The sequence below is a fragment of the Mus musculus genome, chromosome 8 (assembly GCF_000001635.26).
Source record: "Mus musculus strain C57BL/6J chromosome 8, GRCm38.p6 C57BL/6J".
Lineage (NCBI taxonomy): Eukaryota > Metazoa > Chordata > Mammalia > Rodentia > Muridae > Mus > Mus musculus.
In genome coordinates this window covers 88,270,200-88,412,262 of record NC_000074.6, presented here as the reverse complement: position 1 = coordinate 88,412,262, position 142,063 = coordinate 88,270,200, and the positions used below count along the sequence as shown (strand labels likewise).

General features: G+C 48.0%; 2 protein-coding genes and 1 long non-coding RNA gene across 29 annotated transcripts; 2 read left to right on the top strand and 1 right to left on the bottom strand.

Annotated features, from left to right (window-relative positions):
• The first annotated feature begins 23,303 nt into the window (after positions 1-23,303).
• On the top strand, positions 23,304-30,673 carry Gm34751. Of its 2 annotated transcripts, XR_879055.3 has the most exons (4): positions 23,304-24,325; positions 25,797-26,678; positions 27,695-27,789; positions 29,712-30,673. It is a non-coding gene; the product is annotated as a predicted gene, 34751 (long non-coding RNA). The 2 variants fall into 2 exon arrangements; XR_879056.3 differs by lacking the exons at positions 27,695-27,789; positions 29,712-30,673 and having other exon boundaries at positions 23,304-23,604; positions 24,142-24,325; positions 25,797-26,837.
• Positions 30,674-50,010: 19,337 nt separating this feature from the next.
• Brd7 (bromodomain containing 7) lies at positions 50,011-82,369 on the top strand. 11 transcript variants are annotated; one of them, NR_165044.1, is made up of 18 exons: positions 50,091-50,357; positions 50,553-50,761; positions 52,338-52,479; positions 54,234-54,363; positions 54,669-54,726; positions 57,490-57,634; positions 60,353-60,463; positions 65,205-65,389; positions 66,310-66,433; positions 67,039-67,114; positions 68,574-68,681; positions 69,393-69,528; positions 75,126-75,182; positions 78,047-78,158; positions 78,382-78,525; positions 79,239-79,382; positions 79,720-79,784; positions 80,821-81,665. NR_165044.1 is itself a non-coding variant. In NM_001377016.1 (18 exons), the coding sequence occupies exons 1-17, from the start codon at positions 50,309-50,311 to the stop codon at positions 79,773-79,775; spliced, it is 1,956 nt and encodes a 651-aa protein (NP_001363945.1). In that variant the 5' UTR covers positions 50,091-50,308; the 3' UTR covers positions 79,776-79,784; positions 80,821-81,665. The 11 variants fall into 11 exon arrangements, 6 of the variants coding, with proteins under 6 accessions (NP_001363945.1, NP_001363946.1, NP_036177.1 ...); NM_001377016.1 differs by lacking the exon at positions 52,338-52,479 and adding an exon at positions 72,743-72,854; NM_001377017.1 differs by lacking the exon at positions 52,338-52,479 and adding an exon at positions 72,743-72,854 and having other exon boundaries at positions 78,044-78,158.
• Positions 82,298-140,073, bottom strand: Adcy7 (adenylate cyclase 7). 16 transcript variants are annotated; one of them, XR_878769.3, is made up of 30 exons: positions 118,001-118,095; positions 117,129-117,236; positions 116,584-116,691; positions 105,493-105,913; positions 103,419-103,622; positions 102,404-102,571; positions 101,580-101,729; positions 101,116-101,264; positions 99,952-100,063; positions 98,047-98,174; positions 96,648-96,806; positions 96,383-96,515; positions 94,217-94,408; positions 93,925-93,959; positions 93,384-93,464; positions 93,117-93,189; positions 92,020-92,117; positions 90,395-90,479; positions 90,041-90,166; positions 89,230-89,328; positions 88,456-88,631; positions 87,664-87,829; positions 87,349-87,504; positions 86,750-86,896; positions 86,063-86,167; positions 85,758-85,872; positions 84,766-84,890; positions 84,490-84,591; positions 84,034-84,224; positions 82,302-82,613 (listed from the first exon to the last, which is right to left on the bottom strand). XR_878769.3 is itself a non-coding variant. In XM_030243244.1 (29 exons), exons 4-29 carry the CDS (start codon positions 105,661-105,663, stop codon positions 82,428-82,430), a joined length of 3,441 nt encoding a protein of 1,146 aa, XP_030099104.1. In that variant the 5' UTR covers positions 105,664-105,913; positions 116,584-116,691; positions 117,129-117,236; positions 139,951-140,073; the 3' UTR covers positions 82,298-82,427. The 16 variants fall into 16 exon arrangements, 13 of the variants coding, with proteins under 13 accessions (XP_030099104.1, XP_011246580.1, XP_011246581.1 ...); XR_003947218.1 differs by adding an exon at positions 86,370-86,484 and having other exon boundaries at positions 82,298-84,591; XM_030243244.1 differs by lacking the exons at positions 84,034-84,224; positions 118,001-118,095 and adding an exon at positions 139,951-140,073 and having other exon boundaries at positions 82,298-82,613.
• Positions 140,074-142,063: the final 1,990 nt, after the last annotated feature.

Sequence of the window (142,063 nt, the reverse complement as noted above, 5' to 3'; positions counted from 1 at the left end):
CCTCACACTTGAACAGCAAGCCCATCTCCCCTGCCCATGTATTCTATGATTCGGCTTACATGATATTTAAGAATCGGCAAAACTCTGTGGCAATAGACACAGGAAGTATGGTTGCTTAGGCTGGGGAAGGGACAGAATTCACTGGACAGACCTGTTGAGAAAAACATTTTATTTCTTCAGAGATATGTGGCTATGTGAATTTTACTCCTTTGTGAAGGCTCAAACTGTAGACATTTCATTATTAGCTACTGTTCAGTTAAAAAATAATACTAGCTCACCTCCACAGATTTAAAGGTCGAAGACAGTTCTGAGTTGGGGACAAAAGAGCCATGGCTTCAGGGGACATCCTTCAATGCACATGCACTCTCATGTGTGTATACACATACATGTGCATATTCACACATGCATGCACACACGCATGCATGCATGCAGGCTATGCCATTCTAAGCCGAGCACACCTCCCCCTTGGCCTTTGTCTCATTTTATGTGGAGAAGGCAGCTGCCTCCGGGCCCTCAGGTCACTGCTCTGTGTGTCTGCCTGTCAGGATAAGAAGTTGAGGACAGATGCAGCCAATTAGCTGGCCTTTCAAGTGGTCCCATGGCCTCACATCTGGCTCCGTCATCAACACCCAGCTTGAGCCAATAAAAGCCACATACAATCACAAAGGGCTGATTTGATGGTCAATGCTATGACGACCTGGACATGAAGGTGTGGGAGTGGGACAGGGACATGGGTGGAGGCTGGGACAGGGGAGAGTACTGCTGACCATCTGATTCTAAGTCAGCGGGGCAGGAAGACCAGGAGGCCATCTTTTTATTGTAGATGGCTTCTGCTCTGGTGGAAGCTAGATCCTGGTGGAAGCTGTCCTAGACAGCTTAAATTTGTCCTGCTGATACTGAGGGATGTCCCAGCCGCCCAGCCAGACATGCACCAGATGCAGAGCCAACTTCACGGCAGACCTGCAGGTCTAGAAACTCCAAATCTCGGCATCAGTGCAGCCCCAGCAACGTGTAGGAGAGCAGAACCCATCCAAGAGATTGCTGGAGTAGGGGAAGATCTGCTCCTGACGCTTGTCAAGGGAGGGACTCTGGAAACCTCTAGCTATGGCCCTCACTTTTCTGAAATGCCACCATCCAATCAGCCACTTCTTTGAGTTGAAAGGGTTTGAAGTCTCGATTATCCCATGCAAGGTCTGAGAGATGCATACCTGTGTCTTGTCTTGGAGTCTGACATTTTCAAGACTTAGAGAAAGAAAGTCTAGGCAGAAGAAACAACTGAGGGGGTGGGTCAGGAGGAGTATAACTCTCTGGGTGGTGGCCATCAGCCTCCCCTTCCGGGAAGGGTTAGGAAGATTGGAAGCAGGAAGGTGAGCCTGCCTGCCTCTCTCCTTATCTCTGCACCTTGAGCTGAAGTTGCAAGCTGGCAGCCACAGACTGGACTCAGCCCTCAGAAATGCTTGGTTTGGCTCTCAAGTATGTTTTCAGGGAATTGGGGCCAACGTTTAAAAATTGAGAGACTTCAAATCTTAAAAATGCCAAACGCCTTGCTCCTTCTGGAAAATGGGAAGTTCTGGTGGCGTGGAGCCCACAGTCCCACTCGGTGACAATTACCAAGCACTGGGACCGGCTTCTCAGCCTCAAAATGGCTGGCAGGCTCCAGTGTGCCTCCATCTCCACACTCCTTGCTGTGCCCAGCCAGTTTACTTGGCTCATTCATTTTGTTTGCCTGATCTTTGCAGGGATCTGAGTTGGTGACTTTTATCTTGCTCAGCCTTGACTTCCATCCTGGCTAGGCCTGGCTGGTCCTGCTTGTATAGTGAATGGATGACTGGCCTCACACCCTACACAGGATCTCAGGTATGAAGGTCCCCTTCCCTGGAAGGCCAGAGTACAGTTGGTGCAAGTGTGAGGCCGAGGCTCCTTTGAAGGCGATGCCGTGGGATTATTTTGCTAAACATAAAAACCCAAAGGCAGGAGAGACACTGGTGTGTTTTTGCAAATTCCAGCAAATTAAAAAAATATATATGTATGCAGAATTCAACTGGGGGCCTTGAGCTGGCTTTCATGATAGAATAAACTGTCAGCTGGACGAAACGGCAGATTAACTTTTATGGGCAATGTTTTAGCCTGGGATGTCGCTCCTACGAGCTGGCTCCGTGTGTCTGTGACAAGATGGGCCGCTGCGGCCCTTATCTCCAGCCAGATGCACCGCCTCGCCAGCAGTGGGCCAGGAATCGGGCTTTAAATGGCTCGGCAGCAAATGTCAAAACCGTTTGATCTGCTTTTAGAAAAGCACCTTTCAAGGCATTGGAAGATACTTGACACTTTGCAAAGAGATTAGAAAGTTTTCAGCTGAGTTGGAAAAAGGGGCCGGGCGGGTTTGGGTCCAAAGAAGCAAGAGGATGACTTCAGAAGTGCCCAGGACCGGTGTGTCAGAAGTCAGGGGTTTCACTTTTAAAGTAAAGAGCCAGAGCCAATCGTGGCCTCAGCCACCAGCCCCTGCCCGTGGCATTTGGAAAGTTCCCAGAACATCTTTCCTGGATGCACTATCTGGGAGAGCTAGCCATGCTCATGATTGCAATGGAAGTAAGGGCCTGGGAGGTGGAGCCGAGGAGGTTGGCCGAGGAGATGGGGCCAGTGGGGCCGGGGAGGTGGGGCCCGAGGAAGTGGGTCAAGGAGGTGGGGCCAGCAGCTCCCCAGCAGCTAACAGTCAGCCTGGACAGCCCAGCACTGAGACCACCAGCAGGTCTGGCTGCCCCAGGAAGATGCACAGAACTCAGGGCTGAGCCTGGGTCCACCACAGCAGAAGGACGGGGCGGAACACTGGACCCATGGTAACTGTGACATGCTGGGGTGCTTCTTGCAAAACATTACCAGAAAGCCTATGGCATCTAAAAACCTTGAGATCTCTAGATATCTTGTGGACCAGAATGCACCCACATACCACCAGCTTCCCATCCCACGACAAAGGAGTTGCACCACTGTAGGGAATGAGGCTTTTAAAATGCAGACTAATTGTCACTTCCAGGCAAAATGACAATTACTGATAAAGAGGACCCTCCTAACACTGCATAAGGACCTTCTGTGGGTTGAGGCAGCCCCGGCAGGATGCTACACTCTCTGTCAGTAGCCACTAGGTCAGAGTCTACTATAAAGAATTGGAAATGTGTGTTCCTTCTCTGCTTATAAAACCCAGCACTTGGGAGGCAGAGGCAGGCAGATTTCTGAGTTTGAGGCCAGCCTAGTCTACAAAGTGAGCTCCAGGACAGCCAGGGCAATACAGAGAAACCCTGTCTCAAAAAACAAAACAAAACAAAACAAAACAAATGGGCTGTTTGACATTGGGCAAGCTCCCGAGGCCCAGCTTTCTCATCTATAAGACGTGATACATAATACATCACCGAAACTGAAGAAGAATGAAGACCAAAGTGTGGACATTTTGCCCCTTCTTAGAATTGGAAACAATCACCCATGCAAGGAGTTACAGACACAAAGTTTGGAGCTGAGACAAAAGGATGGACCATCTAGAGACTGCCATATCCAGGTATCCATCCCATAATTAGCCTCCAAACGATGACACCATTGCATACAGTAGCAAGCGTTTGCTGAAAGGACCCTGATATAGCTGTCTCTTGTGAGACTAGGCCGGGGCCTAGCAAACACAGAAGTGGATGCTCACAGTCAGCTATTGTATGGATCACAGGGCCCCCAATGGAGGAGCTAGAGAAAGTATCCAAGGAGGTAAAGAGATCTGCAACCCTGTAGATGCAACAACATTATGAACTAACCAGTACCCCAGAGCTCTTGACTCTAGCGGCATATGTATCAAAAGATGGCCTAGTCGGCCATCACTGGAAAGAGAGGCCCATTGGACACACAAACTGTATTTGCCCCAGTACAGGGGAATGCCAGGGCCCAAAAAATGGGAATGGGTGGGTAGGGAAGTGGGGGGGGGAGGGTATGGGGGACTTTTGGGATAGCATTGGAAATGTAATTGAGGAAAATACGTAATAAAAAAAAAATCACCATTCAGGATAGGGTAAGTTCTGCTGCTGTGACAAATAGTGCCAAAGCTATTTGACAAAACAAAGGCTTCTTTCTTATATGGACTGCGGAATGATAAAGGTCATTAAAGGGCTATGAGTCACTGTAGCAATTTCTACTCACAGATCAGCTGGGAGATGTCCCCAGGACCCAGCCCACCTTCACTGAGCGACAGGGTTATACTCTGTGTTCTTAGTGCATTAGAAGCAAATCTGAATGAACGTTAGCCAAGTCCAGTGCGTTCAGATTGCTGGCAACATCAAATGAATACCCTGACTAGACATCTTATGCCAAGATTCTGAGCCCAAAACAGATGGAAGTGAGATCCTGATTCCAGAACACCGGGTGTGTGACCTTGGGGAAATCCCTGATCAAGGATACCCACCGTCACTATCTCTGTGCCGTACAGCCTCTTTAGTCCAGAGCAACTTGGCAAGAAACATAATTAAAGAACATAAAAATGGGGGAAAAGGGAATAACTTTCTGTCTATCCTTAGCACTATTTTATATGTAGAAAACTAAATTATACAAAATAAAAGCTTGTAAAGCTAATAAACTCAGTAAAGCTGTGAGATGTTAAATCGTTACACAAAATCAGTGTTATTGTTGCACACAAGCAATAAATAATTAATTCCATTTATAATCGCAATTATCCTTCTGTGCTGTGTTGTACCTGGCTTTTTTTTTTTCTATAGCCCCTACAGCAACTGACTTCTGAGAGCAACTGGCATTTGCTTAACATGGTTAGTGACAAGACTCTGGAGACTCTCCCAGCCTCTGTTAGGTCTGAGATAGATATGTAGGTAGGTAGATAGACTCTGTTGACAATGAGTACTTTGGTACTGTATATGCGAGACACACTTGTACATAATCTGTTTGTAATAACTAATACTTTCCCCAAATTTATAAGAGACTTAAAGTTTTGATTGCCAAAACTGATTTGATTGCCGAACTTATTCTACTGAGCCAAAGTTTCCAAATTCTGCTAAAGAAGTAGCTTGGAGGTAGCTCTTCTGTGTCCTGTTACTTGTTGCTGGCTTTGTGTTTAAGGTGCCTCTTCAAACCATGCAAGCCTTCTGAAGAGAAACACTTATTAATTTTCTGAAAAGTTTTACTCTTGTTAATTGTGTTTTTGTAAAGCCTTGTCTCTAACTGTTGTCTGTTACTAGATAGTTCTGTTCTTACAAAGTCTTAGAGCCCTGTTAACATTCTACAAAGGCGCAGATTCTGACAAAGGAAGATGAGCAATATTTTTGAAGATGCTAGGACGTTACCCACAGGACAAACAGAATGGATTTCAGGTATGCCTGGTCAAACAGGAATAATGGCACAGCACAGAAGGCAGGGGAAAGCAAATCTCAGAGTTTGAAGCTAGCCTACAGAATGAGTTCCAAGTCAACCAGGGATATACAGCATAAAAGTAAATGTCACTTTTATTATTTATTTTATTATTTATTTTATTTCCTCAGATGAAGGGATGAGATGAGAGCCATACCCAAAGTGTGCCATTGTAATGGGCTTAGGTTAAGCCCAGAGTTTTTCTTTCTCTGTACTATCTGTAGGCCTAGGCCTGGAAGTTGCTAGCATCTGTACAATCTAATCTTACAAACTGACTGATTCAAACTAGCTCCTCTCGACTTCTAACTGAATTGCTTTGCTTGGCCTCCAACTAACTCTGGCAATCTGTTCTGATCTTCTGGCTCCTTCTCATTCTTTGGCTCATTCTGTCTTCACTTGCAACCTGTGCCTATAAAACTGTCACAGTAAAACCACCTTCTCTCGCCTCACTCTGGGCTGCTCTTAAGTCTCCTCACATTCCTGTCTGTTCTTGTGAGAGCTGGATGTATCTTTTCTGACTTATTCTGTCAAATATTTCTCTGACTCGTCACTTTGTCTGCCCCTCAATTAGATATCATTGTCAAACAAGGCTGCTTTCTTCTACAAACTAACCTTACCTTTATTGTTAGGGATTAAAGGTGTATGCTAAGGATGTTTCTATATTTTAGCCAGAAGGATTAAAGATATCATTCTAGCCAGATCACACAGTCGTAGAAGGTCTTTGGATGTGATCACTTGCCAAAGCATACATGTTGCTGGATTAAAATTCCTCTACAACATAGTGAGCCCCCATGGGTTAAAAAAAGGGGGGAGAAAGATGCACTGTTGCTCAGTACTAAAGAACAGTTGCTGGTGGTGTGTGTGTGTGTGTGTGTGTGTGTGTATTCCTAGTTCAGTCCTCAATACCAACAAAATGAGAATAAAATACTAAAATTTGACCCTTATCTTATATCATATTGTCTTAGTCAGGGTTTCTATTCCTGCACAAACATCATGACCAAGAAGCAAGTTGGGGAGGAAAGGCTTTATTCGGCTTACACTTCCATGCTGCTGTTCATCACCAAAGGAAGTCAGGTCTGGAACTCAAGCAGGTCAGGAAGCAGGAGCTGATGCAGAGGCCATGGAGGGATGTTCCTTACTAGCTTGCCTCCTCTGGCTTGCTCAGCCTGCTCTCTTAGACTGCCAGTCCAGAGATGGTCCCGCCCACAAGGGGCCTTTCCCCCTTGATCACTAATTGAGAAAATGCCTTGGAGTTGGATCTCATGGAGGCATTTCCTCAACTGAAGGTCCTTTCTCTGTGATAACTCCAGCTGTGTCAAGTTGACACAAAACTAACCAGTACAATTGACCCCTTGTCAACTTGACACACAAACAAATCACTAGTAAGCCTCAACCCTTACATTCTTACTCATCCCAAGATCCAAACAACTTTAAAAGTCCCACAGTCTTTACATATTCTTAAAATTTCAATCTCTTTAAAATATCCATCTTTTTAAAATTCAAAGTCTTTTTACAATTAAAAGTCTCTTAACTGTGGGCTCCACTAAAACAGTTTCTTCCTTCAAGAGGGAAAATATCAGGGCACAGTCACAATCAAAAGCAAAAAAATCTCCAACCGTCCAATGTCTGGGATCCAACTCACGATCTTCTGGCTCTTCCAAGGGCTTGGGTCACTTCTCCAGCCATGCCCTTTGTAGCACAGGCGTCGTCCTCTAGGCTCCAGATGCCTGTACTCTACTGCTGCTGCTGCTCTTGGTGGTCATCTCATGGTACTGGCATCTCCAAAACACTGCGTGACCCCTTCAGTCCTGGGCCTTCAATTGCAACTGAGGCTACACCTTCACCAATGGCCTTCCATAGCCTCTCACAGTGCCGAGCCTCAGCTGCTTTGTGTGACCCCTTCATGCCTTCAAAAACAGTACCACCTGGGTGACCCTTACATATTACCAAGTCCCGCTGCAGCAGGAGTACAACCTTGGCCATCTCTGGAACACAGCCTCTTTGTGCTTTCAGAAAACACTTCCCAGAAGATGTCACCTCAATGATGCTGGTCTCTTCTTAATCACCGCTAATTTCTTAGCTCCAGCTAACCAGCATCAATAGTCCCAGTAATGCAAAGTTTTTGCTTCAGTAGGTCTGGTATCTTGTTAATCACAGCTGATTCTTCAGCCCCAGCTAACCAGAACTACAGAATCTTCACAATCAAAACAGCAATGGCCCTGAAAAGAGTCTTTAATTTTCCCTCTGAAATTTCACAAACCAGACCTCCATCTTCTGCAGTGTTCTCAACATTATCTTCCAAGCTCCTACACAACATCCGACAGAGCTCTTAACAACGGATGGATCTTCAAGCCCAAAGTTCCAAAGTCCTTCCACAGTCCTCCCCAAAACATGGTCAGGTTGTCACAGGAATACCCCACTCTGCTGGTACCAATTTGTCTTAGTCAGGGTTTCTATTCCTGCACAAACATCGTGACCAAGAAGCAAGTTGGGGAGGAAAGGGTTTATTCAGCTTACACTTCCATGCTGCTGTTCATCACCAAGGAAGTCAGGACTGGAACTCAAGCAGGTCAGGAAGCAGGAGCTGATGCAGAGGCCATGGAGGGATGTTCCTTACTAGCTTGCCTCCTCTGGCTTGCTCAGCCTGCTCTCTTATAGAACCCAAGACTGCCAGTCCAGAGATGGTCCCGCCCACAAGGGGCCTTTCCCCCTTGAACACTAATTGAGAAAATGCCTTAGAGTTGGATCTCATGGAGGCATTTCCTCAACTGAAGGTCCTTTCTCTGTGATAACTCCAGCTGTGTCAAGTTGACACAAAACTAACCAGTACACATATATAAACAAGATTTCAAATGTTTGTTTAAGAATGAGAACTATGAAACCATTTAAAGGAAATGCAGGAAAAAAATCTTCCTGACCTTAAGTTTGACAATGGTTCTTAAATATGTAAATAAAAGAAAAATCAGATTAAACGGACTTCATCAAAACCAAACCCTGTGTGCAGTGAAAGACATGATCAAAAGAGTGAAAGAAACCCACCAATGCCATAAAACCTTGGTGTCTCATAGATCTGCGAAGAGATGACTATCCACAACTGTATAAAAAAAAATTTCCTGGTTTTTAAAATTTTTTAAAAAAATATTTTAAAATATTGATATTTTCTTCATTTACATTTCAAATGCTATTCCAAAAGTCCCCTATACCCTCTCCCCACCCTGCTCCCCTACCCACTCACTCCCACTTCTTGGCCCTGGTGTTTCCCTGTACTGGGGCATATAAAGTTTGCTAGACCAAGGGGCCTCTCTTCCCAATGATGGCCGACTAGGCCATCTTCTGCTACATATGCAGCTAGAGACACGAGCTCTGGGGGTACTGATTAGTTCATATTGTTGTTCTACCTATAGGGTTGCAGACCCCTTCAGCTCTTGGGTACTTTCTCTAGCTCCTACATTGGGGGCCCTGTGTTCCATCCTATAGATTGCAAAGCTTCTGTAGGGCAAAAGACACTGTCAATAAGACAAAAAGGCCACCAACAGATTGGGAAAGAATTTTTACCAATCCTAAATCTGATAGAGGACTAATATCCAATATATACAAAGAGCTCAAGGAGCTGAACTCCAGAAATTCAAATAACCCTGTTAAAAAATGGGGTACAGAGCTAAACAAAGAATTCTCAACTGAGGAATACCGAAGGGCCGAGAAGCACCTGAAAAAATGTTCAGCATCTTTAATCATCAGGGAAATGCAAATCAAAACAACCCTGAGATTCCATCTCACATCAGTCAGAATGGCTAGGATCAAAAATTCAGGTGACAGCAGATGCTGGCGAGGATGTGAAGAAAGAGGAACACTCCTCCATTGCTGGTGGGATTGCAAGCTGGTACAACCACTCTGGAAATCAGTCTGGCGGTTCCTCAGAAAAACTGAACATAGTACTACCGGTAGATCCAGCAATACCTCTCCTGGGCATATATCCAGAAGATGTTCCAACTAGTAGTAAGGACACATGCTCCACTATGTTCATAGCAGCCCTATTTATAATAGCCAGAAGCTGGAAAGAACCCAGATGTCCCTCAGCAGAGGAATGGATACAGAAAATGTGGAACATTTATACAATGGAGTACTACTCAGCTATTAAAAACAATGAATTTATGGAATTCTTGGGCAACTGGATGTATCTGGAGGATATCATCCTGAGTGAGGTAACCCAATCACAAAAGAAGTCACTTGATATGCACTCACTGATAAGTGGACATTAGCCCAGAAACCTAGAATACCCAAGATACAACTTCCAAAACACAAGAAAATCAAGAAGGAAGACCAACACGTGGATACTTCATTCCTCCCTAGAATAGGGAATAAAATATCCATGGAAGGAGTTGCAGAGACAAAGTTTGAAGCTAAGAAGAAAGGATGGACTATCCAGAGACTGCCCCACCCAGGAGTCCATCCCATAATCAAACGCAGACATTATTGCATACACCAGCAAGATTTTGCTGAAAGGACCCTGATACAGCTGTCTCCTGTGAGGCTTTGACAGTGCCTGGCAAATACAGAAGTGGATGCTCACAGTCATCTATAGGATGGAGCACAGGGCTCTCAATGTAGGAGCTAGAGAAAGTACCCAAGATTTTCTATAACAGTAAAACAATCAGGCCAAACAAGAACAAGGGGCCTTGGACAGATAGTTGTCCAAAGAAGACACACAAATGGCCAATTGTGTAGTTTTTAGTGAAGGGTGAATCAAAATCACACAGACACCACTTGATACCCACAGGGTGGGTGCATTCTAAAGAATGGAAAATAACAAGTGTTGGTATGGATGTTAAGAAATCACCACCCTCAAAATTTGCTATTGGACATTTGGCAAACAGTTTAGGCAACTATTTAAAAGCTCAGAATTACTTATGATCCAACAATTTCTATCCTAAATACCCAGCATTAAGGATCAAAAGCATGGACTCAAACAGTTGTGTACATATGCACAGAACATATTTTTGGGAGTAGTGAAAGGCTAGAAACTCAGCCCGAATGTCCATCACAGGTGACAAACCAAGTGTGACACTGCATTCATCCCTTATCCCAGGGGCTGTGCTCCTGGCCCTTGGGCATGCTTGATGCGGATAGTCCCAACGCCTATTATAAAACTGTTTTTTTTTCCTATGCACACATTCCTATGATGAAGTTTAACTTATTCTTCAGGCACAGTGTGACAGGAACAGAAACTCACAAATTTGGGAAGTTATTTAAAATTTCAGAATTGTTTCTGATGTTTTCTTTCTGATATTTTCAGATCACAGCCGACCCCGGGGTCACTGAGACATCAAAGTGAGTGTGGAATCTGGTATATATGGGTGCTTTGTTCGTCCATAAAAGGAAATAAAGTACTGACATGCTAACATATGGACAAGCCTTGAAAAACATTATGCTAAAGTGACAGATGCCAGACACAAAAGTCCCATGCTGTGTAATACCATTTATAGGGAATATTCAAAATGCGTAAATCCACAGAGCAGGCACTAAAGAGGTCGTTGGTGGTGAGGAGAGTGGGGAGTGATTGTTTCGCAGGTGCATACATTCAGTTGGGAAAGTGACCAAGCACCACACGTGGACAATGGTGTTGGTAGCCCAGCACTGGAACAGGTCAAATGCTACTGGCATGTCTGTTTTAAAATGTTTATATTAGACTGGAGAGATGGCTCATTGGTTAAGGGCACTGGCTATTCTTCCAAAGGACCCAGGTTTAATTCCCAGCACCCACAAGGCAGCTCACAACTGTCTATAATTTCATGTCCAGGGATCCGACATCTTCACACAAACAGACATGCAGGTAGAACACCAATGCACATAAAAAAAATAAATTATTAAAAGACGTTTGTCTATGTTATATGAATTCCACCTAAAACACAAAACCTGAGAGGCAGATCTTGTCATCTCTGTTTATGGCTGAGAAATCTGATATCCCAGGAGACAAACATCTGGTTCAAAGCCGCACTGGCCTCTCAGCGCCAAGGTCAAGGCCAACTGTGAGCTCCGGCAGGTTCGTTCTTGTTGGGGTTTCATTTCATGAAGCTTTTCTAGGGCAACCTCACCTGCATGCCTTCCGTTTCTTGTGCACATGCCAGAGTGCTGAGTGAAATTTGTGAACCCAACCATAAATCTGGTAACAACTCCCACAGGAGCTGTGAGCCACCAACACAGAGGGGATCATGTGCTGAGGCAAAGCCATAGCCCCAGACCTACCCATGCCTCCCTCAGATTACTGTCCCAGAGGGGCCACAAAGCCAGACTGGAAGGTTCCCTTTATATCATAGACCATTTTTCTTCCCTACATCAGTCACTGCCCCTACGTTTTTGCCTTTTGTGACCAGACTATTAAGAGATTTTAAAGGTTTGTGTGAACACTGAAACCGTTTTCATTTTTAGAATAGAAGAAGGAAAAAAGGGGATTTTTTTTCATAAATTTCTATCTTTTGTTATCATAGTTATATTATCCATATTTCTGCATCTTGATTGACAGTATTTTTGGTTGAACCACTTACAAGGAAACTGCAGGACCCAGGGAAATGGATAATTTGGTAAAAGCGCTTGCTGTGCAAGGTTGATAACCTGAGTTCAGATTCCTGGGACCCAGGTAGAAGTCAGAGACAGCAGTGTTCGAGCACGAAGCCAGCACTCTTGCACTGGAACGGAAGGTGTTTATGAGAACATCTCCGTGTTCGAGCACCACGCCAGCCACAGTGTTCTATTCTGACGCCAGCACTCACCAACACTGGGAGGGAAGGCATGTATGAGAGAATCTCAGGCAAGCTAGCCTGGATAGACTCCATAGCACAGCAACAAAAGCAAGAGAGACCCTACCTCAAAACAAGGTTGAGAAATGACTCCCAAGAGTTGTCCTCTGAGCACCAACACACACTCTGGCACCCACATGCACCCCAACACCGTACACATATACACAAATGTTGTAGATCTCATGATACTCCAACATATCAAAAACTGAGCTATTTCCATTTCTGCTCTACATCTAATAAACCAACACTAACTCTTTATTGCTCTTTGGTACTCTATCCATATTCAATTCCTATTTGGTTCCAAAACTACCTTTCATGGTGGATTTAACCAGAAACTAATCTAAGACTACATCTTACATGGAAGTATTGCCTCTCTCATGGTTTCATTTCATTCCTCAGGCCTCTGTCCTTTACACCAGCCAGAATTGGAGCTAAGTTGACTGATTCTATGTCATCAGCAAGAAGCCCCACAGGTAAAGCACCTCATGAAAAGGCCTAGATCCCCCACTACTGCTAATGCTAAATTTGACTCTGGGCTCAGTTGGCCAAAGCCAGATATGCTGATAAACAATGGTAGGTTCCCTTTGATGAGTGGACTATGGAACTAATAACTTGACGTTGTGCACATGTGTAGTTCACAATCAGTCTTCTACCTGATACTCCCAACACCCACAATGATCCTGACCTGGGTCATATTTAGATAGTTAAAAACAGTTTCTAATTGCCCCCATTCCTTCATATAACAACAGGGGCTTCCTCCACTACTGGCCTACTCACCCCACAGAAAGGCAGATCCTAAAGAAAAAGCAGAACAAAAGCCAAAACTGATCGGAAAACTATGACCAGAGCCAGAAGTTGGACTTGAACGGAGCTCAGTAAACTAACTCTACCAATACCACTGAAGGGTGGGAGAGGGCATGGCCCAGGTCCTTTGCTGCTCAAGTTCATCAGCTGAAGTGAAACGCCTCCCAGACAGAGTGCCGTCGGTCAGTCAGAACCAGTCCCTGCTGCTCCTCTCCCATTGTTTTGCACAGTAGCTCATAACTCAGGTCTTTCATCACTGGACAGTTTGGCCACTGTCCTTGGTTTGTGTTAGCTTGTTGTCTCCATTCAGAAGAATTTTGGTTTCTCCAAACTCTGCCACCATACGGCTTTGTCCAACTGTGCTGGTCGGGCTTGTTTCTTTCTCTGTGCTGGGATTGACCCCTGAGCCGGGCACATGCTAAGCACGCTTTCTACCACTAGCCATCACCCGGCCGCTTCTTGATCATCTCTACATGTGTTCATCCCTTGGGTTTGTTTGCTTTTGTTGTCCTGCTCTTTTGGGTTTTGTTGTTGTTGTTGTTGTTGTTGTTGTTGAGATACGGTTTTCTTGTGTAGTCCTGGCTGCCCCTCCAACTGTCTCGGCGACGTCACAACACAGTCATAGGTTTAAAACTGGTGCTAAGCAGAGCAGCAGAGATGAATACAGCAGAAATGGACATTTTAACACTATATCTGTAACCAGCGGCTATTCTTTTCTATTTCTTTGTTTTCTAACTTTTAAAAACTTATTTCAAGACCCGCTATCAGTGATATTTTTGAAGTTTTAAATTACAAGTTCATTTAAACCCAATAGTCTTCCTTTACAGGGTTAGCTATTTCTCACACTTTAATGACACATGTCTTTGTATTTAAATTGTTTTCATGAAGAAAAGCAAGACTCCCAGTGGTGACAAAGGTGTAGCCAGCTTCCTTACTGACCATTCCAGAAAACAGAACTAAGCACTTTAAATGTTATCCTAAAGCTGGAATGTGGAATAAAGAGGTGAGACACTGTTGCATAAGCCACGTCTCAAGTTCAGCATTCCTGGTGCCCAGGCCTTAACACCGCTCTCACCCAACAGATGTCCACATGGCTGGACCAGGCTATGATTTCTGTTGGAGAAATGTGAGTGAGCAAAGTGCTGAGCCATTTATTCAGCTCCTCTCTGCTCAGAGAGTAAAGTGACCGCCAGACAAAATTAGTTCAAAATCGGGGCTTATGAAAGGGACCCTGCACACCTGGAGAGGCTGGACACAGCTTCCCATGCTCCTCCTGAGTCTCTCTAGCTCATGGACACAGGCCAGGATGGCTCAATGCCTGTTTAGGCACTTTAACTGTAATGAAGGGCTTGGTGATCACAAAACCTAAGGTGTGAGCTATCTGTCTATCTATCTATCTATCTATCTATCTATCTATCTATCTATCTATCTATCTATCTATCTATCTAGCAACTGACCAATCTACCTACCTGCCTATCTACCTACTTGCCCAGTTCCCTCTTTCTCTCTCTCCTTATCAGAATCCAGCAGGTTCAGTGAAGTCCAGACTCCTTCCTGAGCAGTTTCCAGCCTGCTAATAGCGTGAGCTGTTCTGCCATATTTGTTCACCATTTCCCGTTTTTTGGTGTATGAAACAAGAGCTCAGACTGAACTGGGACCCCTAAAATACTAGCCTTCCTGCAGGGAAGGAAGTCTTCTGGTGATCTGCTGGAGAGAGTCATGAAGGTAGGAGAAGAATAATCCTTCTTGCCCATGACTGCCCTTCAAGCCAGTCACCATAGCAACAAGAGCACCAGGGTCCCAGCAGCTCTCTGACCCAGCTCTAGAAATTTTTTTTAATTTTATTCATTTTTAGGTGTGTGTGTGTGTGCATGTGTGTGTGTGTGTGTGTGAGAGAGAGAGAGAGAGAGAGAGAGAGAGACAGATAGACAGAAACAGAAACAGAGACAGAGACAGAGACAGAGACAGAGACAGAGACAGAGACAGAGAACAGTGCCTTCATAAGCCAAGAGAGGGCACTAAATCCCCTGAGACTGGAATTATAGTTGGTTATGAACCATGTGAGAGCTGAGAATTGAACCCAGGTCCTCTGCAAGAGCAGTCAGTGTTCTTAACTACTAAGCCATCTCTCCAGCTTGCTCCATTCCTATGGAGTAGTAACTGCAGCCTTCCGGGTGGTAGCTCAGGGGAGGCCAGAGGAAGCACCAGAACTAAGCCGGCACCATGCAGTCGATGAGGGCAGCAGCCTATGGTAAGGATGTCCCTTTCTGTAAGGTAGGAAAGTAAAGAAAGAGGGGAGGAAAGAAAGGGTTATTGGTGAGGACTGAAGATTTGGCTCTATAGCAGAGCACCTGTCTGACATTTGGCACCAAGGGCTGCATCCTCGAAAATGCCGAAAAGTAAAATCAAAGTTAAGGCTCAAAAGGCAGAGAAGTGTCTTATAGGAACAGCTCTCGCCAGTTGTTTCCTTGAGTAAGTAATGTTTCTCTCTGGTCTCTCTAGTTCTCGTTAGGTCTGTAAAATGGGCTGATAGTAAGGTCACCTACATCAAGGGACTATTGGTGTAAGCTACTCCACTACCACTGGAGTCAACTAAGCTTTTCGGGTACTTGTACTGTGTGTATGGGAAGAACTCAGTAATCACTGCATCGTTAGGACTGAGAGCCACCTCGACAGGCAGGAGAGTGGAGGCACCATCCAGTCAGAGCTGCACCAGACTGGTAGAAGGGTATCTATTGATTTCTCAGCCTGGTGAAGCTTGAGCACAATCAAAACACTTGTCATCTTCACGGCTGATTGGAAGCCTGGACGCCATGTTCTTTAGGATCCCAACTAGTCCACTCGACATCCTAGGAACATGCCCAACAGGAAGTTATGTGTGTGGCCATCATGAAACATATGTGAGAATGTCCAGAAAGAGTAGACTTGTAGAGTGTGTGTGTGTGTGTGTGTGTGTGTGTGTGTGTGTGTGTGATAGAGACAGACAGACTGACAGAGACAGAGAGACACACACAGAAAAGCACACTTTCCTTAGTAGTGAGAATAAGCAAAGTAAAGCTACAAGCCACCAATAAGACAGAGGAATCTCACACAATGTCGAAAAGAAGACAAACAGGAGAGAGTGCTCGCTTCATGATTCCAGTTCCATAAAGTTCAAGTTCACAACCAGATAGAACCAGTTTGTGTTGTTAGATGGCCAGAGAGGTCAGTCTTTAGAGGGAACATAGGAAGAACTCCCGGGGATACTGGTGGTAGCTCTTTCCAATGCTGGGGGTGGAATCCTGTCCTTGCACATGCTCAGTGAGTGCTCCAACACTAAGCTGCAGTCCCGGTCCTTACCTTCTATTTCTGGGGCACAGTCTTTTGGTAACAATTCATCACATGCTTACAGGTTGGTGTTGAGCATCGATAATTTTTTAATTGATGGAAATGTGTGTTTTTTTGTTTTTTGTTTGTTTGTTTTGTTTTGTTTTGTTTTTCAAGACAGGGTTTCTCTGTGTAGCCCTGGCTGTCCTGGAACTCACTTTGTAGACCAGGCTGGCCTCGAACTCAGAAATCTGCCTGCCTCTGCCTCCCAAGTGCTGGGATTAAAGGCGTATGCCACCACGCCTGGCTAGTCTGTTCATTTTTAACCAAAGTATTCGCTTTCCCCCAACCCCCATTAAACACCAGGTGTAGCATTAATTTAGAAGGGTCCTGTGGGCTCTAGTCACAGTCCTCGTTTCTGCTGACCTCAGACAGGGCCTCCAAACTCGGTCCAAGCTCTTCTCCCAGGAGCAACAATATCAGAGCTTCTGGAACTGGCTGTCAGGCCGCAGACGCCTCACTCTTCCCAGGCCTCCTCCAGCCACACTGGCCATCAGCTCCTTCCCTTTTTCCACAGTCTCCCACACTCACTCCAACTTCTTGGGCCTTCTCTGAGGAACTCTGCTCTCCTCTAGCACCCTGTAGAAGGGCAAGAAGCAGATGTGACTTGGTAATGCAGATGTGCTTCATGTACAGGCTTCGCTCTGCGCCATCCCTGTGGCCTGGGGAACACCATCCCATGGGAGGGTAAGTAAGCCTCACTCTTCCCTGTTCCTCCACATTGTTGGGACCCCTGAAAGGGACAACAACGTCAGAACAGAGCCTGGCACAAAACCAGTGTAGCGACAACTGTCCAAATGCCCTGAATATACAGAACTTTACATTTCACTTGGAAATGCCTCAACCAGCCAGCCTCATGATGAGAAAAGTCATATTTAGAGAGTGAAAAGGGCTGCCGGGGGTCATTTGTGGCTCTCTGCCCTCTGTCAATGATGCAGGGAGAAAGGCACTCAGGAACCACAAGCAGACCACATGAGTACTCTTTGATTGATGGAGAAGTAGTCAGTGACACAGGGTACTCTATGAGTTAGTACATGGGCCCAAAGACACAGGTGCAATCTTTTCTTTTTGTAAATAAAGTTTTATTGGAACGAGCTATGCATGTTTGTTCACACATGACCTATGGCTGCCCTCATTGAACAGCCACAAAGCTAAGGAGTTGGCATAGTTGTATGGCCCATGAAGTCAACAATATTTACTATCTCACCATTTACAGAAAGTACACTTAGGATTGGAAAGTTAGCTCAGCAGTTAAGAGCACTTGCTGTTCTTGGAAGGGCCCATATTCAATTCCCAGAATCCAAATGGCAGCTCACAACCGTCATCTGTAACTCCAGTCCCAGGAAGTCTGAAGCCCTCTTGGGACTTCACCAGTACCTGGCACACAGATGATGCATGCAGTGGTTTGAATAAAATGGCTCACATTGACCCATACGGAGTGGCAGTATTGGGAGGTGTGACTTTATTGGAGCAAGTGCATCACTGGGGGGTGGGCTTCAAGGTCTCAGAAGCTCAAACTAAGCCTGGAGGCTCAAGGTGCTTTTCCTGCTGCCTGCAGAGCCAGATGGAGAACTCTCAGCTACCTCTCCAGCAGCACAGAGGCCTGCGTGCTGCCATGCTTCCTGCCATGATGATAATGGACTGAACCTCTGAAACTGTAAGCCAGCCTCGATTAAATGATTTACTTTTTATAAGTGTTGCCATGGTCATGGTGTCTCTTCACAACTGATACCCTAACTAAAACATACATACACTCAGATAAAATATTCATACATATAATACATACATACATACATACATACATACATACATACATACATACATACATACATAAGAGAGAGAAGGGGAAAAAAAAGTGTGTCAAGCCTTAATCCGGGAGAGAATTCTTTCCACTGGCCTGCAGAAGGAGTGCTTGTGGCTGCACTGTGGCCAAGTCATTCGTGTTTCGGGGATTAGTAACTTCAATGTAAGCAAATGCATCCCATGGGATACAGTGTGCAGCAAAGAACCAGCTGCACACACAGAAAGTGGCATGTGTGGTACTCAACAGCACTGGGCTGAGAGACAGAGCAGAAGGCACTGTGAGCCTTTTCCTCATGCCTGCCAGTCCTCTAACTGAGTTATGACTAGAGTCATAACTAACTCTGTGCACTTCCTATACTCATTGTACGGCTCGAGGGAGGGAAGATGTGGTTTGGCTTGCAGTTGGAATCCATCGTGTTGGAAGGCCTGGTGACTCTGTCTATGGTGGTAGGTGCATGTGGCAGTGACTGCTCACATACCAGCACACTAGGACACAGCAAGCAGACAGAACCAGGGGCCCAGCTATACCTCTCAAAGGTCCTCCTCAGTGGCTTGCCTTCACCGGCTAAGCGCTGCCTCACAGTGACTCTACAACCTTCTAAAACGTGTGCCAACTTCTGAGGAATGGTGTTGGGCAATCACTCAAAACACAGGACCAGGAGATCACTTCAGATTCAAATCATAACCAACTCACTTAAGGCTTCTCATTTAGCCAACTCTATAAAGTAGGGGAAATTCCTCCCAAAGATGGGGAAACAGAGGCACCAAGGCAACTTTTAGCAAGTGGCAGAACTGGAGTTTTGACCTCAGATGAGACCTCAACCTGTGCTCTTAACCATTACCTCAAACAGAATACAGCTGATGAGCTCCTGGGTGCCCTGGAGATACCCAGTTCTAGTCCCTTGCACCTATGCATAGCCTCCCTTAGGTTTTGAGTAATCTCTGGATTACTTATACTGCAAACACTGTGTAAATAGCTGTGGTCTGTACAAACACAAACATCAAACACTTCGGGAAGTTTGAGAGATGGCTAAGTCATTAAGCACACTGGCTACTCTTCCAGAGGACTGGGGTCTTATTCCCCACACCCTCTTATTTCCAGCACCCACATGGCAGCTCACAACCACCTGTATCCCCAGTTCCAGAGGATCTAACACCCTCTTCTGGCCTCCAAAGGCACTAGGCATGCATGTGGTGTGCGACCATACAGGTAAGCAAACCACCCATACACACAAGATGACAAAATTTTTAAAATGACAATATTGTAGGTCTAACAACACACGGATGAGAGGTGAGATGAGTGTCCATGCATGATCAGCACTGGAGGGAAACCAAGAGAACTGACCACGGGGGAACCCCACATGTCTGAGCTTGCTTTCTATTGTTGTGATAAAACAAGGTGGGCAAACGCTCAAAGGATAGTCAGGGCAAGAACCCAAGGCAGGAATCTGGAAGCAGGAAACAAAGCAGAGGCCACAGAGGAATGGTGGTTAATGGCTCACCTAACCGTGACTTACTTCCTCAGCCTGCTTTCTTAGACAGCTCAGGACCACCTACCCAGGTTGCTACCACCCAGCGTGGCCTGGGCGCTCCCATATCACACAGTGACCAAGAACATGTTCCACAGGCTCACCTACAGGCCAATCTGACATAGGTATCTTCTCTAGAGGTGTCTTCATGCTGGGTGACCCTGCTTGAGTCACATTGACAAAGAACTAGGCAAGCAGTAGGCCCATGTCATGTCACTTACCGGAACTTACCCAAGTGCTCAAAGTGCCTTGTCAGCAGGAGGCAGAGGCGACCCTTCTCCTTGGGCCTTTTAGATTTTTTTCTTTTTCTTTTTTGAAGGGGGGGGGTCTAATAATTTATCTATTACTCTGAACGCCTTATTTTTGATTGATTTTGGAAGTAGAAGCCCTCAGCCCTGATATCTGATTTCTCTTGGCAATCTGTTCCTGGTATTTTTCTTTGGCTTCCTTTATATTCTCTTGGCCAAAAGTTTAGCATAGTCTTCAGCCTCCTCCTTAGTGATCTTTTTTAATTTGGGGAATTACAATATAATTAAAACATTTCCCCCTTTCATTTTCTTTCTCCAAATCCTCCCAAATACCACTTCCCACTCTCCTTTAAATTCATGAACTCTTTTTTTTTCACTAATTGTTACTGCATGCACGTATCTACATACATGTATATTACTAAGTATAACTTGCTCAGCCCATACGTGTTAGTACATTGTTTCTGCAGAGCAGTTTGTCAGTTTTGGATTGCAGGATGGGTGGAGTAATACGATGCTAAGTCTTAGTGCTTTGGACCTGGACTTTTTTTGTTTGTTTGTTTGTTTTGTTTTGTTTTTTGAGACAGGGTTTCTCTGTATAGCCCTGGTTGTCCTGGAACTCACTCTGTAGACCAGGCTGGCCTTGAACTCAGAAATCTGCCTGCCTCTGCCTCCCAACTGCTGGGATCAAAGGTGTGCGCCACCACCACCCGGCTTGGACCTGGACTTTTTAACTTTCTTTGTTTAAGGACTTTCTGACAACACACTGGCAGACAGCATCTTCTTTAAAGACATTGAAAAGCTTCCAGATTCTCCAAGCTCTTTAAGGCCCCAAATGCCAGTCTATTAGTACAGGAATATCCCTTCCTCCTGTTTGTTTGTTTATTATAACAACCAAATTCAGAACATTCAGATTTGGCATCCATGATGTATCTATGAACAGGTTTCCTCTTTCCAGTTCTCCTAGGCTTATAACAAGATTGTCCCTTCCTCAACTGCAGCTGTACTCTGTGGTGGGTTGAAAGACCTTGCTTTGTGGGAAAACCTTGTTTGTGGTTCCCACCACCAATCGGGAAACCTTCTACTCTTCACCGACAGTATGAGCAGCTGCTTCTGTAGCCATGAGCTGCCTCTCATGGAAAGCATGAAACTTGTGTTCAACATCCACGCCCGTGAGTTTCTGACAGCCAGTGGCTGGGAAATAGATATTCAGTTTCATCTTGACACAGCCAACTGCTTAGGAGGCACCACAAAAAAAAAAGGCCATTTTTCATTTTTATTTTTTAAAGTATATGGGTGTTTTGCCTGCATGTACAGATGTGTACCATATGTATGCAGTGCCCAAGGAATCCAGAAGAGGGCACCAGATACCCTGGAACCAAAGTACAGGCAGTTAGTTGTGAGAGCCATGTGGGTGCTGGGAATTGAACCCCACTCCTCTTGGAGAGCAGCCATTGGCTCTTCACTATGGAGCCCTCTCTCTCCTCGCTATTTTGTTTGTCTTGTTTTTTAATGCTATCAGTGGTTGGTTGAGTCTGGAATTCCTGAATAAAAAGGACCAGCTGACCCTTCCTATATACATAAATGCATTTGCTAAGAAGTAAGTCATATGTGCATCTTACCACAATCAAAAACATGCATCCAGGGTGATGTAGCTGCATTGGCAGAGTGCTTGCCTGACATACAGGAAGCCAGAGTTTAGCACTGTGTAAAAGCAGGTGCGGTGGAGAACGGCTACACTTTCAGCACTCGGGAGGTAGAGGCAGGAGGATCAGAAGGTCATTATTGGATATGTGGCACATTTGAGGTCCGCATAGGCTTTATGAGATCCTAATTCACACCTACGCTCAAAGCCACACTGTGTGTTTAAGGCTGCTCACCAAACGTGTTGGAGATCAGAGGAAGTAGCAAGGAGCGTGTAGAGGAAGCTGACAACTGGCAGTGACTGGCGACACAGCAAGCAGGTTCTAGTCTGTGCACCCGAGTTCCATAGGTTCTTCAACTTCAAATATCTTCACCACTGAGCTCAGTGTCAGAATGCTTGCCTAGCACTGGTGTGTGGGGGGGGGGGGGAGGAGGGGGCTGGGTTTGATTCCTAACACTGTAGAAAAATAAAATAAAGAAAAACATAAAGTTACATATGATTTTAACATGGTAACTCAGGTAAAACTGACCTGGCCCTAAATTCATTTTAAAATTAAAAAAAAAAAAAAAAAAAGTAAAGAGAATTCTGGAATTCCAAGTCCAGCTAGGGGGTCCAGTCCAAGGCTGACACCGCCATGGCTAGTTTCATGCCTGGCCTCCTCTGGTTTCCTATAGCCAGCAGCTCCATAGGTGTCCCTCCAGCTGCCAGCAATGCCTGCTTGGGGCTGGCACCATGGGCCCAGCCAGGCACCACAGGCTGGCTGCCTTATCACACCGGGCAGAAGAAACAGTGTGGGACCTGACACGGGCCCTCCCGTGGCCACAGCGGGGCAGCCGGATTTTTTTTCCCTGACCATCTTTGAGCTGGAGATCAGACACAGGGAAAGATTAAAACAAATATGAATTTAATCAAGGGATTCTGCTGTCCTGGGGTGGAAACAGGAGCCTGCTGACATAAAGAGGGACTAGAGCGCTGGGGAGCCAGAGCGGAATCAAAGCTGCTTGCTTACCACTAACCGCTCAGATGATCCATATCATAACAACAAAAAAGAAAAACAATTATTTATTCTTTTTGATGTTGCAGCTCAGCAGCAACTTGCTTTTTGAAGAGAGGCAAGGTCAGAACCAAGTTATTGTTTTTGCCTGAAACTTTGACAGGGACTCCAAGTTCTTCTGTGTGACTCTCGGACGAGAGATGAGAGAGACTTGCAGACGCATTTCTTCCAGGCCACGAAGCAGCTCTTTTATGCTCCCTCCTGCCCTCCCTCCCCCTGGCCATTTCTCTCTCTCTTCTCTTCCTCAAGGACCTAAGTGCACAAGGGCCACTGGGCAGAAGTTCTGTCTCCTCCTGGACTCAGGAGCAGAGAGAGTTCTCTAGATTCACACCTATGTGAGGATTAGGGGGAAGTCGTTAGCTCTCTGATTTGCTCCCCAGACATTGAAGATGCAGATGCAGCCCGGGTGAGAGGGTCCATGCCTGGTGTGTAGCACAGCCACCATCAGTCATGGCCCTAACCTGCAAGCCTACCGTTCACAGGAAAGACACAATTAGTAACTCAGGCCCATCCCAGCAAGCTCAGGCCACACCCAGGGCTTCAGTAGCACCTGCTGCCCAGAAGTGACATTTAAGTGCCAAGGGAGGAAGTATATTGGGACAGAGGGAAGAGCCTATACAGAATTAAGGCCTGGAAGTAAGAGTGTTTTCAAAGATCTAGAAGTGCTTTGATTATGCAAGTGGAAAAGGCTGTTTGAATGGGGAAAACCACTAGAGCTTCTCTGGGCCCAGATCCTGCAGGCTCTTGTTGAGCCACAAGGAGTTTAGGTCCCTCTTCACAGCACAGAGAGCCACCGGTGAGGCCTTTCAGCAAGGAGCCACTTGATCATGGTGCTTCCTGAAGTCTGCTAGAACCTCAGCGTGCCAGCCCTGGAGGTCAGAGAGGACACAGCAGGGACCAGAGAGGTGTCGGGGTGCCGGAAAACTCTGTTCACGCTGGAACAACACTGGTTTCTGTGCCACTGGGCGTAAGCAGAGCAGAGGTGAGATCCTATCTCCACACCTGAGAGCAGCCATCCAGGAGAGGAACTAGCCAAGAACGGGAGGAATGACCATCTCATAAGGGGATGTCCAGGGTTCAGGCTCAGGAGACAAGGAAGGGGTCAGATATGCAGATTGTCTCCATTCTGCCGTTAGCACCTGCTTGCTGGCATTTGAATTTTTACATTCTGTAATCCTTCATCCAGCTATTAAAATTGATAAGTCCTTCATACTGTACCATACTTAAGGGGGTGGAGGATGGGCCATAAGCCACAGGTAGAACATCTAGCACAGAAGCCAAAAGGGCTGGCATGCTATGGCCCAGATTGGGCCTTGTCTTAGTCTTCTTTTCCCCTGCCTCACCTCCATCCTTTTTTCATGTTGCTTTAACAAAACACCTGAGACTGGGAAAGTTATAAACCACAGAAGCTTATTGGCTCATAGCTCTGGTGGAGAGAGCTGCAAGGAGTTTGGAAAGAAGGTCTTGCCTGCTGCTGGCAACAATCCAAGGTCCTCATTTCTTCCCACTCCGGCACCAGCTTGCCAAGTTAGCCCCCAGGTCTCTTTCTCCTGCAAACACGGCCCTGGTCTAGACAGAAGAACTGTATCAGCCAATTACCAGCCCCTGGAAAAGAGCCTCAGCCCGACATGTGGGGACGAAGCCAAGAGTCGTAGTCTGGCCCCTAGACAGAACAGCACAGCCACGCATCCCTTCCACTCTCTGTAAGTACGAAGCCCCGGATGCTCCCAGGTGCTTGGCTCAATCACACTCCCTTTCTAACTGTCTTCCTCCCTCCCACTCCTTGCTTCCTGGGCTGGGCCAAAGCCAACTAGTGCCAGTGCATGGGAACCATCTCTGGGTGATGTGGACTGTCCCTAAAGACCCCTATGCTGGAAGCTTGGTCTTTGTGTGGTGGTGTGGAGGATTTGGAGCTTTTAAGAAGTGGAGCCTTCTTCTGGCCTCCACAGGTACCTTCACATGCTTGCCTATGCGCACGCGCGCACACACACACACACACACACACACACACACACACAAACAACAAAATTAATATATTTCTATTTAATGGGAAAACAGGCTGGGAAGATAGCTCGACCCACTGTAAAGTTCTTGCCAAGATTACATGAGACACTTGGCTCAACCTAATTAACAAAAATTAAAAGTAATTAATTAGCTACATTAAAAATCCTTGCTCAGAGTCAGCTCCTGGGTGTGACTAACCCACCAGGGTGATGTCCCAGAGTCCAAGATCATCCTCACTCTAGTCTCTAGCCTCTTCCCACCAATCTGTCCCCTTGCCCTGATCCTTCCCCCACATATCCCCAGCCCCAATCTACTTCCCAGCCCACCACCCTGCCTGGCGCCTTTGGTGACAATCTTTTACTTATACCTGTCATGGAGGCTCCATCCTCAGAAGGGATTAATGTTGGTCTGGTGGAATTCTAGCAAATACAAAATGTTATTTAAGAGACTAGGCCTGATCTCTTGGGAGAACATTCTCTTGGGAAGATAGCTCAGTCAGAAATTCAGCCAGAATGGAGCTGGCTGCTAGTCAAGTCCTCGGGACCAATCTTGAGATTTGTCCCTTTGTCCTAACTGTGGGGAAACAGCCACCATTGAAGCATCTAGTGATGAGATTCTGATAGAGTCCACACTTACTGTAGAAATGGCTTCTCCCATAGGTCCAGTGACTACTAGCAAAATAGTCATCCATTTGGATATTCGGGTCTACACATTTCTTTCTGCCCTGCCGCTCCCTTTCCCATGAACACACAGCTGCGTGCACATAGCTTTTCAGGCTGTGTCTGTGACCTGAATGGCCACATGAGTCTCAGGACCTTTAACACCAAACTACAGAAACCTCAATTCAGAGTCATTGCCACAGGCACCCGAACCTTCCAGTGAGAGGCCTGAGTCAAGAGTTCCAATAATGGCCTCGGGCCTTGGTCTCACCTTTTCTCTATCACTGCTTCCTTCTGCAGACTCCAATGTGCCTCGTATGGGCCCCAGAAGTCCCAGCCTCACTTCCTGTCAGCCCCAGGGCCACTAGAACATAGAATTCCTTTTCCCTAACTCACCTGACCAAAACAGCCAGCCTGGCTGCGTGGTCCAAGTGGACACATGGCCAGCATTGCAACCAGCACTGAGCTGAAAGGGTGGATCAATAGTTAGCTCATCCTAGGGTTTTCGCAGGTGTGGAGCAGTCCCACGAAAACAAACTGTGAGGACTGAGGTGGGAGCAGGGAGTTCCTCAAGGAAAATGGAGTGATTTGTCCAAGAAGCAAGCTCAGCTAACATACAAGAAACTCCTGTGATGTCCGCCTGCACCCAAGCCCACCATCCAACTCCACACCACCGTGATTGCACCTGCCCTGAACTTCAGTCTCCCCACCTTGGGCATCTTCCAGGGAGCCCTGAATGATTTCAACTTTAAAAGAGAACAGAGCTTCATTGGAGAGACGGTTTGGAGGGCAAAGGTGCTTTCTGCACAGTGTGACCACCTGACTGTGGTCCTCAAAACCCCCAGAGAGATGGAAGTAGGGAACTGACTCCATAAAATTGTCCTCTGACCTCCACATACTCACTGTGGCACACATGTGCCCACTCACCCACACATATCAGACACTCACATAAGCACAAACACACATGAAGCATTAAAATTAATAATAATAATAATAAATACCTCCATGCCACTCACTTCCAGCCCATAAAATCCAAGGTAGAAGAAACTCAATAGCTTCTTGCTCTGAGCCTATTATAACTCACCTGCTCAAGTCTCCTTCCCATCACTCAGTTGACAAGCATCCCAGCGAGGCAATACCGTGTGCTGCTCTTCCAGCACAGCTTCGAGTCTCTCTCCCTGGAGGGCTTCTTTAGCCAGAGTTGCTCCATTTGCTGGGAGTGCTCACCTCTCACTGTCTACTCCCCATACCAGAACCCAGCTCGGCACACTGACTACTTCCTCAGGAGCACTCCATGCCACTGTGGCCATACCGACCACATCTCAGTCCAGCTGGTCCCACGGCTGATGACACTAGCCCATGATGCAGCTCATCTGAGAATGTGAGCTCCTAGGTAAGAGAGGATTGGAAACATTGGAATCATGGATGGGAACACCCTCAGCCCACGAGCCAGTCTCCATAGATCAGGACCCTTTGAACTTCAAGAATCTCAATTTGAACCTCTTGATTGCTGTGGTGGCTTGAATACACTTGGCCCAGGTAGTGGCAGTATTAGGAGATGTGGCCTTGTTGGAGCGGGTGTGGCTTTGTTAGAGGAAGTGAGTCACTGTAGTGGTGGGATTTGAGACCTTCCTCCTAACCATGTGGAAGCCAGTCTTCACCTAATGGCCTTCAGATGAGGATGTAGAACTCTCACCTCCTCCTGCACCATGTCTGCTGGATGCTGCCATGTTCCTGCCTTGATGATAATGAACTGAGCCTCTGAACCTATAAGCCAGCCCCGATTAAATATTGTCCTTATAAGAGTTGTCTTGATCATGGTGTTTGTTCACAGCAGTAAAACCTTAAGACAATTGCAAAGGTGTTTGGATCTGTCAAGAGTATGAACAGAGCTGCCTCTTTGATTATTCTTTCTTCCCCTTCTTCCCCCATCTTATTTCTACCTTTTTTTTTTTGACAAAGAGTTTCATTTGTTCCTGGTGCCAAAACTTCCTTTACAAAGATGAAGAAGGTGGCATCCCCCTTATGTAGACTAGACAGGCCTTGAACTTCCACTGCTCCTAGCTTTGCACTGAGCACTGGGTGACAAGCATGTATCTCCACACCAGCTTGGAAGTGTATTTTCTCTAGTACTGTGGGGCCAAAGTTCAGGGAGGATTCATTTAGCATCATTGGCCACAGATCTTCCTAAGCCAATTACTGCGGGCTGAGGAATAGGGTCACATGGCCACAGCAGGATCAGCCCCACATCAGAACTGCAGGAAGGCCACGAAACAGTGGTGTACTGCTAAAGGACAAGAAAGAAGGAGAAGAAAAGAGCCATTACCAGAGGACCCTCCTGACACCTGAGCCTGACCTGGGGCTGTCATCTCTGGTGGCTTGTGAGCCCTGTTCTGGTTGACATTGCAGACTGAGAACTCCCCAATCAAAGCAACTTTGGTTGTTGGGCTCCTGTGTTCTGGGTACTGCTGTGGAACTCGTTCAGTCTCATGACAGCCCTTAAGGTGAGTGTAATTATGGTCTCTTTCTGTGGATGAGAAAAATGAGGAACATAGGAAGGGTAATTCATGTCTTCAAAGTTCCCAGATAAGAGTTTGAGGAGCCAAGATTCAAGTCCCAGGAGACATTGTCAGTACCTGAGCCTCCCCACTGCACAGTACTGACAGCAGGGACTGCTTGATCAGGCCTGTGTACAGGCAGCCGAGCGGTGGCAGTCTGCCTCCCCATGTGGTTACAACCTTCAACCTGAAGTACCCCTCCCCTCACAAACACACACACACACACAGAGAGAGAAAGAGAGACAGAGAGAGAGAGAGAGAGAGAGAGAGAGAGAGAGAGAGAGAGAGAGAGAGAGAGAGAGAGAGAGAAACAGCCCAGAGCCCTGGCAAACTGGCTAGGACAACTGGCTCTGTCCTCTGCCCCAAGGTAAGACACCCGATACAAATCCAGCCCTCTCCCCTGAGCTGACCTCAGCTCCTCTGTCACCTGGGGTCCTCTACTTCTCAGCACCTCAGCTCCTCACTCAGTCACTGATGAAGCATCTGAAGAGTTGGATCATGAGAAAGAGGCAATGGGCCTATGATCAGGGTGCCTTGCAAAATGGCAGGTGGGGGAGGGGGCCAGATCCCTCCATCTACCTCTCCCACTGGATACAGACTTTACACAAAGCTCGGAATCCCAGCATCCGCATCCTTCAGTGCATCTCTTACTTGTCCCTGAGCAGCTGTGTGACCTTGATGAGCCCTTTCCCAGCCAGAGCCTCTAAGTATCCATGCTACAGCCCTGTGGGGGAGGCAATCCTGGGATCAAGTGTTCCTCACCAACTTTCAGGCCAGCGGTGCCCTGACAAGGATGCTCAGGGGCCGGTCCTGTCCACCTGACTTCCCCAGGAGGTCCTCATCCTGTCCGGTTTTATCTCTCCTTCCTGCCGATCCATCAAAACTTAGCTTTCTGGTCCCCTCAAGTCCTGCCATGTTGGCTCTAAGACATTACTGTATCAGAGGCTGGAGAGAGAGTTCAGCAGTTAAAAGCACAGGCTGCTCTTGCCGAGGACCTGGACTTAATTCTTAGCTTCCACAAGGTGGCTCAAAACCATAGTAACTCCAACCCCAGGGGATTGACACCCCTACTGGTCTCTTCCAGGTACTGCATGTAGATGGTGTACAGACATATACACAGGCAAAACATCTATACATGTTAAATGAGTGAATAAATAAATAAAATTTTAAAACAAAGCAACAAAACAAACAAACAACAAGAACACTGCATAACCCAGATAGACAGCAAGTAACTAAAACTAATGGCTTTTCTCTCTTTCTCCCCCTTCCCAAGAACAAGAGAGAAGGCTGGGGTTGCAGGACTAACAGTTCTGCCCAGGGAACTCTATACAAGGGCCTTGAAACCTTAAAGGCAGCAGAAACTGAGACATCCACATTGGGCTCACCTGTGACAGGGTATTGGCAGTCCCCAGGGAGCACGTGGGCCCCTTATGTGGCAGAGTGGCACAAGGCACATTATTCCTAGCCTGCATCCAATGTCAGTCACGTTGCCTGGTACCCCACCCTGTTCCCGAAAACCAAAGGCGCCCCTTCCAGAGAAAAAAGAAGACAGCCTCTTCATTAATAGCGCTGGCGGCAAGGTAAGGCCGGCCGCCCGCCCCAAGCCCGCGCCCCTAATTATGCCACGCGCCTTTCATCCCCACGCACACACGCGGAAAGTTTATTGTTGTATTTCGGCCTTTCTTCAGTCTCCTCTGCCTTTCATGCGAGGGAAGGGTGCTGAGGGGTCAAAGCTTCCTCCCCCGGCGCCTCTCCCTGCTTCAGTCCTTTAGAAAAACACCCAAAGCCATAATTTGTCTTAGAATTTCTTTTGAAACAGCTACAAGAAAGACTAACGACTGCTCTTTTCCCTCTGTTTCTGATTCCAGCCATCCCTTTATCTGGCTTTCATTAGAGCCTGGGCCGCGCCTCTTTTGTGGGAGAGACTTGAGGGAGCCGAGGCAGTTTCCCGCCGCTGTGATGTTGCTAAAGATTAAAAAGGAGCTTTGAAGCTGCACCAGCGCTGCCTGCGCCCCCTCGGAACAGGACCTCAGAAAGACCCGCGCCATCTGGCAAACCTGACATAAAGACAAAATAAAGTGATTGAAACAGTCTCTTCAAAGCCACAATGGCAGATTTGTTGATTTGGGCGTTATCTTTCATGCGAGGCCCTCAGAAGTCACCAGAACACCTAGATAACCTCAGGCAGGCCTGACTGGAGTGGATAGAGCCTTCCAGGCTGAAGCTTGCCGAGAGAGAGGACTGGCTGGAACTGGTGGGGGCTGAGAGACGGACTGATGGCCACCGGAGGTGGCTTTGGGTCACTCAACAATTGAATGTAGAGGGTTCAATCACTGGGACTCTGCCTCACCTGTGTGTTCCCGTGTTCCCTCAGGAAGAGCACCGGATGCTGGTGGAAGTAGAGCCCCCGTGGGAAGCTGATACGGGGATGCATGTGGAGAGGGCAAGAGATGGAAAGGCCTTACCCTGGTTGCAGCTGACAGCCTGTTAGTGGTGCCATGACACTGTTGTCAGTGACAATCCTGGCTGGGCAGGTGCTTCCAGGCTAGGTCCCACCAGACAATCTCAGCCAACTGAGCCCAGCAAGTTACTACTGACCTCTAATAACACCCACCATGGCTGGAATTTGGCTCACTGTGTGCGTGAGCCTGGGCTCCTTCATTGGAGAAACTGCTGTCATGATCGGACCCTTACATTCTGTTAGGTGGCAGTGTTGAGCCTACAGCTCCCAGTCTTGAACCAAGAATGTTCTGTTGAGCTAATGGGGTGGCTTATACCTGTGAGCCCAGTGCTTCAGGGGTGGAGTTAGAAGAATCAATGGTTCAAGGTCCCTCCCAACTACACAGCAATCTTGGACTACAAAAGACCGGCTCTCAAAAAAAAAAACAAAAAACAAAAAACAAAAAACAACAACAACAACAAAAAGCAAATGAACAAACTGCCTTGGACAGCAGTCTGGAGAGGGCAACACAAACACCAACTGAATAGACTGAGCTTCAGCCCAAGGGCTTAGGGTGACACCCCACATCCCCACCACCCATGCAACTTCTCCTAGTAAGAAGATGCACGGGCTGGAATGGGAAGAAAAGAATGGTAAGGGGGCTCAGCAAGCACTATTAAGGGGCTCAAGTGGAGTGTGGGGAGCAGAACAGCTGGCCCTCCATTCCCGCCACCTGACCACCGTGACTAGTTCAGCTTCGTCTCCACACAAGGCACCCAATTCAACCCCTGCCTTTATTTTAAGGCCTTGCTAACCAAACGCGTGCACAACTTAGAAGGTAGGATGGCTGGAGGCCTCCAACCCTTCCTCCTAATCCCCTTAAACCCGGGGTTCCAATCGGGCTGACGAACCGGATAAGAAATGAATTGCAGTCTGCCGCGTTTCGGCAAAATTGCCAATTCGTGAAATTTGACCACTGCTCCACCTCCAAGGATCTACTGAAGCCCTACTGTGCACATCCACACAAACAAAAGTGATGCCAAGCTGTCCTCAAATTCCAGGCACAGAAAAGACACCCAGAGTTCATCAGCGGGAGGCGTGACAAGCCACTTCTGCTTTCAGGGCAGGGGCAAGGGTCCTATCACACACATGGGCCCTCCAGACAACTTGCCTGCCCCGGACAAATGTACTGCCAGTATCAGCCCTCCCCACTGCCTTGTCTATTTCAGAGGAAGCGCTCATCCCAGGTGGCCCACACCACCCTTCCTTCCTCTCAGAACACAGCTGGCTTGGCATGGGGTGTCGGGAGGGGCTCACAACAGATTTCCTGGCCTGAGATTAGGGTTCTATCTGTTTCCTCCCAGAGTGAGAGGAGAGTCTTCTCCCCTGAGGGGGCTGCAGGGCTGAGTGCACAGGCAGAGGCGGCTCCCAGCCCACCAGTTCCTGCGGGGAACCTTCCAACTCTGTCATTCACCCTCCTTTACTGGTTTCCACACCTTCATTGTCTGATAGACTTCTAGTCATCCTTTAAAACCCATCACTGATGATTCTCCTCTGAAGCCCTTCTGAACCTCCGTTGCCCGTGGCTCACATGTCACATCTCCATCTCTCTTGGGTGCCTCTGAAATAAAGACTATAATATCTTGTTCAGAAAAAGTATGCATGCCTGAAGTCATAAAGGCTTAGACCAGATGCCAGCTTCCCTATCCATCAGCTGTGACATTTGGGCAGGTCACTTTGCCCCTCTGATCCTCATTTGTGAGTGGAAAAAAAAATGTATCCTCCCGGCTTGTTTTGGAGATTCAGTAAGGTAATGTGGGTCAGGGGGATGACACAGTGGGCAAAGACCTCGCAGAGGACCTGGGATCAGTTCCCACCAACTCACATTGTGGCTTATAACTGCCTATCAACTCTGGTTACAGAAGATTGAATGCCCTTTTCTTCAGCAGGCTTCAGTAGGCACTGGGTACCCAGATATACATGTAGATAAAACATTCATACATGTCAATAAAATAAAGTAGTGTATGTGGAAAAAAGCCTTCAATGGTAACTAACACATAGTAGGTCTCAAGGGATATTAACTCCACTCCTTCCTTGATAGAATGTGAATCCCTTAACAACAGGGCCAGGTGCAGTGACGATTTTGGAAGTTTGGTTTAAAAAAAAAAACCACAGAAGTATTATAAGAATATGTTTTCATTTTAATCCCAGGTGTGGGATATGGGGCTGCTTCAGACTGCCCACAGCAGCTGACTATGATTTGCCTCGTGCTCTAGCAGGGGCGTGATTTTACTGGCAGCAGATAGTTTCTGTGACTGTGTAACATATGGAATTCTGGGGACTTCTCAGAGGGTCTATAAATGCTAGGGCCCCGTGGGACAGAGTGGGTTGTTGGTTGGTAACTGTTGGTTGTTGTTACCATGGTTTGTTAAGCCATGGTTGTGAACAAAGAAGAAAAAAGAAATTAGATATCCTGACTGCAAAGATCAAACTTATCCCAAGGAACTCGATGCCCCTAATCAGCAGCAAGTAGTTTAATGATAACATCACCACTTTCCCTTCTGTCTTGTTTTCTCTCCTATCTAGCATTAGGGGGTGAAATGGTAAAAGAAAGGGGAGTGCAGAAGGGTAAAAGAGAAAAGATCCCACAAAATGTCGAACATGGCCTGCACCCAGGTCTTCATTCACTCACGTAGTCACTTCATCAGTGGTCCATCAGCCTGAGCTCCTCCTGAGCGCTGAGCTCTGAGCTCTTAGTCAGAGCTGGGTTACACAGCAGATCTCGGTACAGACTGTGCCCCCCTGCCCAGCCACCCCTTAGCGGTTCCTTTTCATCCCACCCCAGCACCTGCTGTGACTGGCACTGTCCCCACATCCCCATGCTTTCTAAGAAGCTTGGCAAAAGTCTTCCTTTGCACTCCCTGATGGTGTATCTGACCAGAGCAAAGAGAGACAGGATAGACAAGTTGTCTCCAGGGCCTGGGACCAGGACCTGTGTCCCTGCTTTGAAAGATGATGACCTATCTTGGCATCCCACAGAGTATGCTATCCTTTAGGCATCTTTTCTGTGGCTAGCATCTGAGGGTAGATAGATGCCATAGTTTTCTTTGTGGACGCACAGAAGTGTTCACAGCTGAACTTTCCACCCCCTTGGGTGGTCAGCAGACTTCTCCCTGAGCTAAACATACGGTTTTCAGTTTGCATCGCTGTTACAAAATGTCTGAGTGAAAAACCTGGGGCAGGGGTTGGGGTGGACACATTTGTTTTGCTTAGTTTCAGAAGTTTCAATTTATGGTTGGCTCCATGGATTTTTGGCTGAGTAGAGTATCCCAGCAGAAGGCTATAGTGGGCAACTGTGCGTCTAATGGCAGATTGGAGGCAGAGAACAAGAGAAGGACCAGAACAAGGAGCACTCTTCAAAGATTTCTCAGTGATCACTTCCTCCGGCCAGGCTACATCTACCAGTTAGCTATGCACTATTACATGGAATAGCCATTGAGAATATTCTTACAACCCAGACATCTGTCAGCATCAGCAGCAACTGGGGACCAAGCCTTTAACGATAAGTCTTCGGGGAGGACACTTTATAGCCAATCTAAAACAGCATCCTTCAGGAACAGAAGTGTTCATCTCTCTCTTGAGAAGACAGAGAGGGACCACTATCCACTCTTTGAGGCTCTTGATCTGGTTCAGACAATGCTCAATCCACCCCTGGGGAGTATTTAATTGTGATGGAAGAGACAGGCACATCATTCTCAATTTTGAAACCTGATAATCATGGGACTGGGACTGTAGCACAAGAATAGGGTATTTGCCTGGTGTGCAATACCCAGTATAACATTTTAAAGATGAGCCAAAGGTTCTTGCTTTGATTAGACCCAAGGCTGAAATGCTTTTAATTTTAAAAAGAAAAAGAGAAAAAGGAAGGAAGAGAGGGAGGGAGGGAGGGAGGGAGGGAGGGAGGGAGGGAGGGAGGGAGGGAAGGAAGGAAGGAAGGAAGGAAGGAAGGAAGGAAGGAAGGAAGGAAGGAAGGAAGGAAGGAAGGAAGAAAACTCTGATTTGCTGGAAGTGTCCCATTTTCCAGATTAGAGGAAGTTGCAGTCTGACAGCAGACAACAGCTTCATCCTTGCTAGTGCCAACTTGTGGCCTGGTGGGGAAGACATAGCTCCTGACTCTGGCCCAGTCTCTCACTATGGGGTAGAACTGCTCCTATCACAGGAGGACACTCCCTCTGATGATGGAAGTAGCCTGTACTCAGAGATAACTTGACACAGCCAGGTAAACATGTATGGGGGAAAGCAATCCATCCCTCATTCCTCACCTCTCATCCCTCATACTCCGAGAAGCTGGGTGTACATCATCTATGTGAGCTCAGAGAGATACGCCACCCTAATCCACACTGGGACACAGGTGACCCAGGATCACGCTCCTCTTGGGCTCCCGGCCAAGTCCTCTCACTGGAGAATCAAGCCGAGGGAGCTGGCCTGGAGCCCCATCCCTGGCATCTCATGCCAGCCTAGCCAGGGGAGGCTTTCTCACGATCAGGGACATCTGGGCTGGCACGGCTCCCAGAGGCCACCGACATGAAAAGCAAGGGGCTTGGCGGAAACACCATCTGCACATCATAAAGCCGCTGGTGGTTCCCAGGGGCTGCCTCCAGCTGCGCCGGGGCTGCCTGGATACAAGGGAGGAGGGGATGCAGGGTGAGAACTGGATGGCTGGAGTGAAGCAAGAGGGACCTCTCCCACCTGGCGTCCTAGCACATTAACAGTCAAATGCACCAGGCTTGTCTCTCTGTGGCCACCGGGGTCACATAGGGGGGTCCCTGTCCCAGAAGGTGATTTGGTCATGCCAGGCAGTGAGCAGCAGTGGCTAGGCACTCTGTTCTAGATTGCACTTCTTGATCCAATTCCTAAACCGTTCCTGGGATAACTGATTGACGTCTTCAGGGTTCACACGTGGGCTGATGGTGCATCAGATGACTCAGGCTTGCCGTGAGGACTGGAACATTGGTTATTTATTACTCCGTGGAACTTCATTACCAAAGAGGTCACGTGGCTGTGAAGACTTGTTCCTTGCTGTCACCTTTCCCACTCTGAAGCTGCCGGCAAACTGGCTCACAGAGCTCTCATCTGTAACAAGGAATGGGAAGTAGAGAAGAGATGTTGAGGCTGTCTCACTGGACCAGTTGCCCAAAGACCAAGAACACAGCTGATTGGACAGGAGCTTGGACCTGGCTCAAGAGACATTCCCCTATTGGCAGCTGAGCAGAGCCCATCAGGTTTATTGTAGAGAACTCAAATGGGGTCAGAGCACAGATCGTGATGGTTCTATTAGGTCCTGAAAGAGCAGAGAGGCGAGACTGACAGAAAGGTGGATGGTACGAGATCATAAAGAGATGAGAAGGAAAGGTGGCCTCCATTCCTCTTTGGGTTCCCACGTGAATTCTCTGTAGACAAGGCTGTACCTGAGAAATGAGTCTTTGCCAAGAAGCGCAAACCCAAACACATGTCCCTTATATCCACGGCCAATTACACTTACAGAGATGAACTCTTTCACTTCCTTTACATCCCATACACGGCCGAACGACTTCCAAAAGAGAGAACCCCAAGGGAGACTGACTAGCGTGAGGCTCAGAAGCCCAGAACACGCTGTGCAGCTGTGGACAATGGGATTTCTGGAGGGGTAGGGGCGGCTGGCTATAGAAGAGAAAGAGCTGGTGTGTATAGCAAGATCCCACGAGGCCGCTCCTAAAGCGCAGAACAGAGGTGTGTGGTCCTTGGCGCTCATCAAAATCCTGTCACATGTCAACTCTGGGCTCTGCTCGCCCCAGCCTGGCTCTTGCCCCACAAAGTGTTTACTCCTGACAGCTAATAAGAAAGATAAGGGTAATCACATAACCACAGACAACAAAAAGGGTCCCGTGTCTTTGTCAGGGCTCCCATTTGGAAGTCCTGAGACAAGGACCTGAACACAAGTAGTACATTCCCTGGAAAATGGCAACAGAACGTGGGCAGGAGAATGAAGACATGGGACAGAGAGGATCTGGAACCAACAAGGGGTGCTATAGAGTATAGACTCTCTGGGGATGCAGACAGCCTAACCCCACAAAGGATCCAGGAGGCCCAGGGTAGAATATGCATCTCAGAGGAATTCAGGTGCTCCCTCGACAGCCTCTGCCGCTCTTTAATTGAGAGGAATCCCAGGGCCTGGGCTAAGAACTCAGGTTTTCAACCCAAGCACCCTCTCTCTGCAGCTCCCCTGGCTGCTCCCCGGTTGCACACATGGACAGAACAGGCTCCAGCTGCCCGAGGGTGCCCGAGGGCAGAGACCAAGGATGAGCAGCTGGAAATGGAGTCAGCATGAACGCAAACAGAAGGTGTCAAGGGGCCTGGACCGGGCACAATCAGCAGCTGCCACACAGCGCAAAACCTCATCCTATCTGTTCAACCCTGGGCTAATTCATCATTGAGGCCAGAGGATGTGATCGACGTGGGCTGAATTGCTCAGGGAGCAGGATAGGCGAGCAAGATGACGGGAGGATGGGATGGACCAGGTGTGGTCCCGCAAGCCCACCCTGCAACAGGGAGCAGGTGGGCAGCTCCAGAAGAAGACATACAATGGCCACTTGTTAGCCACAGGCTTCTAAGTTAACCGCCGGTGGAAAGACTGAGCTTGATTGACAAGAACACTCGCAGGGCTGGGTCTGTAGCTCAGTGGTGGAGCATTTGTCTAGGATTTGCATTGGGGAAGCCCTGGATTGGAACCCCAGCACAGCAAAAACAAAATCAGATCTCATCAGCCAAACCCTTTGGCTGGCACTTGTCTTTACCAGAATTAGAAGGCATTGTCAGTGACTCTCAACCTTCCTAACACTGCAACCTTTAATACAGTCCCTTGTTGGGAGCCGCCCCCACATTCGCCGTCACAAGATGGCGCTGACATCCTGTGTTCTAAGTAGTAAACAAATAATCTGCGCATGTGCCAAGGGTATTTTACGACTACTTGTACTCTGCCTTTCCCGTGAACGTCAGCTCGGCCATGGGCTGCAGCCAATCAGAGAGTGATGCGTCCTAGGCGAAATATAACTCTCCTAAATAGGGAAGGGGTTTCGGTTTCATTATTAAAGGGGCTTTCGCTTTTGGGGCTGGGGGTTTACGCTCCTAGCTCCTGAAGATGTAAGCAATAAAGTTTTGCCGCAGAAGATTCTGGTCTGTTGTGTTCTTCCTGGCCGGGCGTAAGAACGCTATTAAAAGTCCCTCATGTTGTGGTGACCGTCAGTCTTATTTTTGTTGCCTCTTTATAACTGTGATTTTGCTACTGTTATGAATCATAATGTAAATATCACTGTTTGCCGATGTAGATTCATGCATGCATGGGCGTGTGCATGTGCATGCATGTGTGTGTGCATATGTGTGCACATGTGTAACTGGTAGTTGAGCCATGTTTCATATGTGCTAGTCAAGTGTCCTCTCTACTGAACTCTCTACCAGACTCTCTTTTTTTTTACCTTTTTAAAGAGATTTTATCATTTATTTTTGTTATGCAGTGTGTGGGGATGAATGTGTGTGTGAGTCCAGTTGCCCACAGAGACTAGAAGATCAGATTCCCTGAAGGGCTACAGATGATTGTGAACTATCCAACATGGATGCCAGGAAGTGAGCTACCATCCTCTGCAAGAGCAGCAAGCATTCTTGCTTGCCATCTCGCCAGCCCCTTCCTTTTTTGAGGGGGAGGGTACTTTTTGGATTTTTAAAACAAGGTCTCACTCTGTAACTCTGGCTGGCCTGGAACTCACTTTGTATCCCAGGCTGGCTTTGAACTCACAAAGATTCCTCCACCTTTCTCTCCCAGGTGCTGGGATTAAAGGCATACACCAGCATACCTGGCTACTTTCTATTTTGAGACAAGGTCTTACTACATTGCTCAGTCTGGCCTTGAAGTCACTCTGTAGCCTGTCTGGCCTTGAATTTCCTGCCCCAGCCTCCCTGGTACTGTGCCACCAACCCTCGTTAAACTGTCAATCATTTTGAACAAGGGATGTGTGCTTCTGTTTGGCACTGGCTTCCAGTGATGTGCTGCCTGAGACTGTTCCAAAAGACATCTGAGCAGAGAAGTAGCTTCCGTTGTCCCTGTTCTCAGCACTCCTGAGATGAGGGGCTGTGTGTCTCAGTCCCACTGTAGGCTCTGGTTATGGGTCATGCTGGGCTCTCTAGGCAGAAGATGCACTTAGTGAACCCCAGGTGAAAGAATGAAAGATGTACATATGTGTGCACAGGTGCACATGGGGGTGGCACACCTGTGTCAGGCAATACTCAGCCATTGCAAAGGATGAGAGTCCAGTTCAAAGGGGCCAAACTTAGAAGAGGAATCTATGGGTTCGCTGGATTGAGAAGATTAAGAGGTGTATAAGCTTCAGGTTGGGTTTGATCCAAGGTCTCTTGCCTCTGTTTTCCAACGTGACTCTTCCGAAGGACCACCTCCTCTGGAGCCTCGGAGCCTCAGGCTAACATACAGTCAGCTTAGTCATTGCAAGACAAAGTGGCTAATGGAAAGCTCCCACCAAGGCCAGCCTCAGTGCCCATTTCTGTACCAGTAACTAAGCCAGAGGCTGTAAGGGTCTCATGGTTACTCCTGGACCAGTCAGTCCTAGGCTGTCTTGCTGTGCCTACTGACTGGCTGTGGGCAGAAGACACAATTCTGCTCTTAGAGGAGAAGACAGTCCTGGATGAGCAGAATGCCAGGGTCGGGTGGAACGGCTAGAGTAGAGAGTAGAATGGACAAACTGATACATGCCAAGTATCTAAAGCAGGGACCAGAAAAACAGATACAGCGCAGGCAGCTGGAGCACAGGCTGCACTGCAGTGTGCTGTTTAAAAAAACAAAGGCCGGGCGTGGTGGCACACGCCTTTAATCCCAGCACTCGGGAGGCAGAGGCAGGCGGATTTCTGAGTTCGAGGCCAGCCTGGTCTACAAAAGTGAGTTCCAGGACAGCCAGGGCTATACAGAGAAACCCTGTCTCGAAAAAAAACAAAAAACAAAAAAACAAAAACAAAAACAAAAACCAAACCAAAACAAAACAAAGAAAGAAGCCTAGAGGTGGTGGAACACACTGTTGATCCCAGCACTCGGGAGACAGAGGCAGGCAGGCAGATCTCTCTGAGTTCAAGGCCAGCCTGATCTACAGAGTGAGTTCCAGGATAGCCAGGATTACACAGAGAAACTCTATATTGAAACAACAGTAAATAAATGAATGAAAGACAGGAAGGAAGGAAGGAAGGAAGGAAGGGAGGGAGGGAGGGAGGAAAGGAAAGGAAAGGAAAGGAAAGGAAAGGAAAGGAAAGGAAAGGAAAGGAAAGGAAAGGAAAGGAAAGGAAAGGAAAGGAAAGGAAAGGAAAGGAAAGGAAAGGAAAGGAAAGGAAGAAAGGAGGGAGGAAGGAAGCCCAGTGGTAGATCACTTGCTTAGCATTTTAGGCCTAGGTAACCACTGCCTTTCTGATACTACCATAGCCATTTTGAATACAACTTCCATTTTGAACAGGGGGGTCAATAAAATTTAAATTCCCAAGACCTCCCTGGGTAACTGACACCCTGCTTTGCAGAAGGAGATGTGTACATGGGTGACTGACACCCTGCTTTGCAGAAGGAGACTTGTACATGGGTAACTGACATCCTGGTTGGCAAGTTGAGACAGGAGTGCTAGGCAAGTCACCCCACCACAACCAATGGGATCAGGATATGTGTACCACAAAGACATTTTCCTAAAGAAGTCCCCTATCCCTAAATCCTGACTGAGGGGTGGGGGGGGATAACTTGGCACAGATGTTTGTGGATTTCAGGCTTAAAAGCTCTGTAGCATTCTGGCTTGAAGTCGGTGTCTCAGCTCCCGAGTCTGACCTGTGGCCCTGACTGATCAGTCCCTAGGTGTGTGTTCAATACACGATCCTTGTTTGACTGAGATCAGTGTCTGTGTAGAAGCAATTCCTAGACCCCTACAATATAGGCCTAGTTTCCATGCCTAGCTCTGCAGAAATTAAATAAGATGAAGAAAACTAAAGCAGAATAAGACAAGACCATCCAACGCTGAGAAGCCAGAAGAGGACACACTTAAGCAGGTTTCAAGCGTTCCTTCCTAAGACAGTAAAAGATGAGAAGGAGCCAGAGTTATAGAATAGGAAAGCAGCACTCCAGAGTCTGGCACAGCATAAAGGCTTCCTTCCCCTGTGGTCAAGGGTGGGTTACTCAAGAGACTAAGATTAGACAGAGTAGGGCTAATCACAGATGAGAAGCAAAGTAGATTATGACATGAGAAGGGAGGGAGGGAGGGAGGGAGGGAGAGAGAGAGAGAGAGAGACTCATCATGTAGCCCAGCCTGGCTTTGAATTTTTGATTCTCTAGTCTCTATCATCCAAATTGTGTGCATTTTAGATTTTCCTTGATTGATTTAGTTATTTAGACTTTGTATTGGTGATTTTCGAATTGCTGGGACCATAGTATTGGAAAGAAACAACTTAAGGGAGGAGTTATTTTAGTTCATGGTTTCACAGGGTCCATAGCAGTGGGAAAAGCATAGCAATGGGAATCCTTGATGGACAGTATTCTCTTCATGGCAGAATTGTGTGTTTGCACCACTACACCTAGTTGCCATCTTTTTTTCAAATAATCAGAAGCATTTTAAAATAAATGCAAAGGTCCTTTGGCTTTTCTCCATCTTTCCTTGAGCTCTTGAGTCAAACCAAAGGGCATCTGAGTTTGTCTGTCCTTCAGAGTTTCCCTTTGCACGTCCAGTTGTTTGGACTTTACAGAAGGAGTCTCCTCTTGTTCAAGAAAATAGAGTCTAGGAGTGACCAATACTCCAGAGTGTTACTTCCCAAACTTTAATACCTGTGTGTGCATTGCTAGGGGATCTTGTTGAAAATATGATTCCAGTTCCACAACTCTGAAGTGGTCCCTGTTACTGCACAGTTCTCTGGGGGTGCCGATGGACTTGTCCATGGACCCCACTTTGAGAAGCCAACCTCTAGACTAGTCCATAAAGGAGCATTATGGATATAGTGCCAAGATAGGAAGAGGAGTATCGCTATCAAATTCTAGTGTGGGAAACCAGTTGGAAAGTCTCTGGAATGACATATTCCAAAATATTACAGAACGTGGTAAGATCCTGCGCAATGTAAATGTTCTCCCTCAGTCTTGACTGGATTTTCAAGTCTATGAGGACCATGTACTGCTTAGGGGTGAAGTTTAAATCTGCTACAGGTTGAATCAGAACTGGCCCCCAGCTCATGTTTTGAATGACTGTTCCTCAGCTGGTAGAATTCTTTTGGGAGGACATGGAAATCTTTAGGAGGTAAGGACTGGCTAGGGGAAGGTGGTCATTGGGGGTGGGGCTTTGAAGGCTTCTCTCTCTCTCTCTCTCTCTGTCATGAAGAGAATACTGTCCATCAAGGATTCCCATTGCTATGCTTTTCCCGCTACTATGGACCCTGTGAAACCATGAACCAAAATAACTCCTCCCTTAAGTTGCTTCTTTCCAATACTATGGTCCCAGCAATTCGAAAATCACCAATACAAAGTCTAAATAACTAAATCAATCAAGGAAAACCTAAAATACACACAATTTTCTTTTTTGAGATAGAGTCACATGCAGCCCAAGCGGGTCTCGATCCTGCTGTGTGATCAAGGACAAACTTAAATGCCTGCTTGTCTTTCCTATGCCTCTTGCATGCTAGGATTACAGGCATGTGTCACTGCGCCTAGTTTACAGATTTCTTAAATAAAACTTTTTTTTTGGAGACTGATAATGACCAGAAACACTTTCTCACAAGCACTAAAGCTTGAAAACCTCCACCTGGCCCTCCTCCTGCGGTGGAGATGGTCATGTTGAGACCCAGAGAGGAAAGACACACATCCAAACTTCACAGCTGGTTTGAGCAAAGCCAGAACTCTGACATCAGTAAGAGCATCCCAGTCTAAGCCCGGAGCCACATCTGGCTACCTGCCAAGCACTTGCTGTAAAGGTTTTGGATCTGTCCTCAGAGGAGAACTCAAAGGCACGCCATCAGCACATAAGTCTGCACCTGCAAGAGCATTTCTGAGCTGCTGACCATCTGTCCCTATGCAGGGCTCCTCAACAATGCCCAGACATCTCCAAGGGCCATTCTTTTTGGGTTTTCCCACTTTACACAATGAAGTTCATTCTGTTACCACCCAGGAGACACGGCTAGGAATGGAAACTCCCAGCACTTAGAGCTCTTCGCTTGCCTTCCTGCTAAAAGAGCAAGCTTTAAAGAGTAAGGCGAACAAAGGTGATGTTTATGTTCACCTGAGTCACCTACCTGTGTACGCAAAAACTTAAGAGGGCCCCAGAGGATCTCCCAGAACCAGGCCAAGGAGTTTAGCCCCCGCTACAGGAAATAGAGGTCACAGTCTACTCCAGGATCAGGTGGCCAGGCCATCAGATGTGGCCTGAAGTGTATCCTCTCTTCACGGAAGCACTAGGGTTAAAGTGTCTCAGACCACTGAACAGCAGTCCTTCCTCAGGAGCAGGGCTCAGAGGGCAGAGGCTGAGCTGGGCAGATTATCTGGGAACGCCACTCCCCCCAGTGGCCACCTGCACAGCGCCTAGCTCCTCCAAAGGCTCCTTACAAAAACAGGAACTCATCTCTGGTTACCCAGACAAGATCCCCACCCAGGCAAGGAAGGGGCTGGAGGGGTTCATAATCCTAACACGGGGAGGCTCATTTATTCATTCGGCTTTTCAACAAAAATGGTTTGTTTTCAACCCAGTTCTATGGAAGGGGTGGGGTACCTGTCCTGAGGGTCCCCATCCTCAGGATGTTGAAAGTCCAAGGGAGCAGAAGCAAGTAAGCAGGCCAATGTAGGGGGCGGGGGGGGGGTGCTTTAGGGGAGGGGAAGGGTCATCACCTCCTCTCCTCACACTGGGAAGTTCAAGGCCCTGGAGCCCAGATGTGGATCTGGATTTGACTGAGACAGGAATAGTGGGACAGCATTGATGCTGCCTGAATCACGTTTTTTAAAGGGACCACAAATATTTAAAACGTCATGTTAGAAGTGACATTTTCCAAGCACTTTCTATATATTAGTCAATGCCCTTGGCACACTGGTCTCAGGTTCTTCCATCCTTATATCCATCATTAGGAAAAGTGTCGACTCAGGACACCCAAGACCAAGTTCTCCCCACAAATGAAATTTATTGGCCCCTGAGGGACAAAGGGCAGGGAAAAAAGAGAGAAAGACAGGAGATGGAGGACTAGGAAGGGGGGGGCAGAGATAGTTGTCCCAGAGAGGGACAAAGGACTGCTTCTGGATAGAGAGGAGACAGACATGGCCCATAGGAAAATAGCAGTTTATAAAAATAAAGGAGGAATCCCCATGTTAGGATGAGGTGTTTAATTTCAATTGGGCATGTTAATTAGGTGAGCCAAAGGGAGCTTTTGATTGCTGGACTTCAATACTTTGATAACTGGACCTTGGTAGTCAGTCTCGGGAAGAGGAATTGGCCAAATAAGGGAATAGACCTTGGTAGCCAGCTTTGGGAATTGAACTGAAAATTTTTAGCAAGGCAAAGGAAATCAGGGAGAAGGGCAAAGCTTGCCAGATCCATGCCTGCCATGCTCTGGACAGAACCCCTTTACCCATCATATTGTTGTACCAAGTCTGACTGAAGGAGACAGAGAGGGCCTGAATGAGAGAGCCCCTTGGGATGTGCTCAACGTCACAAAACTGGTAAGTATGAACCCTGGCCTTGGGACAGCTGTCTCTCCCCAGAACTACTGTAGGGTTTCCCTGGCTTGGGACTCAATGCTAACTCTCACCAACTAGTCAGCTAACCAATAACTGCTGGTCAGTACTTTTTCCCAGTGCTGGGATGAAGCTCGGAGGTTTGTCCATTCTGGACACCACTCTATTACAGAACTACAGCCCAGCCCTGTTTGTCACAGTCACAACAAGGTATTCTCAATACAAAGAAGACCTGTAGTCAGTCCCATCTAGATGTCTTTCACGAGGTACTGCCTATACTGTGCCCAGCCCCACCCTCCTCAAGATGGACATAGGTACTGTCCTCCTGTGTTGTGTGACAAACTTTTCCTAGGGAAGATATAACACATACATCTACTCACCCTAGATAGGAAGCCCACAACAGATCAAAATATGGATACCACAAAAGTCTAACTTGGGGACCTAATTAGTTTAATTGGGGTTAACAACAGGAATATGGATGAAGAGTTACTACAGGTGCAGAAATGACTCAAAGACAGATGCATCACCAAAGCCCACTCCAGCATGTGACAGCTCACAAAGCTGGGAATCTGGAGCATAGCTTGCAGGCAGCTCAACAGGTTGGAGGGTCTCCTTTGTTACTAATCTTAACCCAGGCTCCTTGGCTGGTTTCTGTTTCTTCTGAGCAGCCTTGTCTGATGTCAGAGTCTTCTGTGTAGCTTGATTTGTCTGAATCTTTTTTCGCAGCTTGGCCTTCTTCTGTTTGGGCAGAACTCTCATCTTTTATTGCTTACTCTGGTAGGGAGGAGCCTAGTGAATTTAGTCAGTTTCAGGGACTTCCTGAAGCTATGCTGAGATGTTTACCTTTGTGTTTTAAGAGTTTCCCTGGAGGATAGACTGTTTCAATTTTGGAGGCCACTGTTAAACAATACTCTGGAGTTGCTGCAAGGTCACTAAGTCAGCCTCTGGGTTAACTTTCAGAACACAGCAGATGCCAAAGAGTCAAGGCAGTGACTAGGAATCTGGCCAGCTCAGATCACTGGGGTAAAGAAGGCAACCCTCTGCTTCCAATGATGGATCCCAGAGGCCAGCCATCTCCAAGGAAGCAGCCAAGGCAAGAGATGAAAGCTGAGATCAGGGCATTAATAAAAGCCCAGAGCCAGCCTGAGCCTCTCCCAGAGCTGAACCCTTGCTCTTCTGTGAGATAGTTCTCCATCTCCACTCTCTCCAGGAAACTTCCCTTTCAAGCAGATTAGGGTCACAGATATACCATTAGATGTCACAAAATCTGACTTTCTGACATCACAGAACTATTCCAGGGAGGAAACAGTCACCTTCTAACACAGGTCCTTCTAACATTGTCCTTGTCGACAGGACCTACAAAAGTCTGAATAGCAGCCACACCTTCTGCTCCTTACACTACTTTCCACTGCTGTTTAGCAGGTGTACACTGGCAATATGTATCCTCTTCCTGGTCTTAATGGAGGCTGACTCTATTGCAAACATGTAGAACCCAAGGTGGACCTGTCTATAAAGAGCCACGTGGCATATAGGTTAAAAAGTAGAACTTGGGGGAAAGGTAGGCATGACTCAAGTCTCAGGCCAGCAAGTCATGTGACCTGGGATAAGTCACCTGACTTACCAGGCCTCAGTGTCTCCACCTATTAAATAGAGATGAACTATCATTCCTTCTGCCAAGTCAGAATAAGGATAGGAAACAATCTTGTGTGCAACAATTCAGTACGTCCATGTTCTTTTAATTTGTTTTGCAAATGCAGAGCAAGCATGGAGCGTCCCCACTGGACATATTACTTTAACTGCCTACTACATAGCAAACTTATACCAAACTCATATCCTACTATATCCCAAACTTAGCGGCTCAAGTAAATATAAGTTTCTTTGAGTCTGGAGTCTGGACGCAGCTAGGCTGGGTTCTTTGCATATGTGTCTGTCCAAGACTATGATTGAGGTATTGGCCAGGGCTTAGGTCTTATCTGAATGTCCCAAGCAGAAAAAAAAATCAATTTGACGCACAAATGGCATGTGCCAGGTACAGGATTTGAGCTAGGAATTTAAAAGTGGATGACTTGGAGTTCTTACAGAAAAGTTTTGTAAGCAGAGACTTCTGCTGCATGCTCTTAGTTTCCTCAACAGCTGTTGGAGGGTCATTCTTAAAGGCAGAAGCTACTAACCCTGAAATATAAATGAAGCAAGCAGGTCCTCTTTCTCCATCACAGGGCATACAGGGGTGAGGGCAGAGGAGAGAGAGCGAGACCGCTAAGAAGCATTGGGAGAGTGAGTAGTGGTTGACTTGCCCCATATGTTCCAAGAGAACAGAATTATCCCTGCCCTTAGAGAGCACACAGGGCCAGGCACAGGCAGGAAAGCCAAGTCCAGCCTGGAGGAAGGAGGCATGCCACAGGTGACTGGCTCAGAGACTTGTCTTCAAACAGAAAGCCCTGCACCCAACCACTGAAAAGCTGCAGCAGTAGAGCAGCAGCTCTCAACCTGTGGGTCTCAATCCTTTTGGGGTTGAATTGACTTTTTCACAGGGGTCACCTAAGACCATCAGAAACAAAGGTATCACATGACAATTTCATAACAGTAACAAAATTACAGTTATGAGGTAGCAATGAAAATAATTTACGGTTGGGGGGGTCACTACACCATGGGGAACTGGAGTAAGGAATCATAGCATTGGGAAGGCTGAGACCCCCTGCTTTAGAGGGTCCTGGGGACTTGAATTCACTACAGCAGAGTTCCTTTGCCCACACAGCCTGAGTCTTCAACCTCACAAAGAGGTTGTAGCACAAAGGCAACAGAGTCAAAGTTGGCTTCTGTGAAAACGTAGCTACCTTTACTAGAGGAGCCTCATTTTCCCGGGCCCAGTCCCAGATTTTCTTCCTTTTGGTCACCTGGTACCCAGGCTGGACCAAATCACCTACAAATTAGATGTCTCAAGTGAGCCAACCAACATCATCCACTGAGATTTTTCCGGGTGAAGCTGAGACCTTCCCCCCCCCCCCCCCGCTGTCAGGACACATAAAAATCCTAGCGACAGCTGGTGGTCATGTTTCCAACTATATGGGGTAGGAGTGGATAGAAGCTTGAGAAGGTGTGGTAGGGACCAATAGCACCAAATTCTTGTTTACCACTCTCCCCTTTGAGACAAGTAAACTGGTAAATCTCCTTTTTATTGACTTGAAATAATTCACATTGAGTCTGTCTTTCTTCCTTCCTTCCTTCCTTTCTTTCTTCCTTCCTTCCTTTCTCTCTCTCTCTCTCTCTCTCTCTCTCTCTCTCTCTCTCTCTCTCTTTTTCTTCTTGTTCCTTCTCCTCCTCTGCCTCCTCTTCTTCCTCTTCCTCCTCCCCCACATTTCCCTCCTCTTCCACTTCCTCCTCCTCCTCTTGGTTTATCGAGACAGGGCAACAGCCCTGACTGGCCTGGAACTCTTTGTAAGCCAAGCTGGTCTCAAACTCGCAAAGATCCTCTGCCTCTGCCTCTGCCTCTGCCTCTGCCTCTGCCTCTGCCTCTGCCTCTGCCTCTGCCTCTGCCTCTGCCTCTGCCTCTGCCTCTGCCTCTGCCTCTGCCTCTGCCTCTGCCTCTGCCTCTGCCTCTGCCTCTGCCTCTGCCTCTGCCTCTGCCTCTGCCTCTGCCTCTGCCTCTGCCTTCCCCTGCCCCTGCCTCCCAAGTACTGGATTAAACATGAGAGCCTTATGCCCAGCTCAAATTCAGTTTCCTATCACTTGCAAATGGCAGGGTCCTAAAATATCATCCTATCATCTCAACACTGGAATTCAAGGCTAAGCTACAGGTCTAGGGGTAGCTCGGCACTACCTAAAATGTGGCGGTAAAGGGACTCTGGCCAGCTCGAGTGTGGCAAGCATGGCTCTAACAGGCCCTGTCCTTCTCCCCATTCCCTCTACCTTGCTCAAAACCATTAGATTAAATATATAAAGCTAGCCACCAAGGTCTATTCCCTTGTTTGGCTAATTCCTCCTCCTGAGATTGCCTACCAAGGTCCAGCTATCAAAGTATTGAAGTCCAGCCATCAAAAGCCCCCTTTGGCTCACCTAATTAACATGCACAATCAAAATTAAACACCTCATCTTAACACACAGTTTTCTCCTTTTACCTAAGAGCACTGTCTGTCTCCTTTGTATCCAGAGGCAGTCCTTTGTCAAGGGCAAATACCCCTTACTCCTCTCCCTTGTTCCTGTCCCCTTCTCCGTGTCCTCTATCTCCTGTCTTTGTCTCTCAGTCCCTGACCTTTGTACCTCTAAAGCAAGTAAATCTTTGTGCTGAGAATTTGGCCTTGGAGTGTCTTGAGCTGACTTCGAGGTTCCCTACAGGGGTTTACACACCTAGCATACCACACACAAAGATAAACAACAAACCTTCCAGGAAAAAGCCATCCAAGAGTCCAACTTGTTGTTGGTTTTTGTTGTTGTTGTTGTTTTAATTTATGTGTGTGCGTGTGGCTGCATGGATCTATGTGCACTAAATGAACACAGGTGCCTAAAGAGCCAGGAGACACCCTGAAATTGGAATTACAGGTGCTGTGAGCTGGTGGATGGGGGTAAGTACTGGGAACCGAACCCAGGTCTTCTGGAAGAGCAGCAAGTGTTCTTAACTCCTGCATCTTCTCTCCACTCTCAAGTCCACTTCTGAGTACAGTAGAAAGGATCGGTTAGATTCTTTCTTGAGGAAAAAATGAGATTTTTATAAAATGTATAGGCCACTAGAAGGCTAAAAGTGCAGTAAAGACACTTTGCACTGTGTGTACTAACTAATGAAAAGGATTGTGACTCCAGTTCAAGCCTGGATTTGAATACTGATTCTACATCTGACCCCTATCTTATTTCTTTGGGCATCCATTTCCTCCTCTATAAAATGGGAATATGAATATTACCTGCTCTTGCTATTTTGTAAAGTTGTCTCACACACACACACACAGAGAGAGAGAGAGAGAGCGTGCACTTTATTTCCCTAGACATCTCTGCACATGCAACAGTGAGCTCTATTTTTAGATAGCATGTTACTATGTAGCCCTGGCTAGTCTGGGATTCAGTCCTCCTGCCTCAACCTGAGGGCCGGGATAGGCCAGCACAGCCATGCATGCATGCACCATCACACCCAGCACAAGCAGATCTTAACGTGGCCCATCTGGGTAAGTGCCAGTAGACAAAATTGTCAGTGAGCCACTGCCCAGAAGGGCTGGGCATCCAGAGATAAGAGAACAGGAACGGCACTGATGGGGGTGAGAAGCAGACAAAACAGCAGGCAGCCTGTGCCTCCCTGGGGAGCCAATAGCTGCAACCCCACCACCTTTTCGGAGGCAAGTTCTAGCTAATTTCTAGACCCTTAGCTTCCTTTTCTTTCCAGTTACTTTAGCATATAAATTGTTTTTTAAACCACAAAGAAAAGCATAAAAGTAAAAGAATCCACCCCTATACCGTCCTGGTCACCTGAAATAAAGTAAGCAGTACTGTTTCCAGCCTTTGAATCCAGACCACACCTTCACTTCCGGTCTCACTTTTGAACAACACTGCTGCACACTTGGTGCGTTTCATTTAGTTAACATCTTGGAGGCTTTATTCTATCATGAACAAGCCTTTGTTTTTGTTTTGTTTTGGTTTTTTTCTGTATGCATTTATTTATTTGTGCAAGAATATATATAAATGTAAACATTAGAGGACAACTTTCAGGAGTCGATTCTCTCCTTCATGTGGAACCTGGAGAGCGAACGGAGATCGTTAGGCTTGGCAGGACCCATATTCTTGGGTCTGCCCGATCCTGTACAGATGGAGTTCAATAATATTGCTAAAGACAAGAAACAAAAGCCAAGGAAAGTTAAAAGGATTCAGGAAAGCAGGGAAGAGCGTCGGGGATGGAAAAAGAAAGTCAAGACAGGCCCCGCCTCTGAGCCCGCCCCCCAGCCGCAGCCCCGCCCTCCACCACAGGCTGCAGCGCCGCCTCCGGCCGCCAGGGGCCGCCACGCGCCGCAGACCGCATCCCGTCCGCTCGGCGGCCTCTCTTTCCCGCTGGTTTGCCGGCCTCTCGCCCTCTCGCCACTGGTGTCGCGCTTCGGTCGCGTCCCGCGCGTGGTTTTTTTTTTTTCTCGTGAGGGACCTCGCGCCGCCGGGCGCGTGCCGTCCCCCTGCCTCGCGGCGCGGGCTCTCGCGGGCCCCGCTCCCGCCCTCCGCTCGCCTGGCCCGGACCGGAAGCGGCGCCGCACGGCCTGGGCCTGGCGCGGGGGGCGGGCTCTGGGGCCCGGTCGGACATGGGCAAGAAGCACAAGAAGCACAAGTCGGACCGCCACTTCTACGAGGGTGAGGAGCGGCTGGCCTGCCTGCGGAGCCGCGCCGTCCCCTGCCCGCAAGGCCCCGACCCGCGGAGATCGCCCCCGGCGGGGCGGCGTTCGACTCGGGCCTGCCGGTCCCGGCGGGGGTTCGTGGGGCGCTGGGAGGTGGGGCGCCCGCCCTCGGCCGGCCCCGGCTCAGCCCCGCGTCCTGCTCTTGTTTCAGAGTACGTGGAGAAGCCCCTGAAGCTGGTCCTCAAAGTCGGGGGGAGCGAGGTCACCGAGCTCTCCACGGGCAGCTCCGGGCACGACTCCAGCCTCTTCGAAGACAGAAGCGACCATGACAAACACAAGGACAGAAAACGGAAAAAGAGGAAGAAAGGCGAGAAGCAGGCTCCGGGGGAAGAGAAGGGGAGAAAACGGAGAAGAGTCAAGGTAAAGGGGGCTTTGTTGCTTATGGCCCCGGGCTCCAGTTCCCAGCCTCCTTAGCCTGTTCCAGTGCGACACCCAGACGTCTGGGAAGTCTGGCTTTGTGGAGGAGTGAGACAGACCAGAAGCCTGGGTCACCTGGGCGCTCAGCAAGTCTTGTCCCAAGTGTCCTCTCGAGCACCCGTGCTGTCCCCACACATCCTGTAAGCAGCCGAGTCCTGGTCTTCCGTGACTCCTTCAAAGGCTGTTTTTTTTATAATTGTCTTGGAAGGGTGAGAAGTCACTCACCGGAAAGCCTGGGAGGTTTGTCAAACGTAGCTGTTCTTCAGAAGTGAAGGCGATCTACAGGTGTCCCAAGTGTTCTCCTGAAATAAGTTATTTTAATGACAAATGGAGCTGGCGCGGCGTGATGGCACGTGCCTGTGATCTCAGCGCGCAGGAGACTGCGGCCAACCTGTGCTGCTTAATACAAAATAAGCAACCGTTTTCATTAACTAGAAAAGAGTAAGTAGCTAATGTCTTGATTTGCCAGGTAGGTTGAATAGTGCGGGTTAACTTTCTTCTCAAAGGTGAGTCCACCCATATCTGGAATTGCCCTAGAATTCTGCCCTTCCAAAATGTTAGCTGCCTGCCCTCAAGTGCTTACTAAAATGCGTTAGTACTTTTTGAAAGTCATCCTTTCTGAGGCTTAGTTTTAGAGTTTTTCTTTGCTTTATACAGTCATTGATGAGTGGCCAAGCCTTAGAGATTGTCTCTTTAAAATGTCTTAAATTATTGGGGGGGGGGGGAGGAATGTTTTAAATTTATTCTTTTTTGCCCAGAATTTTATGACCTTTAGCTTGACTATGGCAATAGTCACAGTCTTGGGTCAGGCTGGCTTATATTTTCATTTCCTAAATTACAAAAGCACACAGGCATGAGTCTTTGTTTTAACTGAGAGTTTTGAAAGTGAACATGTAAATTGTTTTACCTATGAGTTCGACAAGGCTTGTCTTGATTATATTCGTGGGTATTTGGGCATCAGGTATGCAGCTGGCCTAGAACTCAGTGTATGTCCGTCATTCTGGTTTTCCTTTTGCTGGGATTATGCATGTGGGCCACCATCGCTGGCTGAGAAGCCTAAGAAAAACTTTGAACAGGTAGATTTTGGTATGCTTTTCATATTTAAAAATCCTTGCCCTTGGGTAGACTTCTCATACAGATACAGAGTTTGAGTCAGAACAGAAATTTAAATTGAAAGATATTTTCTCTCAGAATTTTAAAATTTAGGACATGGGGTTAAGTGCATGTAGGTACTTGTGGAGCCCAGAAGGGGGTGTCAAATTCCTTAGAGCTGGAGTTACAGGCAGCTGTAAGCTGTCCAATGTAGGCACCAATTCAGCAGACTTTATGTCTTTTCTGGCTGCTGGTCAGCGCCCTGATTTAGCCTGTGACCAGCATTTGCTTTCTTGGAACTTTGGGATTGCCTCTCTCCTGCATCGTCACTTTACAGTAGATGCTGTGCTTTCAACTCAGGTGTTTAGTGACTGGAGTACCTCTCTGATCACTTTCTTCCCTCTAATGTTTTTATTCTCTGTCTTAGTTTTTTGTGTTGTTTAGGAGAGAACTCAACTTTATCTTCTGAGCTCAAGAATGTACATCTTAAAAGTTTCCAGGTCACGTGGGTGTTGCTTTGGTGGTCACTGCTTGGCAGTCTGTTCTCAGGCTCTACTTTGTACCTTTAGGTCAGTAACTCTGGGGTTCCTGACCAGCCAGCCACCTGGTCCCCAGCCTGTGGTCTCAACCCCTTTTGGGGTAGAGTGACCCTTTCACAGAGGTCACCTAGCAGTAACAGCAAAGTTACAGTTACGAAGTAGCAACAAAATAATTTCAGTGGCTGGGGTCAGCACAGTATGAGGAACTGTGCTGGGGTCACTGGAAGGTTGAGAAGCACAGGTCTAGAAAGCATCAGTGTCTTATTACTCCACATTTTTATAGCAACTTGTTCATACATTTAAATTTTGCCCATTAGAGAGACTTATCTTTCAAATCTTTATTTTATTTTTTAATGTGGATGGGTGTTTTGCTGTGTGTACATCCGTATGCCACTGAATGCCTGGTGCCCATTAGAAGTGAAAAGAAGGCCTTAAATCCTATGGTTCTGGAGTTGTGAGCCACTCTGTGAATCAAACCCAGGTCCTCTAGGAGAGCAGCCAGTCCTCTTAATTGCTGCTGGACCTCTCTAGCCCTGCCCTTTAGTTTTGAAGCTCATCAGTCCTGAGTTTGGGAGCCTGTGCTAGGTTTCACATCCTCTCTGTGATGTCTTTTTCGTCTTTACATGGATTTGTAAACATTTATCTACTGCTGGTCTCCCTTTCATGAGTGTTTGTGTCTCACATTCTTCATCCCAGCATGTAGTTTAGCTTTACTGGTTTCATTGCAGCACCGAGTTTATAAATAAAATTTCAGATTTGGACTGGAGAGCTGTTAAGAGGCACTTGCTCTTCAAAGGGACCTGTGCTCTGTTCCCAGCCCTCATCGCATGCAGCTCACAACCGCCTCTAACTCCAGTTCCAGGATTTCTGATGCCCTCTTCTGGCCTTCAGTGCACTGCATCCATGTGGTGTCCATGCACATACCTAGGCACATACATACATACATACATACATACGTACATACATACATCTTTAAGTCAAATTTATGGGGAAAACTCCTACTCCTGAGTCTCAGAATTCTTTATCTGAAGGTCCCAGGTTTTGCTTTGTACATTTACTTTCCTGGGAGTTTCTGTGTGTGGCCGGTGTCTAGATTTATTGTCTGTCTGTCTGTCCTGCTTGTCTGTCCCTGTGTCCACGCTGTCTCACGGTCACACTATGAAGATGTTTAGTGCTGTTAAGGTTTACTGTCATTTATAGCTTTGGCTTCCTTGCTTGTTTCTGTGACTGTGGCACTGGAGATCAGGCCTTTGCCATCCTTTCTGCTGTTGGGCAAATGCTTTTCCATTCTCCTTGTCTCACTGTGACCTTCTTCAAAACTGTTGTGTTTTTAGTCATTCACTCCTCAGGAAAAAGGGAATAATTGGTTTTTCAGATTTTGTGGAGAACGGCTTTACAGTTCTGAGTGGTGTTACTTGGAATTTGATGGCTGTGGAGAGAACTAACAAGTATATCTCCTTGTTCAGGTTTTCTGCTATTTATTGGCTCACTAATATTTTATGATTTTCCCTAGAAGGGACTCTTTTAGGTTTGCTTGAAGAATATTGTGTTTGTGAATAGTATTATTTTTCTAATCAGTTATTTCTGTCATAAGGAAATACGCTTATTTTCCTTGATGAACATGTTCACTTTATCCAGTAGATGGCAGCAAAATACATTACGTTTTCTTAATTTAGAATTTATTCTTTTCAGTGATTATTTTTCTCCTTTGAAACTAAAATGATATGTATTTAAAAATGTTGATTATGAAATATTTCTAAGTTGCTTCCCTTTGTTCTATTTAGGAGGATAAAAAGAAGCGGGATCGAGACCGTGCAGAGAATGAGGTGGACAGAGATCTCCAGTGTCATGTCCCTATAAGATTAGACTTACCTCCTGAGAAGCCTCTTACAAGCTCGTTAGCCAAACAAGAAGGTTGGGATTACTCCGAGCTGTCTGTCTGAGTGAGGAGGAGGAGGGGGAGAAAGGGCCTGAGCATTAGCTTGACTCACAACTTAAAGACTTGTAATGAGTTTATTATAAGTTCTCTTATTTCTCCTGCTGCATGAGAGCTCTTAAGTTAGCTTTGGTGTTGAGTTGGTATTCTCAGCCTTCAACACTTGTGTGATAAATTGAATTCCTGAGTGAAGTATTTAGTAAGAATAGATGAGTTATATAAATGGAAAACTGAAGTGCTAGATTATGCCCTTTTTTTGACACATGTTTCCTGTTTGCTTTAGAAGTAGAACAGACACCCCTTCAGGAAGCTTTGAATCAGCTCATGAGACAATTGCAAAGGTAAGGTGGTAATTAGAAGGGGAGCCAAACCACACCTCTGCCTTAGTTATCTAAAGTCAGAGTGTGTAGCCTGGACCCAAACAGACTTGATGTGAACATAAATTATGAGTACCTTGCCTGGCAGCAAAAGCAGTCCCAAGAGGGTGACACATACTCTCATTTGGTCTGTTTTAACTGGCAACTTGAAGGGCGTTATGAAACGGCAAGTTTCTCCTTTCTAAATTAGTTCCTCGTGTTCAAACTTGAAACTAGAGGTTATAAAATTGGGCTTACTTTTTTCCACTTATAATCTCTTTTCACACAAGAAATTTTATGTAGCCTCAAATGGAACATCAAATAGGTAGACAGATCAAATATACAAAGAAGTGTGGAATTTATTTTATTTGTTTATCCTTTGGTTTTGAGGCGGGATCTGTCTACATAGCTCAAGGTCACTGTAAAGCAAGCTGGCCTTGAACCCTAATCCTAGAATTCGGGAATGAAAGGTGTGCACTGCCAGGCCTGGCTTGAAATTTATTTTAAAACATTCTTTGGTGTGCATATATTTTTACTATTTGTTAAAGATTAAAGTGAATTTGCATACTACTGACAGATGTGTGTATTCTTACAAATGAATTGTACCTTAGCTGGATGGCTGTAATGTAGGACATAGAGCATCTTCAGTGGTTTTCAGAGCTGACCCATAATTTAATTTTTAATTGCCAGTGCTGAGGATGCTGCTTTGCTGTACATAAAAAGAAGTGTTTGGGGACAATCCAGAAATTGTTGTGAATTCAGTCCTAATATCAAGCCAGAATTCATCTTAACACTTTTTATGAAACTTAAAGCAATTCAAATAGCAGTTTTTAAAATCATACATTCTAAGACAATACATTCTGAAGAGATCCTCTGACCTGACAACCACCTGCTGCACAGTGGTGATGAGACACTGTAAGAGTCTGTAACTAAACCACTGCTTCAGTAAGAACTGGAACCCTGCTTGTATAATTACAAACAAAATGCTGCGATTGGTAACATAAAATACCCCTAAATCTGAGCATTAATTTAGACAGCATTTGTCACATCGTGTGGCATGAATTGCATATATGTGCAAGGGCCAACCGACAGGGAAGCCACGCCACACAACAGGAAATGCTAACAAACACCTTGGATTCAGAGAAGTTTGATTTTGAGTTAATTTTTGGTTGTACCTTTCTCTATTGCCAAATTTTTCTTGACCCCTTTTCCACCCGAGGTCATATATTGCCATATTGATTCACACCCTATAGTTTAAGAAGCTAGACTGTAGAGCATGATCCTGACAACATTAAAAATACCACTGCCATGTACTCAAACCCCAATACCACAGTGAACCTTGGCTACACCAGTGCCTGGTGCCCGTCTTCCTTAAGAGGGCCTTGATACAATGAGGTTGGGGTGAGCCTTGCCTATCCTAATTAATTTTTTGAAAGCTCCTCTTGTAATATACAGCCACAGTTGAGAAAGAACTTAGGATAGAAAGCACTACTTTTTCCTCATATAGGTGTCTGTGTGTGTGTGTGTGTGTGTGTGTGTGTGTGTGTGTGTGTGTGTGTGTGTGTGTGCGCGTGTGTGTGCACACACGCGCGCACATGGGCATGCATGCACTTGCTATAGCACACGTGCAAATGTCAAAGGACAATTTTAGGAGTCAGTTCTCTCCTTCAACCATATTGATCCAAAGAATTGAACTCAGATCTTTAGGGTTTTGGGGGGTTTTGTCTTTTGTTTTGTTTTGTTTTGTTTTTTTTCCGGACAGAATTGCCCTGTGTAACAGCCCAAACTATCCTGGAACTTGTTTTGTAGACCAGGTTGGCTTTGAACTCAGAGATCTATGTCCTGAAGATGTTGAGTTTCTATTAGAGAAACAGTACCCCTTCTTCCATTCTATTCATAAGCCCTGCTCTGTGGTGAGACCCTTGGGATGAAGAGGTGACTTACATCCCCGGAGCCACTGTGTGCACATCTCAGTCACCCTTTTTGCTAGGCTGGGACTTCCTCCCTCATCTGTCTCCTGTGCTCTGACCTCTTCAGTCTTGAGTACTTGCAGGAGGTAGGCAGAAGAGAGGCTCAGGGTCCAGAGCCACCGCAAGACTGAAAGCACAGGAGGGAGGGTCACAAATTGCTAACTTCCTAAGGCCACTGCCTCTAGTTGGGTGCCTATCTGGAAGGAAAGAGACAGCCAGAGGGTGCTGCTGCAGAGTGAGCCCAAGCAGGCTGTCAGGGCCTTGGGAAAGAGAGCAGAGCAAAAGAACCAGACCCTCTGCCAGTTCCTGTCTCTGTTCCCATATCTAGTCCTAACCTTGTCCCGCCACAGTTCCCACCACAGTCCAAAAGAATTTTTAAACTGTCTTGGGGCAGGGGAGGGACTTCACATGTACATAATAGAAATATTAATTTATTGGTTGAGAAAATATGTACTGTGGACTAGGAATGCACACCTCTTAGGTATAGACCCAGAAAGGTTGTGGGTATATATTCATAGGTAAACCAGGCTGAGACAGTTGTCTAGATTACTCACGGAAGGCTACTCCTCTAAGAGTACTGCTGTTTAAGGTATCTGACCCTTATTATATATTTTGGTCATTATATGATGAAAATCATTTGTATAATTTTTCAGTGAAAAGCATATGCAGATTTATACGTGAGAGTTTACAGGGTCTGTCTTCTGCTTCTGTGCCAGTAGTTGTGGCAGTAGGTTGTGGTAGAAATAAAATATAATGTTACTTTTATATGTCTGCACAGAAAAGACCCAAGTGCTTTCTTTTCATTTCCTGTGACGGATTTTATTGCGCCTGGCTACTCCATGATTATTAAACACCCAATGGATTTTAGTACCATGAAAGAAAAGATCAAGAATAACGACTACCAGTCCATAGAAGAACTAAAGGTAATTGTAATTAGTAATTTTATTTTGTTGTATGAAATGATAGGATCTTGTTTAGCCCAGCCTGGTCTTGAACTTCTGAGTCTCCTGCCTCCACCTGTAAGAACTAGGGTTAATGAGCCACCTGGTCTGGCTTGTTAGGTTTTTATTAAAGAATAAACTGAGAGTTAAACTCTTAGAATCTATGTAGAATAGAAAATTGTGTTAGAAATCTGCAAGTTTGTATCAGATTCCCAGGATTAACATGATGAATCAGAGAACCAACTCTACAGAGTTGTCCCCTGACTTCCACATGTGCCACAGTGGGTAGTGGAGCACACACATGGTACGTAAATAAGGTGATATTTTTTTTTTAAATGTATTTAGTTGTGAAACATGGTGGTATACATCTTTAATCCTGGTATTTGGCAAATGGATCTCTGTCAATTCAAGGCCAGCCTGCCAACATATTGAGTTCCAAGACAGACGGAACTATGTGGGGGTTCTGCCTCAATAAATAAGTAAGTAAATAGATTTTGTTTAGTAATCTGCAAATCTGAGCCTGTTGAGATGGCTAAGGCACTTGCCACGAAAGCCTAGTAGCCTAAATAATTGCTATAGAAGCAATGGGGCCTTTTGAGTTTGAATCCCTAACACCTATATAAAGCCAGGCCTGACGGCAGGAATCTATAATCTCAGCACTGTGGGAAGAGACAGGCAGATCTCACGGGCTTGTTGTCCAGCTAGTCTAGTTGAATTACAGAGCTCCAGGTACAGTGAGAGACTACCTCATAAGCCGAGGGAAGAGACATACACGGACACCCACCTCTGGCCTACACACACACACACACACACACACACACACACACACACACACACACACGTAATGCACCAATGTGAATCAGCTAAAATTTATGCAGATTAGCATCTAATTCTTATTTTTCTTCAGTTGTAGTTTCAGGATGTAGATAATAATCCACTTACTTGGAAAACTTTTAATTCCATTATTTTTCTTAATAATGGACATTTTTTCCTGACATTTTCACCAAGTGAAAATTAGTCTGAAACTTTATTTCAGACTTTATTACATTTAATTGGCTAGCTTATAGTTTCAGAGGTTTAGTCCATTTTCATCATGGCAAGACATGGGTGGTGTACAGGCAAACATGATGCTGGAGAAGGAGCTGAGAGTTTTCACATCTTGATCTGTAGATAGCAGGAGGAGATTGTGACACTAGGCCTAACTTGAGCATCTAAGACCTCAAAGCCCACCTCCACAGTGGCACACTTCCTCCAACAAGGACATACCTCCTAATAGTGCCACTCCTTATAGGCCAAGCATGAGTCTCTGAGGACCATTCCTATTCAAACCACCACATGTTCACAGGAGCGAGTAGTTTCTCACCTGAGTATGTTTAAGTTAAGGGGTTATTTTAGCCTTCTGGAGTTTTCCACAGGCAGAAAACTATGCAGAAAGATTCCACTTTTTGAGTGATCAAGTGCCATTACACAAAGTACAATAATGCTAACTTTCTTAGCAGCTAAAATTTAAAGAATCTTAGCCACCTTGGCTGGGGATATATAGCTGGTTCCTAGGTTTATGCTCCAGCACCATAAATTGCTTTAACAGACAAGACATAGAATCATTAAGGTGATCTCCTGCCAATTCATAAACTCACTGTTGCCAGCTATAACCAAGTGTTAGTTTACTGAGTGTACATAACAGTCTAATGCCTTACCTTGCTACACTCCTCTAGCTCACAGAGGATTCTGAGAGGTCTAGAGGTTAGCAGAAGTTTTCACCAGAGCTCAATGTTCACATCTATTTCCATCTGGTTTTAACTTGATCTATTTTTATTATAAGTGCTGTCACTACTAACCAGTGAGGCCTGAGTGGTTTTGTTTGGGATTTGGAAGTTTATGGGTCATTTCTTTGTAGGATATCCCCCCATTTTAACAGTAAGACAGTGGCATGATCACACATGCTTACAGATGTGTAGATGCCTTACCAGGAGAAAGGGTGGGGCTCTGCTTAGGACATACACATATTTGAAGTGTAAGCCCCACTGCAGTTCTGATAACTTGGCTACTCCAGTTACGTGTTGTCACTCCTTGAGGAGATATAGTTTATTTCATAATCACATGGTTTTATAATGTCTGCAAATTATGTTTAATTTATGGTAGTGTCTAAACACTTTAAAGTAGTGTAAATATTTAAACATTTTTATCCGTTTATTTGGGTTTGGCAGGGAAAAAAATTGTTAGAATTTAACTCTGGTCCCAGTTTTTAATTAAAATTTGAAGTGAAATATTTAACTCATAAATAGAAACAACGTTATCTTAAAAACTAAGGGTAATATTTCTAATCATATGAGCTACCCAGCTTGAATTATTTAATTTGAGAGAAATATTTTCTTCAAATTGTTTGTGTATGATTTTTAAATTTTTTTTTTTTTGAGACAGAGTTTCTCTGTAACCTTGGCCGTCCTGGAACTCACTCTGTAGTCCAGGCTGGCCTAGAACTCACAGAGATCCACATGCCTCTGCCTCTCGAGTGCTGGGATTAAAGGCCTGTGTGACCACTGACTGGATGCTATTTAATAAATGGTGACAGAAAAAGATGGTCTTCTTTTGTCCTTTAGTTTATGGTTTTTTCCCAAATTTTTGCAGGGCCTATATGAATTTAGACAAAGACTAAAGAGTTTGTTTCTAATGCCTTTTTCCTCTTACTTCCCTTTGTAGGATAACTTCAAGCTAATGTGTACTAATGCAATGATTTACAATAAGCCAGAGACCATTTATTATAAAGCTGCAAAGAAGCTGTTGCACTCAGGGATGAAAATTCTCAGTCAGGTAAAGAAACTCTCACAAACTAATGAATACTATCAAACTGTGTTTGCTAAAGTTAATGTGTTCCTCGTTGGCAAACCATATTAAAGTAGTGAGAAATTAGGAGAACTTTTATGTCAAGAAAGCTAGGTAGATGCTCATATAGTTATTTATTTTTCAAAAGTTACTACTTGTATTTATGTATTTGTGTGTGTGTGTGTGTGTGCGTGTGCGTGTGCGTGTGCGTGCGTGCGTGCACATGTGCACACCTGCTCACCCGCCTGCCGCCCTATGTGTGTGGAAGTCAGGACAAAATGTAGGGAGTCCGTTCTCTCCTGATATGTGGATCCCGAGGATTAAACTCAGATTGTCAGCCTTGGTAGCAAGTGTCACCAGCCTTCCTTTTGGTTTTTAAAGACTAGGCTTTATGTAGCCAAGGCTAGCTGTGAATAGACCACTTAGCCAAGGCTGATGATCCTTCTGCCTTCACCTCCTCAGGACTGAGGTTAGGCATACGCCACCACTCCCAGTTTTAGTCACTGCTGGAACTCAGACCTGGGGCTTCGTGCATGTGAGGCAAACACTCTGACACCTGAGCTACATCCCCAGCCTCTCCTTTTAATTATTTCCCGATAGGCTCTTGACAGACTTATTTTGTTGTGGGAGAAACAGCAGCCTGACTTTCAGAATAAAAGTGGGTGAAGTTGAGTTCTTTTAGGAGAAAAGTTCAGTTTCCCTTAGTGATGGAATCTAGTGTCCTGATCAGCCCCGCACTTCCTAGTGGCTTAGGGTAGTAAGAAACAAAGTACACAAATGAGAATTAGTTTGCAATCTTTCAAAGCTGCCTCTACAAGAGCAGGTTCCTTCCTTGGAGGGTGATAATGCACAATAAAGAGTGTGAGCCACTGGGTGGGAGGCAGAGGCAGGCAGCTCTCTTGAGTTCAAAGCTAGCCTGATCTGCACAGTGAGTTCCAGGACAGCTGGAGTTGCACAGGGTGATCCTTTTATGTGAGCCGTCATCCTTCTGTAGGAGAGAGCTTAAACTCTGCTGCACATAAATTGTGGCAACAAAGTGTGTGAGTCTACCCATAAAAAGGAGGGGGACTTTAATCTTAGTCTCCAATGTAACTTGTAACATGACTTTTCCAGTTCCAGATAAGAACAAAAATAGGGAAGAGAGTGGAACCAGATAGGGGAGGATTATACCAAGAAGAAAGGAGTTTCAGTGTGCTCCAGAGACTGGTAGGAGAAAGGAATCAGGCTTGGGGCAATTCAAGGATGACAGACTTTGTCACATGTATTCACTTAGGTTTTCTGAATCGCCTGTATTCAATTTCTACAGTTGACAGAAGCTTAGGTGTGCAGACATCTGATGTCTGTAGGCTTGGCTCTGAGAAATTCATTTGAATTGATGATTAACTGTGCATTCCTAATATTTAGACAACTTCCTGTTCACTTATGTTTAGCAAAATTTGTGAAGGAGAATGTAAAATGTTTTGTTTCTTTTAGAAAGATTCCCGGAAGCTAGAATAGAACAAGAAGCCTGCTTGTTGTAAAAGTACACTGTGCAATTAGTCTCCATTCACTCCATAATACATATGAGATAGGAAGGGGTAGGTGGACAGCAGAGAGAGTATGTGTTTTGTTGGTTTTGTTTAGTGACAGGTCTCTATGTGGCTGTCCTGGAACTTGGGATCTAAACTAGGATGGCTTTGAACTCAAGAGATCTGCTTGCCTCTGCCTCCTGAGTGCTGGGATTAAAGGTGAGTGCCACCACTCACAGTGAGTAATGAATTTTCAAGGAAAACTCTAGTGGTGTTTGTTACTTTTTTTTTTCTTTTAATCAGTTCTGATTTGCCACTATTTTCTTTGAATACTATAATCAGCGTAACAAGTAAAACACTTCACTATCTTAAAAAGTGTATTGGGAGCAGGGATTAGCCTGTCCCCTTTCTCTCCTCTCTCCTTGTCTTGCTTTTTTAAGATGTCTTGGAGCTGTAATCCTTCTGTGTTCCAGTCCTCTTTTGACTTCCACTCTAAATGGAAGGGATCCATTCAACAATGGTTTATAAATCTTTAAATTTAGACTTTGTGAGTTAACACTACTTAGTCTAGCAGTGTAGACTCCCAAAAGAGACTAGAGTCTACACTCCTTTCCATGAATGGTATCTTTTCAAAGAGATCTTGTGAGTACTCATTGAAAAATGGTAACAGTCGTCACTTTTTCCATTACACTCAAATATTAGTACTTAATACATGTGCTATTTTTATAAAGAAAGAATTGATAGCCGGGCATGGGAGTATAATCTCACACTTGGGAAATAGAAGGAGGATCAGGAGTTTGAGGCCCATGTGGGCTACACAGTGAAGTACTTGTCTCTTAAAATAGCAACAGAAAGCAAAGGAAAGATCACTGAAAATACTTGAGTAGAATGCTATATTCTGGTTCTCATAGCAGTATTTGTAGTATGGTAGCCTTGGAATCGGATTAATGAGTGTCTGTTCCTGTCATTTAGAGGCTGGGTGACCTTGCTCAGTTCTTCTCCTGTAGGTGGGGTTGGTGCTCAACTCAAAGTTGTCTGTTACAGAGAAAAACACTTTCAAGCGTTAGGACTCTTAAGACAGAAGGTGGCTTTAGGCCAGGATTTAGTGAGACTATCTTGGAAAGGTTATATTAAACAACATGCTTATGTGGAGGCATGGTTCCAAAAGAAAAGAAAAGGCATTGCTTTCAAAGTAAAATTCAGGTTGGTTTTTTTTTCCAGTAACATTTCTAAATTTAGAAATTTTTTCTTGTTTATATTTTAGTATTAGGCACACTATATTTACCAATGTTTTTATTATATTCGGTGCTTTACAAAATTGTGGAATGGAAATTAAGAACTTACTCTGAGAATATTATTATCTAAGTCAGTGTAGCTGTTTATCAAGTGCTAAGGATCCTCAGATAGATATGACCTCAGTGATGTATACAGTGAACAGCCAGTTCACTGTTTAGAAGTAGAGTAAAATAGCCGTTTGGGGTTTTTTTGTTTTGTTTTGTTTTGTTTTTTGGGTTTTGTTTTGTTTTTTTGTTTGGTTGGTTTTTTTTGTTTTGTTTTGTTTTATTTTATTTTATTTTGGTTTTTCGAGACAGGGTTTCTCTGTGTAGCCTGGCTGTCCTGGAACTCACTCACTCTGTAGACCAGGCTAGCCTTGAACTCAGAAATCCACCTGCCTCTGCCTCCCGAGTGTTGGGATTAAAGTCATGCGCCACCACGCCCAGCGAAATAGCCATTTTTAAAAGCATAGTGAGTAGGGATTTTCTGTTTTAATGATACTGTTCAGTTTGGCACCGATTCAGAAAATCTGTCAAATACTAGTACAAACTGATAAAGGCTTCCTGAAGACAGTTTGGCAGCACGCATCTTTCATCCTCCACAATAGGAATGTGCCTGGGAAGAATAAATGAGAGGCTCTGAGAGGGTTATTGGCAATGTTTTTTGGGAATCTGAGAGTCTAAATATCTAGTCATTTATTTTTAGTTGACTATTACATATTATAATTATTAGAAAGCATCCTAAAGACTATATAAGGACAAATTATTTATCAAATATTGAGTATGCGCTCAGTTTGCTGAAAATATGCCATGCTGAGAAGAGAGTTGAAACGCTGACTGTGAGCACTGCTGCTCTCTGGAAGATAGGGAGCACGTTTGTACTTGGCCTCTATTGTGTCTTCATTGATTTTAGTCTGATATATCACACGTAGTTTTTCAGTTACTTTAAAAGTCAAAGGGGCTGGAGACAGCTCAATTGGCTCAGTACTTTGCAAAGCATGCCCTAAGCCTTAGGTTCAATCCCCAGTACTGCATCAGACAGGAGGGCAGGGAAGGCAGGAGGATCAGGATCATCTTCAGCTACATGATGAAGACACCCTGAACTACATGTGACCCTGTCTTACCCCTGTAAAAGCAGCAGGAGCCATGCTCTAGGGTTTCCCCCACCGGCTGTACTACTCGTCCATGAGAAAAGGCCTGGGGGTTAGGCATTCATTTCTGGACTGTGTTTTTGTTATTAGAATCCTATTCCTTTCCAGTCTGTTATTTCACCAGAGCTTCCCATGTTGCTATAGTGCAGAACTCAGAAGATTGTACTTCTGGTTTATCTGGTGGGAACTCTCAGAGTTAAAAGGCAGAGCAGTCTATAGGAGCAAATCTGTCCTCTTTAAAATATATCCAGACACCTCAAACCCTCAACAAATGAAATGTCCACAGCACATTATTGCAGTGGAAAATTAAGCATATGCTTTACAAAATAGGAGCCAAGTTGTTTTTTGTTTTTTGTTGGTTTTTTTTTCTGGTTAGTGAGAACATTATGCACTAAGAAAAAGAAAGTGTGCTAGCAACTTTCCCCCAATGCATGTTGTTTTCACACAGCAAAATGCTAATCATTGGTGATTCCCCATAAGATTCCAGAGTACAAAGGTCCTTTACGTGTTCCAGACTTTAAGTCCTCAGTCACTCTTAGCCTTCAAAAGATAAGCCTGTATGATTTCTTAGTCCAAATCACAGTTTGTCACCTGTTAACTTTTTCATGCTATAGTATAGTTGTAAAGCCTCCTCCTGGACTGGAGATTGTTTGTCTGAACTAAGTGGACGTTATCATCTGGTTCCTTTGGTATACTCAACACTTATTTTTCTTCCCTCCGTAATACTGCAGACTCTCATGGCAGAGGTACATTGCTCGGTGACAGTCATACAGTAAATATTTTTTAATATTTTTAGGAGAGAATTCAGAGCCTGAAGCAGAGTATAGACTTCATGTCAGACTTGCAGAAAACTCGGAAGCAGAAAGAACGAACAGATGCCTGTCAGAGTGGGGAGGACAGCGGCTGCTGGCAGCGCGAGAGGGAAGACTCTGGAGATGCTGAAACACAGGCCTTCAGAAGCCCCGCTAAGGACAATAAAAGGTAGTGCGTTTGCAATAGGAGTTACTTTATTTTAAGCAGGACAGGAATATTGATTCAGGTTTGATTTGGGATACCTAGTCCCCATGAGTCAGTGCTGCCCTTCTTGCCATCAAAGTGCTTTGAATACTCTGATACCTCGTGGCATGAGAGCACTATGTAGAGTTGACCAAACACCTCATAGATCAGTTCCCAATATACATTTTTATTAGTTTTCAGACACCAGATTAGCCAGGTGTGGTGGTGCACGCCTTTAATCCCATTCAGGGATTGGAGGCAGAGGCAGGCGGATTTCTGAGTTCGAGGCCAGCCTGGTCTACAGAGTGAGTTCCAGGGCAGCCAGGGCTATACAGAGAAACCCTGTCTCAGAAAAAAAAAAAAAAAAAAAAAAAGACACCAGATTAAGGAGTTATAGTGTCAGAGAGTTTATTTCAATAAAACTATTGTATAGCTATAACATAAACAGTGTTCTGTATAACTTCACTCCATAAGGACGGAGGGGTTTGTAAGTAGATGGGCTGACACTGAGGTGTGCAAACATTTTCCACTGAAGAGCTCTGGTCCTGGTGTCTGGGCAGGCCTCTGACATGGCTGGACACCAGTATACTATGGTCTGCACCACCCACTCATACCTGGCCCCTCACTGCCACCTATACAGGAGAGTTAGAATTAACAGTTTGGGATTTTGCTCTCATAGTACAAAAAAAGAGTATTTGAATTAAATTTTACTTTCGTGATTGTATCCAGAAAAAAATGTAAGAGAAGCAACACTAGGGCTCTCTGGGGTGTCTGGGGAGTGATGCTTTAATCGGTGACTGTAGGGCAAGTGTCTCCATTGAATTGTATTCATCTTTGGAATGCCTTTTAATATTTTTCATCTTATTTAGCTACTTTTTGTAACTTTGTATTAACATGTGTGTTAGGAAAGACAAAGATGTGCTTGAAGACAAATGGAGAAGCAGCAACTCAGAAAGGGAGCATGAGCAGATTGAGCGCGTTGTCCAGGAGTCAGGAGGCAAGCTAACACGGCGGCTGGCAAACAGTCAGGTGAGGGCGTCCTTCCTTCCACCCACTAGCAGTGTCTCTCAAACCAGTACTGACTGTATCTGCCATAGATCTTTCCATCACTCCAGTATTCACAGGAGAGTGAGTCAGGTATTACTGTCCTGGGAGCTTAAAGATAAAGTATCACTTATAAAGCCCAGACTGACCTTGAAATCAGTATCTAATTGTCTCAGCCACTTGTAGTGCTGGAATTGCAGGTGTGCACCACCATGGCTGGCAGCAGACTTTAAACAACTTCCATTCTGGTCTTTGGGACTTACGCTATATTGATTACATTAGTTTTAAACCAAATAGATTCATACATGGGTACCCCCTTCAACCCTCAGCAGTTTGTGAGTTTTTGTAGTTTTGATAATTTTTTGGTTTTATTGTTTTATGGTTTGGGAGAACTAATGGGCCACATGGCTTTTCAAAATTAGATTTCCTCCTCTTCCATTTCTCAAGCCGGTCAGTATCTTGTAGATATAGCTATGAAAGTCAGTGTTCTGAATTAATGATGCTAGCCTGTGGCATGCATCTGATGGCTACTCTTCTGTATATATAAGATTCGTTAAACTTTATTCCACCTGATACTTCTGTCATTTCAGTGTGAATTTGAAAGAAGAAAACCAGATGGGACAACAACACTGGGGCTTCTCCATCCTGTGGATCCCATTGTGGGAGGTAGGCCCACAGTTCAAGACTCTGTGTGAACCTGGTACTGTTTGCAAAGGACAGGAAAACTGGCATGTTAGTCAGACTTTGCTTTTGACAGAATACCTGCCAAACAGCTCACAGGAAAAAGGACTTCTTATTTCTTGGCTACACAATTTAAGAGGATTCTTGACTCCATTGATTCTGAGCTTCTGCAGAGGTAGAATAGGTGGGTGGAGCATGCAATAGCAGCTACTCCCTAGTGGGGAACAGGAAGGCAAAGACACGATCTTCCTCAAGTTTGTAGAACTCCCAGAGGAGATGTGTGCAGCCTTTTAGTACGTACAGCCTTGTTGAGCAGCAGAACCAAATTTGTTGGTTCAGACCATTAGCACAAGGCTCAACCATTAACCACTAAGGACTTGTCTGGGTGCTCTGGGTTTTATGATAACAACTAGCTTAACTTCTGCATAGGTTAACTTGTTTAATAAATAATGTGTTTTCATGCTGTCATGAGAAGAATAGTAGAAAAGTAGAAATGGAGAATAAACAGAATCGCTACATTTAGGAAGTAATGTCCAGTAGTCACTGTCTTTGGAGCCCAACATAAGTTAAGCAAGATGTATGAAATGAAGCAAGTGAGACCAGTCCCTTCCCCTAATACTCGGTACATAGAAAACATCACAAAATGAGATGTTTGTCATGACTTGAGTACTCCTTAAATGTCTATCTGCAATCAGAAGACTAGCTCTGCCATATATCTGAGGGAGGGTGTGGCTGCCTACCATTTGTTAGGAAGTAGGCAGATGTTATAAGGGAGCAGCTAATGGATTGGAGGAATAGCAGTGGTACCCCTGGTGAGAAACCTTGAAGCAAAGGAAGAACTTGGTATTTTGGAAATGGAAGGGGTAAGCCTATGTTCAGTGACCAGTCAGGACTAGCTCAGTTGATAGAGAGTACTTACTGACTTGCCATGGCAGTATCATAGAAACTAGGTGTGGGAACAAATGTCTCTAATCACAGTGTGTAGAATATAGAAGTAGAAAATCAAGAGTTTAAGGTCATTCCTGGCTATACAGCATTTCAGAGCCAACCTGGGCTACATGAGAGCCTAGCTCAAAAAGCCTCAGCTTTCTTAATGTTGGGGTCATAGGTGTATCCAGTCTGTTGAGGCTATTTTTAATAAAAATTTAATTTTAGAAGTGTAACATGATGATAAAGAATGCCACAAGGCAGTGCAGTATAATGAAGAGGACCCGGCTTATGGTCTGAGCCATGTTCCTTTCTGAGTTTAGATTTTCTTAGCTTAAAAATATAGAGAGCGCCTTGCAGTAGTGGCATACACCTTTAATCCCAGCACTTAGGAGGCAGAGGCAGACGGAGCTCTGAGTTTTAGGCCAACCTGGTCTAAAGTGAGAGTTGCAGGACAGCCAGAGATGCAGATTAAAGTGTCTCCATCATTGTGCTCAGGGTTTTCTTTCTGTCCTAGAGCCAGGCTACTGCCCTGTGAGATTGGGGATGACAACTGGAAGACTGCAGTCTGGAGTGAACACTCTGCAGGGGTTCAAAGAGGATAAAAGGAACAGAGTAACCCCAGGTGAGGCCCCTACCTGTTTGAGGGAGTTGGGAAGAGAAACAGTAATTGTTATTCATTGCTTCGTCCACTGGCTTTCTTGATGGTATTTCTGCAATAGGAATTCATCACCAGCTTCAAAAGCAACTGGAAACTTGTCTGTTAGCAGTTTCTTCCTCCTCTGCAGTGTCAGTGCTGCAGGCGCCCCGTATCCACCTTCAGCATCCTCATCCCCCGTATCCACCCTCAGCATCCTCATCCCCCCGTATCCACCCTCAGCATCCTCATCCCCCGTATCCACCCTCAGCATCCTCATCCCCCGTATCCACCCTCAGCATCCTCATCCCCCGTATCCACCCTCAGCATCCTCATCCCCGGTATCCACCTTCAGCATCCTCATCCCCCGTATCCACCCTCAGCATCCTCATCCAAACACATCAGGAAGGACAGAGTACATGACACAGACTTTGGTTTAAACAGTGCAGTATAGCAGTTACTTATATCACACTGGATTCTACAAGTTTGCCTGAATATGATGTGGTGTGTATTGCAGAACATCTGTCGGGGTAGGGGCTACGGTCAGCCCCCACGTATGCTGAGGGGTGACTGTATCTATTGGGAGTTTTCTTAGATTTATGATACAGGTCAGTGAAGTTAGAAGGCATTGCCTTTTAATAAAACCAAAATGTACTTGATGACTTTAAATGATACTATAGTATTTCATTTTTTTGACAGTATTATACTTGAATTATGGACCCTACAGTTCTTATGCCCCACATTATGACTCTACATTTGCCAATATTAGCAAAGATGATTCTGATTTAATCTACTCAACATATGGGGAAGACTCTGACCTTCCAAACAATTTCAGGTAAGCCCCCAGTTAATACCCTGAACATGCTTTTTTCTGAAATATTAATGTGTAATGTATGGTTTATAGATACACTTACAAAGTTATCTAAATGTTAGAAAATGTGTTCAGTAATCTTTAGAGAGAACATATCTTCTTAAAATTGGCCTCCGTAGTATTTTCTAAACCTATTCTTTGTAGATTTATTTATTTTGTTATGTGTATGAGTGTTTTGCCTGCATGTATGTATGTGCACCACATACATACCAGCCTGTTGCTGGAGTTGTGTTCCAGGATATTTGATCACACTGTTAACCACACTGTGATTGTGTTATTTACTGAAAAAAAAGTTGTTTCTAGTTGGGGTGTGGCTCAGCTCTAGCATATGTCTTTAATCCCTCTGGCTGGAATGCCAACAACCCGTTAATACACTTCTTTATCCCAAACAGTGAAGGTAAAGTTATTTGGTGGAAGGAAGTAGCCATGTTTGAAAATGATGTCTAAGTGAGTGGCAGACAAACTGACAAATCAGAGAAAGATTCAACAGGATAGAATACGCCCGACTCTCAGGAGAAGAGAAGAAAGGGAAGCTACTTAAGAGAGCAGTGCAGGCAGAAAAGAGGAAGAAAAAGAAATAGGAGGAGGCAGTCTTCCCAGGAGAGTTTTACAGCGACAGGTTGCAGAGAAGACAAGCTAGGCACAGGTGAAGACAGAATGAGCCAAAGAATGAAAAGGAGCCAGAAGACTGGAATAGTTTGCCAAAGTTAGTATGAGGCCAAGCAGAACAAGCTAGGAGAAGCCAGATTGAATCAGTTAGTGCCGCTGAGCCAGAGCAGCTGAGCTGAACCAGGCAGCGCTCAGAAAGAACAATAAAGGGTGAGCTTATTCAGCAGTGAGTCTCAGGCTGAAAACATTCTAGGCCTACTTTGATTTTATGGAGGCTAGAAGCTTCCAGGACTAGGCCTAGGTTAGCAGACAGAGGCAGTCAGCCTCCGCGATGAAAAGTACTACAGGAGAATAGAAGATACATCTACAGAGTTGGACAGAAAAGGGCATCAGATTCCCTGGGACTGGGGTTACAGACACTTGTCACCTGCATTGTGGGTCAAATCCAGGTTCTCAAGTGTTCTTAACTACTGAGCCAATTCCTTCCTTCCTTCCTTCCTCCCTTCCTCTCTCCCTCCCTCCCTTCCTTTCCTCTTCTCTTTTCTTTTCTTCTCTTTTCTTTTCTTTTCTTTCCTTTTCTTTGTTTTTTTGCAAGGGGTAGGGAATGTGGGTGGTGTTTGGGGTTTTTTTTGTTGGTTTTTTTTTTTTTAAACAGTTTTAAAACACTTTAAACACTCTGTAGACCAAGTTGACCTAAAACTCAGAAATCTGGTTGCCTCTGCCTCCATAGTGCTAAGATTAAAGCATGTACCACCTCGCCTGGCTAAAGTTTTTTTTTGTTTGTTTTGTTTTTTGTTTGTTTGTTTGTTTGTTTTTTGAGGCAGGGTTTCTCTGTATAGTCCTGCTTGACCTGGAACTCACTCTATAGACCATGCTGGCCTTGAACTCAGAAATCTGCCGGCCTCTGCCTCCGAAATGCTAGGATTAAAGGCATGCGCCACCACTGCCCTGTCAGAAAAATCTTTTAAAGGTGTTCCTGATACTCAAGTTCAGGAGTTGCTTCTGTCAGAACCTGCTCTGCTGTAAGACATTGCATGTCAGTTATGTTTCAGTCTTGATTCATTTAAGAATCCACAAAGTATTTTCCCTAAGTCATGAAATATCTAAAGCATCCCACATACAGGACAGTTTCGCTATAATATACCAACCAAACTATAGTACAGCCAAACTATAGTACAAACTTGTATCCTAGGGTCTGCATCCCTTTTCAGATACTTTGTATCTGCTCAGTTTGATGAGATACTGTCTCAATTTACCAGGACTGTGTCCTAGGATTGGACATTGAGCCTGAAATTTCTCTTCTTGGCACTGGTAACTTCTTAACTATTATTGTGCTCAAGAATTATATCCAGTACATTAACCAGTCTCCTGGTTTGGGGGTTTGTTGTTTTGAGTTTATTTGTATTAGAAGGAGGTGCATTTAACTCTGATCTCTCACATGTTAGTATATTATGTGTTGTTTCTAGATGGGGTTCCCTAAGTTAGAGACTGGCTGTGGTTTCAGATTGAGGAGTTGCTATCCTTAGACTATATGGAATAGGGCACATTCCTTCTAGATTACTCAGTGAGGCAATCCACAAATCAGCAGTGTATGCCTCTGTGTGCCAGACATTGTTCCAGGCACTAAGAATTCCATAACAGAACTGTACCCTCCTGTCAGATAGTGACAGAGCTTTGGAGCAAGACAAAGAGGGACAGGGAGAAGTAATGCTGGCGTCAGGAAAGTGACCAGAGAGGGAACCAGCAATGCTCTCTCTGAGAGGGCATCCTGGCTCTGAAGTAGCTAAGCAGGGGACCTGAATTGAGAGCTGGCCTGACCGAGCCAAGAGCATCAGGAAGAGCTGTAAGGAGCAGAACAGGTTGGAGGGGAAAGAAGTAGTCACAAGAGTCACTATGGGAAGAGATTGCTATGAGAACTTTGTGTACTTGGTGGATCAGGAGCTAGTCAATGGCACACAGAATAGTGACCCAATCTGGCTTGTGGTTCTGAAGTGACCAATCTGGCAGTTATACAAAGCTTGGGCTGCTAGGGCAGAAACCAGGCATGAACAAGTAGACCAGGGAAGTGGCCATTGTGGTTAGTAATTAGTAGGTTGCTGGCTTTTAACTGGAGAGTAAGAGAAGTTGGGATGATATCAGGATTTTCAATTTACTGAAAGGAAAATGATTTTAGAACAGCACTTGGGGAAAGTAGCTGACATTTAGCTTGTGATGTGTGTTTATGCAAACAAGGGTGTGATTTTAGAAGTTTTGATACATATGAAAATCCTTAAGTGAATGAGATTATTAAGGGGAACTGGCAAGAAGGCCCATTGCTGACACCCTTGCTTTCTTCAGAGGATGCTCAGGAACAGTTCACTTCTGCTTCATTGTATGTGTGTGTATGTGTTCTCTCATGGTGATAGATTCATCACTGGTAAGTATGCAGGTGCAACATTGTTTCTGAAAGGAACATATTTCATAGTGTGGTCTATGAACCAAGGGCATCTAATGGGAAGAGTTGGCTCTCACAGGTACGAGCCATGAAGGCTACTTCTATAGAAGTGATTTTTTCCAACTCTTTTTTCAGCATCTCTGAGTTTTTGGCCACATGCCAAGATTACCCGTATGTTATGGCAGATAGTTTACTGGATGTTCTAACAAAAGGAGGACATTCCAGGAGCCTGCAGGACTTGGACATGGTAAGCACACTGCTCAAGAAACAGGCAGTTTATAAATGGCTTTGAAGTGCTAGACATTCACTGTTTGAGACCAGGGATTAGCCAGTATGACAGCTGAACTCCATTCCCCGGAAAGGACAGCCTGCTGTGGGTGGAGAACAATGAAAGGAAAGAAATAAGTCAGCTATCAGGATCCAAGGGAGTTAGAACGTGGCCGTTCTCTACTAATTTTGGTAAGACTCGGAATTCCTGAGCTGAGGATGAAGCTGGCTGACAGGATGGAGAATGTGCATGAGAGCCATGCACTGGGAGTCGCAGAAAGGAAAGCCTTCCCTGTTGCATCTTTTATCAATATTTGTGAACTCTCTAGTCCAGTTCAAGACTGTTTATAATCTAGAATCATTCAAATGAGACTAGAACCAAGAAATGTTTCCTGCTGATGTAGAGGAATTCTGGTGTCTAGAATGTTCTATGACAAAATTAGAGGAGTCTTAAGAAGTCATCTGTTTTTTCTTTTTAATTTTTAGATTTTTTTTTATTTATATGAATGTTTCGCCTGTCTGCATGCATGTATACCACACACATACCTGTTGGATCTTCTGGAACTGCAGTTGCAGATGGTTGTGAGCTGCTGAGTAAGGGCTAGTGATTAGACCTAAGGCCTCTGAGGAGCAAGTGCTCTTAGGCAGCCCTGGAAGTCATAACTGTTCATGGTGACCATGACCCCAGTGCCTTAGCCCCCTGTCGGTACCTGCACAACTGGTGAAGGTTCCCTGGGTGTCATAGCAAGCCTGGTCAGTGGCTTCTGCTTCAAAATCCTGCCACACGAACTACTTATCAAACCTAAAAAGTACTTTTTCATCTGTTCAGAATTAAATGTACTTGACCCTTCCACTCAGCTAATTAGAATTAATAGTTAACTAAAGTCAAATTGCTTTGATTTGGTGATGATAGTAACATATTTAAAATATGATCTTTCTGTCCTTTGAACTAGCAGTTTCTCTTCTCAAATATATCCTACAAAGTAACACAAGAGTTACACATGTAAAAAAATATATGGCTTACATGTTTTAGAAATTGGAAATGCTCTAAATCAGAGTATAAACCTTCAAAAAAGAAATAAAACACTTTTATTGATGTCCCTCCTGCACCCCCACAGGATTTCTCTGTATAACAGTCCTGAAACTCAATTTATAGACCAGACTGGCCTCAAATTCAGAGATCCGCCTGGTTCTGCCTCCCGAGTGCTGGGATTAAAGGCTTCACCACCACCTGGCTAGATGTATTTCTTTTTATGTGTGAACTACATTACATTAATGTGCATAAAATCATGAGGGACCATCTATATTTTGTGGCGTGTGTTTATTTTACAGTAAGCCTCTACTGTCAGAGAATATTGCCTCTTGAAAGTTTTTCCCTATCCTTGTCAAAGATTCAATGTGTTCAAAAGACTTTATATATTTAGACATTTATCTAATATTTACCAAGTATCTTAAATATATAAGATCATTCTTTTAAATAATTCTTTTGGAGATCGGGTCTGTGTAGGCCAAACTGACCTCAGATTTATGATACTTCTGCCTGAGCCTCCAATTGCTAGTTTATGGGCATGTAGCACTACATTTGGCTATATATAGTCAGGCACGGATCTTAGCATTACTAGCAACTCATAAAAACTCAGAATGCTAATAATTATATTAATTAATTTTGGTTTTAAAATATAATTGAGGGCTGGAAAGATGGCTCAGCAGTTAAGAGCACTGGCTGCTCTTCCAGAAGTCCTAAGTTCAATTCCCAGCAACCACAGATGGTGGCTCACAACCATCTGTAATGAGATCTGATGCCCTTTTCTGGTGTGTCTGAAGACAGCTATGGTGTACTTATATACATAAAATAAATAAATCTTTAAAAAAAAACTCAAAGTGATTATATTAATTAATATAATTAATTAATTTTGGTTTAAAAATATACTTGGCAGCTGGAAAGATTGCTCAGCAGTTAAGAGCATTGGCTGCTCTTTCAGAGGACCTGGGTTCAATTCCCAACACCCACATGGAAGCTTACAACTGTTAGTAACACAGTTCTGGGTGATTCAACACTTCACCCTGACATACATGCAGGCAAAACACTAATGCACTTAAAATTAAAATAAATAAATCACTTAAAGTACATAAATCCTTATTTTCCATATACTTTAGTATGCTGCTTTTCTCTTGCCACAAAGTTAAGTTTTCTATTTACATTGATTTTTGCATATACTGTTTGCATAAAAGTTTTCCTTTATCCATACAGTCATCTCCTGAAGATGAAGGCCAGACCAGAGCATTGGACACAGCAAAAGAAGCAGAGGTGCTTACAATTTATCCTTTAAATGGAGAATAAGTTTGAGAGACCTAAATGATTGGGCATTATTACTTGGGGTTGGTGAGGTGAGGTGGCTCAGCAGGTAAAGATGCTTTTCACACAAGCCTGGGACAGCTCAATCCTGGAGTCTATAGGTCTTAATTAGTGTTTCCATGGCTGTGAAGAGACACCATGACCAAGGCAGCTCTTATAAAGGCAGACATTTAATTGGGACTGGCTTATGTTTTCAGAGGTTTAGCTCATTATTGTGGTGGAAAGCATGGCAGCATGTTGGTAGACATGGTGCTGAAGGAGCCGAGAGGTCTACATCTTGATCCAAAGGCAGCCAGGAGGAGACTGTTGCCCAGGCAGCCAGGAGGAGGCTCTGGATCATACTGGCCAGACTTGAGCATATATATGAGACCTCAAAGTCCCACTTCTACAGTGACACACTTCCTCCAACAAGGCCACATCTCCTAATACTACTACTCCTCATGAGCTAAGCATTCAAAAACATGAGTCTTCAGGGGCCAAACCTATTCAAACCACCACACTATAGAGTGGTAGAAGGAGAGAAATGACTCCACAGAAATTCCCTATATTCAAATACCATATGTGTTCTAGTGTGTGTACTTCACACACACAATGATTTTTTATAAAAATATGTAAATTGAGTATCATCTGGAGTAAAAGAAGTAATTTGAGAAGTTTATAAGTAGCTCATGTAGTAGATAAGAACTTAAAGGGAGCCCAGAGTTATTACCACAGTGTAACTTCCGGGCATGCGTTCTCAAAGTTGGGGAGCTCATTTTTCTCAGGAGCAGAAACAAACCTGCAAGATGAGAGACATTTACTCTCCCAGCAGGCAGGGCACATGCTCTGAGCTTAGAAAGCAGGTGACTCGGGGTTCCCTAAAAGATAGTGAGACTGAATATATGGAAACCCAATGGTGTGCAGTGTTAAAAAGCTGAACTGACTCTTGGAAGATAAAAGGTAGGCTGCTGTGATAGATTATGAAGAGAAGGACTATTAAAAAGCTGTAGGTCTTAGAGTACAGTGATGCATGCCTTTGATGTTGGCACTTCGGAGGCAGAGGCAGGTGGATCTCTATGAGTTCAAGGCCAGCCTGGTCTACAGTGTGAGTTCCAGGTTGGACAGAGAATAATAGACCCTGGGTTGTTGGGTTGTTTGCAGGAGGGTTGGTTGGCTTGGTTTGGTTTAGTTTAGGCATGGTTTTTCTGTTCCTGGCTGTCCTGGAACTCACTCTGTAGACAAGGCTGGCCTTGAACTCATAGAGATCCACCTGCCTGTGCCTCCAGAGTGCTGGGATTAAAGATGTGCACCACCACTCCTGGCTGTTGTTTTGTTTGTTTAAGAAAAAGGATCTGGCACTTGTCTTAAGCAAAAAATAACTTAGCCTAACAACATAAAGGAAAAGACTCTGAATTGGGGAAATAAACCAGAAGAAAAGGTTGCTCAGCACTACAAAGAGAAACATAATAAACATAATAAAAAACAGGCAAGACCTGGTGGGGGAAGTACATGATATGATAGGTGATATGATAGTATTAATAGCTCATGTAGAATGCAGGGAAAGGGGCATACTTCTGAGAGAAGAGTCCCAGGGAGTTTCTGTTTTGGCAAGTGTTTTGGAAACTTTACTGGAGGTATGGGCCTGCAAGTCCAAAGTCTCCATGTGAATCGGACAGGTGTGATACAAAACTAATTTTTATTTCAGCCATACGAGTGAGACTCTCCAGGGATACATGGAAAAGATTGAAGTGTAGAACCTTGGAAAAGTCCAAAGTTGAATAATGTATGAGTCCCATGAAAGGATGGTTAACAGAAATGGAACAGGTTCAGCAAGAGTGGAAGTTGCAGATAAGCCCAGTGAGGGGCCCTTGGAAGTGATATCATAATGTTGACCAGAGCACTCTCAGTGAAATGGTAGAAGCAAAGGGTGGGCCTCAGTGGGGTTCAGAACCTGAGGACACTAGGCTGTATGTAGGGACGTTTAAGATAGGACAGGCTCAAACCAAGCTTTAGCTAAAGGAAGGATATGAGGTCCAAATAAAGTAGGTGGTCCTGAGGTACACAGACATACCGTCTTCAGAAAAGAGGATCCAAACAAGATCTTATGTTTAGTGAAAGAACAGGAAAGGAAATCTGATAAAAAACAAAACTGTTGAATAGAGTTGTAGGGGTTCAGCTACAATGGTAAATCACAAGTCCACACTTTGTGCACTGCATGCTCTTCAGCCATGTGAAGACAGTGAGGTACCGTCAGGACCCAAGGAGAAATGGAACCATGAACTTTTGGTTACTTGTTAATTGGGTGATGCATTCCTTAAAGTTGTGTTGAAGTTATGGAAACTCTGAGTCCTATGAGTCTAAAAATAAAACTCTTAAGGCTTGTTCTCTTGTGCAGTACTGATAACCAAGCTTTGGGGCTTGAGGAAGGCCAGGAGCTGCTGATGCTATAGATCTATCCAAGTGCAGACAGCAAGTGCAGGCTGGGCTGAAACATTTACCTCTGCAACAGGCATTGCCATGGTCACCAAAATCAAGTAACAGTTTAGACAGTGACAGGCTCTTAGTACTTCAGGATGGTTGGCATATGAATCGAGTGATGCAAATTGCATAAGCTGTCATGTCATTACAGAGAAGTGTGGATTTACGGACACTTTTTTGGCCAAGATTTGAGAACAGCATTTTAAAAGAGTTCTTGGAAGACATAACCAAAATTATGGCTGTAAGGTGACTAGGTGGAATGACTTTGCTTGTAAGCACAGCCATCATACTGATTTTTACTTGGCACTGTCATGGTTTAGCAAACTCAAAATAAGTAACTTTTTTTTCTATTGAAGCAGATTACACAAATAGAGCCAACAGGGCGTTTGGAGTCCAGCAGTCAGGACAGGCTCACAGCACTGCAAGCTGTAACAACCTTTGGTGCTCCAGCTGAAGTCTTTGACTCCGAAGGTGAGTGTCCGGGACCACAGGTTGCTGGAAGCTGTCCACCACAGGCAGGTAGATGTGCTGCCATGTCAGCACTAATGAACCTAATGTTTGCTCCAGAGAATCATAGCACATTAGCTGTACTGTTGGCCTCAATTGAAGTAGAAGCTAACCATAGCAGAGCCTGGAACCACAGATAAACACGGGTTGCCTTGCTTTTCTTCAGTGTCTTTTCCTTACCATACAGAGGCTGAGGTGTTCCAGAGGAAGCTTGATGAGACGACAAGATTGCTCAGGGAGCTCCAGGAGGCACAGAATGAGCGACTGAGCACTAGGCCTCCTCCCAATATGATCTGTCTCCTGGGTCCTTCTTACAGAGAAATGTACCTTGGTATGTGTGTCCCAGGGATGGGAGGTAGCGCAGGGCTGGGTATGTGAAATAAGACTTCAGAGAGTGACTTACTGTGAAGTAAGCAGAGCGAGTACCACACCATGAATATAGGACTGATACATTTACAGTTCCTTGGGATTTTTCTTTTTTTAATTATCAGGAGCTAGGTAGTTGGCTCAGTCAGTCAAGTGTTTGCTGGAAAATATGAAAGCCTGAGTTCAGGTCCCCGTGTGTGAAAGCACAGTGGTGTGCATCTCTAACCTCAGTGAGAGGTGGGAATAGGCAGGTCCCTAGAACTAAGTCAGTGGGAGAGCCTGCCTCACAACGTAAGATGGAAACTAACCGGGAAGATACCGTCCATATGCATGTGCACATGTGTGTGCTCACACACATATACTACATACATGCACACATCTAGGTGGCATTCAGCCCCTATGGGGCTGAAGCAGGAGGATTGCTGTGAATCTACAGCCAGCCAGAGCTACATAGCAATACTCTTTTAAAAGAAGAAAAATGTTGCTGGCTTGGTGGTGGCACACGTTTTTGATCCCAGCACTTGAGAGGTAGAGGCAGGTGGATCTCTGAGTTCAGCAACAGCCAGGGCTACACAGAAAAACCCTGTCTTGAAAACAACCAAAAGAAAGAAAAAGAAAAAAAAAGATGACTACAGGAACCACTTCGGGACCTTGAGTGTTTCCCCCTGTTTTTCCCAGCTGAACAAGTGACCAATAACCTCAAAGAACTCACACAGCAAGTGACTCCAGGTGATGTTGTAAGCATACACGGAGTGCGAAAAGCAATGGGGATTTCTGTTCCTTCCCCCATCGTGGGAAACAGCTTCGTAGATTTGACAGGAGGTAGGTGCCCTGTTTCTGTGGGTGAGACTTTTGTGAATAAAAGGGAAATGGACCCTTTTCCTTAAGATGACATTGAACACTCTTGTCTGGTTTGATTTGTTTTATTTAATTTTTGAGATTAGCATACAAAGTAATGGGTTTTATCTTGGCATCTTTTAGTTTTCTTTCCATCTTGTTTAAAGAATGAATAGATTTGATACGTTTGTCAAAGCTGCTGTGATGACTTAATGCCAGGCTTCTCCTTGGCTGTGAGTGTGGCATGAAGGGCTGGCAGCAGTGGTTCTCCTGGATGCTAGCACAGTGGGACGAAATGCTGAGTGCTGTCTTCTTCCTTCAGAGTGTGAAGAACCTAAGGAGACCAGCACTGCTGAGTGTGGGCCTGACGCGAGCTGAACTAGCCTGGTATTTGATTCTATTATGTACATAGTTTTTCATTCTGAACTTGGAGGTGCTTTTCAGAAGATATTAACTATTTGTAAATTGTGTTTTAATTAAGCTTTGGGACAGTTCCTTTTAATGTTCCAAAGATTGGCCTTGTATTAGGAAATAAAGCTGAACCTGGGACTGTGAGGCTCGCTGGTGTGTCAGCTGAATTACCCTTTGCCTTGCTCGGCCTTGGTTCTGAGGATGGACACCTAGGACACACACCAGCCTTTCTCATGGTCATCTTTCAAAGGAGCAGTCCTCAAATTAATTCCCCAAGTTTTCATATTTACCACTCTTACTAGAACAATTATAAGCAGCTAGTTATAAGCTCTGCCCTACCAGAGCTCATCTGAGTGACATTCAGAAAGTAGCCTTATGAGATGGCCTTTCAGACTGCCACTAATGATGGTCTGACTTTTTATTATTATTTTTATTATTATATTGTTGAATGTGTATTATGTACATACATACATACATGCATGTAGCCCCTCCCCCTTTTGGGGTTTTTTTGTTTGGTTTAGTTTTGTTTTTTTGTTGTTTTTTTGAGATAGGGTTTCTCTGTGTAGCCCTGACTGTCCTGAAATTAGCTCTGTAGACCAGGCTGTCTAAGAGGTCCGCCTGCCTCTGCATCCTGAATCCTAGGATTAAAGGTGTGCACCACCTAGCTTAGAACAACTTTTAGGAAAAGACTTTCTGCTTCCATTGTAGATTCCATGGATTGAACTCAGGACATCAGACTTCTCAGAAAATGATTTTTTATTCACTAAACTATCTCAGTGGCTGAGGGCCCAACTTTTTAATCATAGTTCTGTCCACTGAGACTTTCTAGCCTAACACCGTGAAAGTAAACACACTCGAGATAATGTTAAAGTTTCCCACTATGGCTTCCTTCTCTGTACCTAATGGGAATGGTGTCCTCCTTCATGGTTATTAGCTGCTGGGTCTGCTAGGAGGATGGTGGTGATGAAACGTGTCTAGTGTGTTTTCTTTTCCTTCTTTCTGTTTTTCCCAGTTACTTTGGAGCAATTGCAAATGGATGAACCAAGTAAGATGAGCCAAGTCACCCTTAGACACATCAGAGTCTAGAGTTAGTGGAGAGCTTGCTCCTGCTCAGTTTTCCAAAGGCCACCTGTGTTTCATTTGTGCCCCCAAATCATTTCCCTGTTCTGAAATACACAGGTCAAGTGACTGAGCACATTAGGTAGGAGACCATCGGATATGTACCCTTATATCACACTCAGTCACTGGACTGAGATAAATAATAGTTTTTCCAAATATAACCTCTTTAAGAGGCAAGCTGGGTATGGTAGGTTGCATTTATAATCCCAGTATTTGAGTGGCTGAGAGAGGAGGATTGCCATGAATTTGAGTCCAGCTGGGCTATGAGACCATGCCTCAAAAAAAAAAAAAAAAAAAAAAAAAAAAAAAAAAAAAAAAAAAAAAAAGGTGAGGATGAGAGTGCAGGAGAGATAGCCCATCAGTTAAGAGAACATACTGCGCTTGCAGAGGACTGGAGTTGAGTTCTCCACACCCACATTGCTCAAAACCACCTATAAGTTACAATTCAGGGAACCTCGTACCTCTGGCCGCCTCTGCAAGCACTGGTACTGTGTGCACATAGCCACATGAACACACATGATTTTAAAATAAGTATGTCAGTATAGATAGAACCTAGTTTAGCAAACAGATGTCTCACCCTTTTACAGAGCCTGTCTGCAAGACGTCTAGACAGGCATACCTATTTTCTTGATTTGAAATTAATATTAAGCAAGAACAGTAAAGAAAACTTGTTTCTCTCCATAAATTACAGGGTGGTCCTTTTGTAGACAGGTATGCTAATAAAATACATCAATTCAAGTGTGTTTATGTAAGTTTTTTTAGATTCTGATTTTAGTCTCTACAGTTTAAGGGCTGAGTGGTGTAGGTCTGTTGATAGAGTACTTGGCCAGAATTCATGAAGCCTGGAGTCTAATCCTCTGCACCATACAAACTGGCCATGGAGGGGTGGGGGTGAGGGGTGTCAGTGGCTGAAGTGCTTATGCAAACCTGACAGCCTGAGTTTGGATCACCAGAACCCAAGTACAAAGCTGGATGTGGTAGCATACGTGTCTATAATCTCTGCACCCTATAGAAAGGTGGGAGGTAGAGACCTGGAAATTCATAGGGCAGCTAGCTCGAAGTTAACAGAAGCGAGAAACCCTGTCTCAAAGTAGGAGTGAGGACTGACACCCAAGATTGTCTTCTGATCTCTACACAAGCAGGCCTGCACGCACATGAACATGCGCACACACAAGGAAACTGGCTATAATGGCACATGTCTGTAATCCTAGCATTCTAGAAATGGAGACAGGAAGATTGGGAGTTGAAGATTTGAGGACAGCCTGGGTTATATGAGACCCTGTTCAGATATTTAACCCATTCTTCACCAGTAGATCTATTTGGCACAAGTCAGTTCCTGAAGACCCAGATATACTTTCATTCAAAACACCTTAGGACATTCAGATGTTTTAATTGTTGGTTGAACATATAAAAAGGAGCCAGGCACTGATGATTTATGAAAATGGAACAGAACACTGAAGCAAATGTCTATAAATATTAAACATACAGAACAAACCATAGTTATTTGCTTGTACCCACTCGGAGCATTGACCTGTCATCTATGAAGTACACAGTAACAATCACTTTGTCAGGAAGTGTCTTTAAGTCAGAAGACGGTGTATTACTGTCTGTAGTCAGAGAAGGCCGCCTTAGTAGAGATCCTGAAACGAATCCTTGACCCACAGAAGGGTTTAAAAAAAAAAGTTCCTGTGAAAAAACAAGACACTTGTAAAGAAATTACTTGGAAAGTAGAAACCAAGTATGTATGCATGAGTCCCAAGTGATGTTTTCTGTCAGTTACACTCTTAGGACCTGAACAATAACTTAAAATACTCCAGGCACAGTGCTTCAGTTGAAAAGAAACAATGCATGAATGGCAGCCAATTACTTTTAAACTCAAGCTAAGATTTCTGTTGCTTGGAGGGGAAAGGTAACTTGGCTGTTGGAAGAGTAGAAATGTGTCAGCCTCAGGGAAGGAAGCTCTGTCCTGCTCTCTGTCTGCACGGCATTGCGGGCATCACCAGGAGCTTTACTAACTCCCCAGAGATGCCTTGCTGGGAAGCCCTGGCCACTACTAGATTCCTTTGTGCAAACTAAAATCAGCCTTTCTTTCCTGGGCTGATGAAACTCCACAGGAGACAGCACAAGCAAACAGTTCCTATCTCTCCCCTCTGCGTCCCTGACTACTCAGCCTTGGACTAAAGTCCCGGGTAAACCTGCTGGTTAGCACCCTGTCTGCGGCACTTATATCATTTGTAGACTCTGGAGGTTCCTTGGTGACTGCTAGCTAAGAAGACCATGATGTAGTGCGTTCTGTGGCAGTGAAGTCATTTCCAAAAAGGAGTGGGGTGTTTGGTCATCTCTCGGAATGCTCTGGAGCTAAGCACAGTAAGACACCCATCTCACGAAGCTGGCTTTTGCCTTGACTCATTTGCATAAGAACAATTTGGCATTTGTTGAGGGGCTCAGTTCACAGGCCAGAGTCCTGAACACATGTTCCTGCCAAGTGGATTGTTCTTGAAGCTCTGCAGTCAGCTCAGAAGACTGGAGAAAAGGCAAGTGCTACAAAGTTGTCCAAGCCTGTCTACACAGGCTTTCCCACAGAAACAGCTGGAGATAGTCGTGCACATCTGTAATTGAAACTCTCCGGAGACCGAAACAGGAGGTTAGAAGTTTGAGACCAAGCTAGGCTGACCCTGACTCCAAAATAAATAAAGTGCACACAGAAAAACTGAAACATCATACCTCATTTCTAGACTTTAAACTTCCTGAGCCTTGTCCCAAAAGATTTGCATCAAAAAATGCTTGATTGCAAATTCAAAGCTTTGCTGCTGCTATGAGCCCCATTCCTTAGAACTCTGTCCCTGCAGCCAATCTGATCCTATAAACGGACACTAGACAGCAGACCTATTTACTTGTAGTCTGTGGTTAACAAGAGAAAATACACTAGAAAGGTGGAGATCTTTGTCTAGCATCTAAGAGTCAGTGGTAAAGCTAAAACTCTGTTTATGACATGTCCGTTTCAAACATAAGCCAGAGATGGAAAAAAGTGACAAGTGTAGATCAGACATTTTCTCTGCTGTTTTGAGACTACCCACCAATATACACAGTTTTCAACTCCATTTACCAGAATGCCTAATTGAGAGAATAACATCCCATGGTAGATTTGATGGGAGGAAGGCAAGCAGCAACCCATGCTAGTCAGCCTGGCTGAGCCTCCTGTAGCCAGTAGAGCTTTTGTCTCCTGTGAATGCTGTTCACTGGCCACCAAGGTGGATGTCTATCTTGGTCATGCACTGAAGTCTCTTCCCCAGCACCCTGGAAATGAACACAGCCTGTAGTAGACCAGTGGTCTAGCTAATTTGGAACTGTAGAGGCTGAAGCACAGAGCCTCTGTGTACAACGCAGTAGCTGCTTCAAACAGAATCTGATGCACAGGTCAAAGCCATCCTGTAGTGCAAGTCCAAAGAAGCCACTGCAACAGACATGGGGCTACATTCTTGGCTCCCTCGGGGAAGGAGGCTGACCACCAGCCACCTCAGTTTAGCCCCAGCCCTTGAAACTTGGCAGTGTCTGTACATACAAAGTAAGTCCGCAGTTCCCCTTTGCCTTTGACGTTGATCAGCCCACGGCATTCACACGAATATCCGAGTCCCTGGAGGATAGTGCATGTCTCTTCGGTAACCTAAAATGAAAAAGAGAGAGGAAAGGGATGGCTAACATGCAGTGTGTCTGTTGTCTATTCCTGACAATGATGGCCAGAACCACACAGCCAAGTGATGGAAGGGCCAGGTCCTAGAGCAGGATACCTTCTCTGGGGTGTCTTTCCCAGAGTCAGTCCTTCCCAGTGGACTTTTACCTGGATTTTCCCAAGCTCTCCGGTGCTCTCCATGCGGCTGGCAACATTGACTGTGTTTCCCCAGATGTCATACTGAGGCTTGCGTGCTCCAATCACTCCAGCAATCACAGGCCCGTGGTTTATGCCTTAAGATGGTTTACAGTTAGCCATTTATAGTGATACTTAGAGAGAGAGCTCACAGAAAGGGGTGAGAGTTCTTGCCCACACTCGGACTCACTAGTTCTTACCTAGTATGCTAATTTCCCCCTTAACAAAAAGAAATAGGCATTAGGTGCCTATCCTTAAAGCTAACTATGGGTAGTTAGAGTTAATACATTTGTTTTATTCTCTATATTTTAAGGTCATTTATTTGCAGCCATGATTTTGACCCTGCATTTATATAGTTACATATTACTACACTTTTTAAAGGTAGGGGTAGTGGCTGGCAAGATAGTACTTCCAGTACTATCAAGTCTGATGACCTGAGTTGAATTCCTAGAACCCACAAGGTGGAAAGAGAACCAACTCCTGTAAGTTGTTCTCTGACCTCGACATGTGCACTGTGTATATCACACCAAATAAATGTAGTTTTAAATTGTTTGATAAAGAGAGGTTGGGAGGTAGCTCAGTTTGTCACACAAAAATGAGGACCTGGGTTGGATCCCTAATACTCCATGTAAAGATGTGATGATGTGAGCATTGGGGATGTGGACACAGGCAGATCTCTTGGGCTCAATGGCCTGCCAGCCTAATCTCATAGCAAGCCCCAAGTTCCAGAGACACGGTCAAGAAATAAGATAGTCAGCTCCTAAGGTTGCCCTCTGGCCCTCGTATATACATGCACCCACACATACATACACACTCCCAAAGGTAACTACTTGAGATATGCAAGGGAAGTCAGCGTTTACAGTAACACCAGAGGGTCTGCCGAAACCTCATAGCAGAGGGAGGGCAGGGACACCCTCCAACCAAGAGGGTGTGGGCAAGGCTGAGCGTCCATTTGTGGCCCTCACCGACTCGGAGGCGGAAGGAGTTGAAGGAGTGCCTGTTGATCCCATCCAGCTTGCTCATCAGGGCCATGCTAAATTCTACCAAGACTCCGATGTGCACGTGCTTCCGCTCCAGGTCCTGCGGGACATGGGGTTGCATAACCTACTCCATGCAGCCTTGACTGAGGGCGCACACTGTGGGCAAGGGGTTTCTGTCCCCACCAGGGTCTCCAGGCTATGCCACAAAAGGCCTCTGCCCCTAACGCCTTTAGAAGGTGATAGGACTGGGGATGGCCTATAGGATTTACTTTGACACAGGCCTGGAGTACCTGGTTCTCATGTCCTGAGGGGGCACTGAGCCCTGCTGCCGCCATGTAGGTGCTGCCAATGGTCTTGATCTTCTCCACACCACTAAACTTGGGCTTCAGCAGGAGCTGCAAAACAACCAGGAGCTGCAGTAAGTATCCCTGATGCTGAGAAGAGGAAGAGGGCCCTTCCCCCACTCCCATACACAGTACAGACACATGGCATGCACGGCCTTGTCCATCCGAGTTCATGGCTGCAGGTGACAACATGGCACCCATCGTCCTCATCTCTTCCCTTCTCTGGATTCTGATCCTTCTCAGAGCAACTTACCCAGCATCATTTACTTAGACATGGCTTAGTGTCCTCCATAAAGTCCAGCCCAAGCCAACTTCCTGAGATGGTCGACAGCATGGGCTTAGCCTTAGTCAGATCTGTTCTGGAAGGACTGAAAGCTACCTGTTAGCGCCTGCCCAGTAGAGATTTAATAAAGGTTGCTTACTGGATAAGTAGGCTTGTCTCTTGGTATTTAATGGAATACAGTTTCCAGCCGGTTGGCCTCATGTTTGGTTTAGCTGTTTATTTTCTCTGACAGGACTAAGGATGGAGCCTGAGCCTCATACATAGCTGAGCTTGCCTTTCACCAGTGAGCCTCTACCCGCCCCTCCTACCACACAGGTGGGGAGCTGCACAGCAGGCTGGCCAGGCTGTACCTCGTCAAAATCAGCAATTATCTCATTCAGCAGTCGAAGGCACTCCAGTCCTTCTTTGTTGACATCACACTCAGTGTAGAACACTTTGAAGTCCGGAACGGATGCAAACATGACACAGACACAGTCATAAGATTGATGGTACCAATCCTGCAGCAGGGCAGGGGAGAAACAAGACCAGGAGACCACTAACCAGGGGTGCAAGTGCTTGGGGGGGGTGGGGAGGGTCAGTCCAGGCTGGCTGGCTGTGTGGGCTGTGACTGTGAAAGCAGCTAAGGCAGGACTCCGCTTGGGAGGTGGTTTTATGCTGAGCTGTTACTGGGTCTGTGTCCTACATAAGAAAGGCTCTGCCATATGCACCCCATGGAGGAACAGACCCTTCAGCATGCTTGAACCTCACGATGTTTCTCCAGAGTGGAATTCAAGGCCAAGGAGGTGAAGCATCTTGTTCACAGCCCCTAGTAGCCATAGACCTCTGACTTGACCGCAAGCCTGCCTTTACACCGAGCAATCTCTCAGGCGGTACTTCTGGATAGCCCAGGCCTTGCCGGCACAGGACAGCTCTGCCCACAGACTCCTAGAATACCCTGCCCTTCACATACCTCTGCTGCCTTGTCCCCAATGAAGTGGGCAGCCACGTGCGCCGGCAGCACATTCTCCAGGAGGAGGCGGTTCACATTCTCCATTGTTTCAAACTCCTCGTGCTCCTTTTTGAACTTCTTCTTCCACAGACAGTCCAAGCGGCAGTAGTAGTCAATCTTCAAACCAGGAAACCAATGTCATACCTGTCACACCTGTGACATACCACCCAGGCCTGGGACCTAGGGTGCTGGACCAGCCCATCTGCAATACTGCCCACCCCACCCAGCCCTCCACACCATCTGCTCAGCAGAAGCTGGGCAAGGGAGCCTACACACCTGTCTAGACAGCAAGATGAGGGTGGCATAGAACAGGATCAGGTAGAAGTTAACCATGATCTTCAGGTCTCTCTCTAAATAACTGGGAGAAGGGGCAGTCTCCCGAGCCCCCGGAGCAAGGGTGTGGCTGGGCATGCTTTGTGCATCAGACAGGAGCAGCCGTGTCCTAAGCGGGTAGGGAATAAACAGTTGCAGCTGTGTGGGGAGGATACCTCCGCAAGGGGACCTATGGGTCACTCCAGAAGGCCCATCTGCTGAGTGAGGGTCTAAAGGCAGCCAGCAGCTCTTGAGGAGGGAGAACAGCCACTAGACTAGCATAAGAACCTGGCCAGAGAAAGGCAGTTAATTCTTTTTCCAGGTCCCTGAGCTTCTAACCACATAGGATGTAAGAAAGTCAAGTCTTTTCCTCAGTCCAAAGCCTTGAGGGCTACAGAGCCCTTGGGAACCCATAGGAGTGTACCTGCTCAGGAGGCAACAGACATCTGCACATCTGACATGGATATCCAGGCCACAGCTCAGACTAAGCTGGCTCAGGGCTCCCTTCAACTGACCCAGAAATAAAAGGACCTCCCCAAGAACCCATCAGTAAGCCATACACCCAGCTCGACTGCTAAGATCTGGAGCCTGGACCAGTCACTATCCCACTTGTGGAGCAGGATCTACACCATTTGCCCAGCGTCTGGTCCACTGGGCCATGGACAAAGATGCATCCTGCTCTGATCAGGTGCTATGTCAAAACAAACCAGCTTGCAGTAGTGGGCTGCAGAAAGACACCAGCAGATCAGGCCCCACCTTTGTGTCCCGTTGGTCTCAGTGCTGTTGCCTGAGACGTGCCAGCATGGGGAGAGGTTGAAGAGCAGCAGGTAGGCCACCAAGGCCACTGTCAGCAGCATGGCCTTCAGCTCTAGGCTCATCCGCAGGAAAACAGAGCATGCAATGAAGCCCAGGATGCAGCTGCAGGTGTAGTACTGCAGGTGGGGACAATGTCCGGTGTCAGTCACCTGGAGCAGGCTACCATTAACAGTCCACTGCCGACTCCCTCCTGCTGAGGGCTCCAAGCCAGGGGTCTGTACCAGCCTTGGCCCATTGCTCTCTTTCCAGCAGAGATCAGCAGGGAAGCTGATGGTCACTTCTTGTTTTGCCACTTCTCATGGCCTCTCTTCTTGACTGTGCTTTATGTCAGCTGACCTGAGCCTGGCCCTTGATTCCTTTAAGGCCTCAATTAACCTCTCCAATGTGCAGGGAAAGTGACCCAAAGACACCCTCTAGTGCAACTGATGATGGTCTGCACTCCCTGCCTACCCCCAAGGCTTAGAGCAAAGAGCCAACACCCAGTTTCCTGTTTCCCTGGCATTGGGCAGGCAGGGAACAAGCCTGGCTACCTGGACCCAGCCTTCTAAATGAATGCTAAAGACACTGGCCTCCTTCTCCCTCTCCACGGTCTCAAGACTAGGGCTTTGAACCATGAGATGTCCACTCTGACCAGAGTGGCCCAATAAGAACCAGTAGCTCCTGAGGATTGAGCCAGGAGTTGGGTGCTGGAGGAAGCCAGGATAGCATACTCACCGGGAGGAGCTCACATGGGGTCCCAACTCTGTTCTGTGCAGCCAGTGGGCTTGTCTTGTTGTCTCCAGGCTGCTCTGGGCCTGGGTTAAGCGTCAGTGGCTGAGGGGAGACAGGTTGCCATTAGAGTATATATAGGGACTCAGACCTGCCAGGCCCAAGGGAGGTGACCCAAGACAACTATGGGCACCAGAAGTACCCTGCGGCTGGGTGCCTTTGAGCCCAGTGAGTGGCTGTGTCCACAGCAGCCACTACATACGGAGTAGCTGGGGTGGGGAGGGATACAGAATAGAGGTACTGGAGCAGCAGCAGCCTGGGCAGGCATGGGAGAAGGCTGGGGTCAGCCCCCTCAGGAGCCCCTTCTTCTGGACCCTGAGAGAGAGGCATAGAGCACTCTCCCCAGACTGCAGTGTTCAATATCAGGAGCACTGTGGAGGAGATCTGTTATGAGTTCTTACAGGCTGCTCTGCAGCTACCAGCCTATGACTTGGATCAGAGGGCACGCCATCCCTTACTTAGGAAAATGAGTCCCAAAGCAGGTGGGAAGGAGGAGCTGGCTCCCAACACATACCTGCAGAGTTGCCACATGCCTCAAGCCCTCCCTTGAAGGGTGAGGAGCCCAAAGCCTGCCCTGGGGACCTCACAGATCACTGCAGAGCTATGAGGGAGTCACGCCAGATGGAGCTGTTCAGGTAACAAGACTGGGATTCTGGAATCTGGGTTTCCCAGGTCAAAGGTGATTCCTCTCCCCCAGGAGATAATATCCTTTGTACACAGCCCTGCTAGGGCTTGCTGTCCTGGCCCTGTAACTCACCATGTTAATGATGGCGACAGTCAGTAGGCTGCCAACAGTCAGCACAACCAGGACAAGCCTGACCAGGGGCTGCGTCTCCACGCTCTCCGAGATGGCCTGGAGTGTACTTCGGGATGGAAAGCACCTCTGTGGAGAGGGGAAAGTCATGCAAAGGGACAAAGGACAGCCTTATTCAGGAAAGATGGGTGGCACTAAGGAGACTGGGAGGCTGAGGACTTGGGAACAGCCTGCAGGGACTCAGTTATCCTGAAGGTGAGACAGCACCCAACTGCTGCCCCGAGCAAGACTGCAGGGGAAGGAGAGGTCAGAGGGCTGAGGCTGAGTCCCCTGAACCCCCTTGGACCACTCACTCACCGAGAACTCAGTAGCAAAGCAGAAACTCAGAACCAGCCCCAGCAGGCAGGCCACCAACCCAAAGGACACACCCAGAGTTGCCATCCTGGAAAGGAGGGAAAACTTGAGACCAAGTCCCTTCCACCAGTCCCGGTTCTCCAGCACATGGTCACCTGTCCCTCCCCAGTGGATATTCTTTCTCTAGCAAAGAAGACCTTGAAAAAAATGAATCCAAATATCCCACAAACAGCAATCATGAAGGTCAAGGTTGCCATCAAGTCCCCCTAGGGGCCAAGTGTATAAGAAGTGAGTCACATCGTGAGCCTCTGGGACTGTCTGACACAGAAAACCCAAAAGCGTCAGGCTGGAGAGCAGCAGGCTGGCGAGCAGCAGGCTGGAGAGGTGGCTCAGTGGTTAGGAGCACTTGGTGCTCTTGCAGAAGGCTCCAGATCTGATTCCCAGCACCCACATGGTGTACGCAACCATCTAAAGCTCCAGTTCTAGGTGACTGGACGGACACCCTCCTCTGAAGGCCTCAGGACTAAGCACACATGTAAGCAACACATACATAAATTCAATAAAAATGGATGCATCCATAGATAATATTTTATTTAGTTTGGTTTTGATACAGGGTCTTACAGCCTTGGTCAACCTGGAACTTACTGTGTGGACCAGGCTGGCCTCACACTTGCAGCAATCCTCATGCCTCTGCTAGAGTGCTGTGGAATCACAGGCCTAATTCTCCATACCTGCTTTCTCTTTAGCTTTTGTGTGAGTGTGTGTATGTGTGTGAGTGTGACTGTGTGTGTAACTGTGTGTGTATATGTGAGTGTATGTGTGTGTGAGTGTGACTGTGTGTGTAACTGTGTGTGTATATGTGAGTGTATGTGTGTGTGAGTGTGTAAGTCTGTATGAGTGTAAGTCTGTGTGAGTGTGTAAGTTTGTGTGTGTGAGTGTGTAAGTCTGTATGTGTGTGTGTGTGTGTAAGTCTGTATGTGTGTGTGTGTGTGTGTGTGTGTGAGTGAGTGTGTGTGAGTGTGTGTGTGTAGGCACCTGCGTGTTACAGCATGCATATGGAGGTAAGAGAATCACTGGCATCCGTTCTCTCCTCTAACCACGTGGGTGACAGGGTTTGAGCTCAAGTTGTCAGGCTTGGTGGCAGGTATCTTCACCTGCAGAGCCATCTCAACACCTTACTAAGCACAGCCACAATGACAGCCACGTGTGTGTCGTAACTGCCCCCTGGAAGCTAGCTGTGACTAAGCTTTGTTCCTTCTGGCCTTAGCCCCTTGTCCCTGTCCCCACCAGAACCTGAAGCAGGCACTTCAGGGCGTTGGGGTCCAGGCTGGATGTCACAGTCCCTGTAAGTCTCACTTCCCCACCTGGAAGAGGGAATGATGAAGGCCACTGTTTCCAGAGGCTAAGGCCAAGACCACCCAGATAACAAGACTTGGCAGGAGACAGAGGAACAAGGAAGGGCCAGAAACTCCAACTCTGGGGCCATCCCCCTGCTCCAGTGGTGAGGGACCTGTAGCTGAAGTCCCTGGTTCCTCCCTGCTAGCCTTGCCAGTTTCTGCTGGGTCCTACCATAGTCACCACCCCTATCACCCCAGTGGGCTTGCCCATCTCCCCCATCACAGGCTGACCTGGGCATCACTAGAAGGTGGACAAGCAGGATGCAGACGAAGACAAGGCTGGCACAGGCGAAGTCGTAGCGAGCCCGGGGGATGGGCACCAGGCGGTACTGGAGGAGTAGGGTGACATGGGTGTGAGAGGCAGCTACCAGCAAGGTCCCTTCAATGCCTCACCCCAAGTTCATATTCTAAAATAAAATGCCTGCCACCTCTCCTGGAGTTCAAGGTGGTGCTCCACACAGTCATTTGCCTGCCAACATTATACTGTTCCTCCCCGCATGGGCAGCCTTGTACCCAACAAGGCTTTTGCTTTCATTTCTCAGGCCCTTTGGGCAGGAACCAAGCCTGAGCCCCCAGGTGAGGCTGTAACTGACCTGAGCTCACCCCTTACCAAAAAGTATTATCTGGGCCTAGACCCCAGACAAACAAGTAGAGATCCTGGAGGCTGCCTTCCATACGGCACTGCTTTGTTACCACATCAGCACGCTCCCATAGTAGAGGAGCAACCAAGACTCAGGCCATGTGACCCGCAGGCAGGGGAAGGCCCCTCCACTCTTCCTCCTAACTTTGCTCAGATTCCCAGGGAGAAGGACACCAGGCTCTGAAGGCCAGGAGCCTACTCGACGGTCACAGCCTAAAGCTAAGGACAATTGGCTTCAGAACCTCTAGGCTGCAGGCTCCTAACTAAACCACCTGCCTGACCACTTTGGGGTAAAAGGTAGATTAGATCTTGATAGGGGCCCAGGGCTTTCAAGAAGCCGTGAGTTGCTCTAGACCTACACGGCCACTAGAGCACAAAAAGTGTCACAGCCACCAGGCAGGAGGTCCTACAGGTAGCCACCAGGAGACTGAATTTGGGGTGTCTTTCTCCAAGAAGCTTGAAGCACAGATTTGGCCCAAACCTCAGGGACAGATCTCTGGTGTCAGGTAAAGGGGTGAGGACAAGAGAAAGCCACAAATGGGACCGCACAGAACCCTGTCCACCCCAACACCCAGTGCAGAGATTCCCCAGGAGCCTCCCCACCCTGTGGGGTTTTCTGGACCCAGCAGTTCATGCCCCACCCACCAGGCATAGGCCTGGTCTCCTGTGGTGGCTGCCCCATCCTCACCTCACGCTCAAAGCCCTTCTCCAAGAAGATGGGACCAAAGGTGTGGAAGTCATCAGACTTGGAGCAGCAGGGCCTAGGGGAATGGCAGCACAATGCACCCACAGTGCCAGAGAGAGCCACACTCTTAGAGGAAGCCCCAGTGCAAGGGAAGGAGCTACTGGCCAGAGCCAGTACTCAATATCTACCATGAGGGGACCAGCCCTGCCCTGGGAGGGAGGAGGGAGGAGGGAGGAGGGAGGAGGGAGGAGGAAAGGCCACAGCCCTCACCTGGTGGAGCTGAGACCCTCAATGGCTGACAGCATCTCGTCATCACAGTCATCTTCCAAGCGCCCCTTGGGAGATGCACTCCTAAAATTAGAGCCTCTGCCTTATTACCCCAAGGACCCACTGCCTGGAGGCTAGGGTGTGGATGGTGGACTCACCAATGGGGTCCCTGAGTTCATGAAGCCAGCAGATATTAAGTGAAGGGGCAGCAGCCCAGCAGGAAGCAGAGGACACATCCCTAACCCCCAGACCAAGGCCACCTCTGCTGGGCAGGACCAGCACAGAAGCCAGAGAAACACCTTTCCTCACCACCAACAAACACATAGCAACCCGCTGGCCCGGCCCTGGGGTGAACACACATTGGGCATTCCACCCCAACCATTCAAAGAACCTGTGACCTGTACGTCTTGCGCCCAGAGAAGGAGGCCTGGCCTGGGCCTGTAGGAGCTGCCCCAGACAGAGATTGCTCAGGGCACCTACCCTCAGGAGGAGCCTGGCACAGCTCCACCAGGTAAGCAGTGTACAGGGAGGGTCGTGTACCTACCTATCAGGGGCACGGTGTCGACGCAGAGGAATGGCCTGAAAGTGGGAAAGGGAACCGGTAATCACTCCCTGAACACTGTCCCTCATGCACCATGGGACTGGAAGGACCAGGAGAGTCTGGGAGATTCCAGGCCCCAATGGAGCATTCTCCAAATACCTTCTCCTGTCCAGAAGGGAGGCTTGGCAGAAACTACCCACAATGCAGCTAAAGGGGCAAGGCTGGGACCGCACCTTTGTTCACTGCCCCTTCTCAGGAGCATCCTAACCCAGGAATCAGGTGGGAGAGAACCTACCTTCTGCCTCCGTCCATTGGAGATGGGGGTCTCACTGCTGCTCACACTCTCCCGGTGGTTGAGGTGTGCAAAGGGCCTTGCTGCCCCCCAAGACTCCAGATAGCGGGTTACACGCACTGAAGCCCGCATCTTCAGAGTTGCGTCCCCCTTGGGCTTGGAGAGGTGGTGGCTGGGTGGGGGTGGCTGCTGGCTCTGTAAGCACAGATATCACGTGTCCCACCTGTTCCCCTCTCGATCATCCCTGGCACACATGCGGAGCACTGGCTGGTCTGGGAAAGGGGAAAATGTTAATTTTTGAGCCTATAGTATTCTTCGAGCATGGGCTGGCCTTGGTACTAGCTGCAGCCCTCAATTTTCATCCCTGCCCCAGGCCAGGAAGAGGCTGATGGCCACACAGCTCAAGCTCAGGCTTTCTCGAGGAAGGGGTAATCAGAAGCCCTGTTCGGCCCACCCACATGTGGCTCACACATGCTCCTTCCGGTGAGAGGAACGGGAGAAAGATGTGTGCTGGCCTGAACCCAGAGACACAAGCACTAAGGCACAGGCCCACTCCAGGGCAGCCTTGAAGGCAACACCCAGCCTCAAGTTAGCTCCAGGCTCATTTGCCACATGCTTGCTGGGCCCAACACATGCTGGAATCTCAGTGGCTTAGCCAGACCCTGAGTGAGGGTCCAGCTCTAACTCCTGCCCTTGTGCCTCTGAGCCCCAAGTCCCCCTTAACACATGCCTGGGCGCAGACAGGGTCGCCAGGTATGGCAGGAGACAAGAGAGGAAAAGAAAGAGCCCCAAAGTCATCAGACACAAGCTTAGGCCACCTTGTGTCTGCTGGGACTCTTGTCTCTCCCACTCCCAGCATCCTGGTCCCCTCCCTCAGAGCTGTCTGTCCCCTCAGACCTGCCAACATCAATAGGCAGCAGCCACCTACAGCCCCAGACCGGGCCAAAGCACAATGGCAAATTTACTGGAAACTTCCAGAGTCTCTGGGAATAGAAACCTCTTTAAACCCTCACCGCCCACCATCACGCAAGTCCTAGGGTCCATGCAGAGGACAGCCAAGCCACACAGTGAGGGTGAGCTGCGAGGTCTGGAGGTGAGGACCTTCCTCTGAGGCTTCTCTACTGCTAGTAACTCTGGCCCCATGCTGGCTGGAGACAGGGATGAGGAGAAACTGCTACAGTCCCCTCTAAACTGCCAGCTACATAAGTGAGCAGAGGACCCGAGCTGGCAAGAGGGACCAGGGCGGGGCAGCACAGATGCTGCTGTCTCTCCAGAGCTTGGCTGGAGTCTGGCCAGCATCCTGCAATTCTCCTGGCTCAGTCTGGCAGCCCTGGGGGTGGGCTTTGGAACTATGTCTGCAGATGTCTTTGAGGTTGGGGCTTCATCCATTTCAAAGCCACCACGTGCATGCTCAGAGCAGAGCTGGGTGGTCCGCAGGCCGGAGGGCCTGTGGTCCTTAGCAGCACAGAGTGAAATAAATAAGGAAGAGGATAAATAAACAGGAACACGTGGCAGGCCGGAAGACCAGGGAGGAGGGATTCTCTCGTGTGCAGTGACTGCCCTGGGGACATTGGCAAGATAAAGGGGACATGAAGGAGCCAAAGCAGAAAGTGCAGGCTAGGTGGGCTTGCAGGATGCCCAAGGGCCAGGACCAAGAGAGCTGGAAGAAGCCCCTGCCAGCATTCTTGAGAAAAGTCCAAGGATGATTCTGGAGGTCAAGGCCACAGACAGCAAAAGCAGCAGATTGCCAGCTTGGAGCAGTCAGCAGACAAGCACAGCTGCCTCTCTAGTTGGGCCAGCAGGGAGAGATGGGCTCCAAGAGACAAGGCAATGTGAGCCAGCCATCCAAGAACCCCAGACCTGTTCACTCCAGGAGTAGGCTGCCTGGCTACCCCTGCTTCCCAGAGTCTTCGCATGGGGTTCCTGACTCCTGCAATTAGCCTCATGGAACTGCATGTGCCTGGAGTTGCTGACATGGCCCTTGCTCCCATACCTTACAGCAACACGAAGAGGTCGTTCCTCGATGCCTGAATGTTCCCAGTTCAAGGAAGTGCCCTCCTGTTTTGGGCTAGTCTGTACCACCTCACCACAGTCTTGAGGGTCAATGACCTCAAGTTGGGACCCTGCTCCCAGGCTGCCCATCTCCCACCCACCCCCAAGCCCTCATACCCGGGGATCGATCACCAGGTAGGTTCGGATGTTCATCTCTTTCAGATAGGGGTCTCGCTGCTCCCCATGCCCATCCTCCACCTCATATGCCTTGTCCAGGTGATTCAATGTTGCCTCTGTGATGTGCACCCGGCTGAGGAGACACATGTCAGATCAAACAGCATGGCCCAGGCACCCACTTGGGGGATGCCTGCTCCATCCCCTGCTTCCACACCCAGCCCCACCCTGATCACCCTGACCTTGTCCCTACCCTGCTGAGCCTCACCCAGGGACTCCAGCTGCCTCCATCCTGTTGGCCAGGGACACATCATGGGACCACACATCATACTGCCACTTACGGAGCCCGATGACCCCACATAGCACATTCCCGGAGTGAATGCCCACACGCATGCTGATGTCCACGCCCGTGGCCTCACGCACCTGCCTGGAGCAAAGATGTCTGTCACCTACTGTTGCTTCAGAACCTCACTGGAGGTCTTGGGTATGGCAGGTCACCAGGGAGGGAGACAGAGCTTCCTCAAAAAGGCCAAGCATCCTGTTTCCGGGAGTGTGCAAGCTCACATCCAGCTCAAGGGTGTAAGACTTAGGGTACCACTTATGCCGATGGAACTCATTCTGTCCCTAGAGTCCCTTGCCTAGCAGTCCTGGTTGTCTCTGAAGAGGCTGCCAGGGTGTAGGTAGGGGGCGCTAAGCCCTACCCAAGACCCAGCATAGACAAGGACTCTGGGGGCTTCTCTATTCCAACTATAGGAAGTGAGAGCCCCACGCAGTACAAGGAGCCTCTAGGGTGGAGCCTTCCAGGCTAAGGATGCACCTCTGGGCATGAGCAGAGCTTTGCACTCCTCAGGCAAGCTGGTGGTTAGGGACACAGGCCCACCAGCACTTGTGTCCATCGCTAGAACTGGGGATGAGCTGAAGCTGCCCAGGCTAGAGCTAGCAAGAGCAAAGCTGCCTCCATACAGTGCAGAGTGGTGACCAGCCGTTGTCACATGGCAGGCATCTTGGGCGTTCTGCACTGTGGACTCACTTGGGGACAGTTCTGGAGGCACAGCAAAGTGATACAGGGCTGGTATTTCCTCTGCTCCTAGACAGACCACCTCACCACCCCATGCTCCTTTCTTCCTGCACGCCTCACCATCAGATCGATGCCAGCAGAAGGGCCCAGAAGACCCAGGTCACCCTATTGCTGGAGAGTGAGTTCTCTGGCACCACAAGCTTCTCAGAGGAACGGGAAGCAGACAGGATCCTGGAGCTGGACCTTGCCTCTGAAAGGCCTTCCTGCTATCTGTCCTGAGCATCTCTTGCTGTCTTAGTCCTTAGAAGAGTGGAGCCAGCTCAGCTTTTTAGTTTACATATTTCTTTTTGAGACCAGGTCTCTCTATATATCCTGGAAATTGCTATGTAGACCAGGCTAGCCTCAAACTCATCCTGCCTCTGCCTTCCTCGGTGCTGGGATTAAAGGTGTGCCTGGCCTAGCTCAGATTTTTTTTAGACACTTCTAGGGCTTGAAGCCACAGGTGGGCCCAGAGATGGAAGGCCAACAGAAGGAGTTTAAATCTTCCATATGGCACGCTGTGAGAATCCAGGTAAGCCCCATCCACCCCCACCTCCGTTTGTAGTTTGGCGGGGCACATGATCCTATGCCCTGGCCCATGTGTACCTACTTAATGGCCTCGCAGATGTCCAGACCCATCTTCACACAGTTGCGGGCATGTGTGGGCAGCGACACGGGCAGGCCTGACACGCAGTAGTAACAGTCACCCAGGATCTTGATCCGCATGCACTCATTGGCCTGCAGGGTAAGCGAGCAAGGGGCACGCTCAGGGCAGGTCTGGGGTTAGCTGGATTCCTCCCCACCAGGAATGCCTTCAACTGTCGCTCAGCAGCTGCTACAGAACCTGGCAAGAGGAGTGGGGGCCAAGGACCCGGAGAGACCTAACCAGGAACCCAGATGAAAGCAAGGTTTGGGAAGGGCTATGCAGGAAGGACTGTCTTTGTTTCTCCATGCAGTGTTTCATCATCTCCTGTAATCCTGGCCAGGTAACAGGACGTAGCAGCAAACTACAGAGTTAAATCCTGTAGCCGTGGAGCGCATGTGCTAGCGGAAGGTTGGAACTAAATCAATACAACTGGGAGATGCACTTAGAAGATGAGGCACTGGGAAAAGACTATGGGCCTAAGAGACCACATCCCACACAGCACTAGAGCATCCCAACACATATGTGCAAAGGCCCCCGGGCCAGGAACCCACTTGAAATCAAACTAGGACAACCAGCGTGGCCGAATTAGAGTAAGTCAGGCAGGAATTGTAGCAGACATTCTACACAGAGATCAGCAGGAGTTAAACCAAGAGATGCTGCGCTGCTCCACCTGGGGGAAGGAAGAGGGAAGGTGCAGAGGGGGGCTGACCAAGGGTGAAACTGGGTCCCCACAGGAGTGTTCGGGGAAGGAGGGCCCTGGATGGGAGTCAGCAGTCGCACCAGACACAGTGCTGAAGTCACATGGAGGAGCCTGGGGTGAACACCAGCATTTGCTTTACAGCTTCTTGCACCTGACCCTCCCCCTTTATCCCAGGTGCCCCAACAGGCAGCCCTGCTCTCTGGCTCTCACGGAGAGGAGTGCAGGGCTGGAGCAAAGCTATCTAAGTTCCTCCGCCAGGGATGAGGGCCAACTGTGTCCAGGCCAGCCCGTCTCTGTGTCCAGTCAGTGTTTAACTGATCCTCCTGGCTGCCCTTGGAAGCACAGAACTCGTGGGCCGTGAGTGCCGGAAGGGCAGGCCCAGACACACGGCTCAGTGCCAACACGGAGAGATTTGGTAAAGGATGAAAAGCCATTCCTGGTTGGTACTTCCCAGGCTTCTCAGCACAGGAAGGACAAATCCCAGTCTTTGCCTAGACCACTGTGTCCTTGTCTGTCCCTCATCCTCTGTTCTGCACACACTGAGATTTGTCCGTACCTTGGAGACTGAGCTCTGTGTCCACCTGAGGCCTGTTCCCCTCCCCACAGGCTTCTCTCTCTCTCTCTCTCTCTCTCTCTCTCTCTCTCTCTCTCTCTCTCTCTCTCTCTCTCTCTCTCTCTCTCTCTCTCTCTCTCTCTCTGACAGGATCTCACTGTGTAGTCTTGGCTGGCCTGGAACTTGCTATGTAGAGCAGATTGGCTTCACACTACACCATTCACCTAGAAATAGTCAAGCTGAGACTCTGAGGGAGGCCGAGGCATTCTGGTTACTCCCAGACCCCCAGGTAAGGCAAAAACTGCCAGAGTAGACTCCATTTCCTGCAGGTTGCAAATCTAAGCCCCCAGCTGAACTTCTGGGCCCATACACACCCTAGGTGCGCATACTGTAACCCGTTCTCCTGCTAAGGTGGGAACAAGTTTCTGTGCCTTGGCATGCCACTCACACAGAGTACTCGGGAAAACCACCTACTATCGAGACACTAAAATTCAGCCTCAGTTTCCCCCTCCCCATCCCCCATTCCCTCCCTGCCCCCCACCCCCACCCCCACCCCTACCCTCCGCTCATGCAGCGGATGAAGGCAGCAGCCAGCTAATGGCATGCCCAGGCTCACCTTAGCAATCTGGTCAAACTTCCCAAACAGCTCGTTGAGCACCACCACCAGCTCCTTGGGAGAGCAGTCGCTGGCCAGCCTCGTGAAGCCCACGATGTCTGCATACAAGATGCTAGTCCGGGTGGACAGGGTTGGATCAGATCCCTGAGAGGTGGCTCTGCCTCTTCCCCTGCTCAGCTCCAAAGGCCAGAAGAGGTATCCCCAGCCAGCTTGATCTGTCCTAGTACCAGAGCTCTCGCTACAGCTGCACAGAGCAGACCATCTACAGCCTGGCACTGCTCAGCTCCCAGCATCCTTCACTCTCCCTGTGCCTGCACCCAGGGAGTCAAGAGTCCTGAACTCCTAGAATACAATTCCTTCCAACCCTCCCCAGGCCCTTGAAGAACACAGGTGAGCGAGCTGAACAGTAGTGGTTCTCAACCTCCCTAAAGCTGTGACTCTTTTATAGTCCCTCACATTGTGGTGACCCAACCCCCAACCATAAAATTATTTTTGTTGCTATTTCATAACTGCAATTTTGCTACTGCTGTGAACTGTGATGTAAATATGTGTTTTCCAGTGGTCTTAGGTGGTCCCCCCAAAGGGGTCTCGATCCATGGGTTGCAAAACACTAACACTGAGGTTCCAGGAGGTAGGTGCTAACGCCCTCAGGCCTCACTATGTTCCATGGCCTGTAAGTTCCCCGACAGATAGATGGAACCCTGACTTATGCTGATAGATGTCTGCTGGCATATAGTTCTGGCCCTTGGGCAGAGACCAAGGCGGAACTCAAAGTGACCACACTACACCTCACGAGAGATCCTACCCCCTGTCAAATTAGTAAAGCCAGGTAAGGCCAAGGGCCATGTGGTCACCAAACTTGGGGGCTTCACTTCCTTTAGGAAAAATCATTAGAAAGGACCTCTTCGGAGTGTCCGACTAATTCCCATGGACTGCTATCATTTTGAAGGGACACTGGGTTTTCTTACCCCTATACCACCCTAGCCCTTTGATAACCCTGATCTAATCCACCCCCTGAAAGAAACAAGGAGAAACTGAGGCTCAAGGAAGGGCCAATCCTGTATAGACTGAAGCTCCCTACAGTGAACTATCTCCCTAGAACCAGGGGAGTGGTGGCCAAATCCCCAGAGGATGCACACTGCACATTTTCAAAGCCCTGCCCACCTGACATTCTGGTGCCGCTTGACATAGAGGCTGTGAAAGTTGTTGTCGGGCATGTAGTGTCGGTCACCACCCTCTTTGAGGCGCTCAATGATGGCCAGCTTCATACCCATGGAGATGTGTGCTGGGAGCACTGACAGAAGCAGGTTCTCCTGGGCAGAGGAGGGCAGACCAGTGGGGGGATCGGCAGGGACAAGCAGAGTATTATGAGGCCCTAGGCTAGCCACCTAGACATCTTTCTTCCCTCAAGTTCTACCCACAATGCCTTTGTTTCCTGCGCGTTTATATCTACGTGGCATGGTGGGGGTACATGCCATCCCTCTCTCCAAAGCTCCCAGGAACAAAACCTGCAAGGGATCAGCCACACGGGCCACACGGGCCACACGGGCAGCACTCAGCCCAGTGAAGGGTGGACAAGCTGGGGCATATAGCAGTTAGGGAGCGGGAGAGAGGATGCCGGTCCCTACCTGCTGGCGCTTCTCCACACGAAGCTTCCGACGGATCTGGATGCATTTGACGGTGTAGATAAAGAGATCCCTGGACGCGTCCTGCAGCTGGTGCTTGTGGAAGGCACCCGTGAAGTTCCCACCCAGGAGGATAACGGCATTGGCCAGGAGCTGAGGGCAGCCAAGCGCAAGGTTCAGCACGTCCAGCCGGCACATTGGCTCATACTAACCCCACATGGTGAGAACATGGTGGCATCTGTCCCCGCTGCCTGACCTATAAATACTCTTTAGGTTGTCATTTTTCCAGGGTTAGGCAGAAAACTGAAACCCAGACAGTGACTGATCCCTAATGAGATGCTGTGACCACAGAGCCAGGACTTGAGCCTTCTACCCTACCAGACACATTCTCTGGTCATTAAGCATCCAGGATGTCAAGTACGTCCAAGGAGATGGTCACTTCACTGAGCCCCGAACCCAGCCACTGAAGGCACAGCACCCAGCTGGCTCTCCAGAGCTCAGATCTCTCCCCAAGAAGTGGCCATCCAGGCTAGTCAGAAGGAAGACACATCCCTACACCGCAGTGACATGAAGGGGGTGGGGCGAGGAGCATATTCACTCAACAGTGTCACCACATTAGGACCCTGGGGACTGACACTCAGGGCAGGATCTCACCACATCAGGACCCTGAGCAGTAGCTAGGGCCTGAGTCCACAGAATATCCTAGACCAGCAGTTAAGACAGACCGGACAGGGTTCTGCCTGTAGCCACCCGCCTGCAAGCACAGTCCCAAAGTTCAAGCCCCGCCAGGCCAGAGCCTGCTCCTACCCAGCCTCTGTCACCCTCACCTGCAGCCCCAGTTGAGTGCTAGACATGGACGTCTGGAAGGCTCTTGTCACAGCTCCAAACACCAGGAGATGGGAGACCGTGGAGGTCACGCCTGCCACGATGGCTGCCCTCCTGCTGAGAGGCAGTAGTGCATACACCACAAAGACGACAAACAGGAAGAAAGGCACCTGGGGACAGAGCACCCAGAGAGTCACATGACCTAGGACCCTCATCTGAATGTTATCTGGGACGTCCCCAACCTGGGACCTCTCATCTCTCCCCTACACAGTGAGGCACAGTAAGAGATACACAGCAAGACAGGAGGACCTAGACCACCTTGCTCATCATCTGAATACTGAGTTACTGTGTGTGTCAGAGCCCTTGGCTGTTGGCCTGGTAACCACTGGATGGGGCCGGGTTCCTTGTTGCCTCCCACGGGTGGTGTGGCCTCACTCCCCTGGCCCTTCAGCCTATGGTTTCCTGAACCTGACCCAGCCAACCGCAGAAAAAGGAACATGCTGTGATCACAGTATGCCATGCTACCTCTCTGCAACTGACTCGTCAGGCAGGCCAGTGCAACTCAACCCCAAGGTTCAAGCTGGTTGAGAAGGGTCGCCAGCCTTTAACCTGGGATGGCTAGCCTAGTAAGTGAGCAGCCATCTCAGCCTCCACTTGGGGACAGTAGAAGAAAGCAGAGGCCAAAGTATCCAGGCTGCTAAGGCAAGAGCCAGCCCTACTCGGCTCTTCCTGGCACACCAACCCATTGATGCCTTTCGCTTCCTTGGGTTGGAATTCTGTCACCTCTAACTAGACAAGTTCTACCCAAAATGCCAGATACTCTAAGGAGGCCTCCTCTGAGAAGAGAGACAACTCAGGGCCATCTGAATTCCAGCGCCATAGTCTGCAGGGAGAGCCCCTGCTACAGGCTGCATTGGCCCACTTCCATGAGCCCACTGTCACGAGTGGGCAGAATGTGCCAACTGCATGTCCCAGCTGCTGGTACCCAAGCCCAGGGACATCAGCTCCCACCATTACCTGCTCCCACGCATGGGCTTCATTCTCCAAAGAGTCCCACATCAGCACGGAGCCTAGTACCATGAGGCAAGCCCAGGTGAGTAGCGCCAAGGCCCGCAGCCACCGCTGCACCAGGCACTCGACATACACCAGCACATAGAGAGCCACAAACAGCGTCAGCATGAGGAACGCAGTGCCCAGGACAACCTGGTGTCTGCGGAGATCCTGGGTAGAGCAAACACACACAGAGTATGCGGACTTTCTCCAATGGAGCACCCCCTCCTCCAGGAAGTCTACCCAGAATCATAACAAGCACCCTCCACACAGCAGTGTTGGGCTCCCCTGACACCTGGTCTCCCTACTACCTCAGGCCTGTGTGCACTCCCATTTCTGCTTGCTAGAAGTGCCTTTCTCAGCCACTGCAGCAGCTTAGGCATCCCCACCCAGCCCTAAGAGACCACTGCTCCCTGTGGGGGACGGGTGACCACAGGAGCCAGAACCAGGCTCTTCTCAGGCAAAGCCTTGCTTAAGTACCCAGAGGAATTTATGTCTAAGGAGGGCTTTGGAGGGACACAAAGAACAGATATCCCACACAGGGGCAGCACTGGAGTAGAGGTGAAGAGAGAAGGGTCAGGAAGATAAATGTACCCAGAGATCTTGGGTCCCCTACAGAGCCTGGGCAACAGGAGGATGAAGGCACCACCAGCCTCTGGCAAATGACAGGAAAGTGGCATCTAGGTTGTAGCTGCAACCTTTCCACTCCCTGAAGGACACTGGCTCACTGACACCGAACTCCCTGCAGCCTCTGATATTAGTTCAGGAACTTCTGACTGCACTTACTACAATCAGCAAGAACATGAAGATAAACAGAAAACAGGTTCTCAGTCATACTGGCCACATGCTGAGGGACTGACAGCTGCACAAAGCTAGTGGCTTCAGCAAAGCAAGGGGACGGGTCAGGAGCAGGAGCAGTGCCCATAGAATCTGACCCGACAGTGGTAAAGATCCTACGCCAGCACTTAGGAGGATGTGAACTCAAGGCTAGTCTGGGCTCCATAATGACACCCTGTCTATCTATCTATCTATCTATCTATCTATCTATCTATCTATCTATCTATCTATCTATCTATCTATCTATCTATCCATACATGAGAAAAAAAGGAAGAAGAGGATAATGAGGAGGAAGAAGGGGAAAGGAAGAGGAAGAAGAGAAAAAAGAGAAGGGAAAGGGGGAAGGAAAAGGAAGATGAGGAAGAAAAAATTCTGAGATTATAGATTCAGAGAGGAATACAGAGATTGATTAGTGATACCTGCCATGGTCAGACAAGGGAAGGAAGTAACATACAATCTGGGGTGTTTTTTTTTTCTCTGTTTCTTTTCTTTTCTTTTTTCTTTCTCTTTTCTTTTTTTTTTTTTAAAGATTTATTTATTTATTATATGTAAGTACACTGTAGCTGTCTTCAGACACTCCAGAAGAGGGCGTCAGATCTTGTTACAGATGGTTGTGAGCCACCATGTGGTTGCTGGGATTTGAACTTCAAACCTTTGGAAGAGCAGTCGGGTGCTCTTACCCACTGAGCCACCTCACCAGCCCGTCTCTTTTCTTTTTCTTTCTTCTTTATTTGTTTTTTCTTTCTTCCTTCCTTTCCTTCTCTCTCTCTCTCTCTCTCTTTCTTTCTTTCTTTCTTTTTTTTTTTTTTTTTTTTTTTTTTGAGACAACGTTTCTCTGTGTAGCCCTGGCTGTCCTGAAAGTTTCTCTTTAGACCAGGCTGGCCTTGAATTCATGGAGATCCGCCTGCCTCTGCCTCTGCCTCCCAAGTTCTGGGATTAAAGGCATGCACCACCACCATCCAGTTTGACCCAGATCTTTTAAGAGATTAAATTTCATGGTGAAAAAAAAATTGAGAGTGATTTATTTTGTACAATTAATATAATAGCTAAAAATCAACCAGACTCGAGATCAAATTCAGTTGGGCTTGTTTTCAACCCACCTAGCAGTTCACAAAGGAAGGAGATGTTGCTCCCGGCAGGCATCAACATGCCGAAGCTTTCCCATCAGAGTAGGAAGGCTTGGTGCCACTGCCTTGGGCCTTACCTCATGACTGAAGGCGATGCTGATGAGCGCAATGCAGGTGGCCGCGGCCACCAGGAGGAGCAAGAGCAGCAGTGGCCCGTGCAAGCTGGTGAGCCGGTACTTCTCATAGAGCGCTGCCTGGTCGGGGCCTTCATCACCCTCATTTAGGAAGTAGCGCCCCTTGGCTGGCATCCTCTTCCCCAGTGGCCTGGTCCAGCAGCCTGCTCAGGAGCCCCACGGTCTGAGATACATCTGTCAGCTGACGCTTTAGTGTGTGGTCTAGGCTTCTTCCCTTTCTGAGGGTATCAGGCAGGACTGGACAGAGGCACCTAGAGCCCGTGGCTCCATGAGCATGTGACACCTGCTCCAGCCACTGGGTTCTGTTCACTGGTGTCTTCAGGGTGTCTAGGAGGAGCTGACAGAAACTTCCAGGTCCTCAGCTCTGTGGAGACAAAGCAGAAGGGCTGGCATGAGGGAAGACGGGGCCAGGTGAGGTCTTCTGAGAACTACAGCTCCACACAGTACCTGGGCATATGTAAATTCAAAGTCATTAAAAATGGAATTATGGAAGCCAGGTGTGGTGGCACAAAGGAGGCTGAGGCAGGAAGATTCTGAGTTTGAGGACAGCCTGGACTATATAACAAGACCCTGTCTAAGTAATTCCCGCCCCCATCCCCCTAGTCACACAGTCACTTTCTAAGGGCCACAGGTGTACCGAACTTGTGGCTACTACAGTGGGTGGCACAGACCACAGTTCTTTTATCACCCTGGAGACTGGCACAGTGCACCGCCACCCAAAGCCTTACTAAGCCACTTCCTGTTTGGTGACTGACTTCCCAGCATCCTGTGCATGCTATGAGGCTAGGCCACCAATCTCTAATGATCTCCACAGAGCTCCTAGCTCCATCTTCCTTTGTTCCCTGAGCTTCATGTAGAGCCCCCAGCCCGATCAGATGACCATAGTGTGGGATCTGGTCTAACCTCTGCTCTGTTCCCAGGGTCCCTGTGTGAACAGCACACTCTCTGGATGCCTGGGGCTCCGTCTATGTCTTCAGATCCACAGGGTCCCAAACTAAGATCCTGGCAGCCTAAGACTTAAGGAGAATCTCAGCATCCAGATGCTTTGGGGACACAGGCTCCATATATTCTATTATATACACACACACCAGTATACTAGGTATTCTATTATACATACCTACACCAGCATACTAGGTATTCTATTATATATACACACACCAGCATACTAGGTATTCTATTATATATACACACACCAGCATACTAGGTATTCTATTATATATACACACACCAGCATACTAGGTATTCTATTATATATACACACACCAGCATACTAGGTATTCTATTATACATACCTACACCAGCATACTAGGTATTCTATTATACATACCTACACCAGTATACTAGGTATTCTATTATATATACACACACCAGCATACTAGGTATTCTATTATATATACACACACCAGCATACTAGGTATTCTATTATATATACACACACCAGTATACTAGGTATTCTATTATATATACACACACCAGTATACTAGGTATTCTATTATATATACACACACCAGCATACTAGGTATTCTATTATATATACACACACCAGTATACTAGGTATTCTATTATATATACACACACCAGTATACTCGGTATTATACTGTGTTACTAGGTATCTACATGAGACTGTTTTCCTTTTTAGATTTATTTTTACTTTTAATTACGTGTGAAAGTGTATGTATGCCACATGTATAAAGTCGCCCACAGAGGCCAGAAGAAGGCATCAGATGCCCCAGAGCAGTTGTGAGTCACTTAACATGGGCTATGGGAACTGGATTCAGGCCCTCTGTGAGAGCCCCCAAGTACTCTCTGTTCGATATTGGTTCTAACAATTTGAATTAATCCAGCCCCCAAAATTGGGAATCTGTGTGTCCAAATGCTGAATATCCTTGTCCCCAATTCTTTTTTGATCAATCAATAAAGAGCCAACAGCCAATGGCTGGGCAGGTCGACTGAGGTGGGACCTTTAGATTTGCGCAGACTAGGAATTGGGAGAAAGGAAGGAGGGAGTCACCAGGATTCGGAGGGGACAGATCAGATTTAGAACTATAGAAGGGAAATCATCCGAAATGTAGGTGAGAAGGAAAAGGCTCCTTAGGAAGCAAAGACTAAGGAGCCGCCCCGAAGGAGTCAGAACAACAAAGAGAAAATATAGAAAATACAGAATTAGAGGGTGTTAAGCCAAGAGTACTGAAGGGAAATGTGTGCTAGCAGAGGGGAGGATTAGAACTGCTCACCTTTGAGCTAGTCAAGGCATTTAAATTAACTAGCATGAGTGTGTGTGTGTGTGTGTGTGTGTATGTGTGTGTGTGTGTGTGTGTGAGAGAGAGAGAGAGGGAGAGAGAGAGAGAGAGAGAGAGAGAGAGAGAGAGAGAGAGATTTGTGAATCTAGAGGGCTCTGGCGGGTGGTTGGGAGCACAAAAGTGGTTTATCTAAACTTCACTGCTACAACTCTTAATCACCAGGCCAACTCCCCACCCAGATGAGTTTTCTTGTAGGTTTGCTGTTTGTTTGTTTCTGTTTGAGACAGGGTTTCTCTGTGAAGCCCTGGCTGTCCTGGAACTCACTCTGTAGACCAGGCTGGCCTCGAACTCAGATCCCCCTGCCTTTGCCTCCTGAGTGCTGGGATTAAAGGCGTGCACCCACTGCCAGGCTTGAGACGTGTTTTCTTAAAGGGACCCAAGCTCTATCATTGAGGCTTCAACTCATTCTGTAACCCAAGCAGTCCTTAAACATGCCATCCTCTTGCCTCATCCTATATTATATAGCTGGGATTACAGGTATGCGCTAGCATGCCTGGCCCACCAATACAGACTTATGAAGTTTGCAGACTCTACCTCATAGGACAGAAAGTAAAGTCAGGAAGGGGCAAGGCAGCCTTTACTACAGGTGGACTCCAGCTAGCAGCAATATGCTTGTCATCATCATTCATCAACATCACTGTGTGTCCCCAAAGGGCGTCTTAGCCAGCCTGCAACGTGCCATGCCAGGCTACCTGCTTGTGGCACAGGCTGTTATGGCTATCCTTGGTTGTCAACTTGGCTACATCTGGATTCACCGAAACCCCAAGCAGCCGGGTACACCTGTGAGGGATGTGTCTCAATTAAATCATCCGAAGCCGGAAGCCGCTTCTTTAATCTGGACTTTACAAAATAACTCTGTGATGGCTTAGTTTTACTTTATGCGCATTGGTGTTTTGCCTGCATCTATGTCTGGGGGAGGGTGGTGTCGATCCCCCCAGAACTGGAGTTACAGACAGCCATGAGCCACCATGTGGGTGCTGGGAACTGAACCCAGGTCCTCTGGAAGAGCAGACTATACAAAGGACAGAGACAAAGGAGGCTCTGCTCGCTGTCTGCTTGCTCTCGCTCTCACTCTCTAGTCCATTCCTTCACTGGCATTAGAGTCTGCTTCTTCAGGATTCCAGACAATACTGAAGTCCAGCTAAGACATTCAGCCTTGTGGATTGAACAACTACTGGATTCTTGGACTTTCTACTGATAGCCAGATACTGTTGGACAGCTGTGTCACAGCCTGTAAGCCATTCTAATAGATCTCGTGTGTGTGTGTGTGTGTGTGTGTGTGTGTGTGTGTGTGTGTGTGTGTGTGTGTGTTCCAGTCAGTTCTATTCCTCTGAAGCTGTGGTTCTCAACCTTCCAAACACTGCAACCCTTTAATATATTTCTTCATGTTGTTGCTACTTCATAACTGTAATGTTGCTACTGCTAATGGAAATATCTGATATGCAGAATATATGTGACCCCTATAAAAGGGCCATTCAACCCCAAGGGCTCACGCCCCACAAGTTGCAAATCGCTGTTCTAGAGAATCCTGACTAACCCACAGGCTAACTCCTCAACCTCCAAAAGGAGAAATGACAACAGAGCGACCACACAAAGATTCCACCTGGAGACAGCTGCTCTATTCCCATGGAAGAGACAGCTTGCACCAGGCATCTGACCTGGTGTGCCTCAGAGTCGGGATAACAGGATGGAGGACACAGGGTGGGTGGGCTGCTGGACATGGGAAGACTCGGGGAGGTCACAAAGGCACAAATGGCCAGCTGCCAATCAAAACTTCAAAGAAAGGTGTCCAGGAGAGAACAAAGCCCCCAGTGGCTAAAGCCCAGGGTCCCCGGGAGCCCGCTCAGCGCCCACTGCTGTGAGGACCCTGGGCTCTCCTCCCGCTCTCTCTCTCCCTGCCTTTATAGCACAGGCCAAGACACAGAATGGGAAAGGCCTCAGTCTAAGGCAGAGGGGAGGCACCCACGCCCAAACAGCTGTCCAGAGGCACCAATCTAGCCGGGGGTCCTGAACATGAGCCGAGGCTTCCCAAAGGCCTCCCAAGTTTGCAGATTGCTATCTAAGAGAATACTGTCTCCTAGAGGCTGGCAGTTCAGGTCCGTTAGCATGAACTCTTCTATATCTAGGCAAGCCAGGCTCAGATCCACAGGAAGTGCTAACTCAGCACCAGCTGTCTGTGCCCAGCACTGTGCTGTGGGCTGCAGAATAGGGCAAGGCCCATCCCTGAGCAGTGCCCAGCCAGGGCAGCCTGAAGAAGCTCTGAAGTAACTGCCCACACACTCACACCATTTCCGAACAAATGCAGAGCTGAACCCAGAGACGCACAGTAGCTTCCCTAACATCACCCAGCCGGAGGTGGCGTGCCAGAAGGGCTGGGATTCAAACCACAGCACCTGGGCCCAGGCCTCTCCATGGCCACTCTAGGGGACCCAACGAAACGCCACAAACACACAAACAGCAGGCTTGCCTGACCCTCTGGCTCAGTGCCAAACACCAATGGGCTGGAATGGCTGGGCTGAAAAACCCCGGACACCAATGGCAGAGACAGGTCTCCAGAGACTGTCCTCTAAGCAAAGCTAGGCCCAGTCTCTGCACAGGCACTTCCCACGTCTGCTCCCAGACATGACCAGACTCTTCAAGCACAGAGCCAGGTTGAGGAGCTGCAAGCCCCCACCCTACACCACACCCCACCCCCTACCCCCAGGCCCGTGGGAAATCAGGCCTGGTAAACATTTTTTTTTGTGGATTTAATTAGGCCACTTCCCGGGCAACAGTGGCCCACGACGGAAGCAGACAATGGGCTACACCAGGCACAAGGATTCACCCACCCAAGGCTCTCATCCCACTTCTGGACCAGCTGGGCAGGCCTACCGCTGGAAGCAAAGTTTCCCTTTGGCCTGCTGAGACTAGTAACCCGGCAGCAGCCTCTCCCCTGGGCAGGGCTCTACCCTGAGCCAGTTCCAAGGCTAGACCCAGACACACCGCACCAGGACAGGGTTCAAGGCTCCTCAGTAGAGTCTCCTCCTCCTTCCATTGTATTAACGCTTGGCCGTGGTTCCCTCAACATTCCTTCCGCTGGACTGAAGAAATGGCCCAGTGAGTAAGAAAATGTACCGTTCAGGCACGAGGCCCTGAGTGGAAGTGTGAAAAGCTGGGCATGGCCTTGCACACTCTTGAAAATCCAACACTGGGGGGCCGGGCACAGACAAGTGGCTCTCTGGGGCTTGGTGACCACCAACCTAGTCAAAAAAAAAAAAAAAAAAAAAAAAAAACTCCAGGCTCAGTGAGAGGCTGAGTTAAGGCTCCATCCTTAACTCTGCACACTCATCTATAGGCCTGCTCATCCTATTTCCTGGATGTGGGAAATGGAACGACAGAGGCGCTCAATCGTTATCGTTGCTACGATCACAAAGCTATAGGGACAGAAATCTATGATTTGAACACAGGCCATACACACTCCGTTCTTCACCCTGCCTCTCTCCCTCACTGAGCTAACAACCAGCAAGACCATACATGACATCTCAAAATGCCAACCCCTTTCTTGGCCCTATCCCATAAGCCCAGGACAACGCGATGGTTAGAAAGGGGTAGGGGTTATGTGGAGGTCATCAGATACTTCCCTCTGCCCAAGAAGCAACGGATCCAGGAGGGGGTGCCACATCCAGGAAGCCCTCTGAGGCACACACTTATTCTTTTCCTGTACTCCAGGCAGGGCCCGGCCCTCCTCACCAATCCTGGCTAGCCCATGTTCCTGAGTAAGACAGTGATGCGAGGCAGGAGGCTGGGGTGTCGTAGACTAGCACAGAGCTGGGCTTTCAGGCTGCTTGGGAGACCCCCTTCCCCACTAATGGAAGACAGCAGCAGCATTTCCCAAAACACCCATCCGTGTAGCCACTTCCTTACCTAGACAGAGCCAGCAGGAAGCCCAGTCCAGCTTCCTCAGCAAGAACGGAGCTGCAGGAGGATTGGGGCCCTGGTGTCCTCAGAAAAGGGAAGTGGGGGCCTTGAGGCATGAGGGCCCCTCCGTAGGACTGTGAGGAAGAGAGGCCCCACCAGGCCCCAGCTCCACCCTGCCTGGCAATCTACTCTTGCCACACCCACAACAGACCCTGTTCCCAGGTCTTCTCGCAGCCGCTGGGGACCACCTCCACCAACAGACTTCATTGCTGAGAGTGTCTCACGCCAAGCCATCTCTTCCAGAAGAGCCCGCACTTTCTGCACGTGCTACTAGAAGCAGCAGCAGCAGCCGCCAGGAACTCCCAGGACCAAGTGATCCCATCCTAAGGCCTCTCTCCTTGTGCCTCCCCTCCCAGCTTGGCCCTGGGGACCATGGCTTTCATGTTCCCCTCCTGCTCAGCATCTGCTGGTCAGAGCCCAGCTTCTTCACTGGGCCCAGACAGGATATGCTTTTCTGTCTGCCCTACAGCTGGTCCCAGCAAGCCTTTTGAAATAATGACAAGTGTAAGCCTAGAACAGCTCAGGGTGGGGATACAGGGCCTTCGAGGGAGCAAGCAAGGCAGAGAAAGCAGCCATCAGTCAAAGCATACAAGGGCCTTCCCTTAGCAGAGCAGAGGAGCCTGTGGCCTGCTACACTACAGAGCTCTCAAGTGGTGGGGTTCAGGAAGCTCTCTACTTGGCGGTGGAGGGACAGACGGTGTCATTTATACTCTGGAAGGGCCCTACCTTCCTCTGGGTGGACAAGGGATCTACAAAGTTGCAAGCCTGCTAGACCAAGCTTGCAAGGACAAAGAAACACGTGAATCCAAAGCTAAGAGCCAACCTAGACCAAGGAAGTCCTTCAGGACCAAAACCGAGCAGTGAGGCCCAATCTAGAGGGTAAGTGTGGTAGGACCAGGCTCCGGCGTGCCTTTCACTCACCTCTATCTCCTGAGGAGAGCCTGACAAGCCCCAGGCACAACAGTCATTAGAGACTCCAGTGCAACCAGCGTCAGCCTCCTGTTCCCTCCAGCTGGCTTCACCCGGCCCCAGGGCCACAGCCGTGGTCCAGTCTGTCCAGTCACATCAGTCACCATTTGCTGTGTGGCCTTGGGGAAGGCCCTGGCCTAACTTGGGCTTCAATTTCCCCTCTTTCCAAAAAAAAAAAAAAAAGCAGTATGTCAGACCTGTGAGGTCTCGGCTTCACCTGGCTTCTTCTGGGCCTGGGGTAGAAGCCGCCTCACTTGGTGAAGAATCTGAAGGCTGACAACAAACCAGGGGCAGGCTGGGAAATAGTGGTCCTGGGCCTGCAAGCCTCTCTTCTCCCACTGCTGAACAGGAGCCAGCCTCCTGAGGCTCTCCCACACCCTCGTGGCTTTCATCCACGTGTGGGTCAGGGAGGGATTGGGACGCCTGTGGAGGCTGGAAGAAAGCATCGAATCTCATTGCAACTGGAGTTACAGGTAGCCATGAGCCCAGATGTAGGAGCTGTGAACTAAACTTTTGTCCTCTGGAAGAGCAGCAGGGGGCCCTTAACCACTGAACTATCCTTCCAGCCCGCCCCGCCCTGCCCCTCACCAACCTTATTTTTTGGTAACAAGATCTTACTACGTTGCTCAAACTGTTTCAAACTCCAGATCCTTCAGCCTCGGGCTCAGAAATGCTGAGCGCCGAGATCATCGAAGTGGGCCAGCACAGCTTCTCTGTTAAAATGCACATACAACAGCTATGGCCACCAATCTGGTGAGGGCTGGTAGACCCACCCTGAGGAGTACCTGCTGGCCATTCGTTCATTCCTCACTGATTCCCTTGGCACACATTCCAAAAACAGTAACACCACCTGTATGCTAGGCACCTGGCCAGGGCCAGCAGAAGCTGCCTAAGCCAAGCTCCAAGGGACAGAGGACGCAGCAGGGCCTCCATATCATGTCTGCTGGGACTCTGCAACAGGAGGAGCCAGACAGTGTGCTAATCTACTGACACATGGCCAGCCAGACTTCCCAGGAGCATCAACTTGTCCCCACCTCTTCTTATTTTTTTACATTTTTTTATTTACTCTGTTAAGTCAGAGGACAAGCTAGGGGAACCACACGGATCCCGGGATTGAACCTAAATCATCAGACTTGGTGACAAGCACCTCTACCCACTGAGCCATCTTCCTGGCCCGGGCCCCACCCTTGCATTGCTCATGATTCTTTCTTTAAACGTTGCCATCCACCGTTTAGAATGGAAACTTTCACACCCACGCAGAACACAGTTCTGATCCCTTCTCCCTTGATAAGGAAGAACAGAAAGGGGAGGTCTAACTGGCCTCCCCGACCTCATTGGCTGACAGGCCCAGCCCACACAGCCTCACCCAGACACTGAGTTCCTGTGATGCATGGAAGGAAGGAGACAAGCGCTGTTTCCCTAATAATCTAGAGGGCAGCAAAAGTGAGCGTGCGAGTCTTTAATGAGGGCAAAGGGCTGGCCAGAGTCTCCATCAACACAGGAAGAGCTCTACAGGGTGCAGGAGGCTGCAAGCACTCTCATGCTATAAGGCTGGCCTCTCTCTCTCTCTCTCTCTCTCTCTCTCTCTCTCTCTCTCTCTCTCTCTCTCTCTCTCTCTTCCTTTTTTTCTGTTTTTTTCCACCCCCAAGACAGGGTTCCTCTGTGTTTTCTTTGTGTAGCTCTGGCTGTCCTGGAACTCACTCTGTAGACTAGGCTGACCTCAAACTCAAGAGATCCACTTGCCTCTGCCTCTTGAGTGCTGAGATTAAAGACCTGCATCTCTACCACCAGGCTGGCTAAGGCCTTCCTAACCTGATTCAAACTCAAGAGTCCTAAAGACTGGCAGATTCAAGTGTTTAGATAAACAACATTTACTACTTGATTTAAAAAAAAGTATTAAAAGAATAATCAACAGAATAACCCACAAGGGAGGAATACGTGTGCAGCTCACATCTGAGGAAGCTAATGCCCTTCATAAATGAGGCTTCAAATTAAAAGGACTAAGAGCAAGGCAAGATCACAAACAGGAAGGACAGAGAAAAGCCAACCCTAAAAGCTTTTAAACATTTGGAAAAAAATATGACATCACCTATACAAAATGCAAGTTAAAACTACCATGAGAAACTATTTTATCTGTGTGACTGGCAAAGATGAACTTACTCTATAAAGTCTGTGAAATGGGCCCTCACATTTACTCCTGGCAGGAATGTGTGTCAGTACACACAGACACCTTAGACTTAGCAAATCTACTGCTATAATTGATGGTGTACACACTCTTGCATGTGTGTGGGGGTGGGAGGGACCCATACAAGATTCCGAGTCCCATGGTTGGTGACAACAAACGCCTGAAAGTGTGTCTCCCACTCAGGGCTGATATAACACATCTTTGTGGTAGAACGCATGCAGATGCCCATGGTGTGTGTCGCTTCCGGGAAACTTCCACAGGGCCAACGTCATGCCTGGTAGATGCACACTAAACCGAAACACACACACCCAACCCTGCCCCCTGCCAAAATCTTCTCTGGTCCTAACGGCTAAGTCTCAGTTCTTAGTCTTTCTATTGCCATATTGCCTGCGCAATTAAGAACAGTTTTAATTTTTAATTGAAAAAGTGACTCCTGGCTCTATTGGATATGGCTGCATGACTGCTCCATGCCTCAGTTTCCTCTTTTGGAAATGGAGAAGAACAGTCTGACCATAAGGTTTTGAGAGGGCTCCGTGGGGTCATGCAGACAAGATGTTGAGCCAGCACCTGGCACAGACTGAGGACATCTACATGACTGTTACGACACCAACAAAAAGGACCAGAGGTATGGAAAGAAGTGATCTGAAAGAAGCCCCTCCCCCAATCCTGTCTGAAGCCCACAGCTTCAGTGGCCCGGCTCCGGGAGGACAGAACACCACCTCAAGATGCCTTTGAGGGTACCAGGCAGCAGCAGAGCTGTTATCTTGGGTCTAGTCCAGCTGGGCCCGAAAGAAGGAGCCATACAGTGACTGCGGACCAGGCTGAGGATGCTGCTACGAGCAGGAGGAGCTGACAGGTGACATCCCAAACAGTGCTGGACATTGCCCTATGCCTCTCGGGCTTGCTGACAGACAGGAAGTGTTCTGTGGCCTCTGGACATGGCAAGGAGAAAAAGTGGTCTGCCTTCCTCAGAGCCGCCAGTGTGGGAAACAGGTTGGCTTTCCAGAAGCCACTGCTAACCTTGGCACACACCTCTGTCATCCTAGCCTACAGTCCAAAGCTGCCTGGAATGGCTGAGATTCAAACTCAGGCCTGCCTCACTCCAAGGTCCAGGTTAATATATTCTCTCTCATTCTGGCTGTCTCTCTCTCTCTCTCAATTTGATTTATTACTTTATTTTTAAAATCTATTTTTTACGCGATGCATATGGGTATTTGGCCTTCATGTAGTATGCACCATATGTATGCCTCCCCTGAGGAGGCCAGGAAAGGGCACCTGATATTCTAGAACTTGACCTACAGATGGTTGTGAGATGCCAGGTGGCTGCTGGGAATTGAATCTGGGTCCTCTGGAAGAGCAGCCAGTGCCCCTTACCACCTGAGCCATCTCTCTATCTCCAACTAGTTAATGTTATTTTATGTGTGCGTTTTGCCCGAGAATATATGTATGTGTACCATGGCATGTGGTGCCTTCATAGGTCAGGTGTCAGATCTCCTAGAATGGAGTTATAGATGGTTGTGAACCACCATGTGGGTGCTGGGAACCAAATGCAGGTCCTCTGCTAGAGCCAACAAGTGTTCCTAACCACTGAGCCATCTCTCCAGACCCCAGGCTCATTCTTACCTTTGCACCTGCATTCCTTGACGCACAGGACAGAGCAAGCTAGCCACACATCCACAGGGCCTTATCACGAGGAGTGCTGAGTCGTCTCTCCTCTCCCGTTTAAAGCCCCTATAATACATATGAACAAGTCAGCATTCAACAGCTGTGGGCCTCAACCCTCCTAACACTGCGACCCTTTAATACATACAGCTCCTCATGTCATGGTGACCCCCCAACCATAAAATTATTTTTACTGCTACTTCATAACTGTAATTCTGCTGCTGCTATGAATCATAATGTAAATATTTTTAGAGGTAGAGGCTTGCCAAAAAGGTTGTGACCCACAGGTTGAGAACCTCTGACTTACAGGAGACCCGCTACTGGTTAAGGGGCCTCTCTCTGCACTGCAATAATGAACTTCCTTTAGGAAATGCTAGCTTTGGAGTCTCCCAGACCCAGCTTAGAACTCCTCCCCCAGGAAGTCTCCCCAAGCCATGGTGACACCTCCCCCTTTCTGGCAGTCAGGGGCCCCACTACCAGGGTGGAGAGACCTAACAGGGACCAACCTGACTTTGCCCTCTTGGATGGTGGGAAGAGATGAGGTCAAGGCCCTGTGGCTCTCGTGGGCTCCACAGCTGTCTCCTGGGAGCTTCCAGGTAGAGACATCTTCTTCCCTGGGGAAAGGAGGCAAGAAGATAACTCCTAGTGCCAGAGTGTGACCATGTGCCTCAGTTTCCAGGCCACACTGGGCAGAGAACAAAATTCAAAAAACAGTTCAGCTCCACCTCCCTCTGCATAGCTCCAACGGCCCAGGCATTTCCTCGCCCTCTCCTGGCCTGGTCACTCCAGGGTTCCTGAGCTGTCCTGCTTTTCCAGCAAAGGACTGATAGGTAGAAGTGAGCAGCCTGCCCCACCAGAACCCAGTAGGCCACCTAGGGAGTCCAGCAAGGCCTCTGTCCCAACAGCAAGCTTGAGGCTACTACCCACCTCAGAAGTCTCAACAGCCCACACAGCAAGCACTCGCTGTAGAAAGGCCTCCCTAGCCCAAGGTCCTGAAGGACTCTCTTCCCAGGCTTCCTGAGAGCCCTATAAGGTCAATAGGACCTGTCTGTAACGGGGGAGGGACAGGCCTGAGAGGGAAAAGCCTTCAGGGAAAGCAACCCCTGTGTCACCTAAACCACTGTCTCACCTCCAAAGTTAGACCGGCCCTGGACTCAGAGGCCCTTTCCATAGCTATGTGAAGCATGGGTACCCTCCTTTGGTCTCCCCAAACTTCAGCCTTCCAGAGCTTAGGCTGTAGACTGGACACTAGAGGTTCACACATGGAGCCTTTGTCCCAGCAGGCCCTGCTCCTTAAACCCTGGCCTCCCTTGAGGACAATTTTCCAGGGACCCTTGTACCTGGCCAGAACACCAAGAACCCCAAACCCCTCGCTTACCCCAGCCCAAAACTCTCTCGGCAACTTCTTGGGTCTTCCTGGTGGCTGTGGGTTTTGACTGATTTTGCTTCCCCAAATAAGCCCCGCCCTTTCATCATTGAGTCTGAGTGGCCTGAAAATGCTGCCCATCACCCACCTCATAGCACATCCACTTAGCCAACTCCTCCAGGAAGACCACTTGGTCCCTCCCACCTGGCTTCCCCAGGGCTGCCCTAGCCTGTTACTGCGGGGGTGTAAGGTACCTCCTCACAGGCTGAGCACTGCTCAGCATCTTGCAGGGCAGGCGTGCAGATCCTATGCCACATTGCAATAGAGCCAGCACCCAGTGGGCAGTGTAGGCAGGCCCAAGTGTGGAGGATCCCATCTGACCTCCATAAAGCCACCCTCTAAGTCTACAAGTGCTAAAAGAACGAAGGGATCCACCGCAGCCCCATCACCAGTTCCTCTCTGGACTCCTGCCTTACACCAGGGTAAGGTGCTGAAGCCACAAGAAGCAAAATAACACAGGGTTCCTGTGCAACACATGTGGGGACAGGGGACCCACGTGACCAACTACTAAATGAGGAAAGGAAATGGGAGGGTGGACAAGGTGCCGCCTGTGCTCACAATGGAAAAACAGGAGAGCCTAGAGGTTCAGAGTGCAAGTTCTGAGCTCAGACACCTGGAAGGTGCTGTGTGGCCTAGCCACATTTAGTAACCTCTCTGGGCTTCAGCCTCCAGATACAAAGAATGAACTGGTAGTGGTACCTAACTATTAGGGGCTTCATACAAAAGGCAGCATACCATCAGCAGCACCATGACCTCGAAGGGTCATGCTAGCCTACTCTAAGCATGAGGTTTGCAGCCTAAGCAACCTTGACATACAAGGACCAGAAAGCTCTTCCCAGAGGTATCCATCTTCCTGCCTGCCCACCCCTGCCCACCACCAAGCAGTTCTTCCCCCTGACTCCCCTGGCAGGGAAAGGGATGCAGCCGTGCCCCATTCTGCCCCCCAGAGCCCCTTGGTATCCCCATGCATCTCCCTGGGGCATTTGGTATTTCAAAAGAGGCTGCCTCCCATTAGTTGGGGCCCCATGAGAGCATCACCTCCAGCCTCCTTCCCAGCCAGATGGGGTCCTGGAGATAGGTGTGGGGAGCAGGGGCGGGCTGCCTGTCCCAGCCTCCTGTGATTGATAGCAGGGCCGGCCAGCCTGCCATGGAAATGAACAGACTGAAGCCCAAAGGACAAGGTGACATTCTTAGAAAATGGTGGTACCCAAGTGGGGGCTCCCCTTTTCTGAGGAGAAGGGGAGGGGGACAATGGGGGGGTACTTGTAAGGGTGGGATTGGATCTAGAGGATGTGGGCTGTGATCAGGATGTAAAGTGAATTAAATAATAAATAAATAAATAAATAAATAAATAAATAAATAAATAAATAAATAAATAAAGGAGAGGGACAGACATGTCCACTGGATGGGTCCCGTGACCACCGGATGGGTCCCGAGCCCACATTCTCCTTGCTGAGGGAGAGATACTCGTGTGGTCAGGGCTGTGCCATCCCACAGCACTCATGGGGAAATGCATGCTGGCCTGATCGCTGCAGAGCCCAGTGGCCCTGGGTTGTCCCTCCTGTGCTTCAGAGCCCTGTGCTTCTCCCTGCTCAGCCTGGGGAGCTGATGTAAGTCATCAGTGACGTAAGTCAACTGACCCCAGGACATGAGACTAAGCCACTTCCAAGGTAGGTAGCTGGGCCTCAATAGGGCACTGAGGGCCAGATGACAATCCAGGCTCTAGAAGCATCCATCACTGGCACCCTTCCGACCCTTCAGAGAGAATTGTGCTCCGCAGATCTCAGCCGGCCATTATGTAAAGGGGGCATAAGCTCCTTCCTTCCAGGAGCCAGGCCTCTGTCATGGCCACTTTGTAAGGACCAGCTGGGTGCTGATGTCCAGGGAGAAAGCAAAGAAGGTGGCCCTAGCGATTCAGAAAGCACTGCTGAGAAATGGCCTACAGTAGCCGAGATTTCAAAGAGGCAGGGAATTCCTTTTAGTGGCCAGCCCTGGGTGGGGGTGAGGGACAGGGATGGACACAGGAGAGGGCATAAGAAAGATGTCGGGAGGTTGCCCACAGAGACAGGCAGACACATGGAGCTGCCCTCTTGGTGGAGCCTAGGACTCCTGAAAGGGCTCCCCTCAGAGGAATGCCAACCAGGTTAAGTGCTGTAGTGTGTGCGGCATGGAGGCTGCATGGATGGGCAGAGAGACTGCACAGACAAGCAGCAGGGGAGTGCCAAGCCAGTGCTGTGAGCAAGTCAGAGGGCTGGCTAAGAGTGGACACGAAGACAGGGAGACCTGGGAGGCTGACAGGGATCACATCTGACCTCTGCAGAGGAGAAACTAACCATACACTGTTAGAAGTCTCAATACTGTGAACCTCCTACTCGGTCCAGGCTGGCCACCCCATCCTGTGCTGAGCACAGGGCCTGGGCCAAACCAACACCCGGGGCCACACTACATACATCCTGCAAAGACAGCAGATGACAGCAAGAAAGCTCTGTTCTAAGTATCCCTGAAGAAGGCCAGCTAGGGAAATAGAACAGTGACCAGGCTGCTGCCCATTCAACCCACCAGCATGTCCACCTAGCAGAGGACTCGAGGGACAACAGACCCATCAGCCAGGGTGGGTCTGAACCAAGACTGGTGAAGGCCAGCCACGACGCGATGCTGAAACCCTGAGCAGCAGCGGGTTGAGCCGGATGCCTGTGGCTAGCCAGAAATGCTGTGGCACACATTCCCCTCCCCAGGGCGTCAGGGCAGAAGGTCAAAGGACAAGAGCAGAGCCCATGGACCATCCCTCCCCCAAGCTACAGTGGAAGATGATGCTATACAAGCTGACCGTCAGAGTGTGTATCAGAACCTCATATTTACCTCCGGGGCGCCATCAGCTCCATCTTACAGATGAGAAACCGGAGGAACAAAAGAGACCAACAAGGGACATGGACTGTCCCAGAATTACCCACTGGCTCTGCCTACCTTCATTGCCTATCTCCCACCCAAGGCAAATGGGAACCCTATGCTATAACACCAGCACTAGGGACCAACATCAGATGGTCAGGCATATATATGGAAAGTCCCATGTCACCCAGCCATCTCACAGTGAGTCCAAAGATAGCAGTCACACTATGCGCAGGCACCTCTCTTCAAGGAAGCTCACCACTGTTAGTGCCCCCACACGTCCACAACAGTTCTCTCCTTTGACCCTGTACCTTACCAGAAAGGACTGGGTGTCCTGACCCCACCCCTACCCTCCAGCATGGTGGCCCACTACCCTTAGGTAGTGGATGGGAGGAGGGGAGACTCGATCCAGGAGTACACACACCCCATCCTCGGATTCTTCTGTAAACTGGGCAGTGAATGGCTTTGACCATGTGGGCAAAGAGGGTGAGGGTGTTCACATGTCCTTCAGACAGCATCAAGCTGGCCTCTGTCTTCCTTCCCAGAGAGGCCTTTGTCTGTCACCGCTGTCTTCCCCTTACCACGTCCACCTCCATTCCCTAGAGCCCCAGGGCCAAGTCCTAACATGGAGACCTTTCAAAGCCGCTTCCAACTCTCATAGTGTGGCGTTTCCTCCTTCCAACACAACCTTCCGCCTTCCCTCCTCATGCAGACCCCTGGTACAGGGAGCTCCAGAGCACACAGCACTCCACAGAGATGAAAAGACCTCAAAGCTGAACTTCCTGCAGCGTGCTGGGTTTCAGACTTCCTCTGAAACTCAGCCCTCACCACTGCGGTCTCTGCTCTCCAAGACAATAACACATCTCATGCCAGATTCAGTATCTTTCTACATTTTATTTTCTGTCCCCCAAAGTCACTCAAACGTTAAATACTTAATTCTTAAATGTGTTTATTCGCCTAAAGGCTGAGATCTCCCAAGCAACAATAAATGGTTTATGCCCTGGGGCCCATGGGTCTACACCACCCCTCACATCACCTGTGAGTCCACAGCTGAGAGCTGCAGAGTTCTTGGGGGGGTGTGGGGGGAGGAAGTAAGGCCTCCTAGGCTGAGCCCATACTATTGCCTTCAATCCAAGCCTTTGAGACCTGTCTTGACCCCCAAATCCAGACACCATGCCACCCTCTCCCAGAGGCTGGCCAGGGAAAATGGTCCCTGGCCTGCCCCTAAACAAGAAGGGGCACCTGTTCCACCCTCTGCTATATGCATGGGACCCCGCTAGGTGGCCCCACCTGGGACCTTGAGACAGACAAATGGGGGAAAGAAAAGTTCCCTTTTTCTTAGACATCTTGGATTTCTGTCTCTTAAGTATGTACCACTTTCAGAAGATGCTCTGAAAATTTTTTTTTTCTCATTTATTTTTGGGGCTGTGGATGGAACCCCGTGCCTCCGAGCTTCACTGCAGTGTCTACATTCAGAATTATTTTTTTGTTGCTTTGTTTACTACGTTTTATTGATTTTTTTTTCTTGGTTTTTCGAGACAGGGTTTCTCTGTATAGCCCTGGCTGTCCTGGAACTCACTTTGTAGACCAGGCTGGCCTTGAACTCAGATATCCGCCCGCCTCTGCCTCCCAAGTGCTGGGATTAAAGGCGTGTGCCACCATGCCCAGCAATTGATAATTTTTATTTTCTGTGAGGAAAGCAAGGTGCACTTGTAAATGTAAAAAGATCACAGTCTTGAAAGAACCTCGGGCATCTAAGAGCAGGCAGTTCACAGAATTCCATGTAACATAGCGAATAGAGCAGGCAGCAGCGTTGCCTAAAACCCTGGCAGCACTGTATTGGGTTTTTGGTTTTGGGTTTTGTTTTTTTGGTTTTTTTGGTTTTTGGTTTTTTTTTTTGTTTGTTTGTTTTTTGTTTTTTGCCAAGCTGGAAAAAGCCAGGGCCAAGCAGTCTGGGTTCCCCACTGAGGAACCGCCCTCCTAGCTGCCTGGCTAAGGAGGTGAGGAGCCCCTCTCCCCACCAACAGCTGGGCCTCGGCTCACTTCCTTCCCACAAGCCTGGGTCCCAAGGCCTGTCCTGCTGGCTCCCCAGGCCCAGACCAAAGAACAGGCGCCATCCCACACCAGAATCACACTTTACCTGGCTCTTCTGAGGCACTGAAGCCGCCCAACCAAGCTCTGTGCCTGCAGGGAAGATGGCTGGGACCTTAATACCCTGGCTCCAGAGGCGTCCAGTCTCACTCATGGGAAGGCTCCTTCTACCGGCTACCTAGTTAAGAGTGAGTCACATCTGGGACCCACCACTTCCTGCTCGGCAACAGCGGCAGAGGGCTAGCTAGCTAAGGCTGGGCCCTGAGCTCTGCTCAGTTCTCGCTGTGGTGGGGGTGTGTGAGGAGGGCCCCAATTCCAGACTGCAAGCCAGCCACAGGAGTGGGGGAGCTGCCAGGCCAGGCTCCCAGCTCCAATGACTTCATGGAAATTTGAAGCTTGAAGCTGGAACAATTTTTTTTTTAAATTATAAAACAAGAAGTGAAAACTTCCATTAGAAGCCCCAAGACAACGGCTTCAACCAGAGAGCAGATGCGTCCTTATCGAACAATGAAAGCAGACGGTTGGGCACAAGCCTGAGCCTCAGGCTCAGCCACTCCCAGAGAGGCCCCTTCCCTCACCGGACTCATTCCACCATAGTGAGGTGGTGGCCTGGGGCACCCATTTGAGAAATCACAGGTCTTTCTGCACTTCACATCTGCCCCAGTCGGGACTCGGGTAAGAGTAAGGTCCAGGCTCAGCCTTATGATTCTGATTGCGAAACAGCAGCGCCCCTGCCTGAAGCCCCCATGGCCGACCATGGCCATCATGAACCCAGGATGCAAATCCGGCTCCCCTTTTTCCTGTGGTCACAGAGGAAGTCAGGGCTAACACAGCAAACTGCAAAGGTCTGGGAGGCAACGAGCAGACAGACAGAGAGCATTCACTGTCTGTCCTCCTCCCTGGTCCTCAGGCTGCACCGAACCTCGAATGCTGGGATTATTGTCTACCTTTTCTCCAGACAACCCAATCCCATGTGAGCCCTCAAAGCAAGGCATGGCTCCCCCTCCCACAATGTGGGACATTCCTGGTATAGCCCCAACCTCTATCCTTCCCCTCTGTTGGCTGTCTTCCCACAGGCAGCTATATTGCTGAGAGCTACATCCTCTGTGCCCCTGCATCCAGAACATGCTAGCCAAGTACCAGAACATGGGTGGGATTTCAGAGGCAGAGTCCCTGTGTTGGGCTGTCCTGGGTGGCCTGCAGATCTGCTGTTTAACCACACAGGACTCTGGACTATTACAGAAGCTACAGAAGGGCCGAGAGAAACCAGACATTAGCACACCCTTCATCAAGCAACTGTCGCCTAGGTCTGGGTGCTCCAAAGCAAAGAAGAAAGAGGTGTCCCAGAGGAAGAGAATAAGCAAGAGCCTCGGCCACGTACATAGCTGGAAATGACTTCGGAAGATGATACTAAGATCACCCACAGAGCCAGCAAGATGGCACAGTGGCCAAAGGAGCCTGCTGCCAAGCCTGCGAACCTGAGTTCAACCCTGGAAACCCACATGGAAGAAGGAGAAAACCAACTCCCTCCCTCTCCCACAGATTCTTCTCTGACCTCCACGCGTGCACCATGCCATCTGCATTTGAACATCACACACACACACACACACACACACACACACACACACACACACACTAAATAAAAATGTAATAAAACGTTTAAAAAATAGATTACCCACAAACCAGTAGCAAAAAGAATTGCTGGGCCATAGTGGTGCTGCACACCTTTAATAATGCCAGGACTCGGGAGACAGAGGCAGGTGGATCTTTGTGAGCTCAAGGCCAGCCTGGTTTACAGAGTGAGTTCTAAGCCAGTCAGAACCACATAGTGAGATGATCTCTCTCTCTCTCTCTCTCTCTCTCTCTCTCTCTCTAACACATACATAACAATAAATAATAATAATAATAATAATAATAATAATAATAAAAAGACAGGCTCCACCCAAGCATGATGGGACATACTTGTAGTCCTAGATACTCCGAGGACTGAGGCAGGAGGATTGCTTCAGCTCAGGAGTTTCCCATCAGCCTGAGCAACATGAGCAGCCTAGTGAGGCCCCGTCATGAACAAACAATAATAAAAAATGAAATAGACAAAAATTAAGCACATGGGGGCTGGTGAAATGGCTCAGTGGGTAAGAGCACCCGACCGCTCTTCCGAAGGTCCGAAGTTCAAATCCCAGCAACCACATGGTGGCTCACAACCATCTGTAACATGATCTGACGCCCTCTTCTGGAGTGTCTGAAGACAGCTACAGTGTACTTACATATAATAAATAAATAAATCTTGAAAAAAAAATGTTTAAAAAAAAATTAAGCACATGTTTCAGCAACGATGCTGTTTAAATGATGGAAAGGTACCTAGTGTCACGAACCAGCAGAAAATGAAAAGCCACCGGGATTCTGCTGTGCCACGGGGACAGTGAGGCTTAGAAGGAGAATACCAAGTGTTGACAAGAATGTGGCTCAGTGCCAGCGCTCACATCCTCCTGACAGGAATGGAAACACTTGGGAAGATGCTTGGAGTGCAGGTGCTTCCCCCGAGGCTCCACGTTCAGGTGCACATCTGATACACGTGCACGATTGGCAAACTGAAAGCAGCCTGCCCGTCCAGGGACAGTGATGAGACAAGCCAGCCTTCCTAGACCTGGCCCACACAAGCTACACTTCAGTAAGAAGGTGGCTCGCTGATCAGAGGTCCCCACACAATGACCAGAGTGAGAAGCACTGTGCTCCCGGGGCAGCGCCCCGAGGGACCCTGCTGACTAGAGGACAGAAGGGACCTTCTGGGGTCACAGGGACTCTGCCTCTCCCTCTGGTGTTGACCACACTGGTGTAACTCCTCTACCCCTTCACATCAGTGTCCTTGACGGTCTGAATTACACATCTTTTTCTCATGGTCACCGATAAATGGCCATTTATTCAGGAGGCTTGGGGATGGGCCCTCTAAGACTCACAGGCCTGGACTACACCAGAGGACAAGACTTGAGTTAGGCCCAACAGAAGGAGGCTACAGCCAGGATGAGAAGGGACCCAGACCCTGACTGGAGCTTGAGAGCAGGAAGAGCCCAGGAGAGGATGGCGGTTGGCTCCACCCCTCTGGTTGGCTCCACCCCTCTGGTAGGGAAGACCCAGGGGCCTGGAAGTTCTACTCCGAAAGGTGACCCCAGAAGCAGGGGAGAGCATGCAGAAACTTGGTCACTGGTGAGGATCCTAACTGTGGGAGGGAGGAGGGACCCGGAACGCTGGACATCCAGAGATGGCAGGAGCTTCCTGCTCTCCCCTGGGCCCCTGTCTATCTGTCCTTGAAGGACATGGCACCCCACCCCACCCCCAGGCACAGCCCTCACCCCATATGTCACCCTCCCCTGAGGTCTTCTCAGCACTGACCCCTGGTGGCTCCTGTGGTCACATCTGACACTTGACTGTGTTCTGGGCAGCACAGCTGACTCCACAGGAATAACTCATTAATTCCCCCACGGTCTGACCCCACCTCCTCCTCAGAGTGGGGTGGCATGGGTGGTCAGAGGATGCACAACAGAGCTCTGAGTAGCAACTTGCTGGGAACCCATTGTCACCTCTGCCTGACTCCACAGCTGTACTGTCAACCACCCCTCTCAACCCTCCCTGGGAGTAAGGCAGCACCTTCTTATGGGAGCCAGGTCCTCAGGACCTCCAAACCCTGACCCATTGGGCTCCCAAACCTGTGAGGGTGTTCCGTCTTTCCCCAACTCCCCCAGAACCCGGAGTCCTCAGGCCTGGGAAGCAGCAGACAGGCAGACTGGTTTCTGCAGGTCCCACCACTAAATCTTTCTGTGCAGGGCTCCACCCAGCCTCCTCTCCAGGGCTAGACCCAAAACTGACCTAGAGTCCTCAGGCTAGGAGTCAGCAGGATGAAGACAACCACACCACAAGCAGGGTACACGGATCGGAAAAGCTCCGCAATGAGATGTAGGGTCCCAACTCAGGAAAAGTCATCTCTACGCCAGGAAGGGTTTGGTCTCTACGGAAAGGGGTCCCAAGATGGGGCTGCTGCCACGTGCTGGGTTGGCAGGGGCAAACAAGATACAACTGACAGTCAGCCAAGCGACAAATGATACTGAGTGCTGAGCAAAAAGCATGACCCAGTTTGTCAAACCCAGATGTGGAACCCTGCCCCCACGGGAGAAACCCCCACAGCACCCCAGTGCCTTTCAAACTCTGGACAGCTTCTGGAGGAGCAGGCATGAGGAGAGAAACCGCCTTCACTCCGTCCCATCACCTCACAGCTGTGGTCTTCCTCCCCTGCCTCAGGGGTTCAGCACACTGTGAGCAATCGGCTGGAAGCTCACACCAGCCCAGTTCCTTGCCCCAGAGCAATGAAGCCGCACAGACAGAGCTTAGCTTCCGTGTGTGTGACCTCATCCTAGCCGCAGCATTCCAGTGAGCCTCTGTAAAGTCAGGACAATTCTACACTGATGGTTGAGACTGTGAGGGTTCAGTTAAAGAGACAGGCAGGGATGCTGGCTGGCGTTATCCTCGCAGTTCCAAACCCAGGAGCCTGCCTCCTACCCACTCTCCTCGTGGGAGTTTACATGGCTAACTTGTACCTCAGGATCAAGTCTCCTTTCTCAGCCCCTCAGATCCCAACACTCAGCCCAACTCTCTTTCCACCGTGTCTCCCTTACGTTACCATCCAACCAGGCCCCTTCCCTTCCTGGTCTACAAATCCTGTCAAGTCAGGTACAGCAAGCCTTCTTCCAGGCCCCCGGTTCACCGCCACGGGCCCCTCCACAGAAAATAGGCAACACTAACCTGGGCATCTCCCCAGTCCTGGAGAGGTGACCAGCAAGAGTCAAGGAAGGGACAGGCGTGGGTGGACCTTTAGATGGACCACTATGGCTTATAGGGGAGCAAGACTCCCAAAAGGAGCTGTTCATAAGGCTTTGGGCCTGTGAGGACTCCAGGGACCCTGTGTCCTGGTATTCAGACCTGGCATATCTCTTATTCCCTTTGCAACCACTAAAAAAAAAAAAAAAAAAAAAAAAACCAAAGAACAAAACAAAACAAAAAAACAACAAAAAAGATTATTAAAATCACATGGGACCTCTGAGGTCAGGGAAGCCATCATGGCTTCTCTCTTGGATTAGCCCCTTTAGAGGAAGTCATCTTGGGAGCAGATTCCCAATGCTTCTATCAGGCTTGCAACTTCCTGGGCAGTCTGGCTACAGTCTCAGCTGACCTCAAATCGGAGCCACTAGGCCTGAAGGTCTGACCACTGAAACCGAAGGAAAGCCATTCAGTCACTACATGGCAACAGACAAGGTAACAAGTTGTGCCTGAGAAGTGTGTCACAATGAAAGAATCAGAGAGCTACACAGAGCGGTCTTCACGGCCATCGGAGCCCCTGGGTCCAGCTGCCCAAGGCTCATACCAGAGCTCCCCTGGGTTCGATTCCAAACAGTGGTATGTCTTCTTTCCTTCCTTTACCTTGGATTGGAGCAGAGTATCTGACGTACTTCCAAGAGACTGGCCTCTTTCCCTGTCACAGGGCAGCCCTGCCTGTTCAGGAGGACCCAAAGCACCTCTAGTCTCCTGCCTCAGAGCCCCCACAGAAGGAGCTTTCCCCCCCAGCAAGAGCAATTTACAGGACCTCGTGGTGTTTCTGTCAGACTGAACTACAGCAGTCTCTTCCTGAGACAGAGCAGTGTAGGCACATGGAACCCACTCTGCAGGAGACAGCAGGCTTCCCTCCAGTCCACTGTCGCCTTCCTGTCACTCCATGCGCTGGCCTGTCAGAGGTGGCTTGCCAACCTTGTGGTCCTGTCACTCTGCCTCCCTGCAGATGGATTTTTTTCCCTGAGGTCCGAGGGGCATTCCAATGCTTAGACTCACCTCTTCCACACCAACTCCTCCCAGCCTGGGCTCAGGGACACACAGAGATCCCTTCCTGTCCAGACCGGGCACATAGACAATGTTCTGGTTATGCCTTCATACCACAGACGGACAGCAGGGTTTCCAGAGGGAAGGAACTTACTAGGGTCACGAAAGCCATGATAAGCTAAGGAAAAGCTAGGGCCTCAAGGTTCCGAGTCACTGGTGGTCTAGGAGGGTGAACTGCTGGTGGGCATCACAGTTGCTCCAAATGTCCATCTCACTAAACAGCATGCTTTCCCAAATCCAGCCCCCCCCCATCCTTTACCCCCCCCCCAGCGGGGGCCCTGAGTAGAAACGTCCTACCTGCTGCTTGGCCTAGTCTCAGGAGAGGTAAGAAGAGAGCCCCACCCCCCTGACGGCTCTATGATCACCAGATGTTGGCCAGGCCTGAGAGACAGGGCTTTTGCAGAAGGAAGAGGGCAACCCAGGTCACGGTATGTTGAGTAATAGCAGAGACGCCTAAACGAACAGATGTGAAAGCAGTGGCCCTGCCAGCCAAATGTCTGATTTCACTTTGAAAGATTTGGCAGTAGGGCCCCCGCCAAGTGCCTGACCTTTCCTGTATCCAGCCCAGAATGGCCTTGGGAGGGCAGAGAGGAAGACCATCCCTTCCAACACAGCCCGGGAAGCAACTGGAGCAAGGAGTGCAGCCTGCTTTGCACCAGGCCCTGGGTTCACACCCAGCTCCACACAGAAAAAAAAAAAAAAATCACAGCCAGGACCACATAGAAAAAAAAAATCAGAAGATATTCTAGGCCTTAAAAATTATGACTGTATGTCAGCGATTAGCCTTTTTTATTTTATTTTGCCTTTTAAGAAAAGGTCTCTAACCCAGGCTGGCTTTGAACACTCTACGGTGCCAAGTGTGACCTTGAACTCCTAATCCTGTGGGCTTCCCTACCACGCCCTGTTTATGTTGTAGTGTAGACAGAACCCAGAGCCTCCGGGATACTGGGCAAACCTTCTACCAACTGAGCCACCAGTGAGGCAGGCAGGAGATGAGCATCGCCCACATGTATGCAGCAAATGAGAAATACAGCAGGAACAAGACTCATCTGGATATGAGCTTTTGTTTTGTTTTTTTAAAAGAAAGGATTTATCTATTTTATATATGTAAACACACTGTCACTGTCTTCAGACACACCAGAAGAGGGCATCGATCCCATTATAGATGGTTGTGAACCACCATGTGAGTGCTGGGAATTGAACTCAGGACCTCTGGAAGAGCAGTCAGTGTTCTTAACCGCTGAGCTATCTCTCCAACCCTTATTTTTTTTTTTTTTTTTTTTTGAGACAGGGGTCTCATTATGTAACTCTGGCTGTCCTGAAACTCACTGTGTAGACTAGACTGGCCCCAAACTCCTGGAGATCCTCTTGCCTCTGCCTCTGTCTCTGCCTCAGCCTCTGCCTCTGCCTCTGCCTCTGCCTCTGCCTCTGCCTCTGCCTCTGCCTCTGCCTCTGCCTCTGCCTCTGCCTCTGCCTCTGCCTCTGCCTCTGCCTCTGCCTCTGCCTCTGCCTCTGCCTCTGCCTCTGCCTCTGCCTCTGCCTCTGCCCTGCCTCCTGAGCACCCAGGCACCTACAGCACAAGCAGTGGTGTCCGCCTCAGGATTGTTGTTTTTCCTGGGAGAGCACTTGAAAGTCCCCGTAGGCACGACATGCACATTATGAACAGTAATCACTGTACTGGGCCGTTGCTCTCTTGAATAAAGTGTTCCATCTAATCAAGAGGCCTACTGCCTCCTCCTTACTTCTGAGTTTGATTATTTTGTACCTCACAAAGAGTCGAAAGTGGGCAGTATTTGTGCTTCTTGGCCTTTCCTGACTATTGTCAATAATAAAATGTTTTCCTTTTATAGGCTACATAGTACTTCGTGGAATAACTATGTAACAAATATTTCCACCATGTATCTGCTGATGGGACTAGAGGCTGCCTCTGTGCCTCCCAGTGGTGGATGGAGTGGCTACAGACATGGGAGTGTTGACAGTGTCTCTTTGGCAAACTGATTTCAAGGGTTTGGGCTACATACCCAGTGCTGGGTCATGTGTTAGCTCTGCTCCTAGTTTCTTGAGATGCCTCCTCTTGGTTTGCAGTAATGGCCACACTGACTTCATTCCCACCAGCACTGTACAAGGGTTTCCTATCTCCACAGACAGCCAACAGTCATCTGCCATCGTTTTGCTAATAGCCATTCTGACAGGCGTGACGTAGCCTCTCCTTGTGGTTTTGCCTGTATGCTTCCCTGATGACTAACGAGCATATCGGTGTGTGTCCGTTGTCCACTGGTAGCCTCGTGTCTGTGCATGCCCTTTGCCCATTTTAAATAAGGCTCCTTAGTTTCTTGCTATTATTTTACTATCTCATATAGTTTGGACATTAACCCCTTCTTAGATGTTCACCTGGCAAATATTTCCTAGTTCTCACACCATCTCTTTCCATGGCTGCCTCCTTGCCCATGCATAACCTGAGATTAAAATCCAGATTTCCCAGCCTCTTGATCTTTGGGCTGTGTGTGTGTGTGTGTGTGTGTGTGTGTGTGTGTGTGCGCGCGCGCGTCTTACAGCCTAATTTCATACTCATAGTTTTCGCTGTCCTTTGTCCCTTTGTGGGTTTTTTTGGCGTCTGGTTGGAACCAGTCATAATACACAGCTTCACTGCTAGGCGGTCCCTATCCAGTTCCATTGTGCTATCACCATACTCTTTTAATTTAATAAGTTTTGTAGCATAGTTTAAAACCAAGTTTGTGATGCATCTTCAGCCTGAGACTTTTTGCTTGAGATAGCTTTGGCTATTTGGGGTCACTTGTGGTTGTACATGAATTTTGCAGTAATTTTTTCCTATTTCCATGAAAACTGTTGTTGGAATTTTTATAGAGATTATACTCAATCTGGGGTGATTTGAACATTTTAACAGTATGAACCCTTCCAATCCATGAACATGGGATATATTCCCATCTATTTTTTGGTTTGGTTTCTTTCATCAGTCCTTGATACACCAGATAAAGTCTGCAGAGCTTTTGTCTCCTTTATAAATGTATTGCTAAGACTCTCCTGGGCTGTGATGCTGTTACAGTGGGATTTATTTCTTCTCTGGCTAGGTCCCCGTGAGTATGTAGAAACACCGCGTGCTGGGCATGGTGGCGCTCGCCTTTAATCCCAGCACTCTGGAGGCAGAGGCAGGCGGATTTCTGAGTTCGAGGCCAGCCTGGTCTACAGAGTGAGTTCCAGGACAGCCAGGGCTATACAGAGAAGCCCTGTCTCAAAAAAACCAAAAAAAAAAAAAAAAAAAAAAAAAAGACAAAAAAAAAAAAAAACAAAAAAAAAACAAAAAAACACTGCTGATTGCAGTGTGTGTGGAGTCTGCACCCTGAAATAAATTTACTGCATTCCTTTATCAGTGCGAACAGATTTAAGGGTCATGTGTGTGTTCCAGAATTATCTGTTTATAAAACAGAACAGACTCCAACTTCTACAGATGAAGTGATCCGTTGTCTGGAAGGGGAAGTGTGTGGGTGGAGATGACTCGAGGCTAGCCAGGCTGTGTAGGCTGGGGATGAGTCTGTGGCGTGACCGTATTCTTTTGCACACGCTCATTTGTCCATAATGAAATGGTAAAACACATCCCCATTGGAGCTCTGGTGCCTGTTGGCTCATCCCAGTGACTTGTAGCACCTTCTACAGGTGAGGAATGTGTGGTCTTGACAGGGACGGTGGCTCAATAGGACCTCAGCCAGTGTGCCTTGCTCCCAACGGGAGGGAAGACAGACCAACATAGCCTCCCCCAGCCTTCAAGACCGTCTTTCTGGAAGTATATAGTAGGTTGCATAGCCTCTGCCTCTCCATCACCTGTCAATCAAAGCACTCCTCCCCCACCCCTCATACTGCACCTCATCTGTTGGGCTCAGATTACAGGTTTCAGCCCTAACAGCATCTCATACCTGTGCTGACAGAGCCCTCTCTAAGGAGCTCCTCCTCCCTGTCTCAGTCTCCAACCACAAAGGAGCTTACCAGGTAGCAGAAAGTGCTCAGAGCCTGCGATGTCCACACCCCAGATGTAGCTTAACATAAACCGGTGTTTGTCTGCAGCCACTGCTGTGTCAAGAAAGGGACCCATTTTAGCTTAGCCTAAAAAGGGTTTCCCACTGCATGCAAGGATATGGTTGCTGGCCGTTTGAGCAGAGGGTGGTTTGAAGCGGTAGCTTAACATTTAAGCGTACAGGCTGCTCTCAAAGAGGATCTGTGTTCCGTTCTCCACATATATGTCGGCCACCCACAACCACCTGTAACTCCGGCTCCAGCGGATCCAATACCTCATGCCCCTTGCCTCTGCGGGCACCTGCACTCACATGCAGATGGCTCCCTCTCACCACCACCACCCACCACCACATATACATGAACATAAATAAAAATACAAATTTGAAAAATATTGGGAACACTCTTAAGGTCCAGCTGCAGGGCTCAGGAAAACCAGTAAACTCCCCTGGTTGAATGCTGGTCTGTCTGAAAACCCTTAGTCTCCAGTCCCCAACGCCACAAAGAGCAGGCTCATGGGGCCTTCTTCTTTGAAAGAAGTCAGGAAATCTCTGCTGCTCTTTTTCCCTTTTTTGTATTGGAGACTGAACCCAGAGCCCTACACGTGCCAGGCAAGCAGTCTGCCTCTGAATTACATCCCCAACCCTGCTTTTGATTATTCTGTTGGATCTGTGTGTGTGTGTGTGTGTGTGTGTGTGTGTGTGTGTGTGTACATGTTCATGTACGGGACCACATATGTGCTAGCTGTCATTTCATGCATGCACATGTGCCCCTATGTGAGGCTTATTGTCACTAAGACACCATCCGAAGTCACGTTCTCACCTTATTATTATTTTTTTTTTTTTTGAGACAGGCTTTCCCACTGAAAATGGAGGTCACCAACTTGGCTAGACAGGCTGGCTAGCCTACCCTGAGACTCTCCTGTCCCCACTATCTTCCAAGCAAGCATTGGCATTACAAGTGTCCCTGCACCTGGGCTTTTATGTAGGAGCTAGAGATCCAGTCACAACCTCATACTTGCCCGGCAAGCACTTTGCTGACAAAGCTTGCTCTCTAGGCTCGCCCTCACCTTTTAAGTCAAGACAGGGTCTCACTAAGTTGTTCAGACTTTTCTGAAACCTGCTCTATAGTCCAAGCTGTCCTTGAACTTGTGGTCCTCCTGCCTCAATCTATGGAGTGTAGCCAGGACAAGTCTCTCTCTCTCTCTCTCTCTCTCTCTCTCTCTGTGTGTGTGTGTGTGTGTGTGTGTGTGTGTGTGTGTGTGTGTGTGTACACATACGTGCATGCACTCATGGATACAAATGCCAAAGGTTAAGAAATAGGCTGAAAAGACATATCCCAGTATCCAACGCTCTCCTTTAAATAGTAAAGACCCAATCCCTGCATGCTAGTGCACACCTGTAGTCCTAGCACTTGGGGAGACTGAGGCAGGAGGATCAAGAGTTCAAGACTAGCCGGGCGTGGTGCCACACGCCTTTAATCCCAGCACTTGGGAGGCAGAGGCAGGCGGATTTCTGAGTTCGAGGCCAGCCTGGTGTACAGAGTGAGTTCCAGGACAGCCAGGGCTACACAGAGAAACCCTGTCTCGAAAGAGTTCAAGACTAACTTGGGATCCATATCAAGACCCTGTCTCAAAAACCACCCCCAAAAAGAGGGGAGCAAAGGATGGCTGTAAGGGTTCCTTCCCACATTATCACTGTAGTTTCTGACTTTTTATTTCAATAGTCAAGTTGGGATGTTTCCAGAGTTTAGTAATGAAAGCCAACCCAAGATAAGGACCATGATACAAAGCCTTCCATCCGGAAGGCAGAAGGTGCTCTCACATCCGCTCATCACAGCTGTGGCCGGGTTAAAGACCCCTGAGGGTCATAAAACCAGTTTCCCTGTCTGTCACATCCCACAGCCACCAACTGAAGCCCCTCTCCATCTTCACAGGGCCTGGTCCCTCCTCTGTGAGGTAGAAACTGCAGTGCACGTGCATAGGGTCACATACACCATGCCTGTGGCCACTACTCCTCCCACGAGCTCTTCTCCTGCCTAAAGACCCTGTCCCCAGGCTTTTAGACCAGGTATGTCCAAAGCCATTCTATCCTCATTGGCAGAATGGTCCTTGAAGGAGGCCCCAGATGTATGTGTCTCCATTTTACAGAAAATAACCCAGAAGCTCAGAAAAGAAGTGGCTACTTCCTATGTAAGCCAAGGTACGGCAGAAACTACATGGGCCCTCTGTAAGCACCAGCCCCACCAACCCCTGGTCAAAAGAGAAAATGGTAGTTTTGTATAAAGTTGTGTAGCAATCGATCCAAAAAAAAAAAAAACCCTAAGCACTCCTGGGCTCCTACTGTGGATGCCCTGGAGTCTGCGCTATGGACCTGAGCAAACTAAGCGACCTCTCTGGAGTTTAATGGCTGTGACCTGCTTGCAACACCGAGAACTAAGACCTGCCTCTCAAGTTATTTTGACAATGAGACAGGACATACTTGTGGTGTGTTAAAATAAGGAGAATAAAAAATTTCAGGAAAGTCTTAAAGAATTCTGTACTCTTTCTGCTGTTTTGTATAGTTGCCCTGTTTCCCTTATTGTCTGTCTGTATAGATCTCTTTAATAGTTGTGTGTGTATTCCTGGGTGTGCACGCATGTGAGAGCATGTGTAAGTGTGTGTGTGCTTGTGTGTATACCTGGGTGTGAGTGTGTGTACCTGTGTGTATGTGCGTGCGCACGCACAAACATGTGTGTGTGTGCATGCACATACAAGAGAAAGTGAGAGTGTGTGGTGTGTGTGTGTGTGTGTGTGTATATATATGCATCCAAGAATGTGTGTGTGTATATGAGAGAGTGTATAAACCTGTGTGTGCATGCTTATGTGTGTGCATGTGAGCTTCTGTGTGAGCATAAGAGTATATGAGTGTGTGTGTGTGTGTGTATGTGATTTTTGTGGTGCTAGGATGGAACCGAGGGCTTGGAGCAAGCTAGACAAATGCCCCACCATCCATCACACAGTTCTTATCATAAAACATCCATATCTCATTCCCAGTACGCCACTGTCATAGCCTTTCCAGCTTTCTCAGTCCCAGGCTCCCACGCTGCAGCTCACTCTCAGGTCTCTTTCCTATCCTTCAGCCGGAGCTGGCCCATGGCCTTTAATTCTTACTCTCTCCATTTTACAAACCAGAAGCCTAGCTCAGAGAGATTGCTTGCCCAGAGTCACACTACAAGAAAAGAGGAGTGGGGGACTAAGCACAAGGAGGTACCCCTCGGGGCTGTACACTTCTCTCCAGGCCTCAGCGTGCCAACAGCAGCCTCCGTTGTAAGCAGCTGAGACTGGGCTGCCTCTGCAGCAGGTGGCAGCTGTGCACAGCCACCTCACTTAGCAGGTGGCCATTAAGAAGAGCCTTTCTGTGCATACTACCTGGGGTCCTGCTCAGCTCCCACACTTGGCTGGCTATGGCCCTGGCCATGTGCCACCTCCTCATTCTGTGTCCCAATTAGCCATTGGAAGGTAAACACTGTCCTCAGGCAGAGAAGACTTCCCCTGGGACAGAGGTACCTGTCTTTTCTTATTTGGATGTGAGGGATATGGGGGTGCGGTGGGTACATACATGTATATGTAAAGGTCAGAAGTCAAACTTATTTGTTTACTTCTCAGAAACCATCTTGTTTCTTAAAACAGACTTTCGCATTGCCCTGGAACTCGGTAGTTAGGCAAGACTGAATGGCTGGCAAACCCCAAGGATCTGTCTCTCTCTGTCCCTCTTGTGCTGGCTTTACAGATGTGTGTGTGACATATCACTCAGCTTTTTGGTGTGGTGTGGTTTGTTATTGTTGTTTGGTTTGGTTTTTGGTTTTTGTTTTGTTTTGTTTTGTTTTGAGATGAGGTCTGTCAGGCAGGAGGTGGTGGAGAACACCTTTAATTCTAGCACTTGGAAGACAGAGGCAGATGAATCTCTGAGTTCAAGGCCAGCCTAATCTACAGAGCAGAAACCTTCATGAAAAACTGAGAGGGGGTAGGGTGGGGCTCAACATAGCCCTGCTGGGTCTGGAACTCCTCTGTAGACCGGCTGACCCAGAACACAGAGATCTACCTGCCTCTGCCACTCGAGTGTGCCACCACACCTGACCCATCCAGCTTTTCTAGTTCTGGGGATTAAACTTGGGCCATCATGTGCAAGTGACTGGGCTATCTCGAAAGCCCTTGCCTTTTCTCTTCCTAGAACAGCAACAGCAGTCCAGGCTACTATGTTCAAAAGGCAAAAGAGGATAAACACTCCAGAGACAGTGCCTAAGTTCCCAAGAGCTCCAGATCGTTTGCCTGACCCACAGACCAGCCGGGCTGATGATGACACCATCTCTGAAGCCAGGACCTGAAGACTTCCCAAAGCAGGCTGGAGATGTGCAAGCCAGAGGGGAAGAAACTCCAGAGCAAAGGCTGGGGGGTGGGGACAGGGAAGTAGACATAACTGCAGAGCATATAGGGAGGTTCAGACTGAAGCATCCTGGGAGAACAGCGGGAGTCACTGGGCTGAGCCTACACTTAATTCAGCTGTCTTGGAGGGGGACTGTGAGCCAGCGCCCAGAGCCCAGTGGACAGGGCAAGGGAGTCACCCCAGAACCTAAACCAGACCCCCACTCATCCTTCTGGGGACCAGGAAGCACTTGCTCTCAAATGAAAGCTGTCACTAAGCTTGCCACCTCCATCCTTGGCCTACTGTCCCCAGGAAGGACATATCTGGTCCTCAGTTATCTCGCCATCTACCCTCTGTCCAGCCTCCTCTCAGCAAGGGACACAGCACACATCCCAGACTCTGCTCTGCACAGCAGACCCTCAGGCTGGGCCTTCTGCCTGTGTCCCAGGTCTTTTTGTTGGGACCAAAACACCTCATGACCTTACCATGGGGAGCTCCAGCAGATGCCCCAGCTTCATGCAAAGCCAAGTGTTACACGCCCAGGACTGCTATAGAGAACTCACCAGAATGAACACAGAGATTGGCCTCTCCTCCCCTACTGTGACGTTTTGAAAACCCCGCCTAAGACAGATAAATGACATCAACCAACTTCTCCAAAGATTCCTCTACAAAGATCACACTCCACAGATGAGCCACGCTGCAGTGTGGACATGGGGGGCAAGGACAAGCCACCCCTACCTTCCCTATCATCCAGTGGCCTTTGGAGGGCAGGACCACCTGAGACTAACTTAACTCACCCGCCTGTCCTGCTGGTAGGACCAGTAGAGTGACTGAGGTTCCTTTAGGAAGGGGACACAGGCCAACCCCCTATGCCCAGTCACTAAAAAGGGGCATCCAAGAACAGAGATGCAGTGCATAGAAGGTACCAGAAGGGAGAGGTGGCCAGGCAGGCATTGGGCAAGCAATATGGCCTTTCTCCCCTCAGGTGATCTCAGCCCTACTGGAGACTCTGCCTTTGGGCATGGGAGGTCGGTTCACAGGTCAGACACGCCAGCATCACGTCAGAACTAGAAGAGAAGGCCAGAAGACTAGGCCTTACTCCTTGCTTCACTTGCCTTGACCCTGGAATGTCAGTCTTCCCGACTGTCAGTGGGGCCGCTGAGTCCAGTCTTCCCTAACTCAGGGTACACTGGTACAAGGCATGTCCAGGACCCTTTGGTATTGGAGAACTCAGCCTCCTTCAGGCCTCCTCTGTAGAAGGCCCCAGAAGATAATCCACTCCCCAAATCCCAAGGACATGGAACCCCAAGATGACCCAGTACCCGAGGACCCTCTTTCTATTCAGTACCACAGGAGATGACTCTGAGATACCTGTCCACACAGATAATGACCCAACTCACCCAGGGGAGGCTGCCTGCCAGTCTGCGTAGGCCCAGCAGCTGCTTCCGAGTGAGCTTGTCTCCTCACAGATCTAGGGACTGACCTTCCTTGTCCAACCAAACTCCAAGTCACCAATGTACAAGCTGCCCTATGCTATGAGGTCCCGGCCACTTGTAAAAGCAGCATCCGCTCCAACAGTTCCCTTGTCTGCGAGTCTAAAGCTGGCTGCCCAGCCAGTCCCCTGGGCCACTTCGCTGGCTAGGCAGCCCTACTGGTTGTATCCTATCCTCCATCCAGTATCTCAGGGCTCTGGTCCTACTCTTTCTCCAGCTTTGGCTTTGGGTTGGGCCTCTTTAGGAGAGCAGCTACCCTGAGAAAGGCATCCAAGCACTAGCCAGATCCTCAGCACCTTGCTATTTCCTTCCGGTGGAAGGCATGCGGAGCCGGTGGGGGTCCCCACTCCGCTCACAGCGAACCCCAACCTTTTCGCAGGGTTGAGGGGCCCAGCTTTCTGATGGCTCCAGCTGGGTGATGGCTCTTCATGAGCGTGTCCCTTAGTCACTCTAAGCAGATCACCTAGACCCCTAGCTAGCCCCCCAGCCACAGAGCAGATATTCCCTGCCACCAAGAGCCAAGGGAGGGGTGTGAGGCAACCCGCATCCCGGTGGTCCAGAGCCTCGCGCCTCCCGCCTCTCACCCGGGCTGGGAAGAAAGCTTCAGAGGGGAAGCGCGGGTCGGAGGCGGCCTGCCTGGATCCCGCGCCCGGGTCGGAGAAGCGCGGGCCGAGCCTCCCATGACCACCCTGTGTGTCCTGTCCCGCGGGATCGGAGGCAAGGACCCCACAACCACTCCTGTTGCCCGTGCCCAGGGGCGTCCTGGCCCGCGCTCGCACTCACCTGCCGCCACCGCCGAGGGCCCGGGCGCTCTGGAGTTCCCGCCCGCGAGCGCGAGAGCCGGGGCGCCCCCAGCTGGTCACACTGACCGTGCGGGGCGCGGGCTGGGGATCTCGGGAACGTCCCCACACGGTCCCCGCGTAGCCGCCTCCGACCCTGTTACCTGCGGCACTGGGCCATCTCCGGTGTCCCTGAGGCTGCAGGAGGGAGCCACGCCCGCAGCCTTAGGTCACCAGCCAGACCTCATCTCCGGGTTCCCAAAGTACCTCTCCCACGTGGTCCACGGCGCCCAGCCCATTCCCACCTCCGAGGAGACCAGAGAGTGATGTCTCAGCGGCTTTCCTCCAGATCTCGTCTGCCCTCTGGCCACGCCCCTGTTTCTGGAAGGCTCCAGGCTGCAACCAATGTTTTCCTGCTAAAGAAAGATGCTCCAACCTCAATCTCCTAGGACCGTTTGAGGCGAGAACCACCCATCCATCTGTCCTACAGGCACAACTCTACTGACCTGAAGGACAAAGCCAGCAAAATAAAGTAGGTGTATAACTTCGTAGTGGCCCCTCTAACCTGGGGTGGGGCACCAGAGTTGGAAAGAGAAGAAAATCTACTCTGTTTCTGAGGGTGGGCAAACAAGAAGGTGCTACTCTGAGCCACCATCAAGTCTGCTCAGTGGGTCATCAAGTTGTGAACCCTTCCCAAGTCTGCTTTCCCCGCATCCTTGTGTCTGTGAAAGGCTTTTCACACTGATGGAACTGCCCATTTGCTGTGTACATTCTTTTTTTTTTTTTTTTTTTTTTTCAGAGCCAACACAGCACAGCCTCGGTGGGATCTGCGTGATCCTGGAACAAAAAGAGGGGCGGAGCCTGTCTGGTCTCCTGGGACCAGGCACCCTTCTTATAGAAGAGAGAAGTATAGAAGAGAGAAGAGACTCCAGTAGGTCACAAGTCCACTTCCCTTAGTAGCCCTGCGACCCAACTCAGAGATGGCTCTATTGGAATCATCTGGAAGGTGTAAACTGACTTCCATTCCAGGTGACCTGAGGTCCCAGCTAAGGCTCATAACTGTGACCTTCTGCAAGTCTACCCAGCCTCCCTGAGATTGCCCAGGCATTGCTTCTGGCATGCCACAGTGACATGGCCAAGGTGACACTTGCTATCTAGACTGGGGTCTGCTGGTTTCCTCACCGTGATGGTATGTATATGCTTGGCCCAGAGAGTGGCACTAGTAGGAGGTGTGGCCTTGTTGCAGTAGGTGTGTCACTGTGGGCCTGGGCTTTAAGACTCTCATCCTAGTTGCCTGGAAGTCAGTCTTCCACTAGCAGCCTTCAGATGAAGATATAGAACTCTCAGTTCTGCCTGTACCATGTCTGCTTGAATGCTACCATGCTCTCATCTTGATGATCATGGACTGAACCTCTGAATCTGTAAGCCAGCCCCAGTTAAATGTTGTCCTTTTTAAGACTTGACTTGGCCATGCTGTCTGTTCACAGCAGTAAAACCCTAACTAAGACACTAAGAGCCCTGGCCTAGGTTCCCAAGAGATGAGCCCATGATGGTGGTCAGATGGCAGCCCCCATCAGAACCTTAGCAGTTCCACTGTATCAACAGAAGCTGGAATACAGGGAGCCCTCCTAATTGGTCCCAGAACTCTATGGGGTGGGGGGAAGGGGTGACTTGGTGCAGAGGTGGCATATCCTCTGGCCTTTCTAAGCAGACTACAAGGAGTCCGTCACTCTTTTGGTAGGATGGGAATGACACAGTGACTTAGGTCTCTGTCATTTTACATCATTATCACACAGGCCTGTGACCAGTCTGACAGCAGACGAGAAATCAGAGCTGGAGAATGGGATCTCAACAGGACACGCCGCCAACCCACATGGCACTGTCACAATCCTTACCTCTCCTGTGGACATCCCTATGGCAGCCCAATGGGACACGCTAACCCCAGTCAGTAATTATGTTCAAGCAGTGACCAACACTAGAGTCTCCCAAAAGTACAGTGGAGGCAGTCACTGGGGGAGGTGGGTCTGAGTTTCTTACTCAGCACAGTAGGACTTGGGGTGCTTGACTTTCTACGGTTTTTTTTAAAAGGCTTATTTTTTTTTTTAAAGAATTGTTTATTTTATGTATAGGAGTACACTATAGCTGTCTCCAGAAGAGGGTATTGGATCCTGCTACAGATGGGTTGTGAGCCACCATGTGGTTGCTGGGAATTGGACTCAGGATCTCTGGAAGATCAAATGCTCTTAACCACTGAGCCATCTCTCCAGCCCCCAATTAGTTCAGGTGTATGGGTGTTACCTGCATGTTCATCTGTACACCGGGTATGCAGTACTTGAAGAGGCCAGAAGGGGTGTCAGGCCTCCTGGAACTGCTGTGTGGGTTCTGGGAATAGAACCCTGGTCCTTTGAAAGAGCAACA

Excerpts from the sequence above, each read along its gene's own strand:
- Adcy7 (XM_030243244.1), bottom strand. The coding sequence starts at position 105,663 with ATGCCAGCCAAGGGGCGCTACTTCCTAAATGAGGGTGATGAAGGCCCC. Across the intron at positions 90,167-90,394 it reads GCTTTGCTACTGAGTTCTCG|AGGTGCTTTCCATCCCGAAG; the intron begins GTGAGTGAGTGG and ends CCCTCTCCACAG. Across the intron at positions 88,632-89,229 it reads CCCCATGTGAGCTCCTCCCG|TACTACACCTGCAGCTGCAT; the intron begins GTGAGTATGCTA and ends CCCCACCTGCAG.
- Brd7 (NM_001377015.1), top strand. The coding sequence starts at position 50,309 with ATGGGCAAGAAGCACAAGAAGCACAAGTCGGACCGCCACTTCTACGAG. Across the intron at positions 50,762-54,233 it reads GAAAACGGAGAAGAGTCAAG|GAGGATAAAAAGAAGCGGGA; the intron begins GTAAAGGGGGCT and ends TGTTCTATTTAG. Across the intron at positions 78,526-79,238 it reads TTACAGAGAAATGTACCTTG|CTGAACAAGTGACCAATAAC; the intron begins GTATGTGTGTCC and ends TGTTTTTCCCAG.